Source organism: Carassius carassius, chromosome 3, assembly GCF_963082965.1.
Source record: "Carassius carassius chromosome 3, fCarCar2.1, whole genome shotgun sequence".
In the NCBI taxonomy this organism is placed as follows: Eukaryota; Metazoa; Chordata; class Actinopteri; order Cypriniformes; family Cyprinidae; genus Carassius; species Carassius carassius.
Window position 1 is genome coordinate 42,100,871 of NC_081757.1, and position 103,820 is coordinate 42,204,690.

The following is a 103,820-nucleotide window of genomic DNA, read 5'->3' on the forward strand; positions in this document are numbered from 1 at the left end:
TGCGACCTTGTATTGATTACCGGGGACTGAACAACATCACGGTAAAGAATACTTATCCTTTGCCGTTGATGTCTTCGGCCTTCGAGAGGTTGCAGGGAGCGTCAATTTTCACAAAACTGGACTTACGCAATGCGTATCATTTGGTTCGGATCAGGGAGGGGGATGAATGGAAGACCGCTTTTAACACCCCCAGAGGGCACTTTGAATACTTGGTTATGCCCTTTGGGCTCTCCAACTCCCCAGCGGTCTTCCAGGCACTGGTCAACGACGTGCTGCGAGATATGATCGATCAGTTCATTTATGTCTACCTGGACGACATATTGATTTTTTCTTCTTCTCTCCAGGAACATGTGCAGCACGTCCAACGAGTGCTTCAGAGGTTGCTAGAGAATGGGCTTTTTGTCAAGGCGGAGAAATGCGAATTTCATGCACAGTCAATTCCATTTTTGGGGTATATCGTGTCGACTGAGGGAATACGCATGGATCCCGAGAAGGTTAAGGCTGTGGTAGAATGGCCAAGCCCAGATTCCCGTAAGGCCCTACAGAGGTTTCTGGGGTTCGCTAACTTCTACCGGCGTTTTATTCGCAACTTCAGCCAACTAGCCGCACCTCTGACCGCCTTGACCTCCGCCAAGACTGCGTTCAGGTGGTCGGACACAGCTGAGGCTGTGTTTGCCAAACTGAAGAGCCGTTTCACTTCAGCCCCTATTCTGATTACCCCTGACCCTACACGTCAGTTCGTGGTAGAGGTCGACGCATCAGAGGTGGGGGTAGGAGCGGTGTTATCTCAACGTTCTCCCTTAGACGACAAGGTCCACCCTTGCGCGTATTTTTCATATCGTTTATCTCCGGCAGAACGAAATTATGATATTGGTAACCGAGAATTGTTGGCAGTTAAGATGGCATTAGAGGAATGGCGACACTGGTTAGAGGGATCGGGGGTTCCTTTTATAGTATGGACTGACCACAAGAATTTAGAGTACATTAGCACCGCCAAGAGGTTGAACTCCAGGCAGGCTCGGTGGGCACTTTTTTTCGGACGTTTTGACTTTACTATCTCGTACCGCCCGGGTTCCAAGAATATCAAACCCGATTCTTTGTCGCGTATTTTTGACCATTCCGAACGCCCGTCCACTCCCGAGTGTATTTTTCCTGAGACATTAGTGGTCTCCACTCTCACATGGGAGATCGAATCGAAGGTCAGAACGGCCTTAGAAGGGGTAACGCCTCCGCCCGGGTGCCCACCGAACCGTTTATTTGTGCCGGAGGGATTAAGGTCCAACGTTATCCAGTGGGGACATTGCTCGAATGTAGCTTGCCATCCAGGGGTTAACCGTACTAGATTTTTAGTCAAGCAACGATTCTGGTGGCCACTTATGGCTCGCGACATTCACAGTTTTGTTTTGGCTTGCTCGGTTTGTGCCACTGGTAAGACTTCCAATCGGCCCCCTGATGGGTTACTCCAACCGCTGCCGGTTCCTTCGAGACCCTGGTCCCACATCGCTCTAGATTTTATTACCGCCCTCCCACCCTCCCAGGGAAACACGGTAGTTTTAACCGTGGTGGACCGGTTCTCGAAGGCGGCCCACTTTATTCCCTTGCCCAAATTACCCTCAGCCAAGGAGACAGCGTTGACCGTCGTAGACCACGTCTTTCGTTTACATGGCCTCCCGATAGACGTGGTTTCCGACAGGGGACCCCAATTTGTGGCTAAATTTTGGCAAGAATTCTGTAGACTACTGGGAGCGACTGTAAGTCTGTCCTCAGGGTTTCACCCCCAGAGCAATGGTCAAACCGAGAGAGCCAACCAAGATTTGGAAAGGGTGTTGCGATGTTTGGTCTCCAAGAATCCTTCCTCCTGGAGCCAACAATTGTCTATGGTGGAGTACGCCCACAATACCTTACCAGTATCAGCTACGGGCCTATCTCCCTTTGAGTGTAGTGTAGGTTACCAGCCACCTATTTTTCCCAGTATGGAATCCGAAGTTGCGGTCCCCTCCGCTCACGCCTTCGTCCAGAGGTGCCACCGCACTTGGACCAGAGCCCGTGAGACTCTACTCCAAGCGGGGGCGCGCACCAAGGCCAAGGCCGATCGCCACCGGTCTAGGCCTCCCGTATACGTCGTGGGTCAAAAGGTGTGGCTTTCAACCAAGAATATTCCTCTCCGGTCCGTATCTAATAAATTGGCTCCCAAATTTATTGGCCCGTTTACTGTCACCAAAATCATTAGTCCGGTGGCAGTCCGCCTTAAACTCCCTCCTACGTACAGGAGAATTCATCCCGCCTTTCATGTGTCCAAGATTAAGCCCGTATTTCATTCTCCCATTAATCCGCCTACCCCGGTCCCTCCCCCGCCGCGTCTCGTAGATGGGGAGACCACCTATTTGGTAAATCGTATTCTGGACTCTAGAAGGAGGGGACGCGGATTTCAGTACTTGGTGGACTGGGAGGGTTACGGTCCGGAGGAGAGAAGTTGGGTACCTGCCAGGGACATCCTGGATCACTCCCTTATCGATGATTACAATCGACAGGTAAGAGATTCTGGGGACGCCAGGAGGCGTCCTTAGGAGGAGGGGTACTGTCACGGTTCGTGAACGCACCGTCTCCAGCTGTAGTCATGTTATGTCATGTTGATTGGTTCATGTGGGTGTGGCCACTGATCGCCTGATCAGCGGCAGGTGCATCTCATTCCAACCGCCTATATAACGCCCTGTCTTTCGTCTCCTGTTTGTCAGATCGTTGTTTGAGGTCCATGTATTGATGTCTGTTCGTGCTCCTGTGTTCCTGTCCTTGCCCTGTTTCCTGTTCGGTCTACTTTGGATTATCACAGTCACTCACGGATCATCACCACGGATCACCGATCTACCACCACCGTCATCTCTACCAACGCACTCAAATCACCTACCCACCTGTCTGTGCTGCCATCGTGGTTCCTGCGTCACTCACCAGCATTCATCCATCACAACTCCTGTCAATAAACTACCTTTACTTGCATCTGCCTCCTGTCCTCCATTGTTAGCGTCACAGCGCTGGCATATAAACTGCTTGGAGATGGAAGCGGTTCAACTAGCGCTGCAGAGTTTCCTTCCGTTTGTGAAACACCATCATGTTCTCATCAGAACGGACAACACGGCGGTGGTGGCGTACATCAATCGCCAGGGAGGTTTACGTTCGCGATCCCTGCAGGGATTAGCGAGACAGCTGCTGTTATGGACGGACAGGGTACTTCTGTCGATTCGAGCAGTGCACGTACCGGGTAGTTTGAATTGCGGCGCCGACATGCTGTCCAGGGACGGCATTGTACACGGAGAATGGAGGCTCCATCCGCAAACGATAAATATGATCTGGAATCTGTTTGGCAAAGTGGAGATCGACCTCTTTGCATCGCAAGAGAACGCCCACTGCCCTCTGTACTTCTCGCTGACAGCATCCCCCCTGGGGGGAGACGCGCTGTCGAGCCGCTGGCCCAAGGGATGGAAGTATGGTTTTCCCCCAGTCAAGTTAATGCCGCTGGTGCTGCAAAAGAACAGGGAGGAGAGATGTGCGTTGATCCTGGTAGCACCCAAATGGCCCAACCAGCCGTGGTTCCCGGAACTGGTGAACATGTCGCGGCTTCCCCCGTGGCGTATCCCGCCGAGAAGGGACCTCTTATCCCAGGCGAGGGGCACCATATGGCACCCCAACCCAGAGCTTTGGGACCTGCATGTGTGGCAGATCAGCGTGGAGTATATCAGCGAGTGCTGCAGACAATAGCAGAGGCTAGAGCCCCTTCGACGAGGCGTTTATACACTCTGAAGTGGAAAGTATTTGCTAACTGGTGTGTTGACAAAAATGAGGACCCCAGCAGTTGCGATATCTCCATTATTCTGACCTTCCTACAGGAACGTCTGGATGCTGGCAGTACCCCATCTACAGTGAAAGTCTACGTGGCCGCTATCGCCGTTTTTCGTGACTTGCTAGACGGCCATTCAGTGGGGTGGCACCCCCTGATAACGAGTTTTCTTCGGGGAGCTAGGCGGCTTAATCCACCCCGCCTTCGTCAGATGCCGGTCTGGGACCTGTCGTTAGTGCTTAGTGTGCTGTCCGACCCACCTTTTGAACCAGCTGAGTTTAGGGACCTTAAAGTGCTTTCATTTAACACGGCGCTACTGCTCGCGCTAGCTTGCGGGAAACGAGTGGGAGACTTGCATGCCCTGTCAGTGAACAGCTCGTGTATGCAGTTTGGACCGGACGATTGTATGGTCAGACTTTTACCCAAACGCGGCTATTCGCCTAAAGTACTCTCAACGTCGTTCAGAGCTCAGATAGTTACAATTCAAGCATTTTGCCCTGAGGAGGACAGTAATTCAGTGTCTCAGAAGTGCGCTTTGTGCCCCGTGCGTGCCCTGCGTGCATATGTGAACAGAACTAGCCAGTTTCGAACTTCAGAGCAGCTTTTCGTCTGCTACGCGGGTCCCAAGAAGGGCAGCTCGCTGTCGAAGCAGAGGTTATCACACTGGATAGTGGAGGCTGTGCGACTAGCTTATGCTTCCCGGGGAACCGCCTGCCCAATCGGGGTGCACGCCCACTCCACAAGGAGTTTGGCGTCGTCATGGGGTTGGGCGAAAGGCATGTCTATTCAGGACATTTGTTTTGCAGCGGGCTGGTCGTCTCGCAACACGTTTGCGAGATTCTATAATTTGGACATTCCCTCGTTCGCATCACATGTGCTGTCAGTGCAGGAGGAGGGAGTTGAGCAGTCATTGGACTAGGCTATGGCACGCCTTGCCTGGCGCGTGCACTAGCCATGGTTTCGACCAGGTCATATAGACAGCGTCAGTTATTTTAGTAATAGCTGCGGTTGAGGTATTCATTCACTATCTAGTGTGGCCCCTTTATTATGCCCGCATTATAAGCCGGCAGTGTATTCCCAAGCACCAACATATTGCTGCATTTTTCCCATATCACACCAGTGTTGCTTATCTGGGTGCACTGGGTTACGATGGTGTAAGAGCTGATTTGGCTCTGTGCCAAGAGGTGTTTCAACCAGGTCCGGTACCCGACCTAGAGCTAATGCGCTGTAAGAACTAGTGTATGCTCTTCAGAGGCTCGATGCGAGCTGGGCCGGACAGTATTTCCCACACGGCGGGGGTTTTATTGTTCCCCATACGTAATGTCGAGAGACCGACTCGATAAGGGAACGTCTCCGGTTACTCACGTAACCTTAGTTCCCTGAGAGGAGGGAACGAGACATTACGTAACCTGCCGTGTGGAAAACCTTCCAGCCTCATAACTCTCATTCAGTCGAAGATTCTGAGGTTTTTGGCACCCGCCGTCACCTATATTGATGGCTGTCAGCCAATCAGGTGAGGGCGAGGGCGCCATTGGCTATTTGCAAGCAAAAGAGTTATTCAATCAGACTTCATAATTTCCAGGAAATGGATTTCCCCATACGTAATGTCTTGTTCCCTCCTCTCAGGGAACTAAGGTTACGTGAGTAACCGGAGACGTTTCTTCCGACATTCTAAAGTTCTCCAACCACTGCGGGTTTGTAAACCCAGGAACAATCACACCCCACCACTCAGAAGCTCTGTTAAATGTCCAAACAGATGGTCTGTGACGGCGACTTTGCAAAATATGATACATCTGAAATACACAGAGTACACATTTTAATACATAAAATTGTCAGCTAAATTCATTATATGCTTTGTGACAATATAGCGATTGAGACCCTAAACAAGATTAGCTTACCCTCGTGCGCCGTCGGGCAAACCGAGTGATGTCATCATCTTCGCTTCGTTGTAAGAGTTCCCAGACTCTTTTGGGTTTTTTGCAGTAATTTGTTTTGCTGCCATCAGCCTCATTTTAAACACATTTCTCCGTCTTGAAGTTAAAAACATCCACATGCCGAGAATCAAGAACACCATCCCCTCGATAGGCTCCATTGTTCCTGTGTTGTGCGTTTGAAATGTGGCGCGTTTAGGATGATGTCATGACAGTAGAGGCGGCAAATATTAACGATCAGTCCCACCCACCGAACCATGCCGTACCAAGTCGAGTCGTACCACGCAGTGGAAAAGTGAGCGAGCCGAACCGTTCCACGCCGAGTCCAACCGTACCGAGCCTAACCGAGCCCTACCATGCAGTGGAAAAATGCCATAATGTGATCGGAGCTGCGTTCTCTGGAATCCTCTCAAGCGGTGGACTTCTACGTTCTGATTGGTTGCTGCCCAACCGCGTCATAGCTCATTACCATAAAGTTGCCTTGATTTCAACTCTCCTCGACGCTCTCAACGGCCAACTCGTCCCGTGCCGCTCCTCGACGCCATAGACAGTAAAAGAAATGGACACAGCGACCCCATTGGAACTCAATTGAGACAAGTGAAGCCCATTTTTAGTGATTTTTAGCTCTTCCGTTTCTGACGCGCAGACTCAAACTAAGCTTGATGACGTCAGCAACCTGTCTGACAGACGTAAATCTTCTAGTAGCTGTGCGTGCAAACTGCCATCGTTAATCTTGCAGAGACGGCGAGCTTGAGCGTTCTTTGAGTTCTTTGGCGTGAGTGAGCAGGAGTAAGTATTCTGATTAATTATTTTGTATAGTATTTTAAAATGTAACGCCAGGGCTTGTATCTATGGGCTTCTCTCTTGACGTCTCCCCGATTGCCTGCGAGCTTCTCCTCCTGTCTGTACAGTAATTTCTCTACTGTGCGACAGAGAGTCGAGTGGTTATGACGCAATCCTTAGCCTATTTTTACAAAAACTGTTTCTACGGGGCCATAACGCAACATAGAAGGTAATGGAGCCCTTTATACATTGTCGTGTATCTTTAGAAATAAATAATGGACAAATGGAGTCTTTAAACGCCTCAGATGTAAAGTTTTTTGCTGTCAAAGTGACGCCAAAATGAATGGGAGTCAATGGGATGCTAATGCAAGTGAAGTTCTGCTACAAGATGGCGGCAAGCGGCCGACTTCAACTTCCGGTCAACTCTCCTTGCCGCTGCTCGACGCCGGCTTACATTGAAAATGAATGACCACCGGCCACTTTGACGCTCTAGACGCCGGCGGTGTGAACGCACAGTAAGCAAAACTAAACATGCTGGCTATAGATTATTGAAAGTGCTTATTTCATATTGCTTAGAAACTCAATGTGCAGAGTGAGAGAAAGAGGGGGATTAAGGGAAAGATGATAGAGACAGTGAATGCCTTGATACTCCATTTGATTATTTTGCCCGTCCACAGTCTAAGGATTTTGATTTATTTTTTAATTATAACCCAATTCAAACAACTGAAAGAGCCAAAGAGTTTAGCAGTCTGGTAGACACATGAATTGGGTGGTGACTGCAGCAACAGAGGTGGCCTGGGGTGGAGTCAAATTCCCTTGACCTGAACTGGCATCCTTTGAGAGTATCCTGAATGAAGTCTCAGAATGTACTGAGCTCTTGTACATCTCAGACAGCTCCTGTACATTCAGACTATGATAATCTACTGCAATGATTCAGCTAGAGCATAAGACAATCATTGCCGTCGACACCGGTAATTACACAGCCTAGGCATGGCTAACAAGCTACATAATAGCTACTGGATCATTGCTCGTGGCTGGGAATTGATGGTGATGGGAAAAACAAAGTTAATGTTAACAAGACTTTGCACTGCTCTGCTCTCTGTATAAATCTGAATTACAGACCACTTTTATTTCTGCTTTCAGAGACAATTAAATAATGGGCCAGTTGCATGTGGCTTGTCAGGTTTAGGACAGGGTCTGTAGAAATGGTTTTCTTGAAACAGAAGAACTGTGAGATTAATTTATGAAGTGGAGATGCATTTAAAGAGCATGTTGGTGGCTTTGTAAAATAGCCACCAACAGTTGCAGCACAACTAACAATAAATGTACATCTGATGTATCAAATGTTGTGCTTATAATCCTTGACATAATCTGTTGTCTCTGGTCAAAAATGACCATCCTTTTAATAGCTGCTTGTAAATCTCTCATTATGCTATAATATTTCCAAATCCTTCTTTTGGAAAATTTTCAAATCCTTTTTGGACTCAACTGGTCGTAGACCTCATTGATCTGAGCTTATGTTTTTGAGTAAACATTTTTTTTTTAAATAAATAAATAAAATTGTGGATATTTTTTGATAAAGAAAAAAAAAGATTAATGAAGCCTACGATCAATCCTTTCCAAAACAAATTCAAAACCTGCACCTGTTAAAAAAAAAGGAAAATGTACTGGTAATTTTCTTCCAGGACATTATCCATTAATTTTATGGACATTTCTGTTAACGATAAAACACAATGCAATATATATATATATATATATATATATATATATATATATATATATATATATATATATATATATATATATATATATGAATTGAACACCACAAGTGTAACATGATAGATGGAAAATATCCCACAAAAGTACAACAATTCTAAAGAGCAAAATCAGTAAGTTTTAGTTCAATGTGATAATATTAACTAGCATTCTAATTCTATTCTTAAAACAAATCTAACTACCTTTCTAATCTTTTTTGTATTCTATTTTATTTTCATTTATTATGCAATTGTGTATGTGTATATATATATATATATATATATATATATATATATATATATATATATATATATATGACCTCTAACACTAGCTTGCTCTAATCTGTTTTCTTTTTATTTATTATATTATTTAAAATAATATAATTTGCTACGTGTACTGTGTTAAGCTAACTGAGACTTGTTATAGCACTTACATATCATTGCTCTTTTTGTTGTTTTTGATTGCGTCCACTGACCTCATTTGTTAGTCGGTTTGGATAAAAGCGTCTGCTAAATGAATAAATGTAAATGTAAATTTTTGGCAAAAAGAAAATCCTCTCTGGGTCAAAACGATTGGAACACAACATGAGGGTTAATATGCCTCATTTACATTAAAACTTTGATACTCTCTGTACAATAACTGTAAGCAAACATAACTAGGAGTGTTATCATGGTTAACTTGTAAGCTCTACATGAGTTCTCAGAAGAGCAGCCAATCAATAATACAAAGTTTGATCACAAGCAGATGTTTTCTCGACGCCAGCACACGGATTAAACTTTCCATAAACCTTGTGACTGCAATATTCAGTCTACACACTGTTTCAGGACAACGTTTCAATACGGTAATGTATTCTCACTGTTCTTCAATGTATTTTTTTTTTTGTTTGTTTAGTTTCATTTTTTTCATTAATAGCTGATGCAAATATCGATTTGGTGTTGACAAATCAGCAGTTTAGCTTTTGGTGGTATGAACTTTCCTCTTATTTTTTGGTTGCATAGCTAATAATACCAGACAGAATGTACAAAAAAAGCGGTCAAGATTTTACAATATAAATAAAATATCATAGTGTTCTTTTTAGCTTTCTCTTGTTAAAAAGTAGACTTCCACATAAAAAGAGTACCGTACATGTTATGAAAATAACTGCTATTGAATGAAACCAATTACAGTTTAAATTTATATTAAATGTGATTATCTGAACCTTAAAGTGCTTTTGTAGGACTTCTTTATATGTAATTTTATAATTACTTCTGTTGTTTTAGAAATATGGTTAAAGTACTGCTGTATGTACTGACAAGAAATTATAGTAAATAAATGTGGATAACACATTTATAATGATGGAGCTGTAATTCAGTGCATTTAAAATATCTTAACTTTAAATGTAATATTGAATCACACTTTTACTGTAATGTGCTTTAGTGTGTAAACTGTACTTCTTTAAAGCACTACAAAAGATAATTAAAACATGATCTAATTTAAAATCTACTAAAATGTTACTTTTAATTTGGCATTTTTGGCTCACTTTTTGAAAGTATATTTAAGTGTGTTAAGAAACACAGTCAAGAAAGTGTCTCTCTTTAAGTGCAAGTAATTTTTTTTTAGTTTTTTTTAATATGCTTTCAAGATTTGAAGCACACTACAAGTGCACATTCAATACAAAGGACATTTGTTGTTCAGTAATTAAACAATTTTTTAAATCACATTTAATACGGTTGTGCTGTTTTGCCATTAATGCAGTCTAATCTGGCTGTGCTATTTCAAGCTAATGCAATGCCCCCTCACAAAGCTCCCTGGAAGAAAGCTTTGAAATGTGCCTAATGCAGAGAAGAGAAGAACAAATCTGAGAACTTGAATGTGCACTCACTGGAACTATTTCCCTGAATTGCTCCTCTATCAAAAACACTACATTGCTAAAATTGCATGATTTCACTGATTCCACTCTTCATTCTAGGCTTTAATCGTCAACATGGAGAAAATCATCCTAAAATTCCCTCTGATATTGCTGACGCTGTATATGCAAAGTGGAGAGTTTTCTGACAGTCCTGTTCTTGAGATCGCCGAAGCTCCAAAGCCAGAAGTCGTGGAGTTCAACAACACAATCTACGCCACTTGTGAAGTAACCCCCGTCCCTAATTTACCAGCCAGCCAGCCACAGATCTTCGGGCAGGTGCTTTTCAAGCAGGTCTTTCCCAATGGAACTCTAGAAGTGAAAATCAACCTCCGTGGTTTGCCTGGCGATGATCAGCGAGCGCGTGCCATCCACATCCATCAGTATGGAGACCTCAGTCAAGGGTGCGTCACTGCTGGCCCTCATTACAATCCACGGGCAGTCGACCATCCCGGTCATCCCGGAGACCTAGGCAACTTTGTTTCTGAGCAAGGACTCATAAAGCAGCTCCAGAAGCTCCCAGACGCCAAGCTGTTTGGAGGTGAGTCCATTCTGGGACGCGCCGTGGTGGTTCATGAGAAGGAGGACGATCTGGGAATGGGGTCAGATGAGGAAAGCAAACGCAGTGGGAATGCTGGGAAGAGAATCGCTGGCTGTGTGATTGGCATTACTACTCCAAGTCTGTGGCAGAAGACTGAAGGGCTCCCTAGGGAAGAGTTGGAGGAGAAAAACGAGTGAAAGATGAGAGGAGCAGAAGATATAATGCATCGTGTCTTAGACTGATACTTGATTCTGTTTAAATTTTATGAAATAAGCTAAATATTTGAAATAAGGTCCATTATTAACTTTAAAGGGATCGTTTAGGCAAAAATTTTTAATTTTCTTTCTTCTGTAGAACACAGAAGACATTTTGAAGATGATGGCAACCAAACAGTCATTGATTTCCTTAGTATGCTATGTAAGTCAATGGCTGTTGTCAACTGATTACCAACATTCTTCAAAATAACAGAAGAAAGGTTTGGAACAAGGTCAGTAAATGATGGTATCATTTTCTTTTTTGGCTGAACTATCCTGTTAAATCTTCCAAAAGAGTTTTGTAGTGATACAACAGAAGAACCATTCTGGTTCCCCAGAGAACATTTCATAAAAGAACAATATAAAGTACTTTTGTTTGATGGAAAGTCTCCATTAGATAAATGTTCTTCATGGAACCATTGAAACCAATAAAGTTGTAAATGTTGTATATTTTTTTTGGTCTGGGTCCTGCTTTAATATAATATTTAAAAATACCTGGAAATTTCCTGGATTTATTGCCATTGAAAACAATATTATTTAATATCCGAGTGCTCTTTAGACATTCTTACCTAAAGTTCATCCAACAATGGGTTTTTTTAGACCTTAAATGTAATAGTTGTAGTTTTGTCAGTGATATGAAATATTAATGGGTTTAAATTTGACCAAGTTTGCGGTTCACTGTGAGCATGATTCCACCAAGTACAACATGATCAGAACGAGGGCCGTAAGTGCTTATAAATGCATTCTTAAAATGAACAGTCTCAAGATGCAGTCTAGACTGCTGTACCACTGTGACAAAAGCTGTCTCTGTTCCCATTCTGCAAAAGTATTATGAGCAGATGATGTGAAACTGGACCAAATATCACATTGCATAACCGTTACCACCTGATCGACATCAGTGCAATAACACAATTCATGCAAACAGACTACAATGCTCTTTTGTTTAAGCATGTCATACTGGCAGTACGTCACAGTAAATGTTAAAAAAGCTTCAATTTTTTATTATTATATATTTAACTTCCATTGTTTCCAAACTTGTTATACTGATGTATATATGTATGTATTCATATTCAGCCAACAGAAATAACATGACTTCCATACACTTGTAATATCTAAAAACCAGTCAAGAAGTTTTCCCGGCCACCGTTTCATGATTTGTGCTGAACAACCACAGACAGACAAGCTGCCTCCATTCTCAAGGCATAAACAAATCAAACAGAATATAAATAAGGGCATAAAACGCAATGTGCCGTGCACTTCCTCCTAAGGTCTATTTGGGACAGTGCTCTTGAACGGAGAAGCGCTGAAATAATTGGATGCAATTACTTTCAGAAGGGAGATGTGATGTCTGCTGTGAGAGGACGCCATGGGCTAAGAGAACAGATTTGAGTTTAGGATTAGTGCTGTGCTTGAACTAAAAATGTTTATGCATAAAGTCTGAATCGGGATTGCTCTTGTGTTTGCCAGATATCGTCAACTAAAACCGAATTATAATATTTTACTGTGAGCTGATGTATTCAAAGCTGTGAGCTGTATACACTTTCTGATTCATGTACGCTGCACAAGCCTGATGAGAGACCGACTCCACCGGAGGCCCTAAATATTGGTAGATATAACCTTACAAGCAAAACTGCTATTTCCATTGCTCACAGCTTAGGGCAAAACACAGAACTTTGAGTTGTTACTGTAGTACATTTCTTAAAGAAATAGTTCACTTAAAAATTGAACTTTCCTGAAGATGTTCTCATGCTCTGGCCATCCAAGCTGAGTTTGTTTCTTCATCAGATTTGGAAAAATGTATCATCATTGCATCATTGGCTCACCAATGAATCCTCTGCAGTGAATGGGTGCCGTCAGAATGAGAGTCCAAACAGCTAATAACATGATTTAAAGTGAAAATGCCTTAACAATGGATTTATTTTTTACAAACACACAGCTTTTCACTTTACAAGATGCTAATTGATGGACTGGAGTGGTGTGGATTATTGTGATGTTTTTATCAGCTGTTTGGACTCTCATTCTGACGGCACCCATTCACTGCAGAGCATCCACTGGTGAGCAAGTAATGCAATGCTACATTTCTCCAAATCTGTTCTGATGAAGAAACAAACTCATCTACATCTTGGTTGACCTTAAGGTGAGGACATTTTCAGCAGATGATCTTTACAATATTAAAATAGTATAACCTAACATAAACATTACATAACAAGTGCAACAGGCTTTTCAGATGTTTTCTTACACATTTCACCTGCTTCTCTGGTTACTTTCTGATCTGTCACGAAACACTGGTACACAATAAAGTTATCTTGAAGTTAAAGTTATGCCAAATATGAATAAATTCATGGCTTAATTTGTGTATTTCAGCTTAATATACGCTATAATAAATATGCAAAATATGCTTTAAACGTAAAATATTATATATTTTACTAAGAAGATAATTGCTTGCCTTTATAATTTCTCTTTTCTTTACAAACAAAAGTGACTAAAAATGACACTTCCATCATCATACTTCCATCGAAATCCATTATTTTAATTATTTATGAGTATGAACGTAACAGCACGCGCAGGCTTCTCAAAATGCATGTGCAAATAAATCCCTCAAGATTTCACACAACCATGCTCTCACCTGTTTCTGAATATCTTTGTTTCCAATTGAATAATTCAACAGTCTATGCATGCATCCTCCTGTACAAATGTAGTGTTTCTTAATAGGACCAAAGAGCAAGAGAAAGCAGCTGTTGAATGTGTGTAAGAGTGTGCAGACGGTGACTGACGAGCTGTCGAAGCAGGTGAACAGAGGACTCAAGCGCTGTCACATCTAGTCCTAGTTAAGAAGTGTTCCAGCGGTGGAGTGAAAGGCAGTCAGTGGCAGCAGGGGACTCGTCTGTGTCAGGAGATGGTGGAGATGACAGCACTTCACCATCTACTTGTGTAGAGATCCTACAGACCCACTCATGGCTGAACTCATGCTGCACTGTAACTAATGCTCTTTATCTTACTTTTATGGTACAAAATCTGTTACTGGCGCAGTATCCTTTACAAAAGGTACAACTCTGTACCTTACAGTCTTAAGGGATTCATATCAGTACCTTAAAGGAAGATATTAGGCCTATTACCTAAAGTTTATATAATACTATACCATCTGAAAAGGCACTCCCCCAGTTTTTGTAGCTTTTTTTCCCCCTGAGAGTGTAGATAAACCTTTTTTTAAATATATTTTTGGATTATTGGACTATGTTTTATAAGAAAATACTTTTTTAGCCTTTCTGCTTAAAAATTCCAAGCTTTATTTAACATATTGCTTACCATTTCTATGCAATTATTTGTGAAATTTACTAGCAATTCTGGACTGGAAAATGAGGGGAAACGGAGTAAAAATAGTTTCAGTATTACAAAACCTATTTTGCTTTCAGTGTCCACTGAACATACACAAATATTGACTAAGTCCCAAGGAATGCAAATAATACATCTATCTATCTATCTATCTATCTATCTATCTATCTATCTATCTATCTATCTATCTATCTATCTGGTAAATTAAAGTGATTAAAATTATTCTGTCTAGACAATGATTTAACTAATTTAATTATTGATTTACACATAAACACACAAATAAACAATAAACAAACAAACATATGAATGAAAGAGAAATGTTCACTTAATGTAGACTCACTGATTACTTTTTCATAAAAAAAAATGTAACCCCTTAAGAAATCAAAATATTTAAATAAAATGAAAACATTTAATGTATAATGTTTTAGTCGTGGCTGATTGTAAAAAGAACAAATTGCACCAGTAACCAAAAAAGTGTTAAGAAAAGAATGCAAAGAATCCATCTTCCAATTCATGTCTTTAATTACTAAAATGCACTAAGCGTATAATACTTACAGTTTTGCATGTCATCCACCCTTGCGTGTTACGTCATTTTTGTTGTCAGAACGAACGTGAAAAAAATTACCATGTGGGTGATTTAAAAAGCAAACCTCTGGGAAGCAGCGGGTGGAAAAACAGCAACAAACCTTATTTAGCCTATTTGTTCATCGGGGGCCTGTTCCATAAAACAAGTTTACCAAATAAGCAGTCTGAATTATTTTAAACCAAATCAACTCGTAATGAGTCAAACTAACTGAAATAAACCTTGGAACCGGCCCCTGATGTCATGTTTCCATGTTGGTTTTGTTTCCCAACCAAACTATCTTCTTCCATGCAGTTCTATTTTTAACAGCTAGAGGGCAAAACCTTTTTAAAGCAAAATATGTTAAACAAATTCTTGAGCTGGCCTAACCTCACCCTGCAGAGAGCCTCAAGAGTCCATGAGCTCTGACTACAGTACATCTGTTTCCCAAAAACCATTCCTTCCTTCCTAACGCTGCCCGCAGTGGGCCTGTAATACTGAGGGAGATTACAAGAGATTATAAGAGAAAGGCTTGGCTTCTGCAGAGCAAGCAGTTAAACTTTGTCTTCTGACGTGTTTGCAGTCAGGAGCAGCTGTCCATCCTGAATCACATGAAAGAGAGATGTTAGCTCACAATTATTCAAAGGAAGTGTGATTGTATTGAATGTGCACTAGTATACTTCATCTTAAAAAAAAAAAAAAAAAAAAAAATATATATATATATATATATATATATATATATATATATATATATATATATATATATATATATATATATATATATACTTGCAGATAATATGAGAGGTTTCTTAACACTTAAGTACACATATAAAAAGGGCACTTTGCATTAAATACCAAATTGAAAGTTCTGTTTCAAAGTACATTTTAAATCATGAGATTCAAAAAATTATATTTTTAAGTACATTTATTTTGATGTGTTGACTAACATACTAAAGACATGTAAAGTACTTGATTATAATTTTAAAAGTAGTGTTATTTGTGCATTTAAAGTTATTATATATTAAATGCACTAAATTGCAACTTCAGAAATACAGTTGTTTATTTTTCTTGGAATTATAAGGTTCTATCTGCATTCCGAGCAGTTTTGAGATATTGAGATTCAAAGTTCTTGCATTCCATTCGACTGTGTAGAATGGATAATAAAAATTCCATAATGTATACAACGTAAAAAAAAAAAATCTATCACATAATGTAAATAAGTTGTCACAGAATAACAATATGGGAATAACTCAATTTTGACAAAAATGTCAGATAGAACCTTATAATTCCAAGGGGACGCTGTGGACAGATTTTTATTTGAGTGTGTGTGTATTTCAGAATATTAAGTCAGTATTTTTAAGTAATTTTGCTTCTCGTATACAAGAATAATTTGACATTTTAACTGGAAAACAAGACAAAACTACTAAACTACTATGTATAATTTTTGAATGACAGCCATAATATTGAAAACCAAATGGCTTATTAGCTTCAGTGTTGCATACTAAGTTTAATCTGAATTAGTTTATGATTTTTTTTGTTCAGCTGCTTTGTATCTGAACAATAAATTGCAACATTTAGGCAGTTTTAAGACCTTCAGTTCCCCTCCTATAACAGAACAGAGTCTCTTTGCTCAACAGCCTCCTCCTTAATGCAGGAACCTTCAGGAATATGTTCAAAGCAGCTCTCTTCAGTCCTACAGATGCATGAACGTTTACTCTTTCCTTGGCGGTCTGCTCAAGAGTAACTGCAGGATCCTCTTCAACAGCCAGGCTTCCCTCCGTTTCCTGACCGGAAAGTGTTTTTTTTTCCAGAGGTGCCTCCTTCACCTCGACCCTGACCTGAGCATCAGTCATCCTCCCAGTGACTGTCCCACACAAGACGCTCTCCTCCCCGATGTCAGGGGTGACAGGTGTGTCCTCCTCCTCTGGAGCGGGCCACATGTCATCACCAGCTGTGTCCTGTGCCACTGCGACGGCCCTCCTCTTCCAGTCCTGTCATCTGAGCCAATCAGGGGACAGAGAAGATGAATGGTCACCGTGTCTGTGCTAATGACACACAGCTCTGCTGGAGCGGCTGATGTGTGATTGACCACCGCCGTGAAGCTCACTGAAGAATTCACACTGAGGAGATCAGTTCAATCACTTTGAAATCTTTTTAGTGGTGCCTGTTTTTCATATTCTCAGACAATATTCAAAGATATTTCTGGCACTTTTGCTGTATCAACAGCTTGTTCTCAAATTTCTCAAAAGGTGTGGTAATACAATAAACAAACAAAAAAATATTTTAAAAAATTAAATAATAATTATTTTTTTATTAATTAAAAAAAATTATAATTAATGAATTAAAAATAATTATTATTTTTTTTATTAATTAAAAAAATTAATAATTAATGAATAAATAATAATTACATTTTGTAATTCCATAAGTTTTCTTGTCACTATTTTCCTTCACAAACATCAATTTCTTATATATTTCAACATGATGAAAAATGTCAAAGTTTGTAATACTAAGAACATGAATGGAAGCTTGTTTACACCACAGGATGAAAAAAGAAGAAAGAAAAGGTAATAGCAACTTTTTTTTTCTCCCAATTCAGATTTTTCTTCTTTTTTTTAGAATCTCAAGATATAAACAGAAAAGTCTAAGAAGAAAAGTCATTAACGTGATATAAACTTGCTACAGAGCCCCGCACATGACATGCAGGAAAAACATATTAGGCTAAATATAAAACCTGCACCTGCACCTGCACATGATTACTATTGCGTTCTCTCGATTTATAAATTGTGCGCATTATTTAGCAAATCGAGGGAACACAATAGTAATCATGTGCATGTTTTAGTACATTGAGGGAACGAATCGTGCGCACAATTTATTTATTTTTTTCTTGCATGTGCGGAGCTCCGTAACTTGCCATTGTGAGGGGGAAAAAAAGTAAGAATTGTAAGATTAAAACCTTTTTTTTATTATTATTCCATGGTGGAAACAAATAAACAGAATTACAAGAGTTTATATCTTAGAATTGCAAGGAAAGTAACAATTACCTTTTTTATTTTGTTGTGGAAGTGGGCTAACATAAAATAAATAAATACATAAATATATATTTATATATATAAAGATTTTATTATCAGATAATTTTATTATCAAAGATATATTATCAGACTAAAAATACAGCAAAAAGTGAATATTTTGTGAAATATTAAAAATATTTAAATATTTAAAATGACTATTTTCTGTTTTAATACTGTTTGAAGTGCAAATGTATTACTGTGATCTTTTCTGAATTCTCATCATCATTACTCCAGTCTTCAGTGATAGAATAAATCAAGGTTTTTTTTTTTTCAGGATTGATTGATGATTAGAAAGTTTTGAAACACTATAAATGTCTTCATTGTCCCCCTTTCGATCAATTTAATGCATCATTGCCCAATAAAAGACCCCATGCTTTTGAATGTTAGTGTATCACAGTTACCACTAAAATATTGTGCAGCACAACTATTTTCAACATTGATAATAATCAGAAGTGTTTCTTTAACAGCAAATCAGCATATTATACTAGTTTCTGAAGATCATGTGACACTGAAGACTGGAGTAATGATGCTGAAAATACAGCTGTGCATCACAGGAATAAATTACATTTTACAGTATATTACAGTAGAAAACTGTTATTTTAAATGAAAATAATATTTCACAATATTACCGATTTTACCGCATTTTTCATCAAAATCTAAACTATTCCAAACTTTTGACTGGTAGTGTAAGTGTTACAAGACTCGATGCTAAAGCCAATGCTAATTTTCAAAAATGATTAATTATAGCCCTTATACATTTCCACAGAAGGTGCACACAGTGACAAGGCATGCATCTGGAAGATTAAAAGTTTCAAATATCACACAAGTGAATGAAACACACACAACAAAAGCATCCAGCTGGGAGAGGAGCGTGACGGCCCGTCAGTTTTTCTGCTTCACTGCTGTCTATTCAGCTGGATTACTGACCCATAGTGCAGAGCATTCAGCTAAAAGGTTAAACACTGCATGCAGCTCATTTGTGGGACAACGAGAACCCCAAATACTTCCTTACGCATCGCCATCCATATTTATGGGGCAGTGCCGATTGCAAAACATGCCCCAAAAGTGGGTGAATGTCAGAATTCACTAGCATTTGCCAAATGCCACAGTATTTGAGAGGGACTGGACAGTCGGATGATCTGACCAATGAGAGCGAGCATGAAGAGACAGGAGGAGTGTCCGCTCAGAGAATGAGCTAATTACAGCTCTGCAGCATGCGGTGGGACAATTAGCTAATGACAGGTTTGGTTACAAAACCAGACTTCATCATTTACAGTGAAAGGACTGTCAGCAATGCAAACTACCGACAGACAATGAAGCTCTCTGATATGACCAAATGTACTATAGCACAATTAAAAAGAAATCCAAAAAACAACTTCAATTGTACAGTATAACAATTAACAAAAGAAAAAAAATGTACATTTAAAAATGTAATGTAAACATTTCAGTGTAAATGTAATTTTATAATGCACACCACCATCTGTAATACATTTAAAATTCAAATAATAAAATTAAATGAATAAAAATGTAAATTTTTCTATGATTTTTTTTACAACTGTTAACTTATACTTAAATAAAAACTGGATTAAATGTAAATGTTGAACACGTTGCATAACAATTAGATTGTTTTTTTTAACCAATTTATGATCAGTGATGAATCCAAAATCTCGCTCAAACAGAAAAATACACACAGCTCTCCCTCCCACACAAGAGCTGACAGTTTTATAGCGGTACGTGATCTGATGGGCCACACTCATCTGTCTTCATTAGCACTGACTGCATGCATCACAGGTTAATAACATATGTTTCCCACAGTGGACTGAGCACTATCTGCTGGAGAATGGCCACCGCCGTCTGATCTGGTTACACACCGCTTTCTAGAGCCACTGTGCTGTGTAATATAACACACAGGAGAAGAACAAGAACTATGGCACCCATATAAGAAATCATCAATAACATAGAGGACACAAATAGTTTTGAATTCCTATGATATGCACATTTCTAAGGCATCCCAATGATCAAACTTTGATAAAACCTGCTGCGCAAAATCTACTACATGCTTTCTGTCGTCTGATTGATAGACTTTTTTAGCAAGTAAAAGGCCTTTTAGCATAATTGTAAAAACATCCACAATCATCTTATGCTTCACGTGTCTTTTTGCTGTGAAAACTAATTTATATGAAGCAAACATAACTTTTATATTGTTAGTATATTTGACAATGAACACTAACTAGACTTTAGCAGCTTAGGTTTACTTGATTATCCAAACATAAGTTTTTTTTTTAAATCGTGTAACAAATGTGAACATCAAATACGATCATCAAAAAATGCTTTTCTTATTTTGACTTTTTTTGTCTGTTTCCAGCCCAAATATCTAAAAATGCTTAAATCAAGAAATATTTTCTAGACGAATAAATATTATTGTATTGTTTAAAGAAAAAATATTTTACTTGTCTAGAAAAGATTTCTTGATTTAAGCATTTTTAGATATTTTGGCTATAAACAAGATTTTTGATAAATTTGAAAAATTGTAAAAAGATGTTCATGTTCATTTTAGACAATACAATACCAATGTTCAGACGAGTTAATAACCCTTTTAATTACTATATATATATATATATATATATATATATATATATATATATATATATATATATATATATATATATATATATATATATATATATATATATATATATATATATATATTATTTTATTTAATTTTTGTTTTTTTGTTTGACCAGCTGTCATTTTATACAAAAAAAAAAAAAAAATATATATATATATATATATATATATATATATATATATATATATATATATATATATATATATATGTGTGTTAATTATGTTAATTATGTTAATTAAAAAATAATAATAATAATAATCCACTCTTAATGACAATATATTTTTTTTAATTTGGAAGAAAAGTTATCAGACCTTTATATTATAAATCAAATATTAACCTTTTACTGAAACCTATACATATTAAATGCAGATAAATATTCAAGTGGTTTCTTTAATTAATACAAATAAACTGCCTAATATTTAATTTGTGAGGCTTTACAGGGTTAAAACATTAATTGCATTTAGATAATAAAATATCAAATCAAACTGTATCAAAATAATAAGTTGAATGTACTTCAACAGTTTCTGAAACAGTCCATGAGGTCCAAAACAAAATTTTACTGGACTATCTTCTTTTGTGCTCCACACACAAGTTTGGAGCAACATGAGGGTAAGTGATGACAAAATGCAAATTTTTTGGGAGAACTATTCCTTCACACACTTTTTGGGGACACTTCATGTAAAGCTACAGAAACGCTCCCATATGGTCTTCTGGACTTGAAGATGAAGATCTGGAGAGAGTGAAATGATGCTGTATCCTCAACTTTCTTTGTTTGAAAAGGTCATTGGTGTGTTATGGAGAGCGGCTTCTGAGCTAATTAAAAAGTCAGGTTAATTCTGTATGCCGAGCAGCATGGAGCTTCACTGCAGCAGCTGCACAGACCGCTGTGCAAAGCAGAATGGATGGATGAGAGGTGAACCCCAGCTGGCAGCTGCCCATCCATCCATTCATTCACTGCTTGTCCCGCCGCACACCAGGGAACAAAACCATCTAGCTTTATGGACAAACCGAGCTTTGCATCACGGGTCGTACGGCTCGGAAGCCACAGAAGTTAGCTGCTAAATTCCTCTTGTGATGACTTCTGTCAAACTTTAAACAAGAAATGATCTCTTTCACACGTTGTTTTGTCATCGCGATGGCAGGTAAAAAGAGTTGTGAGGGGAAAACAAGTTTAAGTCTGACAGGAAACAAGTAAAGCTTGTCACCTAAACAGACAACAAGAAAAGAAGAACGAGGATGTCCAAAACGCTTCTGTTTTCTCTCTGGAAATAAAGGTGCACTCATTGTGTGTCCATGTTCTCTTGTAAAAAAAGAAGTACACTTAAGCATGCTTTAAAAATTTGTCCTTATTACGGGGGTGATATGGTGTAAAACAACTAAAATTGGACATTAATTACAATTAAATGAAAATATATAATATTTTACGTTAATAATAAATGCAAGTAGCTGAACTTTAGAGTGACTTTTGACACTTAAGTGGAACTTAAGTGCATGTTTATATGTAATTTTATAATTGCTTATTGCTTGTGAAATATCAATCATTCATAAACTAAAATAGACTTTAGTGAAATTTCTAGTGAAACATATAAGTTAGGTATTTAATTATATGTTAAATAACATTTGTTATGATAAAGTAGTGATTTAGTACGTCTAAAATATGTTAACTTTAAAATAGCACAAATACAGTTAAAATTACATTTGCTGTAGTATGTGAATATAAGAGTACTTCTATAAAGCACAACAAAAGATTATTAAAACATCTTTTATAAAACTTTTAATTAGATATTATTACAAAGTGCACTTTTTAAAAGTGTACTTAAGTGTGGTAAGAAACATACCTCCCGTTTTGACAGACTAAAATGAAAGTCTGAACTGTTTCAACTGAAAGAATCTTGCAATGACTGATCTTAAAATATCAGTTTTTTCTTAAAATGCACACCAGTAATATTTTTTTTAAGGCATATTTATAAAAAAAAAAAAAAATTAAATCTCCTAATTGAACTATGGTCTAATCCAGGCCCTGTCTGTGAAACCAAGCCATAGTCATCATGAAAGTGTCTCTCTTTGAGTCGCTTATAGACTTTTATTTAATTCATAGTGCGTCATCTGCAAGTACAGTTTTTAAAAATAAACTTTCAAGAATTTTAGTAAAGAATAAGTGCACATTCAACAGAATTGAGCACTTTTTTATCATGTTGGCTAATATGCCTTATACTGACACCTACTGGCATGGAGGAAGCTTCGCACAAAATCATTAATTATCAATGCATTATTAAATAATGATTTACTTATGTGACCAGATGTCCAAGTCGATATCAACATAAAGGAAGTTGAGGCCACTCACTCCATGTAAAATAAATATTGTGTGTTTTATGTCTTCATTTCATACAAGTACACACATAACTTTAAACACATTTACCCGAAGTACTATTCATTCAAACTTTTAAATCAGGAAAAATTAGCGAGTGCACCTTTAACTGACTTCTCCTGTTGATTTCTACGAGGCCATTCAGTCACGTTCATAGACTGAGCTGTGATCCTCTCTCTCATCCACAGAGTTCCCTAATAATACCACATTCCCCAAATGTGTTTGTAATGTGGGCAATCAGTTTCAGTAATGGATGCTTGTCAGTTTTACGGCGACAGTCTTGTGAAGTGAGCTTCTGATCTGTGCTTCAGTCGAAGTGCTTTAGTACCCTCGTGTGGATTGAGACTGTAAGCTCTTCTCTTGAAGCTGGACCTTTTGTGACTATTTGAGAAAAGTAGGCCTATGTGGGTACTTGTTAAATGGCCCATATTAGCAATCAAGTATGGACTTTGAAACTAAACTAAAATCTGTACATTAGTGGTGCTTCGCCAAGTTAAGCATCGCTATTACTAATGCACATACTTAGGTTAGTGATATGAAACAACCCCTAACTGGAAGATTAAAGTCTGCAATTACTTTTCTAAGTGATCAGACTTACAGATTTTCCCTGGCAGACAGTACAATGAAAGAAAGAAATAAAGATCAAAATAAAGTGAAGAACACAAAACAAGCTTTTATTAAAATGTGTGTACCTTTTCAAATCATACCGATTCAATTGAATTGGCCACAGCTCTAAATTTACTTTAAGTTTAACATCTACAAGCAATATGAACACTTCAGAGCTACATTTCAACTGTCCCAGAGAAGAGTAAGAATACTTATTAAATTTAATCATTGATGTTTTTTATTTTTAATAAATTTGCAAAGATGTTAAAAACCTGTTTTTTGCTTTGCCATTACTGTATTGTGTATTATGGAGCCCGAGAAGCCACCTGTAGGAGAGAAGAAAAAAACAATCCCTTGGATTTGCAAACTCATGGATTTGTGGGCCTGCCCCCAACGGCAGATTAATTTCTGTTCATTAAACATTATTCTTCATAGTAGCCTAGATCTGGACCCTCACACAGAAATGGCTTATGGACGCTGATACTAACGTGGCTATGAAAGAACTTTGTGCTGCTATTGGCAAATTACAAACCCTGCACCGGGATGGAGCCTTTATTGTTGCTGGGGACTAATCACTGCACTTTAAGATCTGTTCTCCCTAAACTTCACCAAAATGTCTCCTGCACTACAAGGGGACATAAAACATTGGACCATGTTTATACTAATGTGACTGATGCCTACAAAGTCACACCCCTCCCCCACCTGGGTCAGTCTGACCACCTCTCTTTGTTCCTGCTCCCCAAGTATCAAATGTGTGAAACAGATTTGAAAGTTTGCTGCCCAGGCCACCACAAACTCTCAGATTAACATTAACATTTATACCAACTCTGTCCTGGAGCACCTCAAAAGATGTGTGGCCAGAGTGACCACACACACATTTGTTTTCCGAAATCAGAAGCGCTGGATGAACAGAGAGGTTCGCCTCCTGCTCAAAGCAAGAGATGCATCCTTCAGGTCTGGAGACTGGGAGGCTTACAGCTCAGCCAGAGCCAACCTGAGGAAGGGTATGCCACCAGGCCAAACTTACACATAAACAGAAGATTGAAGAACACTTAAATTCTTCAGACCCCCGGCGTATGTGGCAAGGCATTCAATCTATCACAGATTACAAACCACCTAACTCTGTGCCCCCCTCCAACTCTGCCTCCCTCCCAGACGAGCTCAATCATTTTTATGCTCGTTTTGATCAAAATAATAAGCAGATCTCACTCAAAGCTGAGCATCAACCCAGTGAACTGCCTCTCACACTCTCCACATCAGATGTTAACGTACTCTGCATAAGGGGAATGCACAGAAAGCAGCTGGCCCTGATGGAATAACTGGTCATGTGCTTAAAGCCTGTGCGGAGCAGCTGGCTGAGGTCTTCACGGACATTTTCAATCTGTCTCTGGCCCAAACAACTGTCCCCACTAGCTTCAAAACCTCCACCATCGTTCCAGTACCAAAACACTCCACTGCCTCGGTCCCTCATGCTGATACTATTTAAAATCTGTAAATTATGTCCATAATACTTATTTGTATAGTTATTGTACATTTGTAACATATTGTAGACCTTGTATATTCTGTACTTACTGCTTATTGCACTTCTGGTTAGATGCTAACTGCATTTCGTTGCCTTGTACCTTACATGTGCAGTGACAATAAAGTTGAATCTAATCTAATCTTTACTTCTTACGGAGCCTTAAGAAAGTTCGCCTGAGTCCCAGGATGCTTGCAGAATTCTACCACTCTACCATTGAGCGCATACTCACTGGGCAGGGCAAGAAACATCATCAAGGATGCCTCTCACCCTAACCGTGGACTCTTCACCCACCTTCCATCCGGCAAGCATGGGCGTCAGTTTGGTTTGAAATGTGGTGGGGACAGAGACGCACGCATTCAGAAGTGCATTTTCAGAAGTGCTGGGTACAATGATGCATTTTTTTTTTCTCTTTCGCGCAGGTCATGTTTTGAAAGACATCCTGTATCTTATTAATGTAAATAAATAAAAATGTATACAAAAATGTGATGATGTCCGACTCGTTTTATGAAGAAGAAAGCCGTACAAAGCATTAGACATATGATATATGACCCACTAATCTGCTTCATATCATCATATAAGTACCATGTTGACAATATGACATGGCCATGACGTGGTTTAATGTACCTAAACAATGATTACCAAATTTCTCTTTCATGTTGCTTTGTTATAACCACTGAAAACGGGGAAAAAAATCTAACCCAAAATCGGGCCTCGCTCTACATTATCCCGCTTATTACATGGCTACCCACCAAATAAATCAATAATTTGACACAAAATATTGATTTAAAAAAGAGTTTATTGATTTAAACACGATTGTATTGCTTCCGCTAAAGAAAATAGTTCCGTCTCTACGATTAGAATCCTGCCGCGTCCATAGCAACGCTCTGTTTTTCATGGCAACGGTGTTATTATCAAGAAATAACAGACTTCATTCTACAGTGGAATTCAACCAAGCCATGTAATAATTTGATTTAATTCCCAGTACAATTTACCATATCTACACACAACACAACTTAAGCACTACAAATTTTATCAAGATTGAAAAAGCAAAAATACGTGTAGCACATGAACACTATTGACTATCACACCATGATCTGACTGCTCTCAATTCACAACAACATGCATCCATCCGATCTACATCAGGCATTTTGACTAAAACTTGATCCATTCCTCATCATCATCATCATCATCATCATCATCACAACTATTTCAGAATTCAGCAATAGATTCAAGCAATAATTAAACAAGATACTGACTACTCAACAATCATCTCCCCCAACACTTGCTGTATGAACGCAAACCGTAACTAGCTAATTAAGTTGGTGGATAAGGAAGTCTAACGTAACATTAATTACAAGAGAAGAATTAAAACAGCCGATCCCTTGTGTGCAAATGCACAAGACCTAGCCATAATACCAGCAAATCTTAATAAACATAAGTTATCGCGTCTTACCTTTGTGTCAATGGTCTGCAGACCCTTGCTGTGTGTACAACAACATCCATTTGTTCTACAAGTTATCACTTTGATATGTTATAGTCCATGGCACTAGGATGCAACCTTGTGATATTGTATGAAGGCTAAATGACTTGCTCGTCTTTGATACATTCGCCAGAAATTCTGGCCAATCCCAGCAAAGACTAGGTAGCCTCGTTCCCGCTCGTTCACTGTCCATTCCAAACTGTCAACTCATTTGAAAAACATTCTTTAAAAAAAAGAAGCGCGATAGTCATATAGACGGTTTCATCGGGCGCACGCGCCTGGACCTAAGTTAACTTCCGGTCTGTGTTGTGTATATCGGTCTGGCTGCGGTACCTTCTACAAACGCGGTTAAAGTCAAGGCGACGAGTAGACTGATGGCTCAGGTGGTTGTGCTGCGGGATGTGTTTCCCATACATTTATTTATTTTTGGAAACTCACCACAATTTTAAAACTGATCGATTTTCAAAAAGGCTTCGCTGAATAAACATGAGTAACGTTATGTACTGCACGTTTAATAATAATAATCCCTTACATTTACATGTTTAAATATCAAAACGAGGCACAGGTGTTTTTTATATCGCTGTATTTCTGAAGGAAGACTTGCATGTTATATGCCTGATAAAGCAGCGTGTGTGAGCGTACTTTGTTTACAGCTGTTACTGGGGAAACCTCCATTTCTCGCGCTTTATGTCTATGCTTTAAAACATCTCCTATTGGCAAAGAATGGATTTGCATTCTCATTAAGTCCGCCTGATCCATGCAGCAAACATATTTTGTTTGTTATCAAAAAATATCTACTCTAGAGGGACTTGGCTGATGTTATTGATTCTATTTGGAAGTCTACCGGAAGTTAAGTTAGGTCCGCAAAAGCGCGCATGCGCTGTAACGTTTGTTTATGTTGTTGCCGTTGAAACCGGCATATAGAGAAAATAATAACAGTGACACGATGACTCCCCCTCCCCCAACCTAGAACGTATCCCAATGTTACAGTTGTTGCAGTTTTAATGAACAGAAAAGCGTGTAGCCAGCGCAGCAGCAGAACTCGAGGTTTAAAAAAAAAAAAAAGTGGTGGGTACAAAATGACTCATGACGAAATCTGCCGGCAAGCGTTACAGGAGCCTACACTCTCACACTAGCAGGCTCAGGAAGAGCTTCTTCCCAGAGGCTGTGACACTTCTGAACACCACACCACCAATCTAACCTGCACCTGCTTTCTTACTGCACTGGTCACAGTACTTTACGTATATGTATTTGCACTATTCATATTTTGCACAGACTGCACACTGTTCTAGCTATTACTGTAAACTGTCTAAAGTTGTTACTCTACAAAGCACAGGAAACTATTTCTATAAAAATATCATTGCACTACTGTTATTTTGCATAGAATACATTGTTTAACAATACTTTTGCACACTCATCCAACTGTATTTATTACCACTGTTCTCACGTTGCTGCTGTTCATAATGTGTATATAATCCTACATTGCTCTGTTCATATTGTACATACAATCCCTACATTGCATTCCTATTTATATTCTGTATATAATCTGCTCAAATCTGTGTCATAGCTTCACTTAATCTGCACTTATATGTATATAAAACACTATATTATTGCACTTCTGGTAAGATGCTAACTGCATTTCATTAGCTCTGTACATTTAATCTGCATAATGGCAATAAAGTATATATTATATAGGTTATGCATAAGAAGCTTTTATCCAAAACGACTTACAAAAGAGGAACAAATTACTCTAGAAACAGTCACAATTCCAGGTTTATTATACAATAATAATCAAGTTCTAAGATGATCACAAATTAAACAAGATTTTGATGCACATCTTTCTTATTAAATCTTTTTTATTCCACCTTGTAGTAAAATTGATAATCACTTAAGACACTTTGCTGTAAGCCTATTTCACAATATTCAATAAAACTGTGTTAACACATAGGCCACTTCGGAGCTTGCTGCATGAATCCGTGAGAACAGTTTACAAATCTAAGGGAATGGATTGCGAAAGCATGCGCATGGATTATGAATTAATGCTTACGGATTCAAAAACCTAAGGTACGGTTTACAAAATCTGAGCGCACAGATTGTAAATTCATGGGAACAGTTTATTAATCCGTGGACACCATTTGTTAAACCGAGGGAACAGTTTAAGAATTTGTGAGTACGGTTTATAAACTGAGGGGACGGACTGCAAAACCGTCGGCACTGAATAATTTTTTTTTTCTCCTACAGGACTTTCACAAGGCACTGTACATATTGAAACCAGAATTGACAACAGTCAGATCTGTGGAGCTGAGCTGAAAAACTTTTTCAGACTCGGTCTGGAGTTCCATCCTCCCTCCTTCGCAAACCTGAACACACTCCCAAACAGATCAGGGAATGAAGCCATCAGGTTGATGCTCTCTGCGTCCTCTGAACTAATAAGAAAGAAAAAAAAACCCACCAAAAATATGGTCTGACACACAATAATACTGAATTATATATACTATAGTATAACATGTCCCTCACTAATGTTCGTGGAGGTTGCGTATAAAACGCAGCAGGCCCAGTGTGTTCTCCGGATAGGCTTTCTTCTTACCATCCAGTTTCTGGACAAGCTCAAATGGCAACTGAAAAAAAGAAAAAATTAATAAATATATAAACAAAATTACTTTTAAACTAAGATTATAGCAGGACATAAACTACATTAAAATTATTTTCACTTAAATATTTGCATTTGGATATTTCTGCATTAAAATCATACTCACTTTAGTTTTCCATTCAGAAAAGCTTTTCCCCTCTGTGTTTTTTTTTTACATTTTGAAGGAGCTCCTCAGCAACATTACGACAGTTCTCGACCTCTTTCTGGTTCCCCAGTTTTTTCAAATACTCCACTCTCCTGACAGGATTTCACAAACAGTATTTCATAAGCTGATGAAATCGATGATCTATACAATGTGATTTCCCCTTCATTTAACATAAAATCAAAATTTACCATAAGCAGTGCTGACTCTGGTTTGTATATTATAAATGTCATTGTCAAATCAGTGGAGTGTTTTACCTGTCATCAGTCCAGAAGAAGGGGTGTGCGAGGGTTTGCTCCACAGTTGGTCTCTTGTTTGGATCTTCATTAATCATCCACTCAACGAGATCCTTCGCTACATCATCATCCAGTTGATCCAGAGAGTATCTTCCTCGTAAAATGTTGTATTCACAAGCAGCACCTTTACCAAACGGATGTTGTCCTCCAGAAAGAATGTAGTAGACTAACATCCCAGCAACCTTCAATCAGGTTACAGTGTTACCATTAGTTTTGAATGTTCACTGAGGAAACTTTTAACTGATAAATATTGAAAACCAACCTGAATGTCGGAGCTCCTCTTGTACCCAGTGTTGGCTTCCTCATCTATGGTCTCCAGCATCTAGTTCCAGCAATTCTTGTTCGTAAAGTGGTTTCACTCTGTTTCAGTCGACGACTTATGCCAAAATCAGCCAATCTGGCTTTTCAATTTATGTCTGGGAAACAGGGAAAGACCATTGCTGTTTTAAAAAACAAACTTAGTTTTGATCAATTAAATAAACCAAGGAAGTTTGGTTTATCTCATACCAATCAGAACATTCTGGGGTTTGATGTCTCGATGGAGTACTTTGGTTTTCTGGTCATGTAAAACCTGTAAGCTGCAGAGAACTTCCTTCACCAGTTTCTTCAGGATCAAAGATCTCTCAGCGCTGTCATCTGGTAAATGATCTTGGATATATTCCTCCAGTGTGTACTCACAAAGCTGAAGAACAAGGTATCCGAAATGTGCATCCTCAACAAAGTCCACATATCGCACGATGGAGGATCTTTCAAGCTGTGGAAGTCGCAGAAATTCCTCCTCATTCCTGAGTGCTTGGTAGTTAGACTTAATCATTCGTTTCACAGCCACCTCAGTGCCGTCATCCCTCAAACCAAGGAAAACTTCTGTTCCATCACTTCCCTTAGCGATCTGAAATTCATCACTGAGCACAAGAGTAAGGTTTCCAAGTCTGTATGTTCTGCTAGCATCAATGTTAGCTAGTTTCTCAAGCTTAGACCCCCAACGACAGCTAGTCTGAAGCCAACTTCTTGAGATATTTGGACTCTCAGCAGGTTGTGTGAACGGCTGCACACTTGAATTTGATTCCTCAATGGATGTCACTATAGTGTCTGGATGTGGTTCATCTTTACATTGCTGCTCACTTTCTTGTGATCCCAACTCTTTCTGGATTTCCTTCTTTTTCTTCTTCTTCTTTTTCTTGCACTTTTCTTCACATAAACCATCTCCTATTCCTGAAGGATGGTTGAGTGATATGTTCAATTTTTGTAGTTTTTTGTTCATAGCTTCATCCTCTATCTCTGCAGCATTAAGAATCCTCTCTGGGACTGATGACAATCCACATTGTGCTACAAGTTCGGGAGCGATGTCATTTATGTAGGCGAAAAAACTGTATGTCCACATACCAATCAGACTTGAATAATCAGGACGTGTGAGAGGCAGTAGACTATTGCATAACTTCTCATAGACAGAATGATTCAGTCTCAGTTTCTGCTCAGACGTCTTCTGCATCATGACATTGAGTATCTTTAGAATCAGATGATTGACTCTTTCTCCTTGTGGATTTCCAAAGTGCTGAAGACTGTTTGTTAGAATTGACACAAGATCACTGAATACCGGAGTAGAAATGCTTTCACTGACACACAAAGCAGCATTTAAGCAGTTCAGTGCAATCAGCCAGTGTTTCTGAGGGATTCTTGAGAATCGTTTGATGACTCCCTCAATGTATCTGTCTGCACTCTTTGTGTCTTTTAACCATTTGATGGCGCTCTGATGATACTGCTCTGCACCTTTACCAATGACACTGTAGTAGAGCTCAAAATAAATCAAATTAACAAAAGGATCCTCTTGAAAGAAATGTTTCTTATAAATACTATAAACTTCCATCTGACTTTTCTTTCGTACAGCACAATTAAAAGAGAAAGATATATGTACTTTCTCAAACACTTCACCCTGTGAAGATAGTCCACAAATCATTTTCTCCACCTTTTTATCAAGCTCTGGATTCACCCCATAGTTAGTTTCAGGTGAAGCTACAGCCACTATAAGTGCTTTCACAATGTCTTCACGGTCTTGATCAACAGCACATTGCAATGGAGTAAAAATTTGTAATTCATATCCATTTGGGTTAGCTTTTCCTGCAAGTAATCTTTCCACAATATTCAGTGGAACCCCAGTTGTAAATGAAGCATAATGTAAAGGTGTTCGTCCATTTGTTGAGGATTTGTTTGGATCAGCCGACTCTTCAAGTAGATAAGAGCAGATATCTTCATTTCTGCATAAAACTGCTGCAGATAATGGAGTAACATCATCATTCCAGAGCTCAGAAGGGTACAGTCCATTAATATCTCTGCTTCTTATTAATTTGCGAAGTTTCTTTAACTTGTTGTCGATGATGCATTGTATTAGAGGATCTGTTTTTCTTGGTACTGCTGGAACTGGCACTGGAACCGGATATTTTATTTGGATCTGGAATGCCATGGATCTTCAAATACTCAACATCTGTTGAGAGATGTTAAATAGTTTTACTTAGCATTATTACTTATTTCCTTCTTTCTTTCTTTACATTGTTAATAGACAGGGTTAATCTTCATCAGTTTTTTAGTCATATTGAAAATCTAACCCTTTGAATTTAGTCAATATCTCCTTCATGTCATATGTATTCATTTCAGTAAATTCTAATCAGACTAAAATGCCATACAATATTGTCAATAAAAATCAAATGTGTGATATTGTTTTGACAAAATCAGTTTTAAAACATTTAAAACAGGCTATATCATTTTAATAAGTAAAACATTCCAAAGCTTCATAACCATAAAAACCTTAAAACCTGAGCTCCTGAATATAACAGGATATAAGTAAAACAAAGTAGTAGTATTTTTATACTTTTAAGTGGGCTTTTTGTATTCATAGAAATTAAACGTACAGATGGGCTGACCAGTCTTAAATAATATTTTCGGTGACTGGTCCTTATTTAACGAGAGGTCTTCACATTTTTTTTACCATGAAAATGCATATCACATTGTTTAGAAGAGAAAGAATAAGTTTCTCCTGCATGTCTAAACACGCCTGCTAAACAGATGCATTCAGTCCGTATCAACATGCTCATTCATAAAGACTAAAAGAAAGTTATGCAGAGTCTTTTTTCATTAAATCGCCACAAATGTAAATGTGATTGTGTAATATAAATGGTTTGTGCGACTTTGTAATACATTTAAATTAAAAGTTATTATTGGTAATTATTTGCAGCTAATTGCTATTGTTAAACAAGTCTGGTTAAATTCTAAAAAAGTATGACTTTTCAAACAGCATGTTAGAGAGGTTATAATTAGCCTACCTATTTTATTACCAAAAACTTTCCATTTAGTAGAGGCAGACCTGATTTCTTCGTTGATATTGAAGGCTGTATCCGATAAAAAACTTCCTGTTCTTACACATTGTGCACGTCATCCACTCCACACCCTAGGAAAAAAATTGTGTAAGAATGTTGTTTGGCAACTTGCTGCAAAACCCAGTCAGTGCTACAGTATGCCTTTTTAAATGTGAATTAAATAACATCTTGAAATGAAGTGACAGTATAAGATTGTCCAATTAAAATGTACCAATTATGTATTGACTTAAAATAAATGTCTAGCCAATTAAATCCAATTTTTTTTACCCAGTAATGTTTATTATGGCATAATTCAATGACACTTATAATATGAAAATCATGCTCTTTCTGAAAGCCGTGGTGGGTAACTATGAGTCAATATCACTGTAGGGCGTCCTGTACATAAATAACTAATTTGCCATAACTTGAACATAAACAAAAAAAATACTATGAAAGGGTGTGTTGTATTAGGCTAAGCTGCATTACTTGGCTACATTAGATACATACATACACATATATATATATATATATATATATATATATATATATATATATGTTTTGTGTAAGAGGAAGTGTTTTATTTTGCTATGTCCCATGAACTGCTCATTAAATTTGAATAAGAGTAGAATATAGTCAATTCATATATATATACAGTATTTTTTTTTTATTGTTTCTTCTATTAATATTTTGTTAAATAAGTGTTGTGTTCTTCTGTGCATATTGGCCAGTAGGTGGCGGTAGAGGTTTGTAATATGTGAGACTGAGAACAGGAGAATAGGAGAGTCTGAAGTATTGCATCAGCTGCTATCTATGCTGTTCTATTTGCTATTCCTATTGTTCATTAAATAAGTTCTTATTTGAGAAAGCCTTTCATTCCTTCTTACTAAGGACATAATAAATTGGCGACGAGGTACTTTTTTTGGAGATGGCAGCTGTTTCTACTTTTTCCACGCCATTTTTGCCATGTCCTGGTGAACCAACTATTCCTTTCGACACGTGGCTACGGATGTTTCAGAATTATTTGCTTGTTGTTGGTGCTTCTGGAGATGCATGGCCAGTTGAGCGCAAACGAGCACTACTGCTACATTGTCTGGGGACTGAAGGACAAAGATTATTCTATTCCTTGCCGAATCAAGGTGATACGATGGAAGATGCGATTGCGGCCTTGAAAGCGCATTTTACCCCTCGACGGAACATAGTGGCTGAGCGCCATGCTTTCAGGAAACGTGTTCAGGCACCAGGAGAAACTATAATTCAGTACGTAGCTGCTCTACGGGATTTAGCAGTTACTTGTGACTTTGCAGCTACTTTGGACGACATGTTGCGTGATCAGCTCGTGGAGAATGTGTCCAGTCATCGGATTCGTGAGAGACTGCTTTTAGAATCTGAATTGACTCTGGAAAAAGCCATTACTATAGCCACCCAAACAGAAGCTGCTGGTGAACAAGCCAAATTATTATCGAATACTCGTTCAGTTCCTGTGCAAGTGATACATGCAAAGCCTCCACCTGCAGCTGGACGTTTCCGTCGTAGACCACCTTTAAAACCACCGTCTACAATGCGTTCTTCAAAGCCTTCGTCAACTACTGCACCTGCTTCGTCCTCTCGTGAATGCTATCGTTGTGGATCTAAGAAACACCTCGCGAATGATCGTAGTTGTCCTGCTGCATCGGCACAGTGTAATAACTGTCAAAAGATGGGACATTATTCGCGGGTGTGTCGTTCAGGACAAGCTTGCTCAGTGCGTGAAATTGACTTGCCTGAAGTTCAGATCCTTTATATGCATGACTCACTAACTGATAAAATTCGGTGCACTGCTCTCATTGCGACCGCAACTACGTCTGTGCCTATCGAGCTTACCGTGGATTCTGGGTCATCTGTTTCTATATTGCCTAAAATTGTGTATGATACACACTTCCAGAAAGATGCTCTGCTGCCTCCTTCATTGAAACTGGTGACGTATTCTTGTGCTCCGATTCCTGTGCTTGGCTGCTTACCTGCCACTGTCTCTATGGATGACATCACCTGCTCCACATCATTCTTTGTGGTGGAATCTGGCACAGCTCTGCTTGGGATGGATCTTATTAATGGCTTACATCTTCGTTTTGAAGGCAATTCAATTTTGCCAGCACAGTCATCAACACCTGTGCTGCGATTGTCTGCGTTGACGCCTTCAGCTGCTTTGGGATGTGCAAAAGGCTTTGTGCACAGAGTAAAGACTTCTCCAGCTGTGGCTCCTGTGCGCCAGAAACTCCGCCGCTTACCGTTGTCTGTTAGAGCCGCAGTCAGTGAGGAAATTCATCGCCTTCTCGAGTCTGACATTATAGAGAGAGTGGACGCTTCGCCATGGGTCTCCCCGATAGTAGTAGTACAGAAAAAGTCGGGTGCCATTCGAATGTGCGTGGATCTGCGAGAACCCAACAAGGCTGTAGTTACGGATAGCTACCCACTACCACATATTGAGGAACTTTTGTCTTTGTTAAGGGGAGCGACTGTATTTTCCACTATCGATTTGGAGAGTGCTTATTTTCATTTGCCCTTACATGAGGAGAGCCGCGATCTGACCGCCTTCATTACTCAAGAAGGACTTTTCAGATTTTGTCGCGTACCGTACGGACTTGCTTCAGCACCTTCTGCTTTTCAGAGAATGTTGGTAACAGTTTTGCAGGGACTTCCGAATGTTGCCAATTACCTTGATGATATCATTCTCTGGGGACGTACGCAAACTGAACATGATCACACGCTCAAAGCCGTTGTTCAGCGCTTACAGGATGCTGGACTGAAGCTGAATCAATCGAAATGTCAGTTCAACAAAACCAGTCTGCGCTTCCTGGGCCATCTGGTGAATGCGCAAGGAATTCAACCTGATGAGGATCACCTTTCTGCCATTCTTCATGCACCCGCTCCAAAAGATGCACCTCAACTTTGCTCTTTCATCGGGCTACTATCATGGTACAATAAGTTTATTCCCAACTTTGCCACGGTAGTTGAACCTCTGCGTGCATGCATCAGGCAGGGCTCAGATTTCGTCTGGTCGGAGGAAGCTCAGCAATGTTTTGATGCTGTAAAAAAGTTGCTCATTGACAGTCCTGCACTTTCATTGTTCGACCTCGATTTGCCTACGGTGGTATCTACAGATGCCTCTGATTATGGTCTGGGCGCTGTTCTCGCTCAAGTTCATGAGAATAAGACTGAGTGCGTCGTCGCTTTTGCATCCCGGACATTGTCGCCTGCTGAACGCAAGTACTCAACCATTGAAAAGGAAGCACTTGCGTGTGTCTGGGCAGTTGAAAAGTGGCGAACCTACTTGTGGGGTCGTAAATTCCTCCTGCGGACGGACCACCAGGCATTAACTGTGCTCCTCTCATCCAAAGGTACTGATCGCGCCGGAATGCGCATTGCGCGCTGGGCAGCACGGTTACTGTGCTTTAACTATGATGTGATTTACCGGCCTGGGGCTCAAAATTGCACTGCCGACTGTCTTTCTCGTCTGCCTTTGCCTGCTTCGGATGAAGACTGCATGGACGCTGAACCTGAGTTTGTGGCGTTTATGTCTCCTGTAATGTCAGCTCTGTCACCGGCAGAGTTTGCTTCTGCCTCCGCGACGTGCTCTGAACTGAGTGCATTACGCACACAAATAGCTCGCGGTTGGCCTTCCTCTTCAACTTCTGTGGATAATATTCTACGTCCATACTTCAAACTACGTGACGAATTGAGTGTGCAGCACGATTATGTGTTCAGAGGATCACGTCTGGTTGTGCCTGTTGCTCTAAGGCACACGATGGTGAAGTTAGCTCATGAAGGCCACCAGGGAATTGTGCGCACAAAACAACGTCTTCGTGAACTGTACTGGTGGCCAGGCATAGATTGTCTGGTTAAAGAGCACATACAGACCTGTAAAATGTGTCTGTCCTCTGACAAAACTGCCAACACTTCTACTGCGCCGCTGCAGCCAGTGCCTTTTCCGTCTGTACCGTGGGACAAGGTAGCTGTAGATGTGGTGGGTCCATTTGAAACCGCTGTGTGGGACTGTCGTTATGCGCTGACATTAGTTGATTATCACAGTAAGTGGCCTGAAATCGCTTTCACCGCTTCCATCACTACTCAAAATGTTATCGCCTTCTTGTCATCTGTGTTTAGTAGATACGGCAATCCATGTTCTATCGTGTCTGATAATGGAACCCAATTCACGTCAGCGGAATTTGCTACATTCCTAAAAGAGAGAAACATTCAACACATACGTACTTCTGTCTACCACCCTTCCGCGAATGGAGCTGTGGAACGCTTTCATCGCGTGCTGAAAGGCTGCATTCAGTCTGCTGTTCTGGGAACGAAGCCGTGGAAATCTACAGTCACGGAATTTCTCCAAGTGTATCGTGCTACACCACATTCTGCCACAGGACTATCCCCGTTTGAGTTGCTTCATGGCAGAAGGATGCGAACGCGTCTTAATGTTTTTCCTTCTCTCACCACACGTCAGGATGCTCCTGCGCTTCTTCAGCGAGTTTCTTTGAAACAACAGAAAATGAAAGCATACACTGACTCCAGACGTGTGGCTCGCACTCCTGATTTCAAAGTGGGAGATTTGGTGCGTGTGCGCATTCCAACTCACGTTCCGAAAGCGCATCCAAGATTTACCAACCCACGTCAAATTGTGCGTAAACTGGGTGCGTGTACTTACCTGTTATCAGACGGGAAGAACTGGCATGCTTCTCACCTGGCTCGTTCTGTTGCACCTGTTTTGGAGACTACCGATATGGATGCTGTGGACTTGTCATTTCAGTTTCGTCCTCCTCCTCCGGCGCCTCAAGCTCCTCAGGCTCCTCAAGCTGCTGAAGCTCTTCAAAGGGGTTCTACCCGTGTGAGACGACCTCCTCGTTGGCTGGAAGACTGTGTTACTTAGTCACTTGCATTGCGAGAATATACAGGATGAGTAATTCATTAAGTCACCTTGTTGTTTATTTTAATATGAATACTACATTCTTGTGATTATCGTGAAACTTATTTTGTTCTTTAGTCTGATTGAGATAAGTAGTTATGTTACATAACCAAGTGAATGCTTTGGTAATTTTGTAACTTTGTTATTGTGTTCCTTTTGTTCTTAAAAATCTGGGTAGACAGTTTGCTTTAAGTGATGGGGGAATATGTTGTGTTCTTCTGTGCATATTGGCCAGTAGGTGGCGGTAGAGGTTTGTAATATGTGAGACTGAGAACAGGAGAATAGGAGAGTCTGAAGTATTGCATCAGCTGCTATCTATGCTGTTCTATTTGCTATTCCTATTGTTCATTAAATAAGTTCTTATTTGAGAAAGCCTTTCATTCCTTCTAAGGACATAATAATAAGAGATTACTCCGTTTGAGTGTATTGATCATTTGGTAATAAAGATCAACATTTTTATTTAATAAAAAAAAAAAAAAAGTTTGTCCATTTCCCTTGAATGGTTGTCCACCCTGTCTTATTGGGGAACCCGCCCCTTTCAGAAAAGGCCATCCCGTTTAGTGACATCAGGACAACAGATTTGTTTTGTCTCTTCAGTGGTGGGAATTTAAACGGCTGAGGAGGGTAAGTTGGTAACTTTTCAATTGCCAAATTTTCTTTGTATAAATTTGCTTACTTGTTTTGCCAAAGCTTAATATGTCCACCTTGTCGGCATAAAATATGCAGGAATTGATTAGAATAAAGTTTTTTCTAAATATTTAAGTTTAAAAATGCCAAACTTCTTTAACATCCAGAATAAATATTTAGCTAGTCAGTTTGTTGTAAGCTAATATGCTGATTGAAGTCCAAAATGTCCACCCTGTCGGCAACTTAGGCTTGATATGGCGGACATACACAAGACAGGGTGGACATAGCATTTATTTTTTGTTTATATTGCTAAAAACTAAAATGATGTGTGTTTGTGCTTGGGGGGGGGGTAGTTTATAAAAGTGATTGAGAATGTAATTATATATATATTTTTTTCTCAAGGTTGAATAAATGTTTCATTGTCATATTTTGTCATGCTTTGTGTGTCCACTCATCTTGATATTTTAAAATTAGCCATAATCCATCTATAAAATCCAGTGTGTTCTATAGCTAGGTGCAGGGGCAATAACGTGCAAACAACAAACCTCATCCAAATATCCCAGTTTTCTCCAAATAAGAAAAAAATACATCTCCAAATTGTATCAGTTTCTTTAAAAACACATGGTTTACTTACATTTTTAAATGCATTTATAATTTAAAAGCAAACAAATAACCCTGTTTAGGAAAGAAAACGTAAAGGTGCCATTGGATGCGACATGCACTTTTACAAGTTGTTTGACCATAAATGTGTGTAGTGTGTTGGCAGTGTGTGTACACAACCACCCTATAATGATAAAAATCGACCCAGTGTTTTTTTTTTATTTTTTATTTTTTATCTCGTTAAATCATTTCCCCTTTCTCAAATCGAGCTGATCTCAGATGTCTGTCAGTGTGACATCAGACAGTCAAAATAATGTTGCATATATATGCAAAAAAATTATGTTTTGCAAATGAAAATTAAAGTATTGAGAAAAATAAATGTGCTTTTTGCAAACAAAAATAAAGAAGTGTCATTTTTAAACATGTCTAAAAAGTTTGTGAGCTATTGGTTTGAATTTGTGACGTGTGCGGTTGAACGAGCCGATTTGTTGATTTATTTGAAGTTGACCAATCACGAACTAGGAAAACCAGTACCACAGAAGAAGGAAGACGAAGACGGCAGCGCCATGGCGAATGTGGACTATTGAAGATTCTGCAGCTTTAGCTGCAACTTCTGGAGAAATCATAGTGGACGCCAACACCTGTAGAGTTTCAGTGGTGGTGTACGCAGCCCATGTGCAACATAAAACAATCACCATCATGGGAAGCACTTCAGACTGGGGAATCAGTTCATGCACAGGAGAGGTTGAGAGCACTGGTTTTGTGTTACCAGCCGCTCTTACTGACAGCAGCGGTGGATCCTCAGTAAACAAAGAGCCAACAGTCAAAGCATAGTCTAGGAACTAACAGAGTGATGAACACGGACCTTCACGTCTAAGCTTATATTGCAGAGGTTGATTTATGCCATCACAGAAAATCTCTAGCAAAATAATATCCGGTAACTCAGAATAGTAAGAAATGGTTAAAAACTCTCTAATATGGTTCTCCAGTGATCGTGGGCCTTGCTGAATGGCGAAAAGTATTTTTGTAGTGTCCATACTTGGCCATTGTTCACTTGAACAGCTGCTGGATCCTTGTGTGGCTGATTATTCTGTAACAGGGCTGATTAGTCGTGAGACGTGCGGATCCATGTGCATACTTTTATTACACAGAGACATGGTTGTAACAGGCATGGGTCAAACACTGGCAAACAGGTATGTAGAGGGCAAGACAAAGAATATTCCTAGGGCAAGCATGGGTCTTCGATGAAAAAACAATATCCAGAGTGCTACGCAAGAGGGGTAATCCAGAATCCAGAGCAAAGGGTCAAAACACGAGAAACAGGGCAAGGCAGGAAAAAGACTAAACTATGGAAACTAGAAACTGAAACAAGACTATGAAACTAGGAATCGAAACAAGGCTATGAAAACAAACATGGACTGGCTTGGTATCACAGCTATCGCAAGGAGAGGGATATATTCAGAACAATACTCAGCAGTGTGTGAGTGGAAATCCAATGCTTATAAAGCATGTCTGATGATTGTGCTGTGTGTGATTGGTCTCAGGTGCATGGAATGTGATTGGTATAATGAAGCATGGGAAATGTAGTCCGGGGTATACTGTGTAGTGTGAGAGTCTGTGTTGTGGATGATGACCTCTGGTGGTGAATTAACAGAAGTTCAGTGACCATGACACATTCATTGCAGAATATATCTCTAAAATCAGTGTAACACATTCTTGAAGTCGTAATGACTTAGATCAAGTCACCTTCTTTATTAACAGATTTTAAAGGTTTGTGTTTTTAACAATTTCCCTGTATTGAAGCATAGATTATCTTTTTCTTTCACAAAAGGCTTCATTTTTTAATTTATTACATCCAACCAGATAAACACACAAATTTCTGCCTAATCAACCCAACTGAAATGAAAGTTTTGATATGTTACTCTGAACAGGTCTTGATATATATGATAGTGGTGATTCATTTTAACTGATTAATTACTTGACTATACAACTTAGTCCACTGACGAAGAGAGAGACATGATTTAAATAAATATTGAAAAATTAGGTAAAAATTGTCTCTAAAGATAATAGGACTGCATTTTTCACCTGCATCACTATTTGATCTGCATGCCTGCGCTGAAAACAGTATTTTTTATTCTTAATGTTGTTGCAGCCACATCATGCGCGGTATCAGCTGTTGCTTACATACATACCGTAGTTTTGAAAGGCTCTCAGAGTTACAGTATATATTATTATGAAGAGTGATTTAGGCAGTTACAGGTTACAAGTGAAACTCTTTTCTATAGTTCATGCACCGTACGTTCGGCAGAAACGTCCTCTGCTTCAGCAGGGCTGAGGAAGTGTTATATATCACAATAATAATATACAGCAGTGCAATGTCGAAACCCTCCCAGAATCTACTGTATGTAAAGCTACACAGATGCATGATGTAATACTTATTACTGTGAACCTGATTATGCTTTCCAGACCCCCCTCGTCTTAAAACCCACTAATTGCCTTCCCAGAAAAACGTCCAACTGCTAAAGGAAGGGTTGGTGATGTGCCTTAACTGCGACTGTGTCCTCAATACTGTACCATTCAAAGACTCAGGTCAGTGATGATATGCTCAAAAATCTGTGTGCTGCCCTTAAAACTGGAGGCGAATATGAAGTCCCTCCGGTCAGTGGAGACCACAGTGAAGGAACGAGGAGACTGGATGTAGACTAGGATAAGATGGGGCTTACCTTCCAAATTCACAAACTCTGTATCAGTATCACGAACCCATTGTGTTACAAATAATAAAATGAAATGTTAAAATAATGTGTGCCCTCATCATTTTGAGGACAAAATCCTCTGAACTCCCCCCTAGGAACATTGTCACTAATTAGAAGATGTGTATAAGATGTGCGTCATCTGTTTTCAATGCAGCTAACCACTCATTACACTATGAGAGGTACTTTACTGCAAAAAGATGGTCATCGTGACACTGTCAAATGGTGAAACTATGTGCTTTTAAAAACCATTTTTATAGATTTAACTTTATTGTACAAACACCAACCAGACACCAGAAAATATCTGTTTTGTCTGATACTCTAAAATCAGTGTAATTTAAGTACAGTTCAAGTATATTTTTAAGTAAACTTTATGTAGCAAGTATACAAATATCAGTGTTCTAGTAGTATACTTGTAAGTTTACTGTTTAAGTTCTCCTTGCGACTAAATTGGCTACTTTTTAAGGGTAGCAAACTTTGAGTACACAACTAGTTTACATCTATGTTTGTAATTTGTACTGCAATTATACTTAAAGTGAACTTATACAGTCATGGCCAAAAATATCTACACACTTGGTAAATATGATCAAAGAAGGCTGTGAAAATGTATCTGCATTGTTAATCCTTTTGGTCTTTTATTAAAAAAATTCACAAAAATCTAACCTTTCATTGGATAATAATAATTTAAAATGGGGGGAAATATCATTTTGAAATAAAGGTTATTCTCTAATACACATTGGCCACAATTAACGGTACCATTTTATTCAGTGCTTTTTGCAACCTTCATTTGCCATTTTAACAGCTCTACATTTTCTCCTATAAAGCCTGATGAGGTTAGAGAAAACCGGACAAGAGATCAGAGACCATTCCTTCATCCAGACTCACTCCAGACCCTTCAGATTCCCAACTTCTTCTCTTTAGTTCACTCCTCTCATTTTCTGTAGGGTTCAGGTCAGAGGACTGAAATGGCAATAGCAGAAGCTTGGTTTTGTGCTCAGTGACCCATTTCTGTGTTCTTTTTGAGGTTTGTGTTTGAATTATTGTACAGTTGGAAGATCCAAATATGGCCCATTATAAGATTTCTAACAGAATCAGTCACTTACTGATTTTTTTATCTGTTGGTATTTTATATAATCCATGATGCCATGTATCTAAACAAGATGTCCAGGACCTCCAGCAGAAATATAGGCCAATGACATTAAAAATACAGCAGTATATTTCATTGTACACATGGGGTATTTTTTCTCTGTGTTCACCAAACCCATCTTGAGTGTTTGCTGCTAAAAAGCTCATTTTTTAGTTTCATCTCACCATAGAAGCCAGTCATATTTAAAGTTCCACTCATGTCTGATAACTGAATATGCTGGAGTTTGTTTTTGGATGAGCTAGGATCATTTTTCTTGTAACCCTGCTGTAGTGGCCGTTTGTCAACAAACAAAATAAATTAAACTTAAATCAAACCTTCAAACGACAACTTCTAGCACCCTGGGCAGGTGATGTACGCAGGCAAGAAATAAATCTAATTCAAACTGGATTCAGGGTTGTGGCTGGTTTATTTGTTCCAACTGAGCAAACAATAGAGCATCTCTCGCGCTGGTAAAAACCATGTGCCCATCACCCAGGTGCTACAGGACACTTCCTACCTATATTTACCTTTACCTGTGCCCACTACTGCCCTCAGGTGTCTAACTCAAACATTGTAGTTATTAAACTAACCATTACCATAATATATATTACTAATATGAGCAAAATCATAATAGTAAACTAATTAATTAACAGAATTACCACTACTGAAAGCAAACTAATGTAGCTCCAACACCTGCCAAACAACATGTGGTGATGTAGGTACTGTTTGACAATTATTTTTTTAAGGTTTTCTGACCCCGAGACTCAACTATTTTCTGCAATTCTCCAGCTGGGATCCTTGAAGAGTCTTTAGCCACTCATCTCTCCTTCTCACCGTGCATTAGGACGATAAAGACAGACACACGTCCTCTTCCGGGCAGTTTTGTAACATTTTATGTTGATTGGAACTTTTATTGCCCTGATGGGGGAAATGGCAATTTTCACTGCTCTAGATCTTTTCTTAAAGCCACTTCACTAATTCATTAATTTGTGAAGCTCAATGATCTTTTGCTGCACATCAGAAGTATATTCTTCGGTTTTTCTTATGTGACAGATGATTAAGGGATTTTTGGCTTTGTTTTCCTCCTATTTATATTTCTTCTATCCATGGCTGGATAATTTCATGTTCATAATCACCATGGAGAGCTCAAAATTGTGAATATGAATGGGAATATACTTTAGAGATATTTTACTCATAGTAATTTCTAGGGGTGCCAATAATTGTGTCCAACGTGTATTTGAGAAAAAAAAAAAAAACATTTTCATTAAGATATTTCCCCCAATTTTAAATTCTTATTATCCAATGAAAGGTTAGCTTTTTGTCATTTTTTTAATAAAAGATCAAAAGGATTAACAATGCAGATTAATTTTCACATACTTCTTCGATCATATTTTCCAAGGGTGCCGATATTTTTGGCCATGACTGTAGGTATACTGATAGTTTACTAATAAAATCTTTGTACACTTTGAAGTATAGTCTCAGTAAACTACTAGTTTAGTAGTTTTATACTGCTAGTATACTGATAAGCTTTCTTTAAATGAACTTTACATCATACTTTAAGTATACTACTATTTAGGTTTGAATTTGTATATATTCTGTTACATGAATATCTGAACATGCAAAACATCCAAAGAAACAAAAAGGGTATCTGCTTGAAAACAAAAACATCTTATTTTATCTTTATGCATTCTTTTTTTTTTTAAACACTTTAATGTGGGTAAGTTTCATAAAAATAAAGAAATAACATTTTGAACAATAAGCTGAAAAATGACTATGAATTGGATTCGGAATGATAATCAAAATATAGATGGAGTCGATCAACACCCCAAAGCTTGACTGTAATTATTACGTCTTCATCTGTCGACATTTTATTCCATAACGTTACAGTTTTGATGCTGTTCATGTCAGATGATCGTGTTAGATTACCTGTGTTAGTATCTGTTAGTATCTGTTTTTTTGGAAATTCTGTGCAGAAGATGTGTACTAGTGCCCTCTAATGAAAACAATGATTCTAGGAGCACAAGTATAGCTCAAATATATTTAGACTTTTTAAGTATAAGTCAAGTATACTTAAATGTCATTTTAAGTATATTTCTGAGGAGTACATAGAGCCCATTTTCGAGAAGTACATACAAATTAAGCTAAAAACATACTTTCCTATTTTTTATTTAAAAAGAAGTATACTAATAGCACACTTGAATAAACTTCTTTTCCGTAAGGGATGGCATATTATAAGCAATAACAGCTGGTTTTTAAAATGAATGACTTACTTTAGTCTTCCATTCAGAAAAGCAGCTCTTCATCTGCATTACGACAGTTTTCTGCTTCGTTCTCATTTCCCATTATTTTCAGATACCACACTCTCTTGATAGGATTTCAGAAACATTATACGATCATCATATCATCTATTCTAAAGTGTCAAGAACTGTATACAAATAATTTGTGATTGAAAACATTCTACCCTATTCATTTAAAGGGTTAGTTCACCCAAAAATGAAAATTATGTCATTAATGACTTACCCTCATGTCGTTCCAAACCCGTGAGACCTCCGTTCATCTTCAGAACACAGTTTAAGATATTTTAGATTTAGTCCGAGAGCTATCTGTCCCTCCATTGAAGCTGTTTGTACGGTCTACTGTCCATGTCCAGAAAGGTAAGAAAAACATCATCAAAGTAGTCCATGTGACATCAGAGGGTCAGTTAGAAGTTTTGAAGCATCGAAAATACATTTTGGTCCAAAAATAGCAAAAACTACGACTTTATTCATCATTGTCTTCTCTTCCGTGTCTGTTGTGAGAGAGTTCAAATCAAAGCAGTTTGTGATATCCGGTTCGCGAACGAATCGTTTGCTGTAACCGGATCTTTTTAAAACAGTTCACCAAATCGAACTGAATCGTTTTAAACGGTTCGCGTCTCCAATACGCATTAATCCACAAATGACTTAAGCTGTTAACTTTTTTAATGTGGCTGACACTCCCTCTGAGTTCAAACAAACCAATATACCGGAGTAATTCATGTACTCAAACAGTACACTGACTGAACTGCTGTGAAGAGAGAACTGAAGTTGAACAAAGAGCCGAGCCAGATAACGAACAAAAGATTGACTCGTTCTCGAGTCAAGAACCGTTTCTGTCGGACGCGTCTGGATTCGAGAACCGAGGACCATGTAAAAAGCAATAGACTTACGCATAACTTAAAAAAAAGAATAAATACTCAGTTTCTGCTAAGACATCTCCTACATCATGACACTGAGTATCTTTAGTATCAGATGAATGATTAATTCTTCTTGTGCATCACTGAATACCTGAGGAGAAACACTGTCACTGACACACAAAGCAGCATTTAAGCAGTTCAGTGCAACTCGCCAAAGTTTCTGAGCAATTCTTAGGAAGGCGTCTGACTCTCTCGGTATGTGTCTGTGCTGTTTGTATCTTTTAACCACTTGATGGCGCTCTGATGATACTGCTCTGCACTTTGACCAATGACACCATAATACACCTCAAACTGAATAATATGAATGAAAGGATGCTTTTGAAAGAAATGTTCTTTATAGACTTTGTAACCTTCTGTCTGATGTTTCCTTCGTACAGCACAAAAAAAAAGAAAAAAAATAGATGCATTTCATCCTGTGAAGATAACTGATTAATCATTTGCTCCACCTTTATATCAAGCTCTTGGATCACTCCATAGTTCCTTATAGGTCAAGCTCCAGCCTCTATAAGTGCTTTCACAATGTCTTCACAGTCTTGATCAACAGCACATTGCAATGGAGTCAAAATTTGGTCCTTCTGGGACTGGGTTCTGGAATGCCATTTATATATATATATATATATATATATATATATATATATATATATATATATATATATATATATATATATATTTTTTTTTTTTTTTTTATATATATTTATATATATATATATATTAATATTAATATTTACGCTGCCATTCAAGCTCTCTAATGTTATTATTATTTCAAATAACAAAACAATCACAAAAAATACTCTCTAATATGTAGAGACATGTAATTCAGGCACTAAGTATTATTACTTCATCATTATAATAGACCAGTTTTAGTGTTTGCAAACAGTGGTGACGTTTTTTGTGGGCGGAGTCTATAGGGTAGCAGAAAATGAGAGTCTGTGCAAGCCATGGAATAAAATAATAAAAAATTTAATTTTGAGTTTATATTTCAAAATTCTGACTTTTTTTCTTGCAATTCCAAGATTATATCTCACACCTCTGATAAGAAACATCAACTTGTCATTCTCTCTTTTCCACTCGGCTCAGAATCATGAGTTTATATCCCACACTTCTGGCTTTTTTCTTCAGAATCGACAAACTCGCAATTGTTGAGTCAAGTTATAAAGTTCGAACTAGGAGATAAAAACTTGCATTTGCAAGAAAAATGTCAGAATTGTAATATAAAATAGGTAAATGTTATGCAAAATTGTAGAGGTTTAAAAAAAATATTGTTTTTAATATTATAATTGTAGGGCTAATACAATATGTCCCTTACGTGAATATCATATAGATTTATTGTTTAAATCAAATTAATGCTTTAAGTAGGGTAATCACAGCAGGTTTCATCCAGATTTAAACGTTTGCGTTCAGCTTCAAATGGCGTTTTTGACAACAGTATATAAAAATGATTTCCATTCCGATTTTGACACCCAAAAGCACAACAATATAATTTTTCTCTTATTTCATGGATTTTACCATTTTCCCTCCACTTGTTCCTAGTGTTTTTCTGCCACTTTTTTTATTTTATTTTATTTTTATTTTTTTCTGCCACCACAATGCGGCGCGCAGCTGCAAGTGACGTAGCTGTGACGTCCACTCCAAACTGGTCTTGCGTTTCTTTTCTTTACATTAAGAGAAAGTGTTCATTTTTTACAAAGTTTTTTAGTTAAAATCTTTAAATTATATCCGTATCGTGTCATATGTATTAATTTCAGCAAATTCTATTTTTTCTATAATTATTATATCTAACTAAAATGGCATATAATATTGTCAACGAAATAAAAATGTTTTCAGAAAATACTTTTTTAACATTAAACTATTTTTAAACATTTAAAGTAAAACATTCCAGCTATAAAAAGTTATTCTGAGCTCATTAAAATAATATTTAAGTTACACTGAAGTTATTACTTTTTTATTGTTAAAAATATTCCTTAAAACAATTCTTTGTTACATGTTTTACAGACTGTTTTACAATTTTAGTAAACTTTTTACTGGTTCTAGCACATACATTGCTGCATTTACTTTAGTTGTTTGTCCAAATGCAAGTTAAAAAGTGCAGAGCAATCCCCAACATACTGAAGATGTTGAGTGGAACATAAGTTTTGGATCAATCGTTATGGCCCAGTTTAACCCCTTGAACCTAACACAATGTAATACTGATGCAAATATATATTTATTTATTTTTTCAGTAAAAATCTTTTCCTTTTACTTCTGGTGTTGTTAATAATCTTAAGTACAGTATAAGTATGCAGTCGATATCAGTGCATTTAATTATGTAAATGTGACATTTAATATAACTGGTTTGTGAGACTGATTAAATGTAAAGTTGTTGAGACTAACAATGATTGCTATTACTGCTGTCAGATAGCATGTTAGACGGTTAAAATTACCTGTAGTGTTCCAAGACATTGCACATCTTTCCATTCGCAGAGCTGGGCCTATCATATTGGTATCTGCATCGTTGAGATTGAAACTTACCGGTATTTACTTATCCAGTATGCTTCCGAAAAAAACGGTAATACCATAACTTCCTAGTTCTTATAGACAACACTCGACTCTACACGTCATCCACCCCACACCTACTTCAGGAGAAGGTTTGTGTATAGGAAACCCCCAAATGGTGGCAACATGCTGTAGGCTGATAAACACAACTAATGCTACAGTAAGCCTAGTTTAAACTGCATCCTAAAACTAGGTGATGAAACTGTAACTGCACATAAAATGTTCTAGGCTTATTCTGTACTGACTCAAAATGAATGTTTTCTTGTCTTTATCTTTACCCAGTAATGTTATTCACTGTAACTTTGATAATATCAAAATCACCCCCTTTCCTAGTTTTTTTTTTCTTTCTTTCTTCCCTTTCCTTCATCGACTACAATTTTGGTTTCATCCTTGCTCCTTGTTATTGTGTTGTTGTTTTGTTTTATTTATTTATTTTATTATTATTTTTCTTTTCTCTCTTTAATGTAAACTTTGTGCTGGTCTATATGAAAGTGTCTTACATTGTTGGTTACCTGTCTTGTTATGTAAATTAAGCAATAAAAAAATAAATAAAAAAAATCAGTGTTCATGAGCATTTATTTACATTAGTATTCAAAACCAAGTCTAACAATCAACAAATGAGAATAAAAACAATTTACAAAATTTAAATGCCATTTTGCATATCAGATTAAACTAAAACTGGTATAAGGACATTATATGATCAAGAGTTGTTCTTTGATTTTTTAAAATAAGATAAAGGTATTGAATATTAATAGCTGAATATCATGCTTTTGCAGGCTGCAGTCATTATTTGGGCTTGTGTTATTCTGCTCTCTGTATCCCAGCTTGCAAAACAGTATAGAAATGAGGTTCTTATTTTAACACACTTGTAATCAAAGTCACACATTTAACATTCGTCACTTATACTTAAAATAAAAAGCTTTTTACATTCAAATGTATCTCCAAAATCTGTTTATCACATTCTTGAAGTTGTAATGAGTACACTCTCAAAAAAAGGTATGAATGCTATCATTGGGGTGGTACTTTTTCAAAAGGCACACCTTTGTACCTTAAAGATACATATAAGTACCTAAAGTGTACATGATATTAGTACCAAAAAGGTACATGATTTTAGTACCTAAAAGGTACAAAATTGTACCTTTTTAAAAGGTACTGCCCCAGTGGCCGCTTTTGTACCTTTTTTCTGAGAGTGTAAGATCAAGTCATTTTCTTTATTAACAGACATACAGGTGCTGGTCATATAATCATCAAAAAGTTGATTTATTTCACTAATTCCATTCAAAAAGTGAAACTTGTATATTATATTCATTAATTACACACACACACACACACACAGATATATTTAGATTGTTTATTTATTTTAATTTTGATGATTTAACTGACAACTAAGGAAAATCCCAAATTCAGTATCTCAGAAAATTAGAATTTTTTGAAAAGGTTCAATATTGAAGACACCTGGAGCCACACTCTGATTAGCAGACATGGGGACTTGTGACTTGGTGACTTGGACTCGAGTCGACTCGAGTCGCTATTTTTAGGACTTGTGACTTGACTTGACAAAAAATAAAATACTTGAGACTTGACTCGGACTTGGAAGTTAAAGACTCGGAACTTGACTTGACTTGAGACAGGATGACTTGAATGACTTGAGTGTTAATCACATCATGTTTTCAGTTTGAATATAAAATATATAAATTATTTTTAAAAATAAATTTGATTACTCAGCTGGAGCGCAGGCTGAGAATCGCGTTGTCATGACTGGATCAGGACACTATCATCAGTCATGCCCTCTCTACCTTACGCACACCACGCCCACTTAGATCAGATATCACATCACATCAACATCTCAGCTTGAGGGGTACCGAGGGTCATCGCTTTTGTCGTCAATAATTCGCGCCTAAAAACGCGTGGAAATCGCTAGGCGCGCCGCTTTCTCCTTGTTTCCAAAGCGCTCGGGCAGTTGCGCCCCTGCCGTTGCTAAGCAACCATGACGCGCTCTCTCCATGACGAGCAAAGGATAAATGGATTTGCAGCACTAAAAATCGCTTGCAGTAGCTCTGCTACTAAATTTATTTAAAAATGGCAATCCATATACAGCTATGATCAGCTGTTCCTTCATCTTGGCTGAGCTTTCAACGTTGTTACGGGGAAAGGATGAAGCTGCTTGATTGGTTCTTGTCACATGACCAGCGGTGCCATTGCGGCTCTCTGAAAAGTTGAGATGTTTTTAACTCGATGCGATGCGGACGCGATTGGAAAAAACGAGCGTGTCGCACCGCGTGTGCATCGCGACCGCGTTGCTTCCATTATGAGCGCGCATACCGGTGGCGCATACATGGTGGGATAGGCCACATCGTGCTCGGCTTGCAGACAAGACTCTCTCGATTCTTATATTTTGCAAGTGCAATACCTTGTAATAGAGGTAATGACTTACGGATATACTCTGAGAGAGAGATTGTGTTTGTGTGTGTGTGTGTGTGTGTGTGTGTGAGAGAGAGAAAGAAACACACTCGTGCTTTACCTGATGAAGGAAACCCAAACTGAGTCTGACTCCAATCACTACCCCAACATTCAGAAACTAATTGACAAAAATCTGAAGTATAATTAAGATGAAAAATGAAAAAATGAATTTGAGCTCCAAACCAAACTCCAGTGTTATTCGGCCCTAAACAGAACCACAAAACTGGCAAATTACTTATCACTCAAGCAATTAAAAGAAAGACAAATCCTTTCAAAATATCGACTCAGTGATCATGATTTGGAAAATAGAGATTGGTAGACATAAAAGATCCTGGCTACCGAGAGAAGCGAGACTGTGCAAACACTGTGAGCTGAATCAAACAGAGGATGAGAAACACTTCCTTCTTGTCTGTCCCAAATACAGCACTACAAGAGAAGACATTCTTCCCACAGTTTGAAGCTTTGAATCCTTCATTCTTGTTTCTAAATGACTCTGAGAAACTACTCTATATACTTGGAGAGAATGAGACGGCAGTCACAATAGCTGCTAAATATTTATACACCATACACACCATACGAAAGGGATAATTTATTGTATTCAACTGTTTTATTTTATATTCTTAATTGTATATAATTACTATTATTAATATTAGAAATATTATCTGCTGCTGCTATTTTGATTGTATTGTATTTTATTGTAATCATATTTTATATTTTATTCTGTATCTAAATGCTTTGGCGATACTGTAACTCAAATGTCATGCCAATAAAGCAACTTGAACTTGAGAGAGAGAGAGAGAGAGAGAGAGAGAGGAGAAATGTAAGAAAGTTTAATGTTGTATGTAAACTGTGTTTGAGGGGAAGTTGTGGCCTAATGGTTAGAGAGTCAGACTTGCAATCGAAGGGTTGTGAGTTCGAGTCTCGGGCTGGCAGGAATTGTGGGTGGGGGGAGTGCATGTACAGTTCTCTCTCCACCTTCAATACCACGACTGAGGAGCCCTTGAGCAAGGCATCGAACCCCCAACTGCTCCCCGGGCGCCGCAGCATAAATGGCTGCCACTGCTTCCGGGTGTGTGTTCACAGTGTGTGTGTGTGTTCACTGCTCTGTGTGTGTGCACTTTGGATGGGTCAAATGCAGAGCACAACTTCTGAGTATGGGTCACCATACTTGGCTGAATGTCATGTCAGTCGTGTTACAGAGAGAGAGAGAAAGAGGTGTTCAGAGAGGAGTCTGTTGGATGTTTAGCTGTTATTTGTTTTATGGACTCAATGTTGAAAATGTAAAACATTTCAAACACTGTTGGCAGAAGTGAAAAATAAATAATTTTATGAAGTTACAATTTTGTTTGATTCCATGTTTACTGAACATGAGTATTTACTATGCAAATCCAAATTATTTTAATTTACTGACAGTTACTTATATCTTGTCTTTTAACTTTATTAAGATCAGATTCTGCAGGTAAAATTACAATAATAAGGTGACTTGACTTGGACTTGACTTGACTTACTACAGGACTTGACTTGACTTGACTTGACATAACTTGTGACTTTACTTGACTTGACTTGCCCAAGAAAAAAATACTTGGGACTTACTTGAGACTTGAAGGTTAAGACTTGAGACTTACTTGAGACTTGCACATGTGTGACTTGGTCCCATCTCTGCTGATTAGCTAATTAAATCAAAACACCCGCAAAGGCCTTTAAAAGGGGGAAGACTGCTGACTTGACAGTTGTCCAAAAGATGACCATTGACACCTTGCACAAGGAGGGCAAGACACAAAACGTCATTGCAAAAGAGGCTGGCTGTTCACAGAGCTCTGTGTCCAAGCACATTAATAGAGAGGTGAAGGGAAGGAAAAGATGTGGCAGAAAATGTGTACAAGCAGTAGGGATAACCACACCCTGGAGAGGATTGTGAAACAAAACTCATTAAAAAATGTGGGGGAGATGCACAAAGAGTGGACAGCAGCTGGAGTCAGTGCTTCAAGAACCACTACACACAGACGTATGCAAGACATGGGTTTCAGCTGTCGCATTCCTTGTGTCAAGACACTCTTGAACAACAGACAGCATCAGAAGCGTCTCGCTTCAAAAAGGACTGGACTGCTGCTGAGTGGTCCACAGTTATGTTCTCTGATGAAAGTACATTTTGCATTTCCTTTGGAAATCAGGGTCCCAGAGTCTGGAGGAAGAGAGGAGAGGCCCACAATCCAGGTTGCTTGAGGTCCAGTGTAAAGTTCCCACAGTCAGTGATGGATTGGGGTGCCATGTCATCTGCTGGTGTTGGTCCACTGTGTTTTCTGAGGTCAAAGGTCAACACAGCCGTACACCAGGAAGTTTTAGAGCACTTCATGCTTCCTGCTTCTGACCAACTTTATGGAGATGCAGATTTCATTTTCCAACAGGACTTGGCACCTGCACACAGTGCCAAAGCTACCAGTACCTGGTTTAAGGACCATGGTATCCCTGTTCTTAATTGGCTAGCAAACTCACCTGACCTTAACCCCATAGAAAATCTATGTGGTATTTTAAAGAGGAAGATGCGATTTGTCAGACCCAAGAATGCAGAAGAGCTGAAGGCCACTATCAGAGCAACCTGGGCTCTCATAACACCCGAGCAGTGCCACAGACTGATCGACTCCATGCCACGCCGCATTGCTGCTGTAATTCAGGCAAAAGGAGCCCCAACTAAAGATTGAGTGCTGTACATGCTCATACTTTTCATTTTTATACTTTTTAGTTGGACAAGATTGCTAAAAAACCTTTGTTTGTATTGGTCTTAAGTAATATTCAAATTTTCGGAGATATTGAATTTGGGATTTTCCTTAGTTGTCAGTTATAATCATCAAAAATAAAATAAATAAACATTTGAAATATATCAATGTGTGTAATGAATTAATATAATATACAAGTTTCACTTTTTGAATGGAATAAGTGAAATCAACTTTTTGATGATATTCTATTTATATGACCAGCGCCTGTATCATAATTTTAAAGGTTTGTGCTTTTGACAGTTTCCCTGTATTGGGATACTCCACTCCAATATGACAATTTTGTCATTAGTCACTTACCCCCATGTCATTCCAAACCCGTAAAAGCTTCGTTCATCTTCAGAACACAATTTAAGATATTTTGGATGAAAACCAGGAGGCTTGTGACTGTCCCATAGACTGCCAAGTAAAATACACTGTCAAGGTCCAGAAAATTATGAAAGACATTGTCAGAATAGCCCATCTGCCATCAGTGGATCAACCATAACATTATGAAGCGAAAAAAAACTTTTTGGACACAAGGAAATAAAAATAACGACTTTATTCAACAATTCTTCTCCTCTGTCTCTCCACATCACCGTAGCGCCATTTTGGAGAATATGAGCTGAACGCAGGCAGTGTACGTTCCTCTGAGTCAGCCGTGCCACAACAATGTGCTGTTTTCTTTCAAACTAAAGCTTAAATATACATAGAAAACGTATCATTTTGAAGCGGCTAACACAGAGGAGTGTACACTGCCTGCTTTTAAGGGTTTGGAACTACATGGAGGAAAGTGATTAATAACTAAATTTTCATTTTGGGGTGGAGTATCCCTTTTAAGCTTATATTTTTTCCTTTCACAAAAGTCTTGATATTTTAATGAATTATCACATAAACACACATTTATGCCTAAAACCACACAACTTAAATGTAAGTTTTGATGATTTAAACTCTGAACAGGCCCTTATAAATAGAGGATGATAGAGGCGTTTCATTTTAATTGAATAATTACTTGACAATACAGCTTAGTCCACTGACCAAAAGAGAGACATGATTTAAATAAATATAGAAAAATTAGGTAAAAATGTCTCTAAAGATAATAGGATTGCATTTGTCACCTGTATCACTATTTGATCTTGCATGCCTGTGCTGAAAACTGTATTTTTTTTTCTCAATGTTGTTGCAGCCACATCATGCACAATATCAGCTGTTGCTTACAGAGTTTTGAAAGGCTGTCAGAGTTACAGTATATATCATTATGAAGAGTGATTTAAGTAGTTACAGGTGCCAACTGCAACTCTTTTCCGCGGTCCATGCACTGTACGTTCAGCAGAAATGTCCTCTGATACAGCAGGGCTAAGGAAATGTTATATATAACAAGAAGAATATGAAGTAGTACAACAAAAATTGTCGAAACCCTCCCAGGATCTATGTAAAGCTACACAGATGCATGATGTAATACTTATTACTGTAACCTGATTATGCTTCCCAGACCCCCCTCGTCTTAAAACCCACTAAGGGCCTTCCCAGAAAAACGTCCAACTGCTAAAGGAAGGGTTGCTGACGTGCTTTAACTGTGACTGTGTCCTCAATACTTTACTACTCAAAGACTGAGATCAATGATGATATGCTCAAAAATCTGTGTGCTGCCCTTAAAACTGGAGGCGAATAGGAAGTCCCTCCGGTCAGTGGAGACCACAGTGAAGGAGCGAGGAGACTGGATGTAGACTTCCTTGAAACGCACAAAAACCTTCTCCTCTGCATCCCATAGATAGATCTGCGAGAAGGTGTAGTCGCTTCCCAGAGCCAGGTAGTACCTTTCTTTGAAGGAAAATGGCTGCAGGATCATGGAGCCTCTCGAAGGAAGGGCCTGGACCTCTGAGAACTCCTTTGCAGTCCAATGCAAGACTTTGGAGTCGCCGATGTATCGGGTCATGGCCAGATAAAGATCCTCCTTGATCCAGAAGGTCTTGACAGCGACTACATCTTCCATGTTAGGGATTTCCCCTTGCAAGGCAAACTTCTGAGTGCTCCTGCTCCACTGGTAAATGACCGGTACTTGGGAACGGCTCGCTAGGATAAGATGGGCCTTACCGTCCAAATTCACAAACTCTGCGTCTGTATCACGAAACCATTCGTGAAGTGACTGGTAGGAGTAGAAGCCCTTGTCGTTCCATTTGTAGAGAGTAGAAAGTCCAGCCTTCGAGCTGTCAGCGATGATGAAGAACCAGTCATTGCCGATCTGAAATGCCTCAATGTCATTCGGCTTGGAAATCTTGGATACCTCAATGTCTTGGAACTTCGTGAACTTGCTTTGGTCTTCATCAAACTTGTAGATGTGGGAACCACCAAAGAGTTGAGCAACGATGACAAACACCTGCTCCTGGATGATCACAGACCTGCAGCCAACTATGGACTGACCTTAAAAAAAAAACACAATGCATGAAATTTATTTGGCCATATACAACTTCATTTGATGGCTTTACCATGATTGTACCTGTGATGTTGTCGTAACTCCTGAAGTTCATCTCGATGTGGTCCCATTGGAGCACCATGCAGCTCTCTATGTTGGGAGCAGCGATGGCCACATACACGTCTTTCTTGTGGGAGAACGTGTCCACAGACAATGACTCAGTAGACACAGAGTGGAGAGGAATGAAATCTGGGCAACATATGGTAAAATTGCATCTTAATAACTTAGTAAGTGTTTTGCATCTCACAACTGATGTGCTGCAGAAAAAACCCTAAAAAGATACCCAAGGCAAGTATTCTTTGCATGTCAGTGAAATATTCCCAAGCTATAAATGCTCCTGTTGGATGAATACATCCCAATCTATTGTCTGGGACACACCAAGCCGACTTCAATGTACTAGTGTGTACAAAAACTAAAAGTGTTGACGCCTTGAATTGGCTGGACCAAAAACTGTGCTTGAACACACCACACGGACTACAGCCACCTGCAAACTAGCATATGTGTCATATTCATCATGCTGAACTGGGTATACTCCTGCTGATGTGAGCTTGACAAGAGCATACACTGCAAATACTAGACTGACAGATGCTCTTTGACAGCCGACCGTCAGCTAGGTGTGTCCCGGCCTTTAAAACTTCAATGAAATGAAAGTACACTCTAAAAAATAAAGGTTTTCTATTGGCATCAATGGTTCCATGAAGAACTTTTAACATATATAGAACATTTTCATTCCACAAAGTGTGCTTTTGTAGTGGAAAAGGGTTTGTAGTGGAAAAGGTTTGTGAGACTGATTAAATGTAAAGTTGTTGAGACTAACAATGATTGCTATTACTGCTGTCAGATAGCATGTTAGACGGTTAAAATTACCTGTAGTGTTCCAAGACATTGCACATCTTTCCATTCGCAGAGCTGGGCCTATCATATTGGTATCTGCATCGTTGAGATTGAAACTTACCGGTATTTACTTATCCAGTATGCTTCCGAAAAAAACGGTAATACCATAACTTCCTAGTTCTTATAGACAACACTCGACTCTACACGTCATCCACCCCACACCTACTTCAGGAGAAGGTTTGTGTATAGGAAACCCCCAAATGGTGGCAACATGCTGTAGGCTGATAAACACAACTAATGCTACAGTAAGCCTAGTTTAAACTGCATCCTAAAACTAGGTGATGAAACTGTAACTGCACATAAAATGTTCTAGGCTTATTCTGTACTGACTCAAAATGAATGTTTTCTTGTCTTTATCTTTACCCAGTAATGTTATTCACTGTAACTTTGATAATATCAAAATCACCCCCTTTCCTAGTTTTTTTTTTCTTTCTTTCTTCCCTTTCCTTCATCGACTACAATTTTGGTTTCATCCTTGCTCCTTGTTATTGTGTTGTTGTTTTGTTTTATTTATTTATTTTATTATTATTTTTCTTTTCTCTCTTTAATGTAAACTTTGTGCTGGTCTATATGAAAGTGTCTTACATTGTTGGTTACCTGTCTTGTTATGTAAATTAAGCAATAAAAAAATTAATAAAAAAAATCAGTGTTCATGAGCATTTATTTACATTAGTATTCAAAACCAAGTCTAACAATCAACAAATGAGAATAAAAACAATTTACAAAATTTAAATGCCATTTTGCATATCAGATTAAACTAAAACTGGTATAAGGACATTATATGATCAAGAGTTGTTCTTTGATTTTTTAAAATAAGATAAAGGTATTGAATATTAATAGCTGAATATCATGCTTTTGCAGGCTGCAGTCATTATTTGGGCTTGTGTTATTCTGCTCTCTGTATCCCAGCTTGCAAAACAGTATAGAAATGAGGTTCTTATTTTAACACACTTGTAATCAAAGTCACACATTTAACATTCGTCACTTATACTTAAAATAAAAAGCTTTTTACATTCAAATGTATCTCCAAAATCTGTTTATCACATTCTTGAAGTTGTAATGAGTACACTCTCAAAAAAAGGTATGAATGCTATCATTGGGGTGGTACTTTTTCAAAAGGCACACCTTTGTACCTTAAAGATACATATAAGTACCTAAAGTGTACATGATATTAGTACCAAAAAGGTACATGATTTTAGTACCTAAAAGGTACAAAATTGTACCTTTTTAAAAGGTACTGCCCCAGTGGCCGCTTTTGTACCTTTTTTCTGAGAGTGTAAGATCAAGTCATTTTCTTTATTAACAGACATACAGGTGCTGGTCATATAATCATCAAAAAGTTGATTTATTTCACTAATTCCATTCAAAAAGTGAAACTTGTATATTATATTCATTAATTACACACACACACACACACACAGATATATTTAGATTGTTTATTTATTTTAATTTTGATGATTTAACTGACAACTAAGGAAAATCCCAAATTCAGTATCTCAGAAAATTAGAATTTTTTGAAAAGGTTCAATATTGAAGACACCTGGAGCCACACTCTGATTAGCAGACATGGGGACTTGTGACTTGGTGACTTGGACTCGAGTCGACTCGAGTCGCTATTTTTAGGACTTGTGACTTGACTTGACAAAAAATAAAATACTTGAGACTTGACTCGGACTTGGAAGTTAAAGACTCGGAACTTGACTTGACTTGAGACAGGATGACTTGAATGACTTGAGTGTTAATCACATCATGTTTTCAGTTTGAATATAAAATATATAAATTATTTTTAAAAATAAATTTGATTACTCAGCTGGAGCGCAGGCTGAGAATCGCGTTGTCATGACTGGATCAGGACACTATCATCAGTCATGCCCTCTCTACCTTACGCACACCACGCCCACTTAGATCAGATATCACATCACATCAACATCTCAGCTTGAGGGGTACCGAGGGTCATCGCTTTTGTCGTCAATAATTCGCGCCTAAAAACGCGTGGAAATCGCTAGGCGCGCCGCTTTCTCCTTGTTTCCAAAGCGCTCGGGCAGTTGCGCCCCTGCCGTTGCTAAGCAACCATGACGCGCTCTCTCCATGACGAGCAAAGGATAAATGGATTTGCAGCACTAAAAATCGCTTGCAGTAGCTCTGCTACTAAATTTATTTAAAAATGGCAATCCATATACAGCTATGATCAGCTGTTCCTTCATCTTGGCTGAGCTTTCAACGTTGTTACGGGGAAAGGATGAAGCTGCTTGATTGGTTCTTGTCACATGACCAGCGGTGCCATTGCGGCTCTCTGAAAAGTTGAGATGTTTTTAACTCGATGCGATGCGGACGCGATTGGAAAAAACGAGCGTGTCGCACCGCGTGTGCATCGCGACCGCGTTGCTTCCATTATGAGCGCGCATACCGGTGGCGCATACATGGTGGGATAGGCCACATCGTGCTCGGCTTGCAGACAAGACTCTCTCGATTCTTATATTTTGCAAGTGCAATACCTTGTAATAGAGGTAATGACTTACGGATATACTCTGAGAGAGAGATTGTGTTTGTGTGTGTGTGTGTGTGTGTGTGAGAGAGAGAAAGAAACACACTCGTGCTTTACCTGATGAAGGAAACCCAAACTGAGTCTGACTCCAATCACTACCCCAACATTCAGAAACTAATTGACAAAAATCTGAAGTATAATTAAGATGAAAAATGAAAAAATGAATTTGAGCTCCAAACCAAACTCCAGTGTTATTCGGCCCTAAACAGAACCACAAAACTGGCAAATTACTTATCACTCAAGCAATTAAAAGAAAGACAAATCCTTTCAAAATATCGACTCAGTGATCATGATTTGGAAAATAGAGATTGGTAGACATAAAAGATCCTGGCTACCGAGAGAAGCGAGACTGTGCAAACACTGTGAGCTGAATCAAACAGAGGATGAGAAACACTTCCTTCTTGTCTGTCCCAAATACAGCACTACAAGAGAAGACATTCTTCCCACAGTTTGAAGCTTTGAATCCTTCATTCTTGTTTCTAAATGAGAAACTACTCTATATACTTGGAGAGAATGAGACGGCAGTCACAATAGCTGCTAAATATTTATACACCATACACACCATACGAAAGGGATAATTTATTGTATTCAACTGTTTTATTTTATATTCTTAATTGTATATAATTACTATTATTAATATTAGAAATATTATCTGCTGCTGCTATTTTGATTGTATTGTATTTTATTGTAATCATATTTTATATTTTATTCTGTATCTAAATGCTTTGGCGATACTGTAACTCAAATGTCATGCCAATAAAGCAACTTGAACTTGAGAGAGAGAGAGAGAGAGAGAGAGAGAGGAGAAATGTAAGAAAGTTTAATGTTGTATGTAAACTGTGTTTGAGGGGAAGTTGTGGCCTAATGGTTAGAGAGTCAGACTTGCAATCGAAGGGTTGTGAGTTCGAGTCTCGGGCTGGCAGGAATTGTGGGTGGGGGGAGTGCATGTACAGTTCTCTCTCCACCTTCAATACCACGACTGAGGAGCCCTTGAGCAAGGCATCGAACCCCCAACTGCTCCCCGGGCGCCGCAGCATAAATGGCTGCCACTGCTTCCGGGTGTGTGTTCACAGTGTGTGTGTGTGTTCACTGCTCTGTGTGTGTGCACTTTGGATGGGTCAAATGCAGAGCACAACTTCTGAGTATGGGTCACCATACTTGGCTGAATGTCATGTCAGTCGTGTTACAGAGAGAGAGAGAAAGAGGTGTTCAGAGAGGAGTCTGTTGGATGTTTAGCTGTTATTTGTTTTATGGACTCAATGTTGAAAATGTAAAACATTTCAAACACTGTTGGCAGAAGTGAAAAATAAATAATTTTATGAAGTTACAATTTTGTTTGATTCCATGTTTACTGAACATGAGTATTTACTATGCAAATCCAAATTATTTTAATTTACTGACAGTTACTTATATCTTGTCTTTTAACTTTATTAAGATCAGATTCTGCAGGTAAAATTACAATAATAAGGTGACTTGACTTGGACTTGACTTGACTTACTACAGGACTTGACTTGACTTGACTTGACATAACTTGTGACTTTACTTGACTTGACTTGCCCAAGAAAAAAATACTTGGGACTTACTTGAGACTTGAAGGTTAAGACTTGAGACTTACTTGAGACTTGCACATGTGTGACTTGGTCCCATCTCTGCTGATTAGCTAATTAAATCAAAACACCCGCAAAGGCCTTTAAAAGGGGGAAGACTGCTGACTTGACAGTTGTCCAAAAGATGACCATTGACACCTTGCACAAGGAGGGCAAGACACAAAACGTCATTGCAAAAGAGGCTGGCTGTTCACAGAGCTCTGTGTCCAAGCACATTAATAGAGAGGTGAAGGGAAGGAAAAGATGTGGCAGAAAATGTGTACAAGCAGTAGGGATAACCACACCCTGGAGAGGATTGTGAAACAAAACTCATTAAAAAATGTGGGGGAGATGCACAAAGAGTGGACAGCAGCTGGAGTCAGTGCTTCAAGAACCACTACACACAGACGTATGCAAGACATGGGTTTCAGCTGTCGCATTCCTTGTGTCAAGACACTCTTGAACAACAGACAGCATCAGAAGCGTCTCGCTTCAAAAAGGACTGGACTGCTGCTGAGTGGTCCACAGTTATGTTCTCTGATGAAAGTACATTTTGCATTTCCTTTGGAAATCAGGGTCCCAGAGTCTGGAGGAAGAGAGGAGAGGCCCACAATCCAGGTTGCTTGAGGTCCAGTGTAAAGTTCCCACAGTCAGTGATGGATTGGGGTGCCATGTCATCTGCTGGTGTTGGTCCACTGTGTTTTCTGAGGTCAAAGGTCAACACAGCCGTACACCAGGAAGTTTTAGAGCACTTCATGCTTCCTGCTTCTGACCAACTTTATGGAGATGCAGATTTCATTTTCCAACAGGACTTGGCACCTGCACACAGTGCCAAAGCTACCAGTACCTGGTTTAAGGACCATGGTATCCCTGTTCTTAATTGGCTAGCAAACTCACCTGACCTTAACCCCATAGAAAATCTATGTGGTATTTTAAAGAGGAAGATGCGATTTGTCAGACCCAAGAATGCAGAAGAGCTGAAGGCCACTATCAGAGCAACCTGGGCTCTCATAACACCCGAGCAGTGCCACAGACTGATCGACTCCATGCCACGCCGCATTGCTGCTGTAATTCAGGCAAAAGGAGCCCCAACTAAAGATTGAGTGCTGTACATGCTCATACTTTTCATTTTTATACTTTTTAGTTGGACAAGATTGCTAAAAAACCTTTGTTTGTATTGGTCTTAAGTAATATTCAAATTTTCGGAGATATTGAATTTGGGATTTTCCTTAGTTGTCAGTTATAATCATCAAAAATAAAATAAATAAACATTTGAAATATATCAATGTGTGTAATGAATTAATATAATATACAAGTTTCACTTTTTGAATGGAATAAGTGAAATCAACTTTTTGATGATATTCTATTTATATGACCAGCGCCTGTATCATAATTTTAAAGGTTTGTGCTTTTGACAGTTTCCCTGTATTGGGATACTCCACTCCAATATGACAATTTTGTCATTAGTCACTTACCCCCATGTCATTCCAAACCCGTAAAAGCTTCGTTCATCTTCAGAACACAATTTAAGATATTTTGGATGAAAACCAGGAGGCTTGTGACTGTCCCATAGACTGCCAAGTAAAATACACTGTCAAGGTCCAGAAAATTATGAAAGACATTGTCAGAATAGCCCATCTGCCATCAGTGGATCAACCATAACATTATGAAGCGAAAAAAAACTTTTTGGACACAAGGAAATAAAAATAACGACTTTATTCAACAATTCTTCTCCTCTGTCTCTCCACATCACCGTAGCGCCATTTTGGAGAATATGAGCTGAACGCAGGCAGTGTACGTTCCTCTGAGTCAGCCGTGCCACAACAATGTGCTGTTTTCTTTCAAACTAAAGCTTAAATATACATAGAAAACGTATCATTTTGAAGCGGCTAACACAGAGGAGTGTACACTGCCTGCTTTTAAGGGTTTGGAACTACATGGAGGAAAGTGATTAATAACTAAATTTTCATTTTGGGGTGGAGTATCCCTTTTAAGCTTATATTTTTTCCTTTCACAAAAGTCTTGATATTTTAATGAATTATCACATAAACACACATTTATGCCTAAAACCACACAACTTAAATGTAAGTTTTGATGATTTAAACTCTGAACAGGCCCTTATAAATAGAGGATGATAGAGGCGTTTCATTTTAATTGAATAATTACTTGACAATACAGCTTAGTCCACTGACCAAAAGAGAGACATGATTTAAATAAATATAGAAAAATTAGGTAAAAATGTCTCTAAAGATAATAGGATTGCATTTGTCACCTGTATCACTATTTGATCTTGCATGCCTGTGCTGAAAACTGTATTTTTTTTTCTCAATGTTGTTGCAGCCACATCATGCACAATATCAGCTGTTGCTTACAGAGTTTTGAAAGGCTGTCAGAGTTACAGTATATATCATTATGAAGAGTGATTTAAGTAGTTACAGGTGCCAACTGCAACTCTTTTCCGCGGTCCATGCACTGTACGTTCAGCAGAAATGTCCTCTGATACAGCAGGGCTAAGGAAATGTTATATATAACAAGAAGAATATGAAGTAGTACAACAAAAATTGTCGAAACCCTCCCAGGATCTATGTAAAGCTACACAGATGCATGATGTAATACTTATTACTGTAACCTGATTATGCTTCCCAGACCCCCCTCGTCTTAAAACCCACTAAGGGCCTTCCCAGAAAAACGTCCAACTGCTAAAGGAAGGGTTGCTGACGTGCTTTAACTGTGACTGTGTCCTCAATACTTTACTACTCAAAGACTGAGATCAATGATGATATGCTCAAAAATCTGTGTGCTGCCCTTAAAACTGGAGGCGAATAGGAAGTCCCTCCGGTCAGTGGAGACCACAGTGAAGGAGCGAGGAGACTGGATGTAGACTTCCTTGAAACGCACAAAAACCTTCTCCTCTGCATCCCATAGATAGATCTGCGAGAAGGTGTAGTCGCTTCCCAGAGCCAGGTAGTACCTTTCTTTGAAGGAAAATGGCTGCAGGATCATGGAGCCTCTCGAAGGAAGGGCCTGGACCTCTGAGAACTCCTTTGCAGTCCAATGCAAGACTTTGGAGTCGCCGATGTATCGGGTCATGGCCAGATAAAGATCCTCCTTGATCCAGAAGGTCTTGACAGCGACTACATCTTCCATGTTAGGGATTTCCCCTTGCAAGGCAAACTTCTGAGTGCTCCTGCTCCACTGGTAAATGACCGGTACTTGGGAACGGCTCGCTAGGATAAGATGGGCCTTACCGTCCAAATTCACAAACTCTGCGTCTGTATCACGAAACCATTCGTGAAGTGACTGGTAGGAGTAGAAGCCCTTGTCGTTCCATTTGTAGAGAGTAGAAAGTCCAGCCTTCGAGCTGTCAGCGATGATGAAGAACCAGTCATTGCCGATCTGAAATGCCTCAATGTCATTCGGCTTGGAAATCTTGGATACCTCAATGTCTTGGAACTTCGTGAACTTGCTTTGGTCTTCATCAAACTTGTAGATGTGGGAACCACCAAAGAGTTGAGCAACGATGACAAACACCTGCTCCTGGATGATCACAGACCTGCAGCCAACTATGGACTGACCTTAAAAAAAAAACACAATGCATGAAATTTATTTGGCCATATACAACTTCATTTGATGGCTTTACCATGATTGTACCTGTGATGTTGTCGTAACTCCTGAAGTTCATCTCGATGTGGTCCCATTGGAGCACCATGCAGCTCTCTATGTTGGGAGCAGCGATGGCCACATACACGTCTTTCTTGTGGGAGAACGTGTCCACAGACAATGACTCAGTAGACACAGAGTGGAGAGGAATGAAATCTGGGCAACATATGGTAAAATTGCATCTTAATAACTTAGTAAGTGTTTTGCATCTCACAACTGATGTGCTGCAGAAAAAACCCTAAAAAGATACCCAAGGCAAGTATTCTTTGCATGTCAGTGAAATATTCCCAAGCTATAAATGCTCCTGTTGGATGAATACATCCCAATCTATTGTCTGGGACACACCAAGCCGACTTCAATGTACTAGTGTGTACAAAAACTAAAAGTGTTGACGCCTTGAATTGGCTGGACCAAAAACTGTGCTTGAACACACCACACGGACTACAGCCACCTGCAAACTAGCATATGTGTCATATTCATCATGCTGAACTGGGTATACTCCTGCTGATGTGAGCTTGACAAGAGCATACACTGCAAATACTAGACTGACAGATGCTCTTTGACAGCCGACCGTCAGCTAGGTGTGTCCCGGCCTTTAAAACTTCAATGAAATGAAAGTACACTCTAAAAAATAAAGGTTTTCTATTGGCATCAATGGTTCCATGAAGAACTTTTAACATATATAGAACATTTTCATTCCACAAAGTGTGCTTTTGTAGTGGAAAAGGGTTCTTTAGAATATTAAAATGTTAAGAATTGTTCAATGAAAGATTCTTTGAGGAGCTCAAAAATGGTTCTTCTATGGCATTGCTGCAACAGCCATTTATTTTTAAGAGTGACTAACAACAGATACTTTCTTCCTTTTAGTTCCATACAGAAAAAAAAGATATAGTGCAGGACTTGGTTCTATGCATCGGTATTTAATTGGATTTTCAGATGTGGATGATGCGCTCAAAATTGGGGCAGAGCTTGCAGGAGAGAATTTAAGCAGACTAAATGATTGGAGAGTCACCAGAGAGAAGTCATTTCACTAGAACATCCAGTTATAAAATGAAAGGTCAAACATATGCACACGTTAAATGTTCACAATATGATCTATAACATGTATTTAGAAAACAGGTATGTTTAATTAAGTTCAAGTCGACTTTAAGATTTATTTTTACCAAAGAATCTCAATGTACTCGTAAATAGCTATAAATGACAAACACAATCCACTGAATTGGCTTTATAGTCAGAAAAATTGTCCAATCACACTACCAAGCATGCACATGCTCTTTCACATACCTGTAGAGATGCATTCGTTATGTAAGCTCGTCATGTCATTGAGCCGTTTACCCTTCATCTCCTCGGGACCGGCGCAGAGGACGTCTGATACAGTGGCGTTCGTGCTCTTTAACCACATCATCAGCCACTTCGCTCGGCAATCACACTCAAACACATTGCCCCTCAGGTCTCTGCAATGAAATATATATGAAAACATCAATAAGCATTGATCTTATTATATACTGTACATTTCTGTAGGTTTAAAAAGACATTTTATCATCTCATATTCAATGCACTATACTATAATACAGTTATTGCTAAGTAAGCATTTACAGAAGCTCAGACTCACAGCTCTATCAGTGAGTCCAGATCAGTGAATAGATCTCTGGGCAAAGCTTTAATGTTGTTGTTTGCCAAAGACCTGTGAGGAATACAGCAACAGTTTAGAGAAAAATGCAAACAATTGGCAGACGTATGTTCATTTAATATGATTAAAAGAAACCTACAGATGAGTCAAATCCCTAAGTCCTCTGAAAGAGTATTTTGATGTTGTTTCAATCTTGTTGTTTTCTATAAACCTGAAGAATGGAGAGAAAATTAAGAGTAGAATGTGAATAAATGATGATGGTCAGTGGACATGAAAAGTATTGGATGCAACTATTAAAAGAATAATTAAGAAAAATAAATACAGTCATTTCTATTAAATGTGTAGAAAACATTTAAATTCAAAAGAACTTCAAACGTGTGCAAATGTTCAATTTGTAAATATTCAAAACTTTATTTTTCTCTTACATGAAGAGTTTACTTAAAGATGTACCATCCAAGATGTAGATTAGTTTGTTTCTTCATCAGATTTGGAGAAATGTATCATTTTATCACTTGCTGAGCAATAGTTCCTCTAAAGTGAATGGGTGCCGTCAAAATGAGACCAAACAGCTGATAAAAACATCACAATAATCCACAAGTAATAGACAGCACTCCAGTCCATCATTATCGTCTTGTGAAGCAAAAACTGTTTTTGTAATACACAAATCCATTAATAAGGTGTTTTAACGTTAAACCGTTGCTTCTGGTAAAAATATGAGTCCATCCTTAATCCATAATAATGACTGTTTTTGCTTGTAAATGGTTCTTGATCTCTATATTTCTCTCCTGATTCAGACAGGAGAAAGTAATATTATGAATAGAGGACTCATATTTTAGCCGGAAGTAAGACTTTTGTAATGTCTTGATGGTTCTGTTACTTACAAACACGTAGCTTTTCACTTAATAATATATGTTAAATATGTTAAATGATGGACTGGAGCGGTGTAGACTACTGTAATATTTTTATCAGCTGTTTGGACTATCATTCTGACGGCACCCATTCACTGCAGAGCATCCACTGGGGAGCAAGTGATGAGCAATGCAAATCTCTCTTTTCTCCAAATCTGTTCCTATGAAAAAACTAAAACATTTGCATCCTGGATGATCTGAGAGTGAATACATTTTTTGCAAATTTAAATTTTTAGGTTAAAAGAAATTTCATTATTCACTTATTTAAAAGACCTTAATTTATTTAAATAAAAGCACAACATTTGCCATTTATCTATAAAATGATACCTTTTTAAAAGAGTAAAGAAGACTTACAGGTACTCCAGGTGCGGAAGGCCAGAAAATGCATCGTCCCGTATTGTGGTGAGAGCATTGGAGTTCAGCAACCTGTCAGAGTTTACAGCCACAATCATTCCCAACAATCATCGTCACTGTAATTATAACAATCAGGCTGTGTGTTTACACTGCAGTGCAATACACATAGATAAAAAAGTGCCCTGTCACTGTTAATGAGTGCTAGGACAGGCACATATTTCTCTATATCTCTATGTCAGTGTATCCAATCGCTGACATCCAGCAATACACCAATGACAGCAGGGAAAAGTAATCAGAGTCACTGTGTTCTCAGTGTCAAAAAATGAAGAGGAGGAAAACCGTCACTATCTGGAAGCAAAAGTTCCCTGACTTATTAAAGAGCTAGAGGTGAGTGAAAGAGGCCTTTCTATTTGACATCTGTCACCTTCAACTGTTTAGCTGAGGTGTACACTGGATACCAGTGCTAAATCACTAAGGACAAAACGTTTAATTAATTGTTCAGTGTGCCAAGTAAGATTCCTACTCAGGTGAATGCATTATTGTACAGGCCAAAATATTCTCCAATCTAACATTAGACAGCTAATTGAATCTAGCCCGTTTTTGAGGTTATTCAGCACTTAGAGGGTCAACTGTGCAAACTGGACAGTTTTTGGTAGAATTGGTATATATTTGGTAGACTGCATAATGTTATTCTTTTTTTTTTGCAATACCGCATACATTTATGAAAACAACCTTTAATAAAAATTATACATTTACACAGTTTTACAGTATTTTCTTCAGCAAAAGATTTTAGTTTACAGCAAATACGACTGAAAACCCCAGAGCCATGTCCATTTTTAAAAATTTTTTATAAATAAATAAATCTACAAATTCTCAACAAATGCGAAGTTTACCAGAATCAGTTTCCAGAGTGAATTAATATCATGTCGTACACATATGCTCAGTCAGATGGGCATAACTTACAGTAACTGTAAAGATGGCATGTGTGAGAACATCGCCTCCTTGATCTCAGAGAAGGTCCCATTCACAATACTCCTGCAAAACACCAGTCATATGAGACATTCATGACAAGCCTGACACAAAACGAGACCATGCTACATACATTACAAAAGAAAGATGACAGCTATACGACTGATTATGAGCAGCAGTCGTCCTGTAATGCTATATTTCCTCCTTCAAACACAAGTGTAGCCTACCATCTGATCTAATACAGAAGCGTATGTGGACTCACAGTGAACTGACATCGTTGGGAATCAATCGCAAGACATACGAAGACCCGACGCAGATAATAGACTCCTTGGAGCAGCTGCACGAGGAAGGGCATTTAAAAACCTTTTTCCCCGCGTTCCCTGAAGATGCCAGGCATAAAACCAGCGCCGATATGATCACGACGGTCTGCATGTTGCATGTGTGAATCCGTCCACCCTGCAGCAGTAAATGCAGCACTGAAGCTCCTGACATCAGCAGTCTCGGTCTCGCGACTTATTTATTTATTAGTGCGCCCAACAAAGGTGGATGCTGGATACACAGCCTCGATGACGATTAATGCTACATTTAATTGCAAATGTTCAGTCAGGAATCCTGAAATATGTGCAATCTTTTTAATAGAAATAAGAAAATGTATCTTCCATTTTAGAGAATGGAGAGACTTTTACTCTTGATATTTTGTGGCGCATCATCAAAGTCCACATGAAATCACTTACAGTGCAGTGTTTCTTTCCTGTGTTGGTGTATTTCCCGCTGAAACAGTATGTTGAGGCCATGGTTCATCAAAAAATAAAAATAAAAGCCAATAACCTTTCAAACATAAACATTTAACTCTATTTTTATTTTTTTAGTCTGAAAATATAGCCAGAAATTTAGTTACAACTACAAATGTAACAGTGAACATTACATTTACTGGGACTGCAATATCTTTTAATATATCATATATAATATAATATAATATAATATAATATAATATAATATAATATAATATAATATAATATAATATAATATAATATAATATAATATATGTATAATGTTTTTTTCACTCTTCAGAAATGTGACACATTATATCTGCTTTATTTTTATTTACATTTGCTTTCAGAGAATGTCTGTGGCATCAAGAAAACTGCTACTTTGTTTCATTTTTACAAATTGCTAGTAAATTTCACAAAGAATTGCAAAGAAATGGAAAGTAACACTTTGAATTAAACGTGACATCTTGAAAATGTTTCTTGTAAAACACACGCTCCAGTAATCTGGTTTATTTACATTTTTGAAAAATAATTTTTACAATATACATAAAAAAAATCGAATTAATCACTATTAGTTATTTTAATTAAATTATTAAGCTAATGTTTCTTAACTATTAATTACATTTTTATTATTAAATAGACATTTTAACTATTAAATATTGTATTTATATTTATTAGCTTCTATTACAAAAAAAAAAAAAAAAGGGATTTAGAATATATGTTAAATATGTTTATTTGTTAACAAAGCCACAAAACTCTTCTTGTGGGTTCTTCTGCAATTTGACCGTCTTGCTGTTCTCAAAAAGTCAATATGCTAACATCTATTTAAAACAATGTGTTATCTTACACTAACTGTTTAGAAAACACAAACATTAAAGGAAGTCCCATTATCAGCAGATTGCTCTATTATTGCTTTCAAAACACTTGAAGTTAAAGTAGGTAATAAGTTTATGAGACACGATCCTCAGATACTGATGACTGAGTAAAAACATGAAGAGTAAAGCATCTGGAGCTGCCTTTTATAATTATCTTTTCGATTGGAGATAAACAGATTTGCAATGGGTTCTAGAGGTTTAAAGCCAATTGCAGTTGTTGTTGATTTTTTTATTAGATGCCTGTTTTTCATTTGTTTACTCAAAAAGGACTATAACCAAACCAACCTGATGAACATAATACCATTTATCTGTCAATAATGGCAACAACAATGTGATTTGTGTGTGTGGGGGGGGGGGGGGCACATTGATTAATATTTTTGTTTATTTTTATGTTAGTTTACCTAATTCAGAGGCTAATCTGTGGTGATGCAAAATAACAAACAACGTGATGGGTGATGAGAGGAAATTAATAAGTGTAGCCTAAATTGTTGGAAAAAGCTGTATCAGCAAAAGTGTGATAAACAGTAAGAGGAAAAGAGCTAAAGCTTGTTGAACAGATGGGTGTGGAGCGCAGGAGAGACGGTGAAGGTGGAGGACTGAGACAGAAGGTTTGCAGAGAACAGCAGAGGCTGATTCCACATAAATCATGAGCAGTAATACTGCTGGACTGCACATTAAATGCATTACAGTGAGGTGTGAGCAAAGCTGATTCAACACCTCCCACGCAAAAACAGAGACTACAGCTTCCTCCGCTACGACACACAAGAGATGTTATTACATACGCTGCACTATTGTGTTACTGAGCTAGCACTTTACACACTCCTCTGAAAGAGATCACTTTGTGAGGACTGTACAGCTTAAATACTCCCCCCCCCCCCCCCCCCCCCAAAATACATTAAAGAATATATGCTCACCTTAAAGAAAGACAAGAATATAGGAAATATTTGATGTGTAAAGTTAAACATATGTCCTGAAAAATAACTAAATAATTTTTAAAGCTATTTTTGGAAGAAAAAAAATCTAAATATTTATCAATATATACATTTGTGCAATATGGTTTAAAGTGAAACACATTCTAAAAAATAAAATAATAATAATAAATAAAGGTTAAGAATCTAATGGGAGCCTTATGAGGTTTTACTGAAGTTTATCTGCATTAATTTGCTGCTTAATATTTTTATATTAATCTTAAGGGCAGTCATTACTAGAACTAGATTGTCTCCAAGTGCCTGAGATGAGAGTGTGTTTATTAAAATCAGTATAAATTAAATCGCAGGTACTCGTTGCAGGGTCCGGTACATAAAGAAAAATTTGGTACCTTATTTGCAATCTGAGTGAATAAGAATATTTTATTTTTTTGGATTCAGAAATAATAATAATAAAAAAAACTCTTTCATTTTCCTTTGATATTGTTTAAAACAGAGAATTCCCTCTGCATTGTCTATTCAACTATGACTGTGTAAAACGCAGCAGAAGCAGATGAATAGAAATGACAAAATAATGTATTTATTGTCCGTTAGGGTATACTAGGGTAAACAAACGAATGCATTTGTGGCCATATGTTGATAAATCAACATTCAAACACGAGGTTATTGCCACAAGATCAAATTATGAAAAGAATATTCCTATGTATCCAACTCTTTCCCCCAGAGCATCAGGGCAAGGTTTGGTCGTTCCACATCTTCAGCTGGGGATCCTGACTCACTCTTCTCTGCAGGAGTTTCTTTGTTAACGCTCTTGAGGCTGCGTTAAAGTACGGACATGGATAGGCATCTGTGTGCGACATGAAGCCACGAAACGTGTGTCTGCTCACGGTCTGCTCCACACCCAGCGGGACGACCCTGCAGGGAAATATTACAAGTCTTGTGAAAGAGAAATGCACTTAATTGTACTGAATGTGCACTTATAACATACGTCCAGTCTTAAAAGTCTATTTTTTTTTAAAACTGCTTGCAGAGAATATATTAATAAAAATAAAAGGTCACTTAAGTGACTTAACGCAATTAAGCACACTTTTAAAAGTGCACTTTGTAATAATTTAATTTATTTTTACTTGAATATAATACAGCAGACTTTTGATGAATGCATATTCAATCCAGTATACAAACCGAGTTTAGATGTCATTTGGACAATATAAACAATGTTCTGCATTAATTATGCCATCCTAATATTACCACTACAACGATCAATTTCTAGCTAACGATGATAAATTAAACTGTTCCTCTAAAAGATTACTGAAGACAAATAGAGTCTCTCTATTATACAGACAGCGGTTCTTTTGCAGCAGAGTTCAGTTTTCCTTGCTCTTTCTAAATTCACTGCAGACACTTAGGTCGGTCTTAAATTCTTCTGTCATATTTATTCACTGCAGAGTTCACAGTCTGTGACAGACTAAAAGGAGGTGAAGCGGATAATGCTACAGGATAAACCCTTGAGAATGAGAATGACTCCCATTTAAATGATGAAAGCGGACAGCAGAAAGAAGCTTTCTTTAATATTACAGCAGGTCAACTAGTGTCCGGCGGAAAATATTAAAGGAATAGTTCACCCTAAAATGAATATTTGCTGTTTTCTTTTTAGTAGTTTCTTCATCCGAACAGATTTTTGAGAAATAGAGCATTTTATCACTTGCTCATCAATGGATCCTCTGCAGTGAATGGGTGCCGTCAAACAGCTGATAAAAACATCACAAACAATCCACACCAAAATCCAAAAGCTGCGTATTTGTATTGAACAAATCCATCATTAAGATGTTTACATTTCAAACTGTAAAAGTCTGTAATATTGCTTCGTCCACTGATAAAACTCCAATGTTTTTACTTTTGGGTTCATGAGATGTCAATCGATGTACTGGAGTCCATCCAGGCTTTTTTCCGATAATACTGTATATTATTGTGATTGCTGTGATGTTTTTAGATGTTTGGACTCTCAGTCTGACGGCACCCATTCACTGCAGAGGAACCAAGTGTTGTAATGCTACATTTCTCCAAATCTGTTCTAATAAAGAAACAAACTCATCTTTACTTTACTGCTAATGATTTCACAGATACTATTTAAACTGAACTGAGCTGGATGATGACATCACTGAATTCAATGATGAACCTCCTTTAACTGAAAATGAGTGTTTACTAATGTCATTTTACATTATTGACAAACTAGTTTCCTAATTAATGTTGTTCAGTTGCTTTGACACAATCTGTATTGTTAAAAGCGCTATATAAATAAAGGTGACTTGACTATACTGTCAGCAAATATTGATTTTTGGCTGAACTATTCCAGTAAGAGAAGAGAAAATGTTGCTTTGGGATGTAGCATACTCAATCAGTCATTTAGTATAAAGTTTACAGGAAGTAAATTGTAAGCTGTCGTTTATCTTAAAGAATAACAAGCACATTTATGTATCACAAAATGTAAACGAAAAGTTAGGTTAGTTAGTGAGGCTATGTATTATATTACAAAATTAGACAAAATTATGTATGTAGTCACTTTCTGGTTGTCAAAGAGTGGAGCATGTTTCTTCTGTACTTGAACACCTTGAAGAGACTGAGTTCATATCCACTAATCTTTTTCTCATTTTTGCTTTCAAGTTAAATTAGAGGTCAACAAATATTGAAACAGAAGCAGGCGGTGGAGGGGTGAGCAGCCCACCTGGATCCAGACACCTGTCTGGTGAAGAGCACTTGAGCCCAGCTGTGTGACTGCTGCGGTGCTGTGTGTCTGCAGACGCTACAGACATCGCTGGAGAACACATACCATAGTTTTAATAAGTGTATTTATCACAGAAACAATACTTAAAAGGTGCTGTATGTAGGATTGACACCGAGTGGTTGAACTAGGTATTGCAGTCCAAATTCAAAATATTAGAGAGGGTTTTTTTCACTCAGCCCATCCTCTTCAGACTTGACTCACACGCAGGTTGCCAGATTAATGACACAAACAGGAACGAGAAATTGTTTAAATTTATATTAAATGCAATTAGCTGAACTTTAAAGTTTTTTTTTTGACTCTCTTAAACGTACAGTATGGGATTTTTGGCCACCCGGGGTCACTCAATCAAAATAATAACAAAAGACGTACTTTGATGACGTCGGGAAAGAGCGTGGGCTCATGGGAGTTGTTGTCATTGGAACACGCGCTCTGTCGCTCCCCACATTCTGCACTCATTCTAACTTAGTATTTTGACAATCACGTCTTTTCGAACAAAGAGATATATGAATTATCAGACCCCTATCAAATCAATATTCCATCTAGCTAGTAGTAATATATGTTAAAAAACACGGTCGCCTTTCGTTTATAATTAAAATTACGTTTATACTATGATATCGAACAAGATAGTGAACTGCATTTGAAGCTACTTTATCCAGCTAGATATAGAACAAATGTGGATTTACATTATACTATACATGAGAGCTAGTCCGTCTGCGCTTTACACAAGACATCATCGTTTCACAAAATATACGGATAGATACAGTTAGCTAAATGGATGCATACCTGTTTATTAGAATGCAAGCAAGTTCGGCATCTCTCTGTAGTTTCAGCTTGTCACGAAGCTCTCTCTATCTTGGAAATGCAGCTCCAATATTTACCCGTGTCTTGTTTCTTCTCTTGTCCCAAAACCTTCTCAGGTCATTTATTTCACCCGTACGTTTGCGCTTCACAGAATGTGCAGGCAAAGCATAATCATGATCCATAACTAAGTTATTGATTGAGGTATAAATACTAATATAAACAATATAAATATAAAATATAATAGTCTCGATCAAGGCTAGCTACTACTTTTTCTTTTTCGTTTCTTCTTTGCTTCTGTTCACCTTTGTATTTGGCGTTCCGACGGGTTCCGCAGGAAGTTAGATAAACTAGAGGGGTCAAAGGTTATATGACGCCATAGACGGGGTCGACAAAACGGAAATAAAGAAACGTGCCGTGTCTTCTAATTAAACTATAATTTTCTCCGAATTTGAAAGTTTGTGGAAACTGTTGGGATAATGTAAGTACACAACTTAAAAAAAATATAACATAGATATAGTGATTTCTGCTATTTTTAAAGCAGAAAAATTACATGTTGTGCCTTTAAGACCTAAGTACATCTTTATATGCAATTTCATGGTTTGTACTGTAAAGTGTACTGCAAAGCATACAAGCATTTATTATAAACTAAAAAAGTTTAATGGCATTTTGTAATTATACATTTGTAATGATGAAGTTGCATTTTATTACATTAAAAATAAATTAACTTTAAATGGAATAAAACTTCAGTTAAAATTATAATCAAGTACTTTACATGTGATTTAGTATGTTAGTCAACACATCAAATAAGTGTACTTCTTTAAAACACAACAAAAGATTAAAACAATAATTTAAAATGTACTTCAAGTACTTAAGTGTGTTAAGTAACAGTCCTAAAAGTGTCTCTCTTTAAGTCACTTAAGTGGTGTTTTATTTCATTAATGTTGTTTTCTGAAGGTAGTTTCTAATATATATATATTTAAGTTTTAAAGTACACTACAAGCGCACATTAAAAACAATTAAGTGCACTTATTTTTTTACAAGGATGATTGGCTGATGGCACCACAAGTTAATATAAACAATGTATTTTAAATGTTGCTTGCACATGAAAACAAAAACATTCAGTCAAAACACATGGCCACTTTTGAACTGTGGTCACTAGAGTGCTTGGCCAGATGGTGTAGTTACAGGACCTGCCAGCAGGGACTAAAAGGCTCATGCTCACCAGCCTAACCCTGACCTCTCATGTGACATGCAAAAGCTATTTTTAGAAACATTATTTACAGAGAAAACGTATTAATGAAACCCTTGTTTATTGAACTGTTATTGAACTCTTGCTCACATGACACATGACTCCTCACCCAGTGATATTGGCTTGTGTGGCGTATGCAGCAGTCTCTCTCCGTGTCTCTTGGCTAGAGCGCTCAGCTCCTGCGCCAGGTGGCCATACAGCTCCTGCGGGCCGTACACAACTCCAGTTATAAATAGCTCTCAACTCTTCATAGCTTTTTTTCTTTTTCTGTCACACATTCTGTTTTCTGCTAATGCTGCACTTCTATGTCTGCTGGCCTACAGTAAACCCAGCACCTGCTTCCCTCTCCAGCCACCCTACCCTTTTCCTCTCCAGACGCAGATGATATCTGCAGCCTGCTTTCCCATCTGACGCTTAAGTATAACTGCATCACAGAATATAGTGTCACGGGGTGAAGAATCACACGACAGCAAGGAGTGCAAGGTAAGGCCCCGGAGGGTGGATTTATTTGAGAGAGTTCAGTGTTCAGGAGTGGGAAGTGCTGGTGCGCTGATTGTGGTGGTGTCCCAGGTGCGGCGTGTCCGTGCATAGGGGGTGCTGATCGGTCACGAGCTTTCTGCAAGGGAACATGGAGAACAGCGTTAGCATTCAGTCTTCTGGAGTGATCACTCACTTGTGCATCAGTGGCGATTGTTGGCAGCCGTGACCGATTGGCCGGTGATGAGGTTTCCAGGTGCTCCTCGTGCGTTTCCAGGGCGACGCTGATGAGGCCTCGGGACACGCGTCACACTCCCCCCCCCTAAGCGTTGTCCTGGTCCTCTTGTACAACGGGGAGATTGGGGGTGGGTGGGGAGTGTGCCCTGACAGACTTGCGAAAGCTGACCAAATCCTGGAGAGTCCGTCGGCATTGGCGTTGGCCGTCCCGGCTCGGTGTTGTACGTGGAAGTGGAAGTCCTGGAGCGACAGGAACCACCGCGTTACCCGGGCGTTGGTGTCTTTCGCCCGGGCCATCCACTGCAAAGGGTCATGGTCAGTAAATTAAGGTAAATTTCCTTCCCAATAGATAATACCTCAGCTCCAGGACTGCCCACTTGAGGGCCAACGCCTCCCTCTCTACCGTGGCAAAGTGCTGTTCCGTGGGGGTCAGCTTCCGGCTGATCAGTGTTGGGAAGGTTACTTTGGAAATGTAATAGGTTACAGATTACAAGTTACCCTATTTAAAATGTAATAGTAGTGTAACTTTTTTTAATTACTTTATTAAAGTAATGTAACTAATTACTTTTGAGTACTTTTTGATTACTTTTCTAAATTTGTGAAAATTAAAGAATAATAAATAAAAGCATATACATCAACTTAAATACAGTTATCTAATAAGCATGTGACGTATTCTGTGTAAAAAACTCCTGAAACATTGGTGTTTTTTTTAAACTGCTGTCTCTTTGTATATGATGATAGTTTTCTCAAAATAAGTAAAATGCACATGAAGTGACACAGAGCAGTTCTAGAAATTATGTTTATGTGCTCGTGTACTCCTATATTGAGGCAGCAGAGGTTGAAAACACTGCGAGCTTCAGTAGGCCTATGTGTAGTAAATGAAACCATGTCTTTGGAAATAAAAACCATGGAAAAAAATTCAGACTGGAAAATTCAAACTCATACAAACAAATTCATGGACCAAACTATTTTTTATTTTATCTATTTCGTCTATAATCGTTTATCTAACGATTTTTATCTATTTTAAATCTTTAATTTGGGGACATGCAAAATAATTAAAAGTTCTCTCCTGAACTGCACCTTCACTTCCATTTTTCTCTTCAGTCTCTTTATTTTGACCTGTTATCCATCTCTCTCATGACTTTAATACTCAAGATTGAACAAAACTATACTTTACAATACAATACTCTACAATACTACAATATCTTTATAGAAAAATCCTAATACTGTACACGAGTCATGTTTTTCCCTCACAAAAATTAACCATGATTTTATTAGCCTATATAAAAGTAAAATAACCTTGTTTAATTTTTTTTTTTTTTGCAAATTGATTTGTATTTATTTTTAAATAAATGCATTTGTAAAATAATTTTAAATTTTTGGTTATCACAGTTAAACAATAGTAACCATTTTCTCTGGATTTATAGATAAATATTAAAATGTTAATTTTCGTAAGGGTTGTTTTGTTGTCTGTCGTAGCTCCCCCTAAACCTATAAAAAAAATCTGAATTTTTTTTCAGCTAAATTACTACTGTAACATTACAACAGATAATAATGATGTCCTTTATATAGTATTTTGAGTGATGACTGATGAGCAACGTGCTGCTGCTTGATTAAATAAATAAAAAAACAAAGACAAAAAAGCATCTTTACAGATGAAACTGACCTGAAACCCTGAACAGTAGTTCTGCTCAGGAGAGAGAGAGATTCCTCTCTCTCTCTCTCTCTCTCTCTCTCTCTCTCTCTCTCTCCCATTGATTACTCTGAGTCTGATCCAAACCGTTTGGCGCGGAGAGCGCGCGACTTATTAGAGATTTAATTCTCAAATGGCGGATTCGCAAATGATCGCTTTAGTACATTCGGCAGGCAATTATACAATAATGATATTAAATAGTGGGGCAAAATCGGCTGCCAGGCCACCGGGAATTGTCCCGGTTCTCCCGATGTCCAGTCCGCGCCTGATTTCAACAGACACGCAGAATATGCAAGTCATATATTGCATTTTTGTGGCTTAATATTCACAGACACTAGTCCATGTCATGTTTTGATTCAAGTGTACTGACCTACTTTTGATTTAGTCATCCAAAATGTGGCATATTCCGTCCGCGTTAGGCATTCCGTTTTTATGACTGGATTCTACGAACCAGACTGTGTTTCCGCATCCCGGAAATTATTAGGGCGTATGTCTCAGAATAGTCAGTGCAATTTGGGAAATAAATCAGTTAAATCTGTATGTGGATGCGTGTAAACATTCAAATGTAATCCCCTTTGTAATCGTTAAAAATTTCATAAGTAACTGTAATTTAATTACTCATTTTTTCGTAGTAACTGTAACTAATTACAGTTACAATAATTTTGTAATTAAATTACGTAACGCTGTTACATGTAACTAGTTACTCCCCAACACTGCAGTTAATATACTTTAAATGTAAAACATTGCAACTGCATAGATGTAATTTCAAATATATCTTATATTTATTTTTATATATAGATATTAACATATATCTTAGTTTACCATAAATGCTTTTAAGTACATTCAGCAGTACTTAAACCATATTTTAAAGACAACAGAAATCATTTAAAATCACATATAAAGATGTATTTACATGACCAACTTAAATGGGTCGAAAAAGCAACTAATTGCATTTAATATAAATGTAAACTATAATGCATTTTCATTTAATTGCAATGAAGTGTCTCAAAATATTAGATTCAGTTCACACTTAAGTATATTCTTTTAAAATACATTATTTCTCTAGTACTCTTTTTAATAGTATTCTAAATTGCACATCTTTTTCACAATGTTAAAGTCAGAAATTCATTCTCCTTTGGTTAGAACGTTAGAAACTGACTCTGCCCACAGAGAACATCTTATGTAGTCAACAAAGAATGTAAATTATTAATAAACCGGATGCATTAGTAGTGAATCGATTAGCTCTGTAAGTGTCTTATCACATGAAGGCTAATGGTGTTTTCCTGCATGTACTGGAGTCTCATTGGGTAACTTTGAGTAACTTACTTGAAATGCTAAACGCGCGCGCACACACACACACACACAATACAATATGTACACTGAAACCAAATTTACTTCATTTTTTTCTATTATTTTTCTAACTATTGTTTTTATTCTGGAAACTTCTGGAATTACAAAATGAATTGTCATTAATTTTATATTTCAACAGTCCCGTTTTTTATAATAAAAATATTTTTGTTAATATAAAGTCAGCTTTGCCATAATTACATTAGAAATACCAGATGAATTGAAACTGAAAGCAAAATATAAATAAAAACTATAAAAGTCTATAAATAATACTAAATTAACACTGATACCACACAGCCATAATCAGAAGTTAAGAAAAATTTTGAGTTTCTGAAATATTTTCACCCTTCTCTCAGACAAGAGTTTCTTGTAGCCATTGGCTCCCAGTGAGAGCAGCGTAATGAGGACGTCTAGAGACGGGGATGCAGAAGCTCGACCTGCACAAGAGCACATTATCTCAATCCTGTAATGCATTAAAGACACGCTTATCATAGTAAGACTTTCGAGTCGAGTACAAACATAACAAGGATGCCTGGGTACCATAACAGTTCATGTTAACAGTAATATGCATTTAGATATGCATCTAATGCTCAATCTTTAAAACCACAAATAATTTAAAACCTCAAAACTAATATATATATATATATATATATATTTTCATTCTGTACAATATAAGATTTATCAGTCTTTTAAAGATTTAATAACAAAACCTCAAAACGAATAAAAAACAAAAAAAAGATTTTTGTGGTAATGACTGATGTTGCATGTTTATGCATGCTAATATTTGCATTTAGATATGCATCTAATGGTTCATGTTTAAAAGCACAAAAAAAATAAAACCTCAAACTAATTTTTTTTTTTAAAGATTGTAGTGGTAATGGCTGATGTTGCATGTTTATGCATGCTTATATATATATATATAATGCTCAATGCTCAATCTTTAAAAGCACAACTAATTTAAAACCTCAAAATGAATATTTTTTTTAATTCAGTACAATATGTTAACCTTTTTTTTTAGATTGTAGTGGTAATGACTGATGTTGCATGTTTATGCATGCTCATATTTGCATTTAGTTTAATTTAGTTTAGTTTATTTGTTTAGCACATGTTTAGTACAAGTACAAAACTATGCAAGGAGGGAACGAAGCCACTCTAGGCTTGTACAGAGTTCCACTCCTGCTCATATTAACTCATGAGACATGCAGACTAAACACTCAAAAAAACAAAATAAAAAAACAAACAACAAACGAAACAAAGCAAGAGCATAAGCAGAAAAAAACAACAACAAAAAACAATACAAAACAACAGTTAAATAACATAAAAGATGATCAATCTAGATAAAAATGCAAAAATTTAGATTTAGATATGCAACTAATGCTTAATCTTTTAAAGCACAAATTATCAAACAACGAAATACAATATGATGCATAAATTCACAACATTTAAAGTAAGTGCTTTTAGTTTTTAATATTTAATTTAAAATATTAACAGAATAAAATGTTATCTGTCATAACATAAAAAAATCAGCTTATTGCTGTCAGACTGAATTTTAATTCCGTTGCATCCCTGAGCGTTATGCATATCCTTTGATTTGATAATGATTTCATAAACAATAGCAATTTCTATTTACAAGTAAAAGAGGAGCAAATAAGAATGTATTTTAGTAAACTATCATCAGGCATTCTGAAAAGATGCAGCAGAGCTGAAGTAACAATGGACTAAATTATAAGTGCGCCCCCCAGTCTAACTCTCTCTAGTGCACTCAAGAGAATCAATATTAGTAGGAGTGTTTTGGGATTGCTCTGCAGTGCAGAAAAAGGTGGAAGGGATACAGAGAGCGCCACAAACAAAAACACTCCAAAACTCTTCCCAGGTCTCTAGAGACAGCTTATGCAAGAGGAAATACATGATGGAATATTACTGTATGAACTGAGAAATGCACATTCAGAACAGGAAATATTCAGCATGCTTTACCTTCAGAGATCAAAGCATTCAAGTGTTTCTTCGACCTTTACCATGTCTTTTGGAAGAAATGGCAAAATTGCAAAACAGGGCATCAAGGATTGCAAATTTTCACCACTACTTTTTTTTATATGCTAAGTGAACGTTTTTGAATTTGCCACACAATTCAGCACAAATAATTAGTGTCAACCAGTAAAGATGCAAGAAAACGATTTAAGAAAATAATACTACTGAATACAGGTCCTTCTCAAAAAATTAGCATATTGTGATAAAGTTAATTATTTTCCATAATGTAATGATAAAAATTAAACTTTCATATATTTTAGATTCATTGCACACCAACTGAAATATTTCAGGTCTTTTATTGTTTTAATACGGATGATTTTGGCATACAGCTCATGAAAACCCAAAATTCCTATCCCAAAAAATTAGCATATCATGAAAAGGTTCTCTAAACAAGCTATTAACCTAATCATCTGAATCAACTAATTAACTCTAAACACCTGCAAAAGATTCCTGAGGCTTTTAAAAACTCCCAGCCTGGTTCATTACTCAAAACCGCATTCATGGGTAAGACTGCTGTCCAGAAGGCCATCATTGACACCCTCAAGCGAGAGGGTAAGACACAGAAAGAAATTTCTGAACGAACAGGCTGTTCCCAGAGTGCTGTATCAAGGCACCTCAGTGGGAAGTCTGTGGGAAGGAAAAAGTGTGGCAAAAAACGCTGCACAACGAGAAGAGGTGACCGGACCCTGAGGAAGATTGTGGAGAAGGACCGATTCCAGACCTTGGGGGACCTGCGGAAGCAGTGGACTGAGTCTGGAGTAGAAACATCCAGAGCCACCGTGCACAGGCGTGTGCAGGAAATGGGCTACAGGTGCCGCATTCCCCAGGTCAAGCCACTTTTGAACCAGAAACAGCGGCAGAAGCGCCTGACCTGGGCTACAGAGAAGCAGCACTGGACTTTTGGACAAATTTTGCATGTCATTCGGAAATCAAGGTGCCAGAGTCTGGAGGAAGACTGGGGAGAAGGAAATGCCAAAATGCCTGAAGTCCAGTGTCAAGTACCCACAGTCAGTGATGGTCTGGGGTGCCATGTCAGCTGCTGGTGTTGGTCCACTGTGTTTTATCAAGGGCAGGGTCAATGCAGCTAGCTATCAGGAGATTTTGGAGCACTTCATGCTTCCATCTGCTGAAAAGCTTTATGGAGATGAAGATTTAGTTTTTCAGCACGACCTGGCACCTGTTCACAGTGCCAAAACCACTGGTAAATGGTTTACGGACCATGGTATTACTGTGCTCAATTGGCCTGCCAACTCTCCTGACCTGAACCCCATAGAGAATCTGTGGGATATTGTGAAGAGAAAGTTGAGAGACACAAGACCCAAAACTCTGGATGAGCTTAAGGCCGCTATCGAAGCATCCTGGGCCTCCATAACACCTCAGCAGTGCCACAGGCTGATTGCCTCCATGCCACGCCGCATTGAAGCAGTCATTTCTGCAAAAGGATTCCCGACCAAGTATTGAGTGCATAACTGAACATAATTATTTGAAGGTTGACTTTTTTTGTATTAAAAACACTTTTCTTTTATTGGTCGGATGAAATATGCTAATTTTTTGAGACAGGCATTTTGGGTTTTCATGAGCTGTATGCCAAAATCATCCGTATTAAAACAATAAAAGACCTGAAATATTTCAGTTGGTGTGCAATGAATCTAAAATATATGAAAGTTTAATTTTTATCATTACATTATGGAAAATAATGAACTTTATCACAATATGCAAATTTTTTGAGAAGGACCTGTATAACATTGCATTGTTACATTAAAAACGATGAAACAGCACAGAAAACAGCTGAAAAATGTTGAATATTTTTGTATCATTTATTGAATAGGTTTTGTGTGAGAACTTTGACTCATAATGCCCAGCATTGCGTTTTAGCTAAATGTAAGCATGTACGCTTTTTCCCCGTCACTAGACAAGCAGAAATAAAATAATGTAATAAAATAAGATAATTTTATGTCAAATACTAACTTTGTGAATAAATGCATTTACTCCAAAAGTGATAAGTAATCACATGGCTAATGCGTTTTTGTGACTTTAGTGAGATGTGGCATGCAAGTTTTTTCCCCCAGCAAAGATGTTGTGTAAATTTCATAATGTTGGCTACTGCTAAGTGGTATTTTTTAATTCCTTTATACAAATGTTGCCGCTTATAGTTAAGAGGACTGCAGTTTTTTTGTACTGTTTTTCAGACTCTTGTATACAGATTTCAGAAATAAGTTTTGTATGGATCACTCATCTGTAACATGTTTGCAGTTGAAAGAAAATAAGCATACCTGGATACATCTTACTGATCTCCGTAATGAAGCTCGCATCGAAGCCTGAGATAATGGCACCGCTGACCGGGACCATGAAGTTTTTATCAAGACTTTGGACAAAGGCATCGATTCTCCCAACGTGAGCCCTCTACAAAAACACTTCATAAGCCACTAGGGTTTCTCTGAAATAAACTACATTTTGTAGTAGATTTACACAAAAAAGCTGAACTGTTACTTGCTGAATAAGGTGCATACATTTGGATGACTGCACTCCATAAGCAATATTGACTATATGAAGAATATCATGCTTTGCACACAGAAAGGCAAGCTCCTCGAAGGAGCACTAAAGGCCTCCTTTAGTGTTTCTCAAATTAAAAAAGAAAAAAAAAATTAAATATATATATTTCTATCTCCACTGGCTCAAAGTCTTGCAAATATGGTTTGACCAGCAAACTCACCAGACCTGAACCCCAGAGAGAATCTTTAAATTTAAATTTCTTAGTGTGTATCCAGCATGATCGCGTGTTCTCTGCGTGATGGTTGGTCCGTGTGAATTGAATGCTTTAAACTTTAAACTCGTGATTTCAAATTATCCTGCACTTTATGCATTTTCCATGTGTCTTATTCATGTCATTTTCACTGTATGCTGTGTGTAAAATGAATGTTACCTTGGCTTTACTTGAAAAATGTGATTCCCGATGCACACAAACTTGTTGTTTAACCCTAGTAAACCCTGTTGGTTACAGTGTTTACTTTTTTTTAATTAAATATTATTTATTTGTGAAAAATACCTTGTTGTGTAAAGTATGTTTCTTTTATACATTTACTTTTTAATCCATTGTCAAATGATTTAAGTTACATCAGGCTTTATATCATCTATCATATACTATACTATTTAATTGAATGCAAAATACTATTTTATAAATATTATAAATATTACTCCTGCAAATTCTTGCTTGTTTTTTTACTTGTTTTGTTGTAAAGAGATTATCTGATTAATATATCATTTTTTATATTCCTAGACTTATTTGTTGCAGTTTTTTATAGTTATATTGTAAAACCTTAATAACTTTTTTAATTTGCGGTGTCTGATTTTTGGCTGCATTTGAAGTTCTTTTTCGCTTAAGAATAATGTAATAAATACAGTAGTTCACCATGTATTTGTTCATGTTTTATTAAGGGATAAGTCTGAAGCACACCATAAAATAATTCTAGCAATTTACACAGGGCTAGTAGTATATACAGCTGTATATACAGATACACACCCAGGTATCGGATCAGTACTCGGTATCGGCCGATACCCTGAGCCCAGGTATCGGAATCGGGAAGAGAAAAAGGGTATCGGAACATCTGGAGATATACTACTAATCACAGGAGTGCCTTTACTGACAATATGCGCATGAAAATTGCATTCGATTTTGTTGCACATCCCCACTAACAAACTTAAGCAAATGTTAAGTACTCGATTATAATTTTAACTGTAATCAACTATACATTATTAAGGTGTTATTATGAATATATTTAAATTCGTGACAAACAAGTTTCAACAGAAATGACATTAAAGTATATTTTAGTTAACCATGAATTCTTGTCAGTACATTCAGCAGTAACGTACTTTAATCATATTCCAAAGACAATAAAAGTAATAATGAAATATAACATCAAATAAACAGGAACATGCATCAAAGTATTAAATATCTGATAAAGCAGTCTTACGTTAAACTAATTGCATTTAATACAAATAAACTACACAGAAATTTAAAAAATGCCTATCGTAGAAGAGGTGCATTGGATGTATTTGGATTTACTAAACAAGCTTCATGGCATTGAGCTTCAAACAGACGAGCACATGGACACATGCAGAGACCCTGCTGCACATAAGAGGAGCACAGCTATGGAATCATATAGCAATATTCAATTTTGAATGTAATATGCAAAAGGACAATGCAATATGTAAAATGGCAATGCATTTTTGTATTTACATTTTCCAATACATTTGTGCAACGTTTGGTGCAAAATGAAAATTAAATGACAATTTTAATTTCCCATTTTATACACTAGTTTTAATATGTAAAATGAATACTAATTTTAACGCTTTATAAGTTGCAAAATTAAAATGAAAATGTATTACAGAAATGATTAGATAAGTATGACATGTTCAAGCAAAAACTGTGGCAAAATTATCATTCAAATGCTATTTTTCTTAATTGCATTAACACTCACAGTCAAGACACTTGTCCCGTAATGAATGTAGCAAAATTCAATGTGCACATTGAAAATGCATTCCGAGCCGATCACGTCTCCGCCCCCTCGCGCCATGTCAATCACTGCGTGAACAAGGCGGGGCTTGCAGAAGGTCAAGAGACTCAAGACTCAAGAGGATTCAAGTGAGAGAACATGCACAGGACAGTTGTACATGTACGTTTTGATCATTTTGGTTTCAATATTTCATTCGACACTTGTGGACACTGAAATGCTCCTTTCATCTGATTGGTTGAATCGCTCCGCCTTCAGTTCGGTCTTTTCATTCTTTCAGGCAAGAGTACGAGTGCAGCACAGTAATATCTGAAACCACCACTCACTGTTAATTAGCATATTATTCGAATCAGATGTAGCTGTGTACATAATTCGTGCTGCTGCGACTTGCAAATTATTTCTAGGTTGTAGCATTGTATGAATATTGTCCCACTTATAAATACAGTGCAAATAGCTCTGTCTCTTTGGATAAAAGTGAAGTGGAAATAAAAATCAATAATAGACTGAACAGTTCCATGATAATATGTCTGTAACATTTACCACTCTCATCTTTTAAGTCATAAGGCACTAGGTATGTGTGTTTGACATTAATAAATAATTGTGAAAATTAATATAGTTAAATTTCTTAAATAAATTATTAATATTAGTTTTATTACATACTAAATTGAATGTTTCTCTTTTTAGTCTTCTTTGTTTGGCTTGAGAAAGACAACATATATTTACCGTATTTTCCGGACTATAAGTCGCACTTCTTTTCATAGTTTGGCTGGTCCTGCGACTTACAGTCAGGTGCGACTTATCAAAATTAATTTGATATGAACCAAGAGAAATGAACCAAGAGAAAACATTACCATCTACAGCCGTGAGAGGGCGGTGGATTGGTTCTGAATAAATGCGACTTATAGTCCAGTGCGACTTAGGGTTCTTTCACACCTGCCTCATTTAGTTCGGTTGAATCGTACCAGAGTTTGTTTCCCCCTTTGGTGCAATTCGTTTGGGCAGGTGTGAAAGCAGCAATCGCACTCGGGTGCACACCAAAGGCGGACCAAACAAGCGTACCAAGGTGAGAACAAGGTGAGAACGTGATCAGACCTCGAACAGACCCAACTGTAAAATGTACTGATCATTTTTGGACTAAACCAGCTGCCGTAGTCAGCTGTGCTGTGCATTATGGGATGAGGAAGTGTTTGTTGACAGTTTGCACTTTAGCATGGCAGCTCGTGGACAAACTTGGAGTAGTGAGGAGGTGCAGAGCCTCATAGAAATTTGGTCTGATGACCATGAGCATGTCAGAGTTAAGAAGAATTAATGCACGCCTCCACTTGAAGTTACGAGTGATCCCCCCTCGCCGCTTGCAGTGCATTAGAACGTTGTTTTCAAGCCGCATCCGCGCTTCATTATAGAAATATATTGTTTGCATATTGTGGTGTATACAAACAATGTAATAAATTATGGCCAGGAACAAAACCAGCCCGCGCAGTCGTCTCTCCATAGTTGTGTTGTCTCCGTGTTGTTTGCTGGCTTTTCCTCTTATGTTGGAATTTTCCCACACGTAAATTCTGACAAATCGAAAAGCAGTTTAGGAAATACGTCATGGCCCATGAGTGATGTGGATGTTGTCATGTGACTGCATTTTGGTTCGTTTTTAACTGATTCGGACCAAAGCAATCAGTGTAGTGTGAAAAGGAACCAAAAAAGCTGAAAAATGCTACAATGTATAATTTTTTGCCCTTGGTTGGAACCAAATGAACCGAACTAGAGATGTGAAAGAAGAGTTGGCCAACCCTTATATATGTTATTTTCCTCGTCATGACGTATTTTTGGACTGATGCAACTTATACTTAGGTGCAACTTATAGTGCAAAAAATATGGGTAACATTATTGTTATTATTTATTATGAGAGTAATTGACACGGACTAGAACTTTAATGTTTCACCAAATTCAGCTCAGATCTTCAGACTCGTCTGACTCGCGTTGGCCAGCCTTACCTTCCCAAAAAATCCTATTTAATTTTATTTTATAAATGTAACTATTATTTCTACTTCACTGTTATCCAAGGAGACAGAACTATTTGCACTGTATTTATCAGTGGGACAATATTCATACAATACTATAACCTAGAAATAATTTAAAGGGGTCACTTGCAAGTCGCAGCAGCATGAATTATGTGCCCAGCTACCTCTGATTCAAATATTATGCTAATTAATAGTGAGCGGTGGTTTCAGACATTACAGTGCCACACTCGCACTGACTCTTATTCTGTCTGAAAGAATGATTCGACCAATCAGATGAAAGGAGCTGCCCACAAGTGCGAATGAAATATTGAAGCCATAAACCAATTGGTAAACCCCAAACGCCAAAATGATATCGAGCCAAAAACTCATTCTCGAAAAACGAATAAATGAGACATTTTTCCATTTCTTGTTATTGAATTCTAAATAGGAAATGAAATGATTAAAACGTACATGTACAACTGTCTTGTCCATGTTCTCTCACTTGAATTCTCTTGAGTCTTGAGTCTCTTGACCTTCTGCAAGCCCCGCCTTGTTCACGAAGTGATTGACGTGTCGGGAGGGGGCGGAGACGTGATCGGCTCGGAATGCATTTTCAATGTGCACATTGAATTTTGCTACATTGAATGAAAATGCAATCGTAAGTGTCTTGACTGTGAGTGTTAATGCAATTAAGAAAAATAGCATTTGAATGATAATTTTGTCACAGTTTTTGCTTGAACATGTTATACATATCTAATCATTTCTGTAATACATTTTCATTTTAATTTTGCAACTTAAAAAGCAAATTATGTAATTTAATTTTCATTTTGCACCAAACGTTGCACAAATGTATTGGAAAATGTAAATGTAAATACAGAAATGCATTGCCATTTGAAATACTGCATTGTCATTTTGCATATTACCTTCCAAATTGAATATTGCTACCCATATGCTTCCATACACAGCAGCCTCTCGCTCAGGGCGAAGATATCGCTGTTCATCTCGGTTCAGGAGCGCTGCATGATTCTCTGGAGTTTATATTTGTGAGGAGTCAAGTGTCTTCTGTCTTTGTGACTGTTGCGCTACGGAGACGCAGACGTGAGGTTAAACACTTCCTAACATCTCTCGATTTTCAAATCGATCAGCTTCTAAAAAGTACTGTTTACTTCCGGATTTAGACTCCTCCTTTTGTTCGCGTCATAGTTTCAAAGTAAAAGCCCCTGATCTACGCGCACAGTGTGTACAGTCTCAAAGCATAGGAATAACATGTATAAAATAATAATTATAACAATGTTTAATCTTTATATTATTATTCTCAAAACTTGCAAATTAATGTATATAATTTACATTTTATATGCCTTAAGGGTGAGTTCATTTTTTGCATATTTTCTATTCCTTCAATAGCAATTTTTGATAAATGATCAGTTACACTTTAATGTACTTCAAACTATAATACATTTTCATTTAATTGCAATTAAGTGCAAAAACAAGTGCTATTTAGTATCTGAAACTAAACTCATTCAGATTGCGTATATCCTTTTAAATTACCCATTAAGTAAAATACTCTTTTTAAAAGTATTATTAAGTGTACTTCGTGATTAACCACTTAAATGCACAGCATACACATTCTGTGTGCTCTTGATTCAAAGAGATTAAATAAATTCTCAACTGAAGAAGGTAAACACTTGGGGGAGGGGGCTGTAATACAACTTGAACCTTTTTAAAATATGTGACCCTGGAGCACAAAAGCAGTCTTAAGTCTCTGGGTTATATTTGTAGCAATAGCCAAGAAAACATTGTATGTGTCAAAATTATAGATTTTTCTTTTATGTCAAAAATCATTACGATATTAAGAGAAGATCATGTTCCAAAAATATATTTTGTAAATTTCCTACCGTAAATATATCAAAACTTAATTTTTGACTAGTAATATGCATTGCTAAGAACTTCATTTGGACAACTTTAATGATGATTTTCTCAATATTTAAATTTTTTGCACCCTCAGATTCCAGATTTTCAAATAGCTGTATCTCAAACAAATACTGTTCGATCCTAATAAACCATACATCAATGGAAAGCTATATATAAATCTCAATTTCGAAAAACTGACACTTAAAGTATTCTACTCTACTCTACTACTCTACTTTTAGAGTAGGCTCTAGTGATAGTATTTCATATATATTTTGTACCTATTGAAAAACAATTCTAATTTAATTATTTCTTCAGTGCCAATGGTAGCCTATAGGTTAATCCAAACCACAAGAATATTCTTTATATTAAATAAATAAAAAACTTTATTCTCGTGTTGCTATGTCTTTGTTGTCCTTATTTTAACTAAATTTAATTTAGTTTAGATATCTTTCTACTATTGTATTTTAGTTAGATTTTTATATGCATTCTGCAATTCTGTATTTGTATTTTTTAGTACTTTTTTTATGTCTTCTTTGTATGTGGATATGTGTGTGTATGCTCTATTGTTGTTTTTAGGGTGACTTGTTAACATTCGGTCAAGGGTGAAGATTAAGAATGGTGAATTCTGGCATTTAAAGTCATGTTTATTAATGTGTATTGCCCCTGTGAACAAATAAACTCTCTCTCTCTCAGTGAAACATCATTTTGTGTGTGTTTTTTCCCCCAAATCAGTGACATAATTTATGAACTTGGCAATTAAAGAGTTAAAATCTTGGATTTTTTAAAAACATTTGGTAGTTTTGATAAGGACTGAAGTTGATTAACAGATTTATGCAAAATAAATTGAGAAAAAATATGAATCTGACACATTTTTACAGCAGTTTAATTGAGTGGATGTTTTCATCCCGAACATAACGAAAGGGTAGTGAATTTGAACAATCCACAAGGGTTAAAATGTTGCATATTCTGAAAGGGGTATATAAGACATATAAGCAGAACCATAGCTTAGGATGCTTTTGCACAGTTTATAATAACCAGTTTTGACTGATTGTTTATAATATTGTGTATTACGGTAATGATTCAGCGCTTCTGCGCCTGTTTCTCTGCTCTGTAATGAATGTGTGTTAAAGGCCATAGTTAGTTAATTACCATTGTAGGCTAATAAACACCACAGACCATATGTCTAACATCCGTTTTCATGCTTACATAATTTAGTTAGACATATCTGATTAATGTGCATGAATCTGGTAGCCTATACAAATATAATGTGCAGTCCAATTTCAAAACTTCCTGCATACTGCATTAAATGAGGAAAAATTAAATGTGATTTGATTTCAAGAACATACTGTACAATAATACACTCAAACATCACAGCTGAGATAAATATAGTAGTTCATGTGGTTCTGTGAAGCGGTTATCAGAGATAAGCCTTATCACAAAATCATACAGGCGATTTTTATTTGCTATCAATAATCTGTTTCAGCAGCTGTTATAACTGAGCAGTAAAATAGACTGCAGTGCCACTGGCTTATTGCTTTTTTTTTATGGTGGCAACCAGTGCTGGGGAAAGTTACTTTTAAAAGTAATGCATTCAAATATTGAGTTATTACCGAAAATGTAATTGTGCTAGTTACTTTTTATAGAAACTAACTTTTGCATTACTTTTTAGATATTTTCTTGTAAATTAAAAAGCAGTGTGTTACTTCAGATACCTGAAAAAGGTCATCTGATTATGTAACTCGCATTAACTGATGACAAGAGCAATATGAAGAAACTTGTAATTTCGACATAAATCTCAAAATATTATGACTAAACACATAATGCTATGACTTAATTCTTGGAATTTGGACTTTATTATTAAAATCTTATGATGTTATTCTTGTATTGCTATTCTATTTGTTCGATTTCTATGACTTTTATAAAATGGTGGTAATAGCAATATGAAAATACTGAACATACTTTCATTGTATTCTTACATTTAATAGACCTATACTTTATTAACTCTGGCAAAAAATAACCTTGACAGTTACTGGTTGCATGTTAAAATATTTAAATATTTCTGGCGTCATTTCACATTTATGTGTTGTAACTTTACATGAGTAAAGGCTTTGAAGCTCATGAAGTCTGTAAGGCGTGCTTTGGTTGTTTGTGGACTGAAGTGAATGTGTTAGCGACGAAGCTCCTTCCTCCTCCGACTGCCTTCTCTCATCCGCTGCATCCTGTAGGTCTTTCGGGCCACTTCACGCTCTTTCTCCTGCACTTCTGTGTCATCCAGCACCTCCAGACCCGGGATCTGACTGATCACATACTGCCTGTCAAACACATATAGAGCCGTTACTATGGACCGTAATAGTACAGATGTGACCCTGGAGCACAGAACCAGTCTGAAGTCTCTGGGGTATATTTGCAGCAATACCCAAAAATACATTGTATGAGTCAAAGTGATTGATTTCTCTTTCATGCCAAAAATATTTGGGATATTAGGTTAAGATTATGTTCCATGAAGATATTTTGTAAATTTCCTACCGTAAATATATCAAAACTTAATTTTGTTATAAATAATATATATATATATATATATATATATATATATATATATATATAATTTTTTTTTTTACTAAATTGCAGCATTATCATTACAAATGTGTAATTACAAATGTATTTAAATGCATGACATATACGTTTCAATAGAGAATAAAATAAAGTATATTTTAGTTTTAAGCAATATTTCAAAAACATGAAATTAAACATAAAGATCCACTTAACCCCTTAACTGTCACTCATGTTTTGAATATAGACTTGAAAGTGCATGATACAAACCTAAATTTGCATAATTCATGACTGAAAAAATTTTTGTAACATGATATTGATGTACCATTTACATGGTAATGCAATGTCTGATTTTAAAACGGGTTTTAAAGGAAGAATTTAGAGATTTTAAGTTTTCAGTTGATATATCATTTCTGATGATTTCTAAAATGTGATAGAGAAAAAGGCAACGAAGAAGTATTTTTTTTAAACAAAGGTCAAAACTCCTTTTGTAATGTAGATTTTTGAGGGTGCACTCTTGTCATAAATTAATCTATTACTTTTCCTACATAATTTTTAAGAAAAAACATTGGTAAAATATATATTTGGGAGTCTTAGACCTTTCCAACGATATATAGTTTGTCAGGATTAGATTAGATTTAATTGTAATATAGTGAAGTAAATGTAGGCGTCCCGTATTCGGGACGGGGTGACAGTTAAGGGGTCATGCTTAAATGGGTCAAAAATCACTCTGAAGTAATTGCAGGTGATATACATTTTAATTATAATTCATTTTCTTCAATTGTATTTAACAAACAATGAAGTATCTGAAGACATTACATTAATTTGACACTTCTTAAGTATATTCTTTTAAAGGATATTATCCATTTTAAAGAAGTATGCTAAAGCGTTCTTTTCTTCAAAGGGTATGTACTATCTGTAGTTTGATCAAAAATCCAGGATGAATGTTAACATAGTAAAATGTATATATTGGCAATATAATACTTACTATTTAACTGCAGATTTCATAGAGTACATCTCCTCTTCTCATGCTTACCTGTAATCCATATACTGCGTGAGACTGCCTCCATTAAAATAACTGGGTGCTGCTTCATTGTTCATCATACTGAGAATTCTACAGTGGAACCAAACAGATAAATCACTGCAGGTATAAAAACACTGGTGATGCATGAGTGAATGGGATTCTGAACTCACTTGATGTTTGGGAACTTGCAGCAGATCTCCTCCACTATAATGGGCAGGTTGCTGATTTTGTTCTTGTTGATCCACAGGGTGGTGAGGCTGGGCATGTAGGGGAATTTAACATGTGCGCTGTAGTTATTGCAGTCCAGGATCAGTGTGCTGAGTTTCTCCAAACTGCCCAAAAGAGCCGGGTTCCGTTATCAACTCAGTTAAGAGCAATCACATGAAAAGTTAAACCTACACACACAGTCAAACCAAAAATGTTACCCGGACCACAAAACCAGTCATAAGGGTACTTTTTTTTTTAATGAGATTTGTACATTTATACGTGCATGGTTGGTTAGGATTTGAAAATATTTGGTTGAGACACAACAATTTGAAAATCTGGATTCTGAGGCTGGAATATTGAGAAAATCTCCTTTAAAGTTGTTCAAAGGAAGCTCTTAGCAATGCATATTAATAATCAAAATGAAGGTTTGATATGTGTACATTAGAAAATGTATAAAATATCTTAATTGAACATGATATTTAAGAAAATTTGATAATTTTGACCCTTATTGTTGGCAATTGCTACAAATATACCTGAGCTACTTCTGACTTGTTCGGTACTCCAGGCTTACAAATTATTCAGACACCAGATCTAATTTTTTATATTTTTCTACTATTGGCTGCAGGACACTAGAGTTAATTTATGAACGTGAGGATACCAAAATAAAGTCAACTGAAATATTATACCCACAAATTCTTCATACATATATATTTAGTCAGTTAGGAGACGCTTTTATCCAAAGCAACTTAAAAATGAGGACAATAGAAGCAATCAGAATCAATAAAACAGCAATGATACTATAACAGTCTGAGTTTAACCTAACGCAGTACACGTAGCAAGTTATTACATAATAAATCAAAAGAAAACAGATCGAATAATAAAAGAATAGAACAAGCTAGTGTCAGAGTTGTACGATATACAATATATAAGAAAACGTTATAATGTCACACAAGACAAAGACCTCTGATTCCCAAAAGGATACTCATCCAGTGAGTTATAACTGAGGTCCAGAACCTCCAGAGTGTCCTGCTGCTGAAGGATGGTCTCATAGGGGATCTCTAAGAGGCTCTGGTAGGCAAAAGAGAGTCTCTGGAGGCCCAGGACCATGGCAGGACCACCGGGGGTCGAGGGCCCGGTCTCCATATCACTGCTCTCACACTCTTCACTACTCCTCCACCACGGCATCAGGACACATAATGAGCGGATCCACCTCCTCACACTGAAGAAAGATGTTTGAGGGTTAATTAAGGGTGGAGTTACTCTGCTACATGGTCAGTTTATGCCAAGAATTCTGGCGTCATTTGGTGTAAGTACATTGGTTTCAAAGTATATCCTCCACCAACTTTTTCAGAGCAACAGCAACCAATCTAATTCAGAGACACATACGATGTATATCTCAGCATTATGATTAAAATATATTTGACATTTTCCAACTGCAGTCAGCAGCTCACAAATATCAAAATATTTTCAGAATATGGACACATGTTGTACTAATGAATAAGTCCACAATCATCCTGAGTTCTTCTGCTAAAACTGTGACAGTCCAAGAAATCAAAACAGGCCAAGATTGAATAGGCTATTATTTTAATAGTAATATGAATTCACATTTAAAAAACTGATCCATAGGTATAAGGTCGTCTTAAAATCAATACTCACCAAATCCTTGTTACTATACTCACCAGATCCGGCGCCCAAACCCTGGGTTCGGAAGCACGCTCGTCGGTTTCTTCCCCCCAGGGTGAGGGATCAGCTCTTCACCTCTCTTCCTCCGAGGAGGTCGATGTGGAGACTGTTGCTGGGGATTCGCCACCCCTGTCAATAAATTAAAAATTGAATGGCCTGCTGAGAAACATTCTGAGCCGCAGAGAAGCAAGTCAGATGAACTCTTTCTGCGGCCGAGGCAACCACCTCCACGTCGGAGCCTACCATTCTTTCCCGAGCTCCACAACGAAGTATCGAGATCGTGGAATCATCCATATTCGACCCGCCTCTTCGGCCCCGATTCACTATACTATGGCAATGTGATGGGGCTGGGAGAGCGGGGTTATAGAGCGGTGCCACGGGTCGAACAGATGCTCGCGGGCTATCTGTCGCCCGGGTCGGCATCATCTCTAAAGGCTCCGACGTTGCCCACCAAGCCTCTTAGAGTGACATCTTTGCTGGTGGGCAAAGGTTATGTGGCCGCAGGTCAGGCTGGGGCTTGCCTTCACACCATGGCAGTCCTGCAAGCATATCAGGCCGACCTGCGGGAGATATCGACGAGGGGGAAGGGATCAAGTCTGAAGATATTGAAAAGCTTAGAAAGACCGTTAATCTCTCCCTCCGCGACACTAAAGAGACCGCTCGCACGATTGGGCAGTCTATGGCAGCCTTAGTGGCCGCGGAGAGGCATTTATGGCTGACCCTGTCAGAAATTAGAGAAAGAGACAGGGTCTGCCTCCTGGACGCCCCGCTTTAGCCTTCTCGCCTGTTTGGCGACACAGTCAATACTGCCGTTGACAGGTTCCAGGAGGCAAGGAAACAGGCGGCGACGTTCCAGAATTTCCTCCCTCGTCGCTCTCGTGGTACATCTGGGCGGGAGATGACCATGCCACATGCCGGCTCCTCATATCGAGAGGCTCAAAAACAGAGTGTCGCCGCTCGTGTTCCCCAACGTCGGGACCGAGGGCCTCAGCGACGCTCTGAGTCGGGGACTTCCAAATCCAAGCCCGATTTAAGAACAGTTATCGAGGCCCGGAAGTCCTCGACAAAGAGATCCTGACGCCAGTGGCACAGGGATCCAGAGGGTAGCCCCTACTAGGGTAGAGCGCGGTCCACCTCATTATACGGTGCCCGCCTCACCTCAGTGCCCTCAGGAGGTCAGTCTGCCAACCCTGCCAGAGTTTCATGGCACAGCGGCCTCCAGCGAGCGCCGCTCACAGTTATTTCCGCCCGTGAGCGTAGCGGAGCTGGGATGCTCGCCGCCCCTTCGGGGGCCTCTTACAACAGAGGTCAGTCTCGAGAGACTGATTCCCTTAGTAGATTATTTAGCAGCGTGGAAACTACTGCCAAATGTATCTCATTGGGTCCTGTGTACAATAGAAAAAGGCTACTGGATTCAGTTCGGTCATCCACCACCGAAGTTCAACGGGGTTACACCGACAGTAGTCGGCCCCCAGCAGGCTCTGGTTAAGGAACAAGAAGTGAATACTCTATTAAGGAAGGAGGCCAGTGAGGTGGTCCCTCCTCTAGACAGGGAATCTGGGTTTTACAGCAGGTATTTCATAGTTCCAACGAAGGACGGGGGGTTGCGTCCAATCTTAGACTTTCGTCACCTGAACCGCTCAGTTATGCCACTGAAGTTCAAAATGCTCACTGTCAAGCAGGTTGTAGCTCAAATCAGATCCGAGGACTGGTTTGTCACAATAGATCTCAAAGACGCATACTTCCACATATCCATCCTTCCACAACACAGGAAGTTTCTGAGGTTCGCTTTCGGGGGCAAAGCTTATCAATATCGAGTACTTCCCTTCGGCCTTGTACTCTCACCCCGCACGTTCACGAAATGTGTAGATGCGGCTCTGGTATCCCTCCGTATGCAGGGCATCCGCATTCTAAATTATATCGACGATTGGTTGATTCTAGCTAAATCAGAGCAGATGGCGGTTCGACATCGAGATGTCGTTCTCGCACATATGGGGGAGCTGGGTTTGAGACTAAACGCCAAGAAGAGTGTACTTTCTCCAGTTCAGAGAACCACCTATCTAGGCGTAGTGTGGAATTCGACCACAATGCAGGCACGTCTGTCTCGTGCTCGGATCAAGTCGATCCTCACATCAGTCGAGAGAGTCAAAGAAGGCCAGTTACTCGCTGTCAAACAATTTCAGAGATTGTTAGGTCTGATTGCAGCTGCGTCCAACGTGATACCTTTTGGCCTGCTGTACATGAGACCCCTGCAGTGGTGGCTCAAGTCCAAGGGCTTTTCCCCGAGGGGGAATCCACTTCGAGTTATCAAGGTCACGCGGCGATGCTTTCGTGCCTTAGACATGTGGAAGAAACCTTGGTTCTTGAATAAGGGCCCGTTGCTGGGAGCTCTTTGTCACCGTGTAACGCTAGCGACAGACGCGTCCCTCACCGGTTGGGGTGCGGTCATGAGTGGCCACCCTGCCCGCGGTCTGTGGAGTTGTCGCCATCTGACATGGCACATCAATTGCCTAGAGATGCTAGCAGTCTATCGAGCATTGAAACATTTCCTCCCAGACCTGAGAGGTCACCATGTGTTGGTGCGCACCGACAACACATCAGTGGTCTCTTATATCAATCACCAGGGGGGTCTGCGTTCTTAACTTAACTTACATTCGTAACCTTGAGACGTTAAACTTTAGTTAAAAAAATTACAGTAATTACAGCAAATATAATTCTGTTTCCATCAATTGTCAACTACTCGACTCTGACATAGACTAAATTAAATTAGGTCACGGCTGTAATGTGTATAAGTTGGACATTTAATCATATTATAACATCATTAATCGGCTACATTCATTCAAATAAATAACATAAGGTGGTGCTTTTAAAATCTGAATCACACTTTAATATTTCACAAGTATGTTTCTTCAGAAGCTAACTGTATGGTACTCATCAGAATTTCCCCAAAATGCAGATGAAAAAAGGGAATTCACCACAGTCACGAAGATCACAGAGTTGAAAGAGAAAACATGATTTCAGTGCATATGAAAGATCACATTAGACACTTCAGAAAGAGAAAACATGGTATGAAACTTGTGAGATACATCAGGATTACAGAAAAGAGCAGTCATTTCAATTCAACCTCACTCTGACATATTTACAGTACATATTTTCACACCGATGCAATAACCTTTAAATGTATATATATATATATATATATATATATATATATATATATATATTAATATTTGAATAACTTAAAGAACCCTTTCCCACTATTAAGAACAATTTGTGGAATTTAAAGAATGTTAAAGATTCTTCGTGGAGTTTTAAACTATTTTATCTTTTTTCTATTTTTAAAAGTGTAAGTAACATTTTTATTCAGCTTTTATCATCGTTCAGGTCAGAATCATGACACTTACCGGCGTCTGCAGCTCCGGTGGTGTCTGAACTGAAGCGCTCTGCATATATGACTCTTTCTGGACCAACAAAATACCTTCTTTCATGGCTGGAAATGGGATCACAAGATGGGATAATCACATTGCTGGTTAACCCTTTCCTCGGGGTTTACATGAACGTCATTGAAATGTCTAAAATAGGTCAACAGCTTTTATGAATCAGCTGATGCTAAGTGTGCCTGTTTAAAAGCTGACCCTTTTTAATTTAGATAGATATATTGCATTGTTATTCCACCAGCTCTAAAGATTCTTTAACATTCTGATATTTAATAAGGAGTTAGATGATGTCATAAACTTTATATTGCATGATGGGTAAGTACTAAATCAACAGATACCATACATTTAGACCCAGCTGTAGCTTCGGATCTACATTTATTATTGTTATCACTTCAAAAAGTCTCTTCTATGATTAAACAGGTTATCAGTATATTTTATGGTGTCAAGAAAATAAATTGTTGTTTAATAGTCGCATGCACCATTTATTTCTCTGGTGACTTCACTTTTAGAAGAAATGTCGTCGCCTAGAAACTCCGCTTGTGTTTGTTTACACTTTCCAGATTGTTTCGCTCTCGACTTCGCTTTCCATATTTGGGTGTGATGCAATCCGGTCTCAACCGGACGCCCTTGTCCAAGCCCCGCCCCCACTGGACTTTCTGGAAACGTAACGAAACGCGGCTACGTGTTTTCCCCATAGACGTAAACGAGTAAGTCCCGCCCACGCATGGTAACGTCATCGCATCATATATAACCACTCGCCGTCACTCACAACGGCATTTCTAATTACGGCACAGAAGAATGATACACGAGAAACACGAGCCAAGCGCGACATGTTGATGAGCGAAACGATTATGGAGTATATGTTCGGACTGAAGTCGTCTTATTTCTCAAACAGCGTTGTTTTTGAGTACGTGAGCATCATTGAAAAACCAAACCTTCACTGGAGCGACTGCCAAGCGACAGGCTGAGCAAACTCACAAAGGTAAGAGTGTAAAATCGAGATATATTGAACAATTAAATATGTGTAAGTTATGTGACGTAGAAGTAATTATTTAATTTAGTGGTTACGCTGATTAATTTGTCCAAAAATCCTCATTTGAAAACAGTAAACATGGTAATACCATGGTAACCGCGGGTGTTTGTGTTGCTAGTAAACAGAGAATAATGCTCGTCACATTGTTATGTGTCACGGTCATATAAAACAGGTCATAGTCCGTGAGATTGGGAAGTTACTTTGGAAAATGTAGCTAACACTTTACTTTTTTTGGCTTTGTTACACAAGTTACATGTCCTTACTATACGATTATACATAATTACATGCAAATAACCCTAAACCAAACCCCAATCCTAACCCTAACCATATAGTAAGTATATATGTAAATTAATATTACTCAGTAATTAACAATATAATTATATTGTAACAAGGACACCAGATTACAAGTTACCCTATTTAAAGTGTAATGTAAGTAGTGTAAATGTTTAATTTACTTTAGCTCCTAGAATCCTTCTTCTGAGTGACTGAGAAGCTTTCAGTGCTTTTAACAGCTGTTTGTGGGAGAAGACAATATTTAGGATACAAATAATTAAAATAAGTAATCTCAGGGTGCAAAAAAATTTAATTAAATTAAGAAAGTCGCCTTTAAAGTTGCCCAAATGAAGTTCTTAGCAAAGCATATTACTAATCAAAAACTAAGTTTTGATATATTTATGGAAGCCAACTGGTAAATAATATATCCTACTGATTTTTGGGATAAATGTGACCCATACAAAGTATTGTTGTCTATTGCTACAAATATACCTGAGCTACTTATGACTTGTTTTGTGCTATAGGGACACTTATAATCTAAAATACAGGTGCATGTACAGTTCTCTCTCCACCTTCAATACCACGACTGAGGAGCCCTTGAGCAAGGCATCGAACCCCCAACTGCTCCCCGGGCGCCGCAGCATAAATGGCTGCCCACTGCTCCGGGTGTGTGCTCACAGTGTGTGTGTGTGTGTGTTCACTGCTCTGTGTGTGTGCATTTCGGATGGGTTAAATGCAGAGCACAAATTCTGAGTATGGGTCACCATACTTGGCTGAATGTCACTTCACTTTCACTCATTTTAACGTCATGTTTGATTTGTTTTTTTACAGATTGAGTGTGATCATGGCACCATTCACCATTTCTCAACATCATCCACTGCTGTATGATTGCGGTTTACCTCAGAAAGGTCTGTCGATGCAGTCCAAGATGAGTCCTGAGCTCTCGTCCGGTTCACCTGGAGATCCTCGTGGCAGGACGTCCATCGTGAAGATCAGGGTCTGTATGTGGCAGCTCGTCCAGAGAGTCGTGGACTTCTGCACCGGTGTGACCCAGCTCCTCCGCTCCAAGATGAAGTTTTTCTTCATTTGTGTGGGGAAAACCATGACCATGAGCGAGATGAAGAAGAGCGGCGCCGAGGTCTTCGAGAGGCCTGGAGGCGAGATCAGCGAAGGAGCTTCGGAAAGGAAGGATCCGGAGATGAAAGTCATTCTGGAGTCTGCTGATGATGAACGGGAATTGTCATCGATTGACTCGAATGAAGAGGAAGATGATGATGAAGCCAGGCTCTCTGAATGGGAGTCTGATGAAGAAACCGAGGAGGAGGACTCTGAATGGTCAGATGAAGACGATGAGGATGATGATGAAGGAGACTCAGCAGAGAGTCGTGAGCTTTGGGAATCGTTTCTCAACAGCGGTGACCCCTACAACCCTCTGAGCTTCTGCTCGTCCATCAGCTCCAGAACAAACACCAAGCAAAAGCAGCAAACTCTCGCTCCAGCAGCGACAAGATCAGAGGAGAGCACGCCAAATCCACAGACAAACTCAAAGGAGGGCCGGAAGAAGGTACACATGTTTGCTTTCATATTATATTTTCATTAGTGCTGTCAAACGATTAATCGCATCCAAAATAAAAGTTTTTGTTTTCATAATATATGTGTGTGTACTGTGTATATTTATTATGTATATATAAATACACACACATGCATGTTTATATTTAAGAAAACTGTTACTTTTATATATCAAATATAAATGGTTTATATGATTATAAATAATTACATATTTTCAAAATATATGCTGTATGTGTGTGTATTTATAGATACATGATAAATATACACAGTACACTAAATAATTCTTTTTTTCTTAAAAAAAAAAGAAAAGAAAGAAAGCTTTTGGCAAAAGTGATGCAAGACTGAGCAACAGGCCAGAAAGAAAAGGTTCATAAGACAAAGTCAGTGAATGTGAATGTGTCGGGGTTTAGTCAGCAGATAAAATCATCCTGGATGTCATGTGACACAAGGTCAGTGTTTGTGTATGCTCCTCTTATAACAGGCCTGTGTTTGTGTTCTCACAGGTGTGTTTCAGTGATCAGGTGACGGTGCGCCCCCTGCTGGTGTGGAGTTTCGCGAGCAGGGCTGCGAGGGATGGCTCTTGTTGGATGCAGATGGCCAGAGACCGAGAGCGTTTCAGAAGAAGAGCAGAGAGCATCGAGACGCTCCTAAAGCCCTGCCTCACAGCTGAACACAGAGCCGCTGTCTGGGAGAGACTTCAGAGAAAAACATCCCCATAATGCATCATCCTCCAGCTTAATGTGTTATCATCATAGCATTTCATCTAGATGTTTGTCTAGTTTTTGGTGCTTTTATTTTTGAAAACAAGTTTGTTTATTTTTTTTTTTTACTGTGTAATTTCTATTGTTACATTAACGTGGTGCACTTTATTTTTATGTCTTTGTCTTACTGGGATTTAATTGTGTATTTTGCACATGTATTATTTTGTTTTACTGCAACACACTGTAATTCTAAAACATTGCATATTTTATGGCATCTGAAAAATATTAAACCTTTCTGAAATGTTTGCTTAGTTTTAATATTTCAACGTTATATTTCCTGATGCACTTCACCCAAAAAAAAAAAAAAAAGAAGATAAAACTTTACCCATTCTCTGGTCGTCTAAGATGTAGATGAGTTTGTTTCTTCATCAGATTTGGAGAAATATAGCATTGCATCACCTGCTCACCAAGGGAAGTGAATGGGTGCCATCAGAATGAGAGTCCAAACAGCTTATAAAAACATCACAATAATCCACAAGTTATCCACACCACTCCAGTCCATCAGTTAACAGACCATCATTAAGATGTTTTAACCTTTAAACTGCTGCTTCTGGCAGATTTCTCTCCTGATTCAGACTTCTTCACAGGAGAAAGCTTTATTATGGATAGAAGACTCTTATCTGAAATTAAAAATACCTTAAAGATGGATTTATTTCTTACAAACAAGCAGCTTTTCTCTTC

General features: G+C 37.9%; 7 protein-coding genes and 1 long non-coding RNA gene across 10 annotated transcripts; 2 read left to right on the plus strand and 6 right to left on the minus strand.

Annotated features, from left to right (window-relative positions):
- The first annotated feature begins 8,740 nt into the window (after nt 1-8,740).
- Nucleotides 8,741-11,429, plus strand: sod3a (superoxide dismutase 3, extracellular a). Its single transcript, XM_059538876.1, has 2 exons — nt 8,741-9,142; nt 10,250-11,429. Exons 1-2 carry the CDS (start codon nt 8,993-8,995, stop codon nt 10,922-10,924), a joined length of 825 nt encoding a protein of 274 aa, XP_059394859.1. The 5' UTR covers nt 8,741-8,992; the 3' UTR covers nt 10,925-11,429.
- Nucleotides 11,430-28,355: 16,926 nt separating this feature from the next.
- LOC132127190 (uncharacterized) lies at nt 28,356-33,078 on the minus strand. Of its 2 annotated transcripts, none has more exons than XM_059538926.1 (7): nt 32,993-33,078; nt 30,145-32,116; nt 29,900-30,053; nt 29,599-29,819; nt 29,306-29,436; nt 29,067-29,167; nt 28,356-28,975 (listed from the first exon to the last, which is right to left on the minus strand). In XM_059538926.1, exons 2-3 carry the CDS (start codon nt 32,093-32,095, stop codon nt 30,043-30,045), a joined length of 1,962 nt encoding a protein of 653 aa, XP_059394909.1. In that variant the 5' UTR covers nt 32,096-32,116; nt 32,993-33,078; the 3' UTR covers nt 28,356-28,975; nt 29,067-29,167; nt 29,306-29,436; nt 29,599-29,819; nt 29,900-30,042. The 2 variants fall into 2 exon arrangements, with proteins under 2 accessions (XP_059394909.1, XP_059394898.1); XM_059538915.1 differs by having other exon boundaries at nt 32,952-33,070.
- A 16,252-nt stretch (nt 33,079-49,330) lies between these two features.
- LOC132115312 (uncharacterized) lies at nt 49,331-58,752 on the minus strand. The gene is made up of 2 exons (XR_009425471.1): nt 58,483-58,752; nt 49,331-49,841 (listed from the first exon to the last, which is right to left on the minus strand). It is a non-coding gene; the product is annotated as an uncharacterized LOC132115312 (long non-coding RNA).
- On the minus strand, nt 54,964-57,377 carry LOC132128185 (leucine-rich repeat LGI family member 2-like). Its single transcript, XM_059540163.1, has 3 exons — nt 57,323-57,377; nt 56,480-56,644; nt 54,964-56,403 (listed from the first exon to the last, which is right to left on the minus strand). Exons 1-3 carry the CDS (start codon nt 57,375-57,377, stop codon nt 55,586-55,588), a joined length of 1,038 nt encoding a protein of 345 aa, XP_059396146.1. The 3' UTR covers nt 54,964-55,585.
- Nucleotides 58,753-63,615: 4,863 nt separating the features above from the next.
- On the minus strand, nt 63,616-69,935 carry LOC132127193 (leucine-rich repeat LGI family member 2-like). The gene is made up of 8 exons (XM_059538940.1): nt 69,264-69,935; nt 68,996-69,067; nt 68,033-68,104; nt 66,910-66,981; nt 66,753-66,824; nt 66,425-66,594; nt 65,132-65,296; nt 63,616-65,055 (listed from the first exon to the last, which is right to left on the minus strand). The coding sequence occupies exons 1-8, from the start codon at nt 69,491-69,493 to the stop codon at nt 64,238-64,240; spliced, it is 1,671 nt and encodes a 556-aa protein (XP_059394923.1). The 5' UTR covers nt 69,494-69,935; the 3' UTR covers nt 63,616-64,237.
- A 2,450-nt stretch (nt 69,936-72,385) lies between these two features.
- On the minus strand, nt 72,386-84,616 carry LOC132115319 (O-phosphoseryl-tRNA(Sec) selenium transferase-like). 2 transcript variants are annotated; one of them, XM_059523727.1, is made up of 4 exons: nt 84,460-84,616; nt 80,504-80,595; nt 76,502-76,607; nt 72,418-72,487 (listed from the first exon to the last, which is right to left on the minus strand). In XM_059523727.1, the coding sequence occupies exons 1-4, from the start codon at nt 84,533-84,535 to the stop codon at nt 72,456-72,458; spliced, it is 306 nt and encodes a 101-aa protein (XP_059379710.1). In that variant the 5' UTR covers nt 84,536-84,616; the 3' UTR covers nt 72,418-72,455. The 2 variants fall into 2 exon arrangements, with proteins under 2 accessions (XP_059379703.1, XP_059379710.1); XM_059523720.1 differs by lacking the exon at nt 84,460-84,616 and having other exon boundaries at nt 72,386-72,487; nt 76,514-76,607; nt 80,504-80,745.
- Nucleotides 84,617-92,702: 8,086 nt separating this feature from the next.
- Nucleotides 92,703-100,107, minus strand: LOC132127209 (leucine-rich repeat-containing protein 72-like). The gene is given in 5 exon segments (XM_059538965.1): nt 92,703-92,914; nt 94,189-94,266; nt 94,347-94,538; nt 95,366-95,602; nt 99,471-100,107. Coding segments are annotated over 4 exon segments (618 nt in total). The 5' UTR covers nt 95,569-95,602; nt 99,471-100,107; the 3' UTR covers nt 92,703-92,769.
- A 181-nt stretch (nt 100,108-100,288) lies between these two features.
- Nucleotides 100,289-103,383, plus strand: LOC132127200 (protein phosphatase 1 regulatory subunit 15A-like). Its single transcript, XM_059538951.1, has 3 exons — nt 100,289-100,485; nt 101,641-102,373; nt 102,882-103,383. The coding sequence occupies exons 2-3, from the start codon at nt 101,654-101,656 to the stop codon at nt 103,095-103,097; spliced, it is 936 nt and encodes a 311-aa protein (XP_059394934.1). The 5' UTR covers nt 100,289-100,485; nt 101,641-101,653; the 3' UTR covers nt 103,098-103,383.
- The last annotated feature ends 437 nt before the right edge of the window (nt 103,384-103,820 follow it).

Coding starts and splice junctions, on each gene's coding strand:
- LOC132128185 (XM_059540163.1), bottom strand. CDS start 57,377: ATGATAGGCCCAGCTCTGCGAATGGAAAGATGTGCAATGTCTTGGAAC. Junction 56,645..57,322: donor AATGTCTTGGAACACTACAG/GTAATTTTAACC, acceptor TATGTTGCCCAG/ATTTCATTCCTCTCCACTCT. Junction 56,404..56,479: donor GAGTTACGACAACATCACAG/GTACAATCATGG, acceptor TTTTTTTTTAAG/GTCAGTCCATAGTTGGCTGC.
- LOC132127193 (XM_059538940.1), bottom strand. CDS start 69,493: ATGTCAGGAGCTTCAGTGCTGCATTTACTGCTGCAGGGTGGACGGATT. Junction 66,595..66,752: donor CTGGACTCACTGATAGAGCT/GTGAGTCTGAGC, acceptor ATTTCATTGCAG/AGACCTGAGGGGCAATGTGT. Junction 65,297..66,424: donor TAACGAATGCATCTCTACAG/GTATGTGAAAGA, acceptor TATGTTGCCCAG/ATTTCATTCCTCTCCACTCT.
- LOC132127200 (XM_059538951.1), top strand. CDS start 101,654: ATGGCACCATTCACCATTTCTCAACATCATCCACTGCTGTATGATTGC. Junction 102,374..102,881: donor CAAAGGAGGGCCGGAAGAAG/GTACACATGTTT, acceptor GTGTTCTCACAG/GTGTGTTTCAGTGATCAGGT.
- LOC132127190 (XM_059538926.1), bottom strand. CDS start 32,095: ATGGCATTCCAGATCCAAATAAAATATCCGGTTCCAGTGCCAGTTCCA.
- sod3a (XM_059538876.1), top strand. CDS start 8,993: ATGAGTTCTCAGAAGAGCAGCCAATCAATAATACAAAGTTTGATCACA. Junction 9,143..10,249: donor CAGGACAACGTTTCAATACG/GTAATGTATTCT, acceptor TCTTCATTCTAG/GCTTTAATCGTCAACATGGA.
- LOC132115319 (XM_059523720.1), bottom strand. CDS start 80,701: ATGGTACCCAGGCATCCTTGTTATGTTTGTACTCGACTCGAAAGTCTT. Junction 76,608..80,503: donor AACTCTTGTCTGAGAGAAGG/GTGAAAATATTT, acceptor TACGGCCCGCAG/GAGCTGTATGGCCACCTGGC. Junction 72,488..76,513: donor ACACAAGCCAATATCACTGG/GTGAGGAGTCAT, acceptor ATTTCCCTGCAG/GGTCGTCCCGCTGGGTGTGG.